General features: G+C 36.2%; 2 protein-coding genes across 3 annotated transcripts in view; one reads left to right on the top strand and one right to left on the bottom strand.

Moving 5' to 3' along the window:
• The first annotated feature begins 35,222 nt into the window (after nt 1–35,222).
• On the top strand, nt 35,223–125,094 carry ABCB5 (ATP binding cassette subfamily B member 5). The gene is given in 27 exon segments (XM_073239997.1): nt 35,223–35,329; nt 62,861–62,915; nt 62,917–62,968; nt 62,971–63,049; nt 63,131–63,253; nt 63,255–63,300; nt 65,534–65,658; nt 65,735–65,823; nt 65,826–65,890; nt 67,067–67,180; nt 67,490–67,598; nt 70,044–70,175; nt 71,302–71,498; nt 82,146–82,304; nt 86,070–86,160; nt 86,163–86,209; nt 101,303–101,346; nt 101,348–101,504; nt 104,270–104,369; nt 105,201–105,360; nt 115,718–115,874; nt 118,271–118,346; nt 118,349–118,467; nt 120,307–120,513; nt 123,287–123,311; nt 123,314–123,432; nt 124,897–125,094. Coding segments are annotated over 27 exon segments (2,952 nt in total).
• A 15,512-nt stretch (nt 125,095–140,606) lies between these two features.
• SP8 (Sp8 transcription factor) overlaps nt 140,607–144,179 on the bottom strand; it is an 8,132-nt gene continuing 4,559 nt past the window's right edge. For both annotated transcript variants that reach the window (XM_017676912.3, XM_073238719.1), the window contains one exon: nt 140,607–144,179. This exon is cut by the window's right edge and continues 3,472 nt beyond it. The gene's annotated coding sequence lies outside the window, so the exon portion shown is untranslated.

The following is a 144,179-nucleotide window of genomic DNA, read 5'->3' as shown; positions in this document are numbered from 1 at the left end:
CCTGAAGAGTATCTGGGTGGCAAAAGGAGAGTGCGCCACTCACGTAAGGTGGCGGGGCAAAGGGCGTCGGGGGACACCCTGCTTTCATTTTTTCCTTGGTCCGCTTTTCAACTTTGCTGGTTCCCTTACTTCTACACTCTGCGGTTTTATTTTCTTCCCCTTCCTCTGCGGACGTTAATTCCTCCTCAGATTCCCTATTGGAGAGTTGGAGGTCCCTCAACTCTTTCCAGGGGTATTTACTATTTTCTCCGAGGCGATTGTCACTCGCTTCTCGGGGCTCTTTCGCTTTTGCCCTAGGCGGGCTTTCTCCCTCACTCTGAGGTTTCTTTACCTTCGCTTTTGTGGCCTTTTTTTGGCCGCGCGCGCTCTCTGTTTCCCGTTCCGTTTCTGACATGCTCTCTTGGATATCTGTCAATGCTCTCTGACCTTCTTTTATTACCTTTTCACATCTCTCATCTTGCAGACAAGCTCTAATCAGTTTCCAGAGGGGCCTGGTGCCTCCCCTCAGGCTACCCTCCTCCTCCTCTCTATCAAGATCTTTCCCCAGTTTGTCCCAGCTCGGGATTGAGAGGGACCCTGAACAAATGAACCAGGGGGCCACACGGTCTATCTCCTTCACAAAAGATCCTAAGACTTTGCTGGAGACCTTCAAGTTTCGCTCTTTGAGAGCTGTCTGCAGCGCCGTGACTAATGACGGTGCATTCCCCATGGTGCCTCCTTATTTACAGAGAACCATCAACCATCATCCTAAAAAGCAGGGGCCTCTCGGAACTTACCCCTCCGGGCTTTCTTCTGACCTGCAGTTCTGAATCCTCTCCAGATGTCTGAAGGGTCCTCCCTGTGCCGGTGATGTTCTGGTTCCCGGGATTCGGCACCACTTGTCGCGTGCCCTGTCCTCGCCGGCAAGAACAGCATGCAACAACAGCAGGATTCTTCTGCAGAAAGCTTTATTCTTCAGCTCTTTGTGAAACAAATGAGTTGGGCAGGACCCAGAGGGGAAGGAGAGGCTTGCTTATATAGTTCTCATGCTCTGACCTGGTTGGTGCGGCTCCATATGCCTTATTAGCATAACCATTTGGTGGGTCTCATTGGTCCTTATGCCAAGGCGCAATTAGCATGTAGTTTAGTGGTGTGGGATGATTTGTCATTAGGAAGTTCGGGGCCTTCCGGCTGCCCTGCATGGGGCGCTATTTTCTGAGCGCGGCTGCCAACACTTTACCTGGTTTAATTCATAGCAGCTAATAACACAATGGTTCTATTTCCTGACCTACAGTCTGATGGGGATTTCTTCCCTTAATTTTTGGAAGTTTTGCAAAGGCATGAAAATTATATATATTCATCGAAGTATGTAAGAACTTATAAACCTTAAAAAGGTTTTAGTTACTTTCATTGAAAAGCATAAAATTACATGAAATAAAGACCAGGAAAAACTGAGATGGTCCATCACAGTTGATCTTTTCTTTGAAGTCAAAGAATTGATGCATAACTGACTAAAAGTGTTGGTATTACTAGGTGCAAAACCCTAATTTAAATGCAAAGCTTTTGTATTTTATTAGGAAAAAAAAATTTAATTTTGAGTACCCAGAAGAATCTGGCATGTTTAAGACATTGCATTTATTTATTCCTCAAGATTATGACTATATGAAGGAATTCGATTAGCACATTCAAATTACTGATTTCTTACTAAAAGGAAGAACCTAGAAATAAGTAAAATCCCTACCTTCCCCACAGAGCGGAGTTGAAGAAGCAGGTCTCCAAGGGTGCTTGTTTTCAGTCCTGACAGGAAAGAGGTACAAGCCTGCAAGAGCCAAATACGAGTGAAAATCTCAGTTCTCTTACTTCGTTATGGATAAAATTTTTCATTTCTAGTTAAACTTTCAGAATTAGAGCTACCAAAATACCAAATTTCTTCATATCTGCAATGTCATCTCTCAAATGTTAAAAAAAGAGCTTACATGTGTATTTCAGCCAGTTTTTTAATTTAATAAGAAAAGTCTTTATCTGTTTCTGACTCAATTTAAACAATTACTTAGGTTTTCGGTCTTTGTTGTTTCTTTCATTTAGAGATCACTTATAAAAACTATTAGTTGGGAATTATATAAACAATATTTATAAACATTTCAATCCCCTCTGTGTCGATACTTAAAGGAGTCTTCTGTTTCTTTTGTGTAATTACATTATATATATTTTATTGAAAATATTTTTGTTTTTAATGAAAGTAAATTTAGCCAAATTACAGATAAAGGTAACTTAGAGGGATTTGGCAGGTAATTCAGTGATAATGTTCATCCTACAGAAAAGGAATTTTAAATAAAATAAGACAGCAAAATGTCCAAACCAAATCAAATGGCGATACTTCATCTGTGCATCATACTCACATGAATAATGTGGAAGGAGAAGAAATTTAAACACATAAGGGCATAAACTTTAATGCTTAATTCATCTTCATTTCATTTTTAAGGATAACTAGGCTAGGTTTTAGTTTTTTTAATTCCTCTTTTAAAATGTACAATCTGCTGATGCTGTTACCAACAACTCTGGATTCAAATTTTCCTGGAGCCACCCGACCTCCTGATAGCCCAACCTACACCCTCCCTAAATCACCCAACCAGTTTACATCTTTCTCAATAGTAATATTTAATCTCTGAGTCAAAGTTTTAGAAGAATGGTCAACTAGGAAAAAAAAAAGCTCCTTGGAATGTGAAAGGGTATAGGGCATGTGAAAACATACTGACAGCTGCTAGGTACAGATTAAGTTTTTTGCTTTTTACCCAGAATAGAAAACCACTGAAGACACCAAGAAGAGTCAGAACATGCTTGATTTTCTGTTTTAAAAAGCTTTACTGCATCTCTATGAAGAGAACAGCTGTCTTTAACATTTATTTGGTGACTATTTACTTGGAGCAAAAATTGAGGGCATCTACTAAAGCAGAACAAAATAAAAGTGCTATATTCTCTGAGTTTCATCTCCTCAGATCTTGAATTCCTCCATCTTCCTGCTGCTTACAAACCTGTATCAATAAGAAGCACCCGAGACAGGAGTTGACTTCTCTATAAACTAGAGTGGCCTAGCAGCAAGCAACCTAAATAAAACAAGATGAATTCTGTTTACTAAGCTACTTAAGCTGGTCTGACCAATTCTTTTCTCCAAAATGTACCTGCAATTTTAAGTAAACTCATGCCAACTATTTCTGTTTTCTCACTCATAAAATAAATTTCTAGATCATCAATCCTCTACTGCTCATTTTTTCTGAAGATTGAGAATCTATATTCTGTTTTTTAAGGTATAAATTTCAAAATGTGAGTAACTTTGTCATGGAGCCATTTAGGGAGGAAAATCCCACTGAAGGAGGTTCTACTACATCAGGACTCCAAAACAGACATAGGTTTATATGAATTCCATCAGAGCATTTATCAGCATTGTGTTAGAGTGACAATTTGATTTTTAATTCCAACTCTAATCAGGAAAAGTTCCAGAAGAGCAAGTGACTTAACTTCTCCCCATCTCTTTTACCTCACTTATATATAATACTTAGTTCACAATACTATGAGGATGAGATTTAATATAAGGAGTGTAACTTTGGTGACATAAAATAGTATTCCACCATGCTTTTAACTGCAAGCACCAGAGCTCCTGAGTAACAGCATCTTGAACTCATACACCAAGGTGCTGAAGGAGGGCAGCTGCACCCATGGGCTGAGAGACTCGGCACTATCAGGGTCACATCTCTGTTAGTCTCTTGGCCTCTTTCTCACATTTCTCATGTAAATGCATAGTTATAAGGTGGCTTTCTTAGTTCTGATCATTAATTGCCTATGTTCCCACCCCCAGGTTTCATTAACTAGAAATATGTCACATACTTAGCTTCAAGAGAAGCTGGAGAAGTTAGGATTTATCTTTTGCCACCTCTATAGTGATAGTACCCAAGGGGGAGCGGGGTGGAAATGGGTGTTACAAAAAATCACAAATAGTATCTGCTACATTTCCTTTAAAGAACTTTAAAAAGTATGTTAGTAATGTTATTAAATTCCCCATAACAAAATACTTTGTTTTTCCTTTATAGAGTGTACATTTATTTCTGTCTTGAGGTTGTTTACTTTATCAGCTCCCATAAGCCTCCTTCACTCTGATCTCAACGGCAAGTGATAGCATGTTTTTCTCAAAAGTTGACTAATCTGCCTTCTGTAAAACCTGGCACAGTTATCAAAAATAATTGAAGAGGCACATCCCAGTATCACCATAAGGAAGAAAACAACAAATTGTATCCAATTATTTATTTTAGAGCAATTTCTTATTTTAATTTTATGATAACTTAATTATTAAATTGAGTAACTTATATACAGTGTTTCCTTTAAACAATTACTCTGAAATTAATTAACTGTGGTAAGTCATCTGCCTGAGGCTATAAAACTTGACTCCATGCCTTGAATGTTGATCTACTAGCTCATACATGCTTTAGCTTTATTGCCATCTTCTGGAAAATTTGCTTTTATATGTAAACAGGTAATACTAGGCCAATACAACTCCTCCCTTACATAGATCTTGGAACCACAGGCCCTTTTTTATGTCTCAAATGAAAAAAATAGATCAAATGCCATAACCACAGAGCACCTTAGCCTGGGCCTTGGAGGGAGTCACCTCAGAGTACAATTCAGAAAAAACAAGAAAGCCACCTGCCCAGAAAAACAAGCCTCCATTTGCAAGCAGCGGCCTGTATTTCCACTATTAGAATTCCATTTTAATGGTTTAAGACTGAACAATGTCAAAAGGCAGGTACCACTGGAAACAGTGCTCTTTTAAACTGATATCAATCAACTCCACTTTATTGTCAATGAGTGGAGTGCTTTCCTGTTATGATAGATCATGAATGGGGTGCAGGGGGAAGAATATAATACATGAGTGACATGAATGTCATGTTTCTGAATATCACCCAGCACAGTCCTGCTGCCCAACAGATAGACACAAGAAGACCAAAATTTGGAGCTGACTAGTAGAGGGTAAGACCAAACTACGAATACAAACAGAATGATAATTTGGCAGCCAAGACTCAGCAGCCAAGTGGGTAGGGCAACCAGTTTGTAAGCAGCTCACATCTGTGAACTGACCTCAGTTAGCTGGCCACTGAGCAGTCTTGCGTAATCGAGTGATGGCAGTGGTTAAACTTCAGGCCGACGGGCTGACAGCTTGCATCAGAGAAGTCCTCAGCAGAGAGTAGTATCCCAGCTCCCCAGCCAGGCTAAAGGTAGAGGCCAGTCTCTGGGTCCAGAGCTATGAAAAGCAGTATAAATGTTTAGCCCTAGAGTTAATGGAGTTTATGACTATTCACTATGATAGGAAATAGGCAGAATAGTGAATTTCAACCTTCTTGCCTCTTGGTTTACAAAGAAAATGGGTGCAGCTGTTCACAGAGTTGGCTCTAGGTACTCAGAATATCTTCTCCACATAACAGATGGGAAGTTCGGACAGGAGAGAAGAGACCAAAGACCAAAACCTGGTTTTCTAAATGGGGTCCACGGGCAGAGCCAAAGGGAAGGAAGTAAGAGGGACTTAAAGTTCCACTCAGAGGACTAGGGAGGGACCTAGGGTGTGGCTGAGCTCACAGCAGGAGGCAAATGGCTCCTGCTATGCAAAGAGAAGGCCCTAAGAGGATGTGTCCTTTTTTTAAAGGCATAATCAGATTGCCCAAGCATTCATTCATGCAACAAATATTAAGCCTGTACCATATCAATAGCATAGTGTTCAGCATGACAGATACACCTATGAACAAAACAGACCTGGTCTAGTCTTTTAACTATGAGCTTAAGTCTACAGAGGAACTCGACATTAAGTAACAAATGCAAATCTTTTCTCATACAATTCTGTAAGTTCTCTAAGGGAAAAGGACAGAGGGTTTGTTGCAACAGAGATCGGGCCAGGTAGCCAACTACTTTACACTAAGAGACCAAAAATGCCCTCTCTAGGAAGGTATTCTAAGAAGATGTAACAGAAAAAAATAAGCAATTCTTTTAAGAATATTTTTAAATACTAAATATAAACTTTAATATTATAGATGTATCATGTATGTAATAATATACATTACTATAGAAGGGTGATTGCCCAGTGACTAATGGCAAACAACTAAAATTAAGTTTTTTTCTTTAACTGGTTTTACTACGTAAAACAACCCACTTTTGCTGGATTCCTAAAAATCAGTTAGGTCATTTCAAAGTTTAGAATTTTTACCCTGCTTTGGGAACTTGACAACATTTTAAATTTGTTTATACATTATACCCCTGTGAGTTTGTCTGCTTATTCTGTTAATAACTTGAAATTACTTTGATATTTTCCCCAGAGCTGGGCACATCCACTTCCTTCCTTCTTCCCTCTCTTCATTCATTTCATGTGAAAGAACAATAAACATTTCAGAAAAACAATGGAGACCCAGAGGATAGAGGGAAGAAAAGGTCCCAGATATTACTGAACTATATATAGGTGTATCTACTTCTAAAAAAGCAAAATTAAATCTTAGATACTATTTATGTAATTGGACTATAACAACTGAAATCTGGACCAACAAACAAACTCAAATAGGCACTTTTGTTTAAGATCAGAGTCTTTCTGTTGACAGATTTCTGAGCACTAGTGGATGTGCCCAGCTCTGGGGAAAATATCAAAGTAATTTCAAGTTATTAACAGAATAAGCAGACAAACTCAGAGGGGTATGATGCATAAACAAATTTAAAATGTTGTCAAATCCCAAAGCAGGGTAAAAATTCTAAACTTTGAAATGACCTAACAGAAGGTTAATGGGCCCACAAATTTTGCTTGTCTATACAAAAGCTTATGAGCATACAGAAGGGAATATGAAGAGGTCCTCTGGGGTACAGATTATACGGTATGTTCAATTTGTGAAAATTTCACCCAGTTTAAGTTTATGATTTATACTAACTTTTCTGTTTCTATATGTCAATTACAAGTGTTTCTTTTGGGAGGGCGTAGTTTTAGAAGTGAGAAATATCAAGTCCAGAAAAATATAAAAACCTGTTATAGAGGTACTACAATGAAATCTTGAAAAAAATAGCTTAGAGCAGCTTGCCTAAAATTAGAAATCAGCTAGTAAGACATATCTAAGCGTCTTACCTATATTAAGTAATGGGGGAATATGCAAGAGATGCACAAAAGCTAATGAAATCAGAAATCATTACATAGACCTAAAATAAAATTTTTCCTTAACTCTACATTTTTTTCCTTAACTCTACACTGCATTTTAAAAAGCAGTGGCATCCTTTAATCTGTATTCTAATCATAACATTAATATTCACATATGGCCTTCATTTACACATACCTGGAAAATTTCATATTTGCTCTTCTGAAATTTCAATCAGTGATGAATAAAATTATGTACACTGCATTTGTCTCTTTCAGCTATAAAGTAAAAAGTAAAAGTAATAAGATGCTTACTCTACTAGAGGAAAACCTGAAGTTATACTTACTCAATATTTATGAAACCATCTAAATCAAGTAGTATTTCTCTCTGTGTAGCATTTTGCTGTTCTTTTCTCTTTTTGTTTTTTCAGATATTTTGAGACATGAAACAACTTCTACCAAGTGGTCATCATAACTGTTGGATATTTCCCACTTACTAATGCATTTCTATGTCTTAATCCTCTTGACATTTTGGATTCTCAAAGCACAGGCAATTATATGAGAATAAGCTTTCCTCCAATTTATTGTCTACTACCAACTGACATCGTAGATTTTCCTTAGATACATTAGATTAATGATGATTGCTCTCTTCAAATGTATAATAACTATGAAGCTTTTGATAAGAATAGGTGCCAAATTTACCTCCTAAGTGGTATATCAATGACTCTCACAGAACTCTTCAAACAATAACCTAGGACATAAATTATACAGATTCACTTGTAAGCAGTTATTTACTTGTGAACAAAAGATAAAAGAAAGAGCATAGTTTGTGTGGTATGGAAAATTACAGTTTTCCATACCCATTATTTTCATCATGAATGGAGCCTTAAATTCTTTGGAGAAAAAAGAATCCCTGAGCATTTGCTAATGTTGTGGTTTATCCCAATGGTTGCTTCAGATCAGGTCACATGATCCTTCATTTACTTTGTTTGTGAAACCAGTTACTCATGGACATACAATTTCTTTTTTATTGGACCCTGACAAAGGCATTCACCAGGTCTTCTGTTCTCAAAAGTTAAAATACTCCATGAACCTCTACATCATTGTAAAACTGTGTCCCATCATAGGAAGCTCAGCAATATGAACTAAGACTCCTGGGGAGTGAGTGGGGAGACCTTAATTTTAATCTGATCTCTGCAACTAACCGGATGAGAAAAGCTCAGCACCAGAAATAATTTCTTCAAATAAAATAGTATTTGTCTAATGCAGCCATTTCCAAGATGTGTTCCAAAGCATAAAGCCTTTTGCTTCACAAAAAGTTAGGGACCTTTCTTTCTTTTCCCTCCCTCCCTTCCTTCCTTCCTCCCTCCCTTCATTCATTCATTTATATATACCTATACAATTCTGAGACCTGTATATCCATCTTGGAAATTCAAAAGGAACATTACACAGAAAGGTTCTGAGAATTCCTACAGTTCTGCTTGACTTTGTTCAACCCACATAGAACATTCTACATTTTTTTTGTAACCTAATACCCCTAAACATCTGTCGAGCCTGCACTGAGAAATTGTACACTAGTGATTTTCAAAATATTTCTGCAAAATCCAGTTAGAGTTTGACAGGAAGCCATTGTGAAGAGGAGGCAAAGAAGAAGCAATCAGCAGGTAGGAAGATGGGTCCCCCATCCCACTTCAATCCTTTTACTTTTGGACCTCAAAATAAAACATTACTTCACTTAAAGGAAGTAACAACATTTAAAAAACATCTTTTGTTTCTAAGATTCTCTGACTTAGAAATAACTTACTTTTAGTCTGAATGTCTTCAGTATTTATAAGACAGGTTCTTGCAGTAGATTGAATTATTGTTGTTCATGTCTTTCCTTCCCCACCTTTTTTGTGCGTTCCTGGAATCAGAGTTCACTTCTCTGCTCCACTGATTTGGGGCTGGGCGATGTGACCTTCCTTGGTCAATGAGATGTAAGGGACTAATTTACTTGTGTGGTTTACTTATGACCCCTTGACATCTCCTCACCATGAGAAAAGCGTGACCCAGATAATAGCTGCTCACTAGACAAAGCCCAGGAATTAGAACACACATAAAGCCCAGCTGATACTAACAAAGCTATGGCCAACCCACAGCATGCATGTAACATGAGCAAGAAATTAATGTTTATTTCTGCAAGTCTCTGAAATGTGAGGATTGTTTGTTGACACATCAAAAGCTAAAATTTTAAATTAAATTAAAGCTTATGTGATTCTAAATCAAACATCTGCAATATTATCCTTGAATAGCTTTAGACTAGATAAGGTTTAAGAAACAAATTGCTGAATTCACTAAAAGTTTTGCAATTACTTTGTATAACTCTAAGAAAGTTCATTGATTTTTTATTCCCACTCTGTATACCCAAATCCCATTCTCCATCCTCCAAGGGTAAATGCTTTACCCTCCATGAGTTACAGGAAAATCAATGGTTAACAACAATGCCAATAAATTCACTATATATAGTTACCCACAAGGGGAATCAAAGGGTTTTCCCTTTGTTCGTAAAGCCAAATACTTCCTTGGGGTTGGGATTTAATAAGAAAAATTTGTATATGCATTATCCATGCCTATAATTGTTCAGACAGCTTAATTAGGTCAAAATTAAGATCCATCTATGTTTAATCAGGCTGTAAATAAAACAAGAGCCTTCCCAACCAACACATATGAAAGGCAGTCCAAAAGAAAAAAAAAGATATATTCACTTCCATCCTAAAAATTGAAACCACATATACTAAAAACAATTACATAGGGAATAAATAAACTATTTGTTGGTCTTTTTATTCCAGTTCTTTAAATTTATAGGAAAGTTATATGAAAACAGTGTCTCATAGCATATGGAATGACCATGGAATTATTCCACTTAATAGAGATACAGTTGGAAAAACAATTACCTCAGAGAAAAATTGTACTACTAAGGTATCAACTCACAGTCATGTATTAGGAAATGAATAATGAATGACTTCTGAAGTAATCTATTTTTACTGAGTTAAACATGCACACAGAAGGTCCATGAGATCAGGAGAATTATATAAGAACTATAAGAAACAAAACAGTAGAAAGATTCAAAATTCCTTAGAAGTGAATGTTAATAATATGTGTGAAGCTTAGAGTTCATGATTCTTTTGAAAAGGAATAAGAAAGGGATTTGTGATCCACAGAGAGAAAGAAGTTTCTCTCTTACTTGAATAATTGAAAATAATACTAATTTCTATTTATTAGGTACCAACAATGTGACAGTAAAGAGGTAAATGAAATAAGTAAGGGACGACAATCTGGTACAGTACACAATATGCCCATCTTACAGATGAACAGACAAAAATTCTAAGAGTTTAACATGCTCTCATAACTATTAAAAAGTAGATTTTTAAAGATAAATTAAATTGATAAATACCCAGATTAACTAAGAAAAAAGATAGATAACCCAACTAAAATCAGATCTGGAAGGGGATATTATAACTACTGCCACAGGAATAAAAAAAGATAAGGGACTATTATGAACAATTATACACCAACAAATAGGACAATCTAGAAGAAATGGATAAATTCCTAGAAAGAAACAACCTACCAACACTGAATCATGAATAGGAACTATGAACAGAACTATAACCAATAAGGAGAATGAATCAGTAATCAAAAACCTAAGACCATATGGCTTCACGGTGAATTCTACCAAACATTTAAAGAATTAATACCAATCCTTTCTTAAGCTCTTTCAAAATACAGAAGAGAGAACACTTTTAACCTCATTTTATGAGGTTTCAGCTTAACCCTGATACCAAAGGCAGAGAACACTACAAAAAAAGAAAACTAAAATCCAGTATCTAAGATTAATATTGATGCAAAATCCTCAACAAGATACTACTAAACCACATTCAAGTGCATTAAGAGGATTATACATCATCATGACCAAGTGGAATTTATTGCCACAATGTAAAGACACATTCAACATACAGACATCAATCCATGTATACATACAGCACATTAACAAAATGAAAACAAAAGTCACATCTCAATTGGAAAAAGCATTTGACCAAATTCAACACCCATTCATGATTAAAAACATCAACAAACTAGGAATGCAAAAAAAACCCTCAATATAACAAAGTTCATATATGAAGTCATGCATGTAAAGTTCTACAGATCCATTGCACAGTGTGAATACACTTAACACTACTGAACTGTATACTTAAAAATAGTAAAGATGGAAAATTTTATTATGTGCTTCTTATCACAATTTTTAAAAATTGGAGAGAGAATTCAAATCCAATTTTGTTTTGTTTTGTTTTGTTTTGTTTCTTCCCTGCAACATGCCCTTGGAATGTTGAATGAAAGAGCAGCAAGCAGTCCAGGTGGAATGAAGTAGTCAGATAAACAAGTGTTAACTGTTACATGTGTAAAATAAACAATGTAAACCATGTTAAATAAAAGTAACATGGTAAGAAATCTGAATTGTTACACAAGTACCAATATATATACATAGAAGCCTCTACTTCAAATGTCAGGATATGTACCTTTATGAGATTTAAATGACTCAGTGCTTTTTCTTCAAATATTTATTAGTTGCTTCATTATCACTGTATTTGTTTGCTATCATTGCCATAACAACGTACTGCAGATGGTATTTTTCTCACAATTCTGGAGGCTTGAAACCACAAGATCGAAAGTCAGTAGGTTTGATTTCTCCTGAAGTCCTCTTAGCTTGCAGATGGCCTTTTTTTCTCTGGGCACATGAATCCTGATGTCTCTCTCTGTGTCCTAATTTCCCCCTCTTCTAAAGACAGCAGTTAGACAAGATTAAGGCTCACCCTAATGGCCTCTTCAACTATAATCACCTCTTAGAAAGCCCTATCTATCTCTAAATGCAGTCATATTCTCAGGTAATGGGGGTTATAACTTCAATATATGAATTTAGGGGGAACATAACTCAGTCCATAACAATCACACACAGAGTTTAATTTACTCATTCGTTGTACATACGGTTTCTGCTAAAGAAAAATAGAAGAGCTGTGGACAAATAATTCAGGTAATATGCTATCAACCAGGGAAAATAAGGGAACATAATTCTTTTATAATCTCAGCATTGCCAGGCACTTAGGCTTCAAACCAAAGTATAAGCAATTTCACAAATTATATATTTCTACCAATCCAGCCTTTTTTTGTTTGTTTGTTTGGTTGATTGGTTAGCTGTTCTATTTTTACTCAGTAGCAGGAAAAAATATCAAAAATCAGGTTGTCAGGGCCAAGTGAAAGTTTGGAAGAACATCACTAAAATTCTGTGAGTTTGTTCCCAAGAGATTGCACAACATCCTTGGGGAAGTCTGTAAGCAAAACTGTTCCTCAAAAGGTTTAATATTCTGACCTCTGGAGTAACTCTAGACTGGGAAGTTCCTCAGTATTTTTAAATGAAATTTAAAAGAAATCTACGATTTTTTAAAGTTTTTTTCAAATATTCTAAATGGAAATGTGATTCCATTTTTGTACCCTGGGAACCAGATCTGTTTTCTTTTTCTCTGGGTTCATTTTATAATAATTTCTCTAAGGCATCCAACAGCCATTAATTTTCTCTTGTGAATTTTCACCTGATATGAATTCTTAAGAAAATTCTATTCTTGTACACACTAATTTTCTAATTGTCACTGACATCAGTAAATATTTATTAAAAAAACATTGTTTTTAATAGTTAGTGATGGCAGAAGATTATATATATATATATATATATATATATATATATATATATATATATATAATCTATCTACCTCTCTATCTCCCTACCCTTTATATTTGAATCCAAGCATTTCATTTACAACTGCTCCAAAATATATCTACCTTAGAAAGCATTTATTTTTAGAATGTTGGAGTTATTCAGTTCTTTGAGAATGTGATAAAAGCTGAGGACCCTATTTCTAAAAACAAACATACCTACTAAATTTAGCATACATTTTTAGTGGCCCTCTGAAATGCCATAGTATATCCACATGATACCCTTCTAGCAGCCATAAACAAACAATTGCCAATTCACTTTTTGGTGTATATACATTTGCACTCTATGTTAGCTAATTTATATTTATTTGTTGCCACAAGTTTAAGGACAAAGGATATCTCATCAGTAATGTTGAGTAATTTTATCTTTTAGGAAAGTCACTGGGGTCTCCCCTTTACATGACACCTATCACCCTGTATTCTACTTGCTAATTCAAGTGTCTGTCCCCCATCTTAAACCATAAACCTCTCAAGGGCAGAAACAAAGTCTGGTTTTGAGAGGTGTCTCCAGTCTCCAAGACCATGTCTGGCCCTCAATAAATACTTCTTGAATGAGAAAATGAGCAAAGTATTTTTCTCATTAAAACATTCAGGAAAGCTGAAATTGTATGAGGTTCAGTGATTTGCCCAAAGTCAAACAACTAATAAGTGGCATGATTGATATGACACTCAGGGCGACTGATTCCCTATCCAAGTATTTTTCTAATATACTTCTTGTCAGAAATCAAAAGATTAGCTGCAGAATAATGCATTGCCAAGGTATGATCCTTTGTCAGAAAGTCTCAGCTTCTTTGTGCTGACCATGAGGTGGAGTATAACTGCAAAATCTCATGATATGGGTCCCAAAGGAGAAAAGGAAGGGAATCTTGAGGTTGAGAGAGGCTTCTAGAGTGTGAGGTAATTCATAGGTTAGGAAACTGACTATTAAAAAAACATTAAACTGCATTGACTAAATATATACATATATTATATTCTTGACAAAATATAGCTCAGGAGCTGTTTTTAATCCAAGAGTCTAATTGGTATGTTTAAATACATATTGGTATGTATGTTTACTTATTGGTTTAGTTCTCTTAATGGTAAGTGATGGAATTGAGGAAAACAACCCAATTCACAGCTTTCTATAGGCTACAAAGAACTATGTACCAAATACATTCCCTTTTAAATAATAAGAGATATCTCTTAATCTATGAAATAGAAAAATATAGGATAATAATTTAGAACAGTTTCTGAATGGATGAGAAAATGAAATTGTTCAAACTTAAATAATGTTTGAGAAACCATCTCATCAAACAATTAAGAATATCTTTGGTCATGTAGATTTAATGTTTCCAACTATTATTTTAGAATTAAAATAATTCCAACAATTATTTTTAAAATAATTGTATTTTCAAGTACAAATTCATGAGCTTTATACCCCAAATACTGTTTGTAAAGGTCCAAGTTTTTCTTCCTTAATTTTATCTTACAAATATTGATGTACATTAAATGTTCTTTTAAAAGTTACATATTTCTATTTGTTGGTCAAAGTGATGATTAAATATTTCACTTAATCTTATTTCAAAAATTAAATATTTCATTTAATAACATTCTTAAGTACAGCTAGCTACATTATAGGAAAAAGTCAGTAAGTTCAATGGGAATATCAGCTATAGAACTGAGTAACAATAACAGTCACATAATACTCAGATGAGGTGATCTGATTGTTAAATTTCAAATACACTGAAACATACCAATTTTCCTTTACAATCTGGAGATGCTGGTACATAATACTTTTCTACTTCCCTGACAAGTCCGGGGAATCACCATATTACGACTTTAAAATAATCTATCAAGGAAATACTGATGATGATATATATGCCTCTCTCTCTTTTTTTTTTTTAATTTTCTGAAGACACAGAAGAGCCAGTATTTTATGACTCCCAGATCAGACTGGACCATGTGTCCATCAAAGTAGCATAAAATAGGGAGAGGGCAAATTGGAGATAGATTATACTTCAATGCCAACTTCTACCTAACATTCAGAACACTGATGCCTTGTTGGATTTTGGGATCTCCCAATCGAAGTAATTATGAGAGCCTACTACCAGGAAGTCTACCAGCCAGTCTAAAAACATGAGAAGACAAGTCCAGGACAGCCATCCAAGTAAGCCCTCATTCTTTACATAAAGCCTACACAGGGAAAACATTTCCACCTCCTAGATGCTTCTCTGCCACCCAGTGCACTTCTGGACTCTTTTACTACCAACTTTATGGCCTTATGAAATATACAGTAAGCTTAGCATCAGATTAAGAAAAACAAACCACTGAGATGAAAATATGGAGCCACATAGAGTGCATAAGAGAGTAAAATAAAAATGCTTTTAGATGTCTTTTGTCTTTGCTTTCTTGAGTGAGTGAGGAGTTGACTGGATTTTATAATTGATTTCTGTTCTTCTATTTCCCCATTATAACATTACCAAGTCATCAATAATTCTTCCTTTGGTCAGAAAGCCTCTCCTGCTGACACTCCCATTTAATCTTACAATGAAAAAATGACATGTTTATGTATAAAAGCTGGTGTCTGACTGCATTTGATGGTTGGCAGGAAATGGAAAGGAAACACACTATCCAACCACATTACCAAGACAGCAGGCTCCTTTTGCAAGATTTATTACTGATTCTTTTGGGGTTAGACAGCAAAAAGTGGTAAGAAGGGTGATTGCTTCTGACACCAGTTATGTTCTGCTCACCTCCCTCTAAAGTCTCTGCTGGTTATGTGGATGACTCCAGCTCAACTCCTGCCCTGCCTTCCAGACCAACATGTCAACCTAATGGTTGTTCCACCTGACTGTTCAGCTAGCATGGCTCCAAAATGTGTTAATGGAGGATCTCATCTCTGCCCTCCATCTACCTCCCTTTCTCCTACCTCATTAAATCTGCCTCCCCACTTTTTGATTTTCTATTTGCCACCACTATCTGTCACCCACCTTTGAAGTCATGTGAGGGTCCTTTTTCCACTACGTCCCACCTAGATTCTACATCAGCCTGTTTTTCCCAAGCTAAGCTCCTGTATTTGTTTACTACTGTTAAAGCCTCCCCTCTCTCCCTGAAGTAACTCATCCTACCTTCTGCTTTAAGATGTGTCTACCTAAAGCACAGTTGTCAACTTTCACTAGCCCATATGGTACTTTTGTACAAATCAGAAAAGGCACCCCATCGTCAAGACACTTGACTTCCATCTGTCAGGAAACTTGTCATAATGGAATATATTTACAATGACTCAGACACAGTCATAATAAATAAAAACATGGCATTACCATGGATTTTTACTGCACAACTTGTACACAACACGCAGCCCTGTGACACTGCTATCACTCTAGTCTATACATTTAATAACCCCTCACCACCTGTGAAAACAAATACACACCCATTAGCCTAGCACAGGAGCCTCATCTCCAGTATTATCTCCTATTTCTTACCTCCTACATGCCTATATGCCACTCTAGAGGGCACACTTTCTCAGAACTGACACACTTGCCTATCATCTTGCCTTTAATCATTTGTCTGCCTGGTAATGCCCTCTCTCCTTCTTTTTACCTGTAAATATCTCTTCCATTTTTCAAATGTCATTTCTTCCACAAAGCCTATCTTTTCCCACAAATAGGAAGTGGGCATTCTTTCCTTTAAACCTCACTGTACTTTGTTTATACCCCAATTATAATACATATGATATACTGCCTTTTATTAGAGTTAGTGGCTCATTTGATCAATCCTGTACCAGATAGTAAACTCCTTGAAGTGTTTATTAGGCCTCATTTTATGTCTTCTCCAGGGTTAAATCCAGGGTTTTATGCAAAGTAATATTTTTTAATTTGCTTACTTGAACTAAATCAATAGGTCTTACTCCCAACAAAGATGTATTAGATTTTTGTGGCTAAAAGCTTTCCTATTTCCTGAGGGACTTTATCAATAAGAAATTTTCCATTTCCTATTTAAGTGCCAAAACATTAGATAATAATTATGTTTCTAGTCTGCATCACATTCCATTTGCTTTACTTCCCCAAAAGCTGGATAATCGCCCATTGCTATTACATATATAGCCCACAAGACATATATATGTTCACTATTTCATTTTGCTCAATCAAGCGGGGTTAAATATGATTCTTTCTTGTCTTTGTCTTATAAAGTTAGTCTATCCTTGATTGTATAGGTCTTCATTCCCCCAACATCTTCAGCATAAATAAATAAGGAAAGTCGTGCAGAGATAGTGGGGGTGTTTTCTTATTCAAAAAGGTGCAGATCCAGCTCATAAACAAGGACAGGACAGGAAGCATCTTGGTCTTCATGTCACTATATGGATTTTAAAGAGATCAAGATCCCAACTGATTTGAGAACTATTAATTCATTTTATCACTTTGTTGTTAAAACTATACGTAGTCCTAATGAATCATTATCATATTTGATTCAATTTGGATAACTTATAAATATATGGTAAATACATGATTTTTAAAGATTATTAATTTATGTTTCTCAGGCCCAGGGAATCCTACACATGTGTCAAAAACTGGGCCATGGATGCCAATTAAAGATGGTGATAATCAAATATACAAAGACCAAATACAAGTGAGACTGACAATATTTATAATTTAAAATCATTTTAAAGTCCCTGCTATATCATACTTCCTCCACTGACTAAGCCTAATAAGCAAAGAGAGACACTTACATTCAATCACCCTCTGAGATGAGAACAAAGAAAATGGAATTACTTCCCCTGATAAACTCATTTTCCACCTTTTTATATAATTGAGAATACATTTTCCCTTTTTGTTTGCCTTCCAGGAAGATAAACTACCTGAAATTGAACTGTTATTTTCTAGGACCAAAAATACATGTGAATACTGACATTAAGGAACTCACAGGGTGGCAATTTCAGTCACACAGGGATTTTAAGTTTGCCTGGTCTGCCAATCCCACTCAAATATGAAATTCCTCTACAGCTTCTCTAATGTGTGCCTACCTAATCTCTAATGTGTCTAGTATTAGGAAACTCACCATTTCATAATGGAATTCTTTTTCCTAGGATTAATTCAAACTTTAGAAAGCCCTTCCTAATCATGTACTGAAATCCACCTTTTTCTCTATTTGCCCATTCGTTCCTACTTCTACATTCTAAGCTATAACTGATTTTTTAAACCCCCTTTCACATCATGTCCCCCTTTGAATATTTAATTACAATTACCTTCCCTTTCCTTAGGTTTCAATCCTAGCTCTGCTACTTGACAGCTTCATGTGTTATTCTGCCTTTAAATACTTTTAAAGACATTAAAAACCTAGGAAAGTTTACTCAATGTCTTTAAGCCTCGATGTTTTACTCTATAACACAGAAATGAATACAGGATCCATCTTATAGGGTTTCATGAAAAAAAAACTTACAGACATGCTTAGCACATTGTTTGTACTTCCTCTATTACAAAGTTCTCCTTTCTTCACATATCCTTTCAGTATCATATGGGAAGCCCTCTTTCTCTCAATCTATCACCTTTCCTCCATTCTTGCTTTTGTTCAGTTGCTCTTTCACAGTGCCTTTTCCACCCACCTTTCAAACAAAGAGAAAATGGCAGTGATGTTGCTATGGCCCAACATAATGACTCCTGATAACACAGTCAAGTCCCACTTGTCCCTTTGTTGAGTTTTACCTTCCTGCAAGCTGGAGCTCTGCACATGTTAAAGAAGAGCACAGTGGTGATTGGTAATGCCCACTCCTCTCTTGGAATTTCTACTCCAGGCTCCTCATCCCAGCCTTTAATCCCCTCTCAGAGATGCACAGATATTCATTCTTCTCCAGCTTCCCCCAGGCTCCAACAGAGCAGAAGATAAATAAATGCATATGTTCCATGTCCTTTTTTTGTCAGTGCCCTTATCTGATCAGGTGTTGGCCAGCTAATCTGACAAAGCAATTTTGCTGTTGAGCTAATGGGAACTAACAGTTTAATTTTTTACCCTTCCAAGTAACTAAAAATGTTATATATTAGGCCAGCTTTAGAACCCTGACACATGCTTGGAATTACTTTAAGTCTTTGATAACACTTGATTTCTCCCTGTAGGTATCTTAACAACTATGTTTATAAGTATTTTTCTCAGTTCTTTAAATTTGCCTTAATTTAGTGTTGTATGTGTATCACAGCTAATAAGAAGTGATAACTTCCTTTGAATGGCAATGATGGCAATCTCAGGCACTGAAGGATGCTAGTATGAGACGGGCTTCTCAGTAAGAAATCTTGTGATATCTTTAAAAAAGGTACCTTCTCCAAAAAGCTCACACCATCTACTGCTTAGTCCAACCCTAAATACAAATTTAGTCTTGATACCATGCCATGAACATAAGGATACATAAGGAGATATTTCACAAATGTTGCTGCTACATTTTGGGGGCAAATGCTCACTGTCAACAGATGATTATATAAAGATCAAGAAATTAACCTAAAAAGAGAAAGAGATGGATGTCAAATGCCCTACGACTAGCTGCAGCAAGCCTCTCTTTCCTTAATTTTTTCTCAATGCTTTCTTAATGTCAGAATTCAAAATGAATTCTCCAAGAAATTGATAAGACCCTTATCATCATATAGATTTTCAAACAAAGTCAACATTAGGACAACTTTCCTACATATTTCACAGGAAAAGACTACAATTCCTCAAAATTTAGGCTCTTTTATGAACAGCATCCCAACCTGTTCCATTTAGAAGTTGTCCATGCTAAATATGAGATCACTCTTTCAAACAGAGGTACAGTAATATGTTCAAGTTGATTTTGCTCACATTAGTGGCTAGCTTTTCTAAGGAACATCTTCTAGTGGCTTGTTTTCTGACACATGTGACAAATTTCAGGAAGCCCATCATACAGAAATTTAAATGAAAATAAAGTAAGAAAACCAGTAACTGAAAAGGATTATTTCAGTTATTAAAGGAGACACTTTGGGTCTTCTGTGCCACTCGTATAAAGTGACCATCCTGCCTTGCTCAAATTTATTGAGAAGTGGATAAAAACTAAAACATCAGTAAAGTCCATCTTCTGTTTCCACAAACACCTAAAATTCTCATTTATATAACAAGGAAGAAATGAGTACTACTTTACATAAAAATTAGAAAGACAACACAGACATCGTCATAAACAAAGGACATTGAAAGGCTCTCTTTTACAGGAACTGGGCAAGTGTATGGGTGGGACACATGAGCCAGTAAGGATAATTAGAGTCAACAACTTAACCAGCTAACTGGGCTTACAATCCGATGTCAGAAGACAAGTCTCTTAAAGTAATGAAATAAGAAAACACTTAAGGATCTCACACTCTTAAATACTTTTCTTTTTTAGGAATTTAAACATTCTGAATCAATATTCAATACATTCTAAGTGTCACTGTTTTGAAGAATACAACAGTTTCCTAACCTATGAATTACCTCACACTCTAGAAGCCTCTCTCAACCTCAAGATTCCCTTCCTTTTCTCCTTTGGGACCCATATCATGAGATTTTGCAGTTATACTCCACCTCATGGTCAGCACAAAGAAGCTGAGACTTTCTGACAAAGGACCATACCTTGGCAATGCATTATTCTGCAGCTAATCTTTTTATTCCTGACAAGAAGTATATTAGAAAAATACTTGGATAGGGAATCAGTAGCCCTGAGTGTCATATCAATCATGCCACTTATTAGTTGTTTGACTTTGGGCAAATCACTGAACCTCATACAGTTTCAGCTTTCCTGAATGTTTTAATGAGAAAAATACTTTGCTCATTTTCTCATTCAAGAAGTATTTATTGAGGGCCAGACATGGTCTTGGAGACTGGAGACACCTCTCAAAACCAGACTTTGTTTCTGCCCTTGAGAGGTTTATGGTTTAAGATGGGGGACAGACACTTGAATTAGCAAGTAGAATACAGGGTGATAGGTGTCATGTAAAGGGGAGACCCCAGTGACTTTCCTAAAAGATAAAATTACTCAACATTACTGATGAGATATCCTTTGTCCTTAAACTTGTGGCAACAAATAAATATAAATTAGCTAACATAGAGTGCAAATGTATATACACCAAAAAGTGAATTGGCAATTGTTTGTTTATGGCTGCTAGAAGGGTATCATGTGGATATACTATGGCATTTCAGAGGGCCACTAAAAATGTATGCTAAATTTAGTAGGTATGTTTGTTTTTAGAAATAGGGTCCTCAGCTTTTATCACATTCTCAAAGAACTGAATAACTCTAAAATTCTAAAAATAAATGCTTTCTAAGGTAGATATATTTTGGAGCAGTTATAAATGAAATGCTTGGGTTCAAATATAAAGGGTAGGGAGATAGAGAGGTAGATAGATTTTATATATATGTACATATATATATATATATATATATATATATATAATCTTCTGCCATCACTAAGTTTACATGCCCCACAAATGGCTGATGTTTCTATACTTACCATTATATGACTCTTTAATTATGTAAAATATCTACACTCTATGAGGTTGTTGAAAATCTTTCTTGAGATTTACAAGTAAACTAATATCTAGCTCCCTTTCAAATAAACAAGCAAAAAACTTAGGTTACATAATCACTATCTCAATGAGAAAGACAAATATTACAAATTAAAGTGGTACATATAGAGATGTTCAGCAAACTTTTCTCTTGCAAGGACATACGCAAAAAAGGTAGCTTCATTTTATTCTATAACTGATTTGATCTTGTTCTCAAGCCATACACTGATAGATAGCAAGAGTGAAAAACATTAACTTTTCTAAGTAAAACATTTAAATTCCTCTGGCCTATACAATTAAACATACAAATACCTACATAAATATTCCCTCATATCCACATTCCCTCTGAATCCTTTGCATGTCAGGTATTCTATGAAGAACTAGGATCTTTTACTTCAAGTTCATAATCTAGAAATCTCCATCTACTAATGCTGTACTTGACTCTGAATTAGGATATGTAACTGGGATAAACGTGTATGTTGTCCTAGAGGTCTTGCCTAGGAAAGCAGGCCACCAATCCAGACTTCTTTCCAGATTTCCCCAAATTCTGTATGTATCTGGATGTTACTACAGTGCCCCACATTCCCATGCCTACTGAACAATATTCCCCAAGAATGGAAAAGACAAAGACACTGCCCTTGGCTCCATTTCAGACCATGTATTGAAAAAAAATTATTTGTATTACCTACCTTAAATTCTAAATATGAAAATCACAGAATCTAGTAATCACAGCCCAACCACATGACTTTGTAAAAGTCAGAACCTCAAAGAAAAAGTAATATCAGAAGTTTAGGTTTTCCAGTCCCAAGTTCATTATTCTTTCCACAGTGCTTCTGCTTTCTTAATTATGCTTTTGATACTTCATGAATCAGATCACAATTCATAGTAAAAGACACTGGAATTGAATGTTCATTAAAGAGTATTTTCCATGTAATAGTAATACACATGATAAGTTATCCACACCACAGTCAAAGTGATAACTTTCAAAATACCTTTATTTACATTGCAAACACTCCCATACCATATAGAATGTGCTAAGAACCATTCAAAATACTTTACAAATATTAATTATTTTGATCCTTATTCTAATCTCATTTTGCAGGTATCACAATCATTCCATTTTACAGGTAAGAAAACAGAGGCACAGAGAAAAAAACAACTTGCCCAAATGCACAGAGCTAACAGGTCAGGGAGCCAAGACAAAACCAAGGAAGGCAGCCGAGCTCCACTGTGTATTCACTCAGACAGTGTCGCTCCCCTGCCTGTAAACATCCACTATATTCCCTCTCACACTGAGTGATAGTCAAAATCCCCACATTGACTTACCAGGTCCTGCATATCTCTGGTCTACCTCAGATGAACCAAGCAATCTCCCACCTCTGGGTCTTTGAGGTGTCCCTCCACCTGGAGCACTCTTTTTCCATAGACACATTTGGCTCTCTTGCCTGCACCATTTCCCACCATTGCCCATCTTCCCTACTCTATTTTTCTCCAGAGAATCTAAATAAGTATTTGTTTGCTTTTGTCCTTTCCCTCCTCACACTTTAAAATGCAAGCTCCATGAGGTAAGGGCTTTGTCTTTTGTTTGCTGCTGTCTCCAGTGCTTAGAACAGAGGCTTGTGTATAGCAGGCACACAATTACCATCTGTTGGACAACTGAATAATGACTTATGAATGTGCAGAGGTGCACAGACATGTGAGAAAAAGGAAGTAGGAAATTTTTATTCTACTCTTTCTGGCCTGCCTTTTTTCACTCCAGTTTCATTTGACCTGATATTTTTTACTCTGTTGCTTGTTTTTTGTTTCAAAAGGACCCAGACTACAAGTAATTCAAAGTATACAGAAAATTAGTTATAATGTAAGAAGCCAATCCTGGACATAGAGTAATCCCAAAGTATTTGTAGAGAATTACTCAACAGTTTTCTCATGATTTAGTTAAAATTTAAATATTTAAAATAATTTATAGTAAGTAGTACCAGTAGAAATAATCAACACAAATATTCTACTCACAGTAAATGTTTTATTTATTAAAAACTGACAAAAACTTACATCTTCTTGATATAATTTATAGCCACAAGAACAGGGCAAGTAAGAATTATCCTTTGTACAAATAAACAATGAAAAAAAAATTGACAATAGTTAAACATGTGCATTTTATTCATTTAAAAATATTTATGTAGTTTTTATAAGCTAAACCCCATTCTAAGAGCTTTATTTTAAAAAGTAATATAAAAATCCTCACCACAGGATTAATCAGAAAATTATCGCAGGATATTATAAAACATCCTATGAGTTTGATGCTAATATTATCCCTTTCTATAGGTGAGAACAGTGAAACACAAAGAAGTTAAATAATGTACCCCAGTGACAGAACAGGTAAGTAGTGGAGGCAGGTTTGGAACCCATCAATCTAACCTCAGAGTCTGTTGTTTGTACTGCTGCCTTTCTAATAAGCCTTTATTATTGATTAGAAAAGTACAGCTTTACCTCTTCTTATTGGAATTCAGATCGGCAAATTTTGACACAAGCAAATTGAGCTTGTTAGAAATGGTAGCCACAAAAGAAAACTGACTAAGGAAAAAGCTAAAATCAGTATAATGTGATATGAACAGACTAACTATGAACTAATAATTGCTGGGAATTTGCACAAAAACAGTTGATCATAATAAAAATAATAAATGAGAGAATAAATAAATGGAAAATAAATTAATAAATAATAATGAAATGAAAATGAAAAAAATTAAATGACAAAAGGATGCTGCACAAAATAGTTACCAAAGAGTGAAACAAGTTTATGGTGTTTATTCTTCTACACCAGCTGGGAAGGCCTAAGTAAAGCTATGGTAACAGATGACAACCATTTTCAATCATTTCAATGGCTTGAAGCTGAAAAGTTTATTTTTCATTTATGCTACATGTCTATCATATTTTGGCAGGCATTTCTGCACCCACTGTTTCTCTTGGGACTTTAATCATCTGGACTGTCACTACTTGAGATGACAAGCATCATCTCTCTTTTATTTCACAGGCCACAGCAAGTCACACTAGCCATTCCTACCTTCAAGTAGGTGGGGAAGTGCCATCTCCCTATATGCTCAGAAATAGGGGAGAACAACTTACTGAGAAAGTTTTCAGTCAAGATTTATGAGCATGTAGCTCCACAATAAATACATAAAATCAATACTCAGATTATGAGGATGATGGAGAAGCAGGAAATGTCTATGGGGTAGGCAACCAACATTTTCTGTCACATCAATGCTGGGAATAATAATAAACATGATAATCGTAGTCAACATTCATTGAGAACTCACTTAGTGCTACGCACTATGCTTTCTATGCATTTCTCATGTAATCCCCAAATACCACAAGGTGTTTGTTTTACAGGAAAGAACACTGAAAAACAGAGAAGTAAAAAACCTTTCTGGGCTTTAGACCTAGTAACTGTTGAAGCTAAGACAGACCTAGACAACCTGATAAGTAACTCCTCTTAGAACTGCTCCCTTATACTGCTTCCCCTATTGTGCTTCTCTTCTGAATTACACATGATTCACAGTTTCGAGCACTTTCCCTCTGGATATTGTAAGCTTTACAACAGTATTCATCAGTGGATCTTCAATGCAAAATAAAACTTGACCCTGGTGGTTTAGCTTTAAATGGAAAAGACAACTTCCACAAAATTTTCTCATAAAGCCAGTTGCCAAGATCACAAAGAACAGCATGTGCTTTTCCAGATTACAGTGATAAGGTCGATGTTGCTGAGAGCTGCAAGTCCTGACGAGGCAGCATGCCTCCAAGAAAGGAATATTTCTACTGGCCTCCACAAAAGTCTGTGCATTGGCTTCTAGGAGAGGAGCTGGCTAAGACTACTGGGAAACCACATTGAAGGGATTCATATTGTTGGAAGAGCCATCAACAGGAAATGGTCAACAGATTGCAGAGGGGGACTACTGCAGTAGTCTGAATATCGCCATGCTGTCCATTCACTTGGAGGCTAAAATCCCCTTCCATTCAAAAGGGGGAATAATTGAAAAAAGGAGCTTCTGCCTAAACAAGTTTCAGATTACTCACCCACACCTGGGACTATACACTAATCATACCAAAAAACAAAAATGTAACTATTACAGTGTCTAGTGTCTGCTGAGCTGAGAGTCTCTTCAACAAGAGGCTATTGTCATGGACTAGCAGGCATGGATGAGAATCACCTTCCACTACTGTCTCCATTACACACACACTCTCCAAGTCTTGTCTTGCCCTAAGCTCCTTTAAGTACACTGGATCACTTTCAACACTCTGCATCTCCACTGGATCCTTTCTCACCCTTGGGGTACACAGGACTCTGAGGGAGTTCTTAAACCTATTAGCTCAGGCTCCTCATCAGACCATGGCTGGTCTGTTAACCAGTCCCATGATAACCAAGGGGCTTCTAGTCTGCCCTGGCTACACCCTGTAGTCCTGGGATATGAGGCACCAATTAACTTCTGCTTGGGAGGGGATATAGGACAGGATTTGGTTCTCTCTCCTTAACTCTTATATCATCATACATTCTGTTGATTTTGGCATCATCTCCGTGCCTTGCTACCTTCAGGACTTTGGATTCTGGTATTTCAAGCCAAGATTTTGAACTTTAAAGTTAAGCACTTGGCCTTTTAAGACTTTTGCTTCTGCTATGAGTTTCAATATCCATTCATCAATCCAACTGATGTCCCCTTTCTAAGTTGTACCTGCCCTCCCTCTGTGGGAAGTGTACATAAAAAAAAATTTTATGATGAGGAAAAGGTCATTCCAAGCTGCCCAGTGGGAGAGCAGGAAAATGCAGTGAACAACTTTTACTAAGTATCTCAAAATATTATTTGTTGGATATGCTTTCTGAAGTGCTGGTTGTTTCCTTCTATTTTGAGGTTACTCTAATTGTAAATAGCTATGTTTATGTACCACTTGCTATGTGCCAATACCTTAGAAGACTTTATCCTCTAAAGTTCACAAACACTGTGAGTTGGAGCTTTTATCTCCTTTCACAGATAAGAAAAGGGAGTCTTGAATACACTTATTAACTTGACTAAGTTCACACAGGTAGTAGATGGTGGAGTCAAGCACTATGTCTCCACATGCACAAAGATTAATGATACAAAGATGAATAATTCAAAGATGAATGCACTGACTGGTATGAACATCAGATGCTTAAATGGATCCTGATAGCCCATGAGGGCTGTTTTTGAGGTTTACACACATGAGAGCGGTATCTGAAGGATTATGGAAGACTTCCTAAAGAGATTAACACCTGAGTTGATTAAAGAAGGGTAAGTAGGAAGGTTAGACAAATGAAAGGACAGGGAGAGAAGGAAAAGAAACGGTACTGCAGTCCTAAAAAACACTATCAACAAAAACACAGAGGCAAGCTAAAATAAAACGGTTTGCTCCCTATTTAAGCCTAGTTCTCCAGTTATTTACTGCTATGTAACAAGTCAGATGAAAATTTAGTGTCTTATAACAGCATTTATTTTGCTTATGAGCCTGCAATTTTGGGTCTTGTGGGTTTACCTCATCTCAGTTCTGCCTGGCATCATCTGGGAGAGCTCAAAGACTGGGCTAGAAACAACTGAAGCTCACCCACGTGTGAGCAGATAACGGCAGCAGGCTGAGACCTTAGCTGGATCTGTGAGCTGATAAACCTTCCCTGTCCTGTCCCTGTGGCTTGAGCTTCTTCAGAACATGGTGGCTGGGTTGCAAAGGCTTGCAGCCTGAGTGACAGCAAACCAGGTGGAAGCCATATCACATTTAATGACCTAGCTTTGTAAATCATGCAATATCACTTCCATCACATTCTCCTGTCAAGACAGACAAAAGATGCCACCCTTCCAAAGAGAGAAGCAAAGACCTCAACACTTGAGGCAAGATTTTAAAAGAGCAACTGGCAATATAATTATGATCATTTTTTAAATATACAATCCAACACAATTCTAAACATGAAAAAAAAACATTTAAAAATGCACATAACCATTTCCCATGACAGGGCTGTCTTTCCTGATCTAATCACACTGTTGGCTGCATGAGATCACTGATTGATTCATCCCTTACTAGGAAAGGGTTACCAGCATAAATCAAAGAAAAGAATTTAAGTCATTCACAAGACATCAACAAGGCTCACCCACACAGTAGGCTGGGCACATAGAAATCCTGTCATCACCACACAAAATGCTTGTTGTGTTATCTTGGCCACATGACAAACAACACATTCATGAACTATCTGCAGCAAAGACTGAGCTAAATCTTGTGTCCAAAGACTTGAATTTCATTCTTTCAAATGAAAGACCATTTCAAGCTATTTGTTTCAGGCTGCCATAGATGCTTCTATTTCTCTAGGCAGTAATCTGTATGTCTTGACCAAGAATTCCTAATGATTTTGCAGCCGTTTCAGGAAAGGTCTTATCATTTGTGGAAACATTCTCAGAAATGACTTGAACACTTTTAGCTTCCTCTCACTTACTGGATACAACAATCACAGCCCCTTGCCATTTAATTCTAACAGTCTGATTGTAATATGCTAGTTACCGTGTCCTACAAGGTCCAGAGTACAAGTAGGTTTGGTGCTGCACGCCATGTTAATGAAATGTAAAAATGTTTTTCTCAGGCAACTTGAAATGAAGCTAAAAGGATTTGAGTCTCTCATCTAGAATTTACTCTGAACTTCCTGATTCTTAACCACCTCACTCCCCACCACACACACATACCATGGTATCATCAAGCACGCCGAGTAGCAATGATTTTTACTGTCTCCCATAGTGATGAGAGTAAAAATAATGAAGAGCAAATGCAGATCTGTTACCAAGGAATTTACATTTTAGGACGGACAGAGGTGAATCAACTAGGGGGATATAACTGAGAAGGGAAAACTGCTATGAAGGAAAAGCACCTATGAACACGTGTTAGAAAGAAACGGCCCCCTACGTGGGGAAGGCTTCCCAGAGGAAGTGACAGGCTGAAGCTGAGAGCAGGAGTTAACCTGCGGTCGGGGTTGAAAGCAGGAGAGGGGCGGGGGAGGTTTCAGCTGGAGGGCAAAGGCGCAGGGCCTAAGCCGGCTCTGAGCAGAAAGCAGCGACTAGAAACGCAGAAGGCACAGCACGCCGGTTGCTTGGAAGCGTAAGACCAGGTGAGGCAGGAGGGCCTTTATTTTTTTCCCCCGAAAACAATGAGAAGCTATTACTTCTTAAGCCTCTGGACTTCTAAGTTCATTCCATTCAGCTACATGTAATTCTCACCCAGAGAAAACCAAGTGACACTGGCGCGGTAGTTTTTGTACTAACCGTCCACGTTTCCTGCCACGCTTGCTACCCAGACACTACCGCTGTCGTGCGCTCTGCCCAGAGGTACGGGCGTTCCTTACCGTGAACTCGGGCACACCCTCCAGCCTGCGCTGCGCCGCAGAGCCCCGGCCCCCCCGAGGGCGGCGACCCCCGACCCGCCGACGCCGGGGTTGACGCCGGAAGCGCCCTGCGCCGGCCGAGGCCCCGGATCTGCAGCCGGGAGCTCGCGGGCAAGGACGCAGACCCTCGCTGCTACGCCGTGGGCTCTGCTGTGGACCTCTGACACTTGGGTGTCTTCGGCGTCTGTGGCTTCTTCATTGTTTTGGCCTTTGGCAGTACCTTTGTGGCTCACCTGCCACGGCAAGACGCAGGACTGGGCCCTCTGGAAGCCGGGAGGCTGTGAAATACTGAGAAGCTATCGGCCCCCCAGTCGTGAAATCCAACTACTTGGACCCCAATGAGTTCCAGCTGCAGAACGGAGGAGGCGGACTGACCAATTGCCCAGTGGGGCTCAAGAAGCGCCACCTTCTTCAGCCCCTGACCGCCATTCTGTCTTCTCAGATCACCTAATAAAAGGGACGGAAAGTTTTTTTTTTTTTAACATGCTTCCCGGATTTTATTAGGTAGAGTTGGGCGAAAGAGAAAACTGTTCAAACAGTCGTCCATCTGGTTTCAGGACAACTGGAACAGAAGAGCGGTTGGTTGCAAATGTGCAAAGCCTATGTTTGATGTTTTCAAAGGGAAACTGGCTGAACATCTCTGAGAGCAAATTCAGGTATTTTTGAAATGAAGGCAGAAGAAAGCAACTCTCTTGGGACAAGACTAGAGCAGAAACCCCTGATCTATATGACGACAGACAGGTGCCAAGTTTATGTTGGGGGGTGGACGTGATGGGGGTATAACTCTATTATGCCCACATCAAGAATAGGCGAAAAAGGAACAACACAAATGATAAAAGAACATGACAAATAATAACCAGGCAGAATAAAGTAATTACACAAGGAGGAAACCCCAAGTAATGGTTTATAAGGGATCAAGATAAATTGTGATTCTAAATTGGTACCTGACCCCAATGCCCAACAGTTGATTTTCCTACAGAAAATTTTTTTTTCACACCACCCTTCTGCTTAAAAACTTTTAGAGGTAAATTCAGGAGGGAGGGTAAGATCCAAAGCACTTCTTTGTTATTTCTGGTCCTATACAATCTGTCTCCTCCACAAGCAACTCCCATTCCTCCCCGAATGAGTATTCCGCTTCATGGAGCTCTGTATTTATTTCCACCTCCGTGTTTGTGTTCATGTCATTCCTCCCTGGAATGATCTTGCTTTCTTCCTGTGTAGGCCATTTCTTACTCATTTGTTAGAACATCACTCACGTTCCACCTGTGGAACCTTCCACAGCCACTCAAGTTTGCATTTATTTCTCTCTCTCAGATTTTATGGCTCCTGCTACCTCTACCTTCCTATAGTCACAAAAGAAGCACATTCTTGGGATATTCTGTAACTGTTCACATAGGTTTGTCATGTATCTTCCAAGGAAAGTACAACTTCCTGGCCGGGAGCCATGTGTTTGATATCTTTTATATCTCTCATAGCTCTTAGTTTGAGGGTAAACTTCAGGGAAGAGAACAAGAGGCATTCAATTGTTTATAGTATAGAAATTCGCCTGGAGTGGGTAATTCTATTTCGTAAGCAACAGTGACATCTAGTGGTTGAAAGATTGCAAGGATTCTTCTAATTTTTTTAATAGTCGGACAATTACAGTGTGACAGATTATTAAGTGAATCCAAATTAGTCCCATCAAATTGCTTGCTTATGAAGGGGTTTCATATGCAAATTTAAGTGCTCTGCTTTCTCAGTGCTTTCCCTACCCTCCTGTGGTCCAGTGGCCCACAAACTGCTGGTAAAAAGTCCCTGCGTGTGCTCCTTGCTAACCACAATTTCCCTTTCCCGTAGGAAGATCACCAGAGGCTTTCATGGTGATTATGCGATTTTTAATTATCTGCTTCCTGTTAGGATAGAAATTTATGTGCATAAATATTTACTTTGGAAATAAAATTTGCAATTGAGGAAGAAACTTGAGATGCTAAATATGATAGCCAGAATAGAAACTCATTTCAAAGCCAAATGGGAGAAAGGCTGTGTGGTATAGAGGAAAGCCTGTGGACTTTGGCTTCTGAGGGACTTGGGATCAGATGCCAGGTTTTCTTACTGAAGGCACATGGTACTTATGACAGACTAACATCTCTGGGACTCAATTTCCTCATACCAAACAATGGGGGTGACATCTATTTTACCAGCCTACTTTGGGGAGGATTAAATAGAATCCTAACAATAAAATTCTGGCCCAGAGTAGGTAGTCAATTAATGATAACTATTAAGCTATTACTCTTATTATTTACATTTTGTTAATAATTGTCCTCGTATTTCCAATTTGATATTTTTTTAAACCAAAATCCTGATTTTTAAATTTGGGATTGTCAGTAACTGACCTTGATCCTGACTAAAATGACATCATCTATTGGTTTCAGATGCTTAAGCTACAAAGTAATGAGTTTGGGAAAACTACTTTAAATCTCTGAAAATGATAGAGGAATTCTAATTATTGTAGACATCAAAATTTGAATAATAATGAAGGGCTAAGTAGAACTGGCGTCTACTTAGCTAACTGAAATTATCTTTATATACAGAGCTTGAAAAATGACCTCTCTACCTCAAGTTATAAATTGTGAAAATAATCTGGATTTGAAGAAGGAGAAAAAAGCCCTAGGAATAAATATGTAAACAAAATTATCACAAGAAAATACTGTGAAGTACTGATTTGTGTGGCCCTCCTGTGGGCAGAATGTGAATCACAATCACCCTTTTAAAATGTATATATTTTATTAGAAAACATCATCTGAGTCTTTTAAGCTTCCGAAGGTAAAGTGAAAACTTGTTTCAAATGTTGCATTTTTGGCCTATTATTCAGAAGTTGACAAACTTTTTTCCATATAAAGATTGTTATGTACTGTGCTTTATTTCATAATCAATTCCACAGATTAAGGCCACAGTTAGGTCTCAACCGTATAATCCCACAAATAGTATTAGCCCAAGTAGCAACAATAGACAATGATAATTCTTTGGAAATCAGAGAACAATTAAATTTCAGGGTTGGAAAAATTTGAGATGTCTGTTCTAAATTCTAGTTGAGTATACCAAAAACACACCTTCCCCCAACTTCAGCCCTAGCAATGGGGAGTGAATAATTTCTTCCCTACTTGGGACTGGTGGAGCTGTCTGCTTCTCCTGTTTGGTATTATAAAAGGCAAGGGCAGAAGTCTTGGTTCTAATGCTCACTTTTCCACCTGTTGTAGGAGTTAGGGTGTTACAGGAGTAGGGGGTGGGGGTCAGTCATCCCAAAAATCTCAGAGGGTTAAACAAAGGTCTGTTTCATGCTCACCTTAATGACAATTTCAGGTTGGCTGCAGCTCTTTTCCAAGTCTTTATTCCTTAGTCCATACTGAAGCAGCCACTAATAGGAACATGCTAGTCTGGGGACAGAGAGAAAAATAAATTGACTGATGAGATAATTCAAGTTTTTTGGTGGGGAGTGACACAGGCCTCTTCCGCTCACTTTCCTCAGTCAATGTAAGTTATAGGACCAAGGCTGGTGTCAGTGGATTGGTAGACATCATGGAGAGGGGCTCCAGAGAAAGTACAATAAGGAGAAGCAGCAAATATTTTGAACCAATAATGAAATATACTACCTTTCGTGAACATAAACAGATCACTTATGGTCTCTTGGTCCTAATACTCAACCCAAAAATTGGAGGTAATAATCTCCATCCTAAACTCAGGATTACAGTAAAGATTAAGACTATAACTATATTACATATGTTGGTATATTTTTTCCCCAGAGATTCTGTCCAGCAGGTCTCATGTGGAATCCTGGTGGTGTCTACTTTTTTTAAAGGATTGAAAAGTATTCTGATGAAGTTCTGATCAGTCCCAACCAACCTGGAGAGCTTTTATAAAATGCATACTTCTGGGACTTATGCCAAAGATTCTGATTCAGTAGGGCTGGAATGGAGTTCCATATTCTATATTTTTAAATCTTCCAGGGAGATACTCTTGTAAAAACCAGGCAGGGAACCCCTGAGCTATAGGATCCTTTTCAGCAACAAAATTACTCAATGTCTAGTCAATAATCCCTCCCCGCTCCTTTTTTTTTTTTTTTTTTGCATAGAGGGTTCTTTTTGTTGTTGCTGCATTGTTATGTAACTTTTTGTTTTAAACTTTGTACCCCAAACTAATGCAAACTGAGTCAACTGATTGTAACCAGAGGAGAAAGAACAGATACTGATTTGCTCATAAAAAGTTTGCTCAGCTAGAGAAAGAGGTGGGAAAGGTAAAGGGGAAAGGTACTTAAAATGACCATATAGCATTGAGTGCAGAAAATAGCGATGATGAGGTCACAGGCTCTGGTTTAACAAGTATCTCTTTGAAGCCTCAAGATTAGCTTTATGAAGTAGGAAAATACCTACCTTAATCTTAGTACCAGAAGAGTTAGGTCACACAGACCAGAAATGGGAAACTGAGAATTCACACTTAAGTCTATCTAACTTTAAGGTGCAGGATTTTAGCCACAAAACTGCCCAGATGTCAGTGTCCCCTGAGAAAATCCCAGGAAATTCCATCAGAGGCCTAAAAAAGAAAAGGCTAAAAGTTGGCAGTAACAAGAGTGTCAAGAAAGCAGTATTTTATACTTTATAACACCTCCCAGGTGGCAGCATTTCAGTGGTCTGCCCTCATCGTTGTGTCCTAGCCATCTCTGCTCCACCGGCAAAACTCCCTCTCGCGTTATCACTGCGAAGGCAACACTAGAATTCACGGTGTGCTTTCACAACTCTCTTTTACTGTCCTCAAAAAATAGTATTCAACAAATGCAGAAACCAAGGTTTACAGATACTTTTGTTGCAGGGCTTAAAATGTCCTGTGCCTTCTATGATATTTAGCAACATCTGTCGATTCTACTCACTAGATACACCACCACCCGAATTAGCAACAACCAAAAATGTCTCCAGACATTACCAAAAGCCCTCCGGGGGATAGAAACCACCCCTGGTTCAGAACCCCTGGCCTAAAGTGATGCAGCAAACAGGTAGGAAGTACTCTCTGACCCATATCTTCTGGCTACAAACTTCAGTGAATTCCATTGCATCCCTGAAGCCTTAGAGTTATAAAATTTTAGAGCCCAAAGGTTTTAGTGATGTCCAGGAAACTCCTTTAATTTGCTGATAAGCAAGACGCCATAGAGATGTGAAGTGACTATCACAATTTTATGGTTCAAAGCCATTTAAAAATAACTTTAAGAATTCCTAAGGTTCTTGTGAAGTCCATTACTGACATGCATCATACAATGAGGGTATATCTTGTCCTGCGGCCACACCTATTCGCCATCATGTTTGTCACAAAAGAGTGCTTCTGTCATGCCATTCTTTGGATAATGAATCTCCTTCACCCTTCACCCCAAGCTCCTCATAAGATCTAGCAGGGCTGATTGAGTTATCAAATGAGAATATCAAGCAAAAATTCCCATGGATGAGCTTCCTCCACTAAGATTTCTTTTTAACCTGCTGATCAGCAGACCATTTGATAGCAAACAAACAAATAATACTTAAGAGAATCTTTCCTTACAAAATCCAGGGGCCTCTGTCAGGTTTGTAGACACATGGTTGTTTTAACAATGGAGAGGTTAAGGTCATTCCCAGAGAGAGAATTGGAAGAGCAGACTCATCCAGGAAGTGTCACCTTGTCCCCCACAGCCATTGCCAGTCTCAAAGAATGCCTCCAGCTGAAGGTCATCTCATTTAGCCACTTCATTCCCCATATCTTTTTTTGGCCCTTCGATAAAATCAAGAAGAGTATTTGTTCTTGTCATTTTAACATCTAATATAGTTTTTACTCCTCGGAGCAACTTGAAGGCAAATACCCTCTTGGTTTATTCTATCTTCAGTAAGTAATACAAACTAGTAGCAAATAAATATTTATTAGACAACTTAAAAAGAAAAATTAGGGCCTCCTGATTGACTTTCACGATCCCAGTGTCCACAAGAACCATTTTGCTCCTCCAGTCAACTTCCAGAACTCTGCCTATTTTGTCCTCACTCAGGAGAACCTAAACCAGGAGAGATTACTCTAGTTTACTGAATACCTTGGGGTTTCCAAAACAAGTGTTTTCCCCACCAGAGTTTTTTATCTGCTATAGGTTAAGACTTAGACATAATTCTGGTCCCTGAGTCTGGCTGTGTCTGAAGCCATCACACTCCCAAAATTTTGTTTTGCATTTATCTATTTGTTATTAGATTTCTGTCACTTGTAACCTAAGAGTCCTTATTTATACACTCCCCTTGGGAGAAATCAATTTTGTTATTGTTTAACACATAAAATTTGAAGAAAAAATCAGATAGGTAATCTTATTCAGACTACCAATTCATGCCATACCATGGCTTCCTTTCATGCTGGGGCCTTTCAGTCACCTACAGCAGTTGCTGTCATGCTAGAAGCCAGGCTTCCAAGAAACATAAAATCAGCCGTAGGTGTTCCAAGAAGGTAAGAGGAAAACCACCTTCGTGATCACATGAGGACATTTGGAAAACGGGGTAATGCTGTACTACAGGAGGCTTCCTTCTAGGCATTCTCTGGTTCCTCCCTCCGGTCCCTTTTGTCTACATTCTGATCACATCTATTCCACAGGTAGGCACTTCACCCAGCTGCACTTTTCCCAGAGGCTCCTTGGACAGCATTAGCTCTGTGTGGTTAAGTATCCCTTTCTTCAGGAAGCCAATGGAATCTCAGATAACCCCCTGCCCTCAATGCCTATACAGCAGCTGTTGAGATGTAGCAGTTCCTCAGATTTACAAGTTTTCTCAAGTCTCCTCCATTCCTAACTCATAATATTCAAGTGTTTGGTGTTCCAACGAAGAAAACCAATTAATACTTCTCTTTGGCATCACACAGAATTTCAGAACAGGTGGACCTGGATGCCAAATGTTGCTGCAGAGTTTAATTTTGTCCTTTCTCTAAATTACAATTATTATAATTACACTTGGTTTATTAAGAATTTAAAGCTATTGTTACAATAGCTCATGCCCTTTCACTCCATGAGAACTTATAGAACATTAAAAAATGACCTCAGAATAGAGGTACTATATAGGAAACCACAGACACACATGCTTCAAGTAAATCTAATATATGAATTCAAGAATTTGTCCCGTTTCATGGCAACAGCACAAGAACCTCCCCTGTATGGATCATTGTTTTAACTTTTTGTGTTTCCTGATGCTTTAACAGCCTGGGGACTTGCTGACCCTAGAGGGACTGCCCTTCCCAGGGTCAGGTAATTCCTAGAGTTAGCAAACAGTTCATCCCAGAGTGCTCTTTTCATGCAATCCAGTCCATCCAGAGCCCACACCTTCAACCATCTCCTTTATCAGGCCACCACAGACCGAACAAGCCACTAACCCCTGCCCTAATCACCCCAAAGTCAGGTACCAGACAACAATAGACAGCCCCTACACACTGGAGCCCACTGTAATTATTCAGACTAGCCAATTCTAAGCCTGCTTATCCTGCGTTGCTATCCCTTTCCCATGGAAATCACAATAAAGCCTCTTGCACAGTTTCCCCTGATTCTTCACCTCCTGGTCAACCCTGGTGCTTCCTGGTGGCCTGTCTGGACTGGGATGCCTTATGTTTCTAAGATCTGTGAATATAAAATTCTACCTTCTTAATAATCATTCCCATATCAGTATGTCTTACCATAACTGATCAAAACAAATTGGGGGTACACTTTTAAATGCCCCCAATCTTATTAACTATTTTGATAAATAGCTTCTATTAGTAACTATAATATTAATATATTTTTTTAATAATAGAGATTTTCTTGAGACATGTTTTCCTTTTTAAGTAAGACTTAAGGAAGAAGGACAGTTCAGCTCCACTGAGACTGTTTTGGAATGAATCACTTCCATATTCTTCAGGAAAAATTGAGTAACAATCAAAGTACATTAAGTTGTATTTAGACAAATGCCTAGCAAAGAGTATGGGTTCATTAAATAGTAGGTATTATTATTATTAAAGGATAGAGGTGGAGGCATTATAATCAAGTGGTGCCTTACATTTGTAAGAGGTTACTGTATGGTTTCCAGAGCTCTTTTACCTATGTCATATCATTATATCCCCACAAAGTGCATGTGAGGTAGAGGGTACAAGATATTGTTACAATTTACAAATGAGGTTCAACTTCGGTCTGTGCTGTGAGCATTTGCTTATGGATTCAGTGGAGAAAAAATTGAGCCTTAAAGCAGCTGAGGAGGTAAGAGTTTCTTTTGCCTTTTGAAGCCAAGGAATTAGGGTGCCCTGGAATGCTCCTGTAAACTTTGGAGCTCATGGCGAGGTTGAAGTTTGTAGAATGACAGAGTAGCACAGTGGTTAAGAGCATAAGTTTTGGAGTCAACAAATTTGGTTCTGCCACTTTAAGAGTTGTGTTAACATGACAAAGTTACTTAGGTCTCCTAAGCCTCAATTGCCTCTTGTAAATGTGGGGCTAATGAAGCAGTGATTGAATAAGATCATTCACATAATAATAATAATAGCTAATATTTATTGAAGCTTCCATAAAATATTTGTCACAGTGCATAGCAGAGTAATGCTCAAAATAGAGCTAGTATCTAAGAAACCACCCACATGCTACAAGTACTACTAATATATGGGAACTCTTATTACTATTGTTACCTCAAATAGTAAAACAATACATTTTTTCCTAACAAGAAGAGGTAGCTAACGGACAAATGATTAGTCACCATTATAATCACTTACTTTGTTAGGAAACAGAGTAAACAAGATGAGACTATGTAACTAGGCCCAGGCCACAACATGACTCCATGGCAGGGTCAGATTTCTGCCCTGCCCAAGACCTCGTCTCTTCTCCAGAGATTGCTGTGATCCTTTCATTTCACTCAAAAGAAGATTTTCACTTGGGGAATTGCCTTGTACAGTTACATGGTTTTATCCCAGATGCTCTTGGGTTTGGAATTACTTTTCATTCTTATGTGTAATATTCTGAGTTTCTGTTAAAGACAGAATTTTTGCTGAATTAAAGGCCCACACAGTTCTTACAGGTTCCAATTTGGAACCAACCCTAAGTCTTTTGTGGCTTCAAGTTAGTCTTGGCAGAACACTTCCAGAGTGGGAGGATTTTTAATGGGTTTCTTGAAAGAGTCACTTTAAAGTGTTCATTTAGGCTCAGACCAAAGTAAACTGACTGCTCCCTTCCCATGGATTTTAGAGGGACAAGGGTTAGAATTCAGAGGAAATGTGGTAAGCAAGCCTACTGAGAATTTTGTTGATACTATGGTTTGATACTTTAAAGCAGAAGCCAGACCATGGTGTCACTAAAGAAACTTTCTCACAAAGACTTTTTTAAAAACTTTTTCCTACATTGTGCTCCCATAGTATTAGAGGTATTTTAAATACATATACATACATATGTACATATACACACACACATATATATATATATACACTTTGTACCAATGCCAAAGTTTGAGTGATAAAATTGATACTTCCCTGAGTATCAGATAATAAAATGAACTTCCAGTATAAAAGAATAACTCTAAAACTTTTATTGAAGATAGTAGTGAAATGTTTAAAGTCTAGCATGACAGTAAAGATAAATGATTTTACAAATATTGTCAGCTACTAACAGCTCCTACAGTCACAACAGAGCATATTTGTCTTACTAAATAGAAATTTATCTGAGATAAGTGAAAGATAAAGATATTTTCCCACAACAGTTTTTTTCTCTTTTCCCTAGTGTTTAATATTATTTTTTATGTCTGAAAATTGTATATAATCTTGGAAATATAATCAAATCTCAGTATTTGAGGTGGCAAACTAATACTCTGCTTTAATTCTTGCTCATAAGTTGTGAAGAATCCAAATGGGACTTTTTCTTGAGAGAATTTATGGCTCAAATAAATATATTTTAAAAGTTAAAAATTAAATGTGTCATAATGGTGACATTGTTTAGTATTCTGATAAATGTTAGTATCAAATAATTCTATAAAGATTAAAATAATACTCCTTTATTTCTATTGTGCTCTATCTTTTGAATCATGTAATATTTTAATAGTGTTCCTAACTCTATCTACTAAAATACCTCCTCTTCTGTTAACAATCAAATTTCTTATTTTGTTAACTATCTTTTTTGTTTTTCAAGATACTTTGACATATAATATTGTGTGAGATTAAGGTACCAATTTGTACACTTATATACTGCAGTATGATTACCATTGTAACATTAGCTAGCACCTCCATCACATCACATAATTATAATTCATTTTATGGTGAGATCATTTAAGATCTAGTCTTCCAACAACTTTAAAGTATATAATACAGTAGTACTGACTATAATCACAATGCTGTGCATTAGATTTCCAGAACTTACTTTTCTTCTAATAACAAATTTGTACACTTGACTAACATCTCCCCAATTCCCTACCTCCCAGACCCTGGAAACAACCATTCTATTCTCCATTTCTATGAGTTTGGATTTTTTAGATAACACCTATTAATGAAACCATGCAATATTTGTCTTTCTCTGTCTGACTTACCTCACTTAGTATGATACCCTCAAGGTCCATGTTGTCCCAAATGGCAGGATTTCCTTCTTTTTAGTGGCTGAATAATATTCCATTGTATGCATATACCTCATCTTCTTTATCCATTCATCCACTGATGGACACTTAGGTTGTTCCCATACCTTAGCTGTTGTAGTGCTGCAATGAACATGGAAGAGCAGATGATCTTTTCAATACACCCTTATTTCCTCAGCATATATGACCAGAAGTTAAATTGCTGGCTCATATGGTAGTTCTATTTTTAATATTTTGAGGAGCTTCTGTAATGGTTTCTGCAGTAGCTGAACCAATTTACATTCCCACTGTTGTCTTGTTCCTTATCTTAGAGCAAAAGCTTTCAAACTTTCAAATGTTGACAACTGAGTGTGGTGTTAGCTGTGGACTTAAAGTATATGGTTTTATTATGTTGAGGTAGATTCCTTTTATACCCAATTTGTTAAGGGCTTTTATCACTAAAGATGTTGAATTTTGTCAAATGCTTTTTCTGTATCTATTGAGCTGATCATATCATTTTTATCATTCATTCTATTAAGATGATGTATCACATTTATTGATTTTGTGTGTTGAACCATTCTTGCATCATCCCAAAGATGGATCCCACTTGATCATGCTGTATGGTGCTTTATATGTGCTATTGAATTTGGTTTGCTAGTGTTTTCTTGGGGATTTTTGCATCTATATTAAAAAGGTATATTGGCCTGTAGTTTACTTTTCTTGTAGTATTTTCATCTGGCTTTGGTATTAGGGTAATGCTGACCTGTAAAATAAGTTTTGAAGTCTTCTTTGCTATTTAATTTTTTGAAATTGGCATTAATTCTTCTTTAAGTATTTGGTAGAATTTATGGGAAAACCTCTGACCCTAGGCTTTTCCTTTGGGAAACACTTTTGCTTAGGATTCAATCTTCTTACTCATTGGTCTATTTAGATTTCCCATTTATTCATGATTTCGGTCTTGGTAGGTTATATTTTTTCTAGGAATTTGTCCATTTCTTCTAGGTTATGCAGTCTGTTAGTGTGTGATTTATGGTCTTTTGTATTTCTGTGGTATCAGTTGTAACATCTCCTCTTTTATTTATGATTTTATATATTTGAGTCTTCTTTTTTCTTAGTCTAGCTGATGGTTTGCCAGTTCTGTTTATCTTTTCAGGAAACCAGTTCTTATTTGTGTTTTGTATTATATTTCTAGCCTCAATTTCATTTATTTTTAGTCTGATCTTTGTAATTTCCTTCTTTCCTTCCAATGACTTTGACCTTGATTTGTTATTTTTCTAGTTCCTTGAGGTGTACAGTTAGGTTGTTTATATGATATCTTTCTTTAACTTAATGTAGGCTTTTATCACTATCAACTTTTCTCTGCTCCTGCTGCATCCCATAAGTTTTGGTATATTATGTTTCCAATCTCATTTGTTTCCAGATTTTTTATTTTCTTTTTGATTTCTTCTTTGATCCATTGGTTGTTCAGGAATGTGTTAATTTCCACACATTTATTAATTTTCCAGTTTCCTCCATTATTGATTTATAGTTTCATGCCAAAAAAGAAACTTGATAGACCTGTTACCTAACATGACCTATTCTAGAGAATATTCTGTGTGCAATAGAGAAGAATATGCATTCTGCTCCTGTTGGATGGGATATTATGTATATGTCTAGTATGTCCATTTGGTTTAAAGTTCAAATCCAATGTTTCCTTATTGATTTTCTGCCTATATGATCAATCCATTGTTGAAAATGGGTTATTGAAGTCTCCTACTATTACTGTTTTGTTCTCTGTTTCTCCTTTTAGATCTAGTAGTATGTTCTTAATATATTTAGGTACTCCAATGTTGTGTGCATAGATATTTATAAATGATATTCTTGCTAGGTAAAGGATTCTTGGTTCAAAGTTCTTCTGTTTCATTACATTAAATATATCATGCCACTCCCTTCTGGCCTATAAAGTTTATGCTGAGAAGTCTGCTGTTAGCCTGATGGGGTTTTCTTTATAAGTAATCTTTTTTCTCTCTCTGGCTGCTTTCAACACTCTCCTTGTCCTTGATCTTTGCCATTTTAATTATTATATGTCTTGGTGTTGTCCTCCTGGGGTTCCTTTGATTAGGGGTTCTCTGTGCTTCCATGACCTGAGTGTCTATTTCCTTCCCCAAACTGAGGAAGTTCTCAACAATTATTTCCTTAAAGAGACTTTCTTTCTCTTTGTCTTTCTCTTCTCCTTCTGGTACCCCTATTATGCAAATATTATTTTTGTTTGGATTGGTCACATAGCTCTCTTATCATTCTTTCATTCCTAAAGATTGTTTTTCCTCTGTGTTCCTCAGATTTTTTTCCTGTTCTCTAATTTCCATTTCATTTACAGTCTCCTCTTCATGTTCTAATATATTCTTAAATCCCTCCATTGTATGTTTCACTTCAGATACTTTATTCTTCAGCTCTTAGTGGCTCTTTCTCAGGTCTTTTCTTTTTTGAAGTCCTCCCTGAGATCTTGAATACTTTTCTGTAAATCCATGAGCACATTTATGACTCCTATTTTGAAATCTTTATCATGAAGATTAGTGATCTCCATTTCATTTAGCACTCTTTCTGGGGTTCTGTTCTCTAGTTCTGTTTGGATCATGTTCTTCTGCCTCCACATTTTGTCAGGGTTTCTGTGTTTATTCCTTTGTATTAGATGTCTCTGCTGTGCTTTCTGGTCTACAGAGTAATAGCTTTATGAAGAAGGTGTCCTATGGTGTCCAGAAGCTCAAGATTCTTTACTCTTTAGTGCCTGGTTCTTTTTTGCAAGGACCCCAGCTGTTGGCATGCAGTGGGCAGGGTGTCTTTTTTTTTTTATTCTGGCAGTTTGCTTCAGCTGCCACCTTTATGATCAGTTCAGGAGTCTCTGTTGAGCTTGCTGTGGTGGGGCCGCTTTTTGCTGGCCTGCAGCAATGGTGGGGCTGCAGGGATAGTGGGGCTGGTGAGCTAGTGTGTGGCTCTGCCCAAGCCAGACTCAGAGCACTAGTTTTGGATACCCATGGAGAGGAAGGGGCTCTTGGGGTTGGCTCCAGCAGGCACCTCCGTGGTTGGACTAAAACAGAGCCAAGGAAGCTGGAAGAGTACCTCCCTCTGCTTGCCAGGCAGCAAAGTCTGATGATGCTGCTGAGTGGTTTGGCTCCTGGCAGCATATGCAGAGAGGAGATTGGGGACTGAATTGTCGGCAGGGGAGATGGAGCATCTGGGGCTGTCAAGAGTTCCCAATCTGTTGGGCCAAGGAAGGGCTGAGGTGGGAAGGGGGTGTATCCTCCACCCGCCCTTTCTTCTAAGGAGAGAGTTTTGTCCAACCCTCACCCCTCTGGCCCCCCTCCCACTGCTAGCAAGTCTTTCAAACTGACACCTCTGCTTTGGGTCTCAGGACTGGTGGAGCATGCTTGTCCTCCACAATATCTCAAGCCTCAGCCTCCCAGAGTGTTCCATCTGTCTGTGGGTGTGCAGCCCCACTAATCACCAGAACCCAATGTAATGTGGGCTCAGGATCCCAGAGCAGATCTCCAAGGCCAAGTGTGCAGTCCTCCTGGACTCCTGCCCTCTCCGCACTCCATTCCTCTTTCTCCTGCCTGTAGTCCAGGACTTGGGGAGGGCTTGGGTCCTGCTCTCAGCTGTGCCACTTTACCATTTTCTGTGTGGTCTTCTCTTCTTTCTCAGGTGTAGATGGTCCTTAGGTATAGGTGGTCTGTTCTGCAGTCTTCAGGTTGCTTTCAGGTTTACTTGTGTTTGCCATATTTTCTTCTTTTATGTGTTTTTGGGAGGAGGTTTCTGCCTTGCCTTCCTACTCTACCACCTTTTTCTAGAATCTGCTCTCATTATTTCTTTAAGTAAGCTTTCTTCTCCTTTCTCCATCTATTCTCCTTCTATGACTCCAATAATACATAGATTTCTTTCTCTTAATGGTATCCCATAGTTCATGTAGGCTTCTTTACTTTTACTCTTTTTCATTCTTTTTGTTGTTGTTGCTGTTGTTCTCCTAAGATTGGTAATTTCAAATGACCTGTCTTCCCTCATAGATTCTTCTTCTTGATCAGTGGTCTATTGATACTTTCTATTGTGTTTTTTTTTTTACTTTATTCATTATTTTCTTCACCTCCAGAATTTGTTTGGTTCTTTTTTATGATTTCTGTCTCTGCTATACTTTTCATTTTGTTCATGTACTGTTTTCCTGACTTTGTGTAATTGTCTTTCTCTGTTCTAATAGCTCTAATAGCTGGACTTCCTTAAAACAACTATTTTGAATTTTTTTCAGGCAAGTTGTAGATCTCGATTTCTTTGGGATCAGTAACCGGGAGAGTATTGTATTCCTTTGGTTATATCATGTTTCCTTGATTTTTCATGTTCTTTGAAGTCTTGCAATGCTGTCTTTTCATCTGAAGAAAAAGCCACCTCCTTAAGTCTTTACTAACTGGCTTAGGAAGAGAAATACTTAGCATCAGCCTTGTTAGGGTTTCTAAGGTATTCTTAGACCTTTTCTGTGGATATGCCTGCTCCACATTTCTTGTACTCTCTTGGAGGGAAATCCTTAATATTACATGCCTTCTTTTGATCTGCAAAGACAGACCAGGTGCTGACAGCTTCTCTTTTGCTTTCTTTCCCTTAAATAGTGTTCAGTTTATTTGCTTTCTCACAATCCCAGATTCTGGCCAGATTCGCATGTGCATGCTTACTAGCTATCTACAAAAGTTGATTCTACCATCCTTTGGAGTACAGAGAACCAGCTATGGGGTGATTGTGGATGGGGGGAGAGGGGGAGGTACGCAGAATGTTGGAGGTGTCCATGGGCCAGTTGGGAGAATCTGCAGGCAAAGAATCCCCAGCAGCTCATGAGCTGTCTTTCTGAAGAAGTGTGCCACACAGTTAACAGGATCTGCATCTCTGATATTCCATTCCAAGCCCTGGTCACTATTCTCTCAGCTGCTCCCACTCCACCCAGCCTCTCAGCACACTTCAGTATTATGGGTAGGGTGAGAAAGAAATAAGTATCTTTAGCAACTTCCCAGCCAGCTAGGAAAGTGAAACTGATCCTCTTACCCTCTTCATTCCACCCAATCTCAGAATTTTTTCTTCAACAGTATAGTGGAACTGTTGTTCCACTGGATTCCAGACTTCCATAATCATTCTTATATAGGATTAGTGTTCTTTGTTGGAAAGGTCATAGAAAGCTTCTACTACACCATTTTGATTCCTGTTTAACTCTGACTTGGCTTTATTTTTTCTTTTTGGATAATCATCTTACACTCACATCTTGTGTTAATTGATATGGTTTGTTTGCCCAAAAGTGACAAAATGAAGCAAGTAGTTACATATTTATCAAAAAGAAAACAGACATCATTCGTTGTAGACACTGTGCTTAGTGCCAACAGTAAGGATTAAATGGCTTACCCAAAATTATATGTGTAGTAAGTGAGGAATTCAGAATTTGAGTCTAGGCAGTTTGACTCTAGAATTGTGCTTTCCGATATGATAGCCATTTGCTACATGTGGCTATTTATATTTAAATTTAATTACATAAAAATACAAATTCCATTCCCTCACTAGCTACATTGCATGTGCTCAATACTACACATGTCTAATAGCTACCATATTGGGCCATACAGAGAATATCTCCATTTTTGCAGAAAGTTCTATTGGACAGTACTTTTAAAAGCAAAATTCTTGGCCTCTATAGTACACAGCTTCATCTATGTTTTGATATTACATTGTCATATTATTAAAGCAAATTTATTTTCAAAGTTTTAATAATTCTTTCTGTGCAGATGACCATTACAAATATATCTCTAGCTTGGCATCTTCCTAATCATCAGTGCCATATTTCCATCTGTGTGCCAGACATGTTTACTTGGGAACTCTAATGTCAATCCAAACTTGTATTTTTAAACTGAATGTCACCTTTTCCCCAAAACCAACTTCCTCTTCTGACTTCTCCATTTCCATCTTTGCTTTTGTTTTATTTCCAGTTTCTGAAGTTTAAGTCATTGAACTTTTATTTTTTGCTCCTTTCTTGCTTTTTGAATCTATATCCTATAAGCCTTCCCTTAAAATCATCTCTCAAATACGACTTTTTTATGCTATCAAATTAGATCATAATGGGTCTACCTAAGTCTTGTCTTTCCCCAAGCCCTTCCTGTCTACAATGGCATTAGATTAATTGTACCAATGACATTAGATTGTACCCATTACATTAGGTTAATCGTAGACATCAGCTTAATTGTAGCAAATACCAGTAGCCGTGTCTTTCTCATTGTCGAAAAGTTAAAATAGTTGCCCTAAAAAATTGGCTCAATGCATTCTACAATCTTATCTACCTTATCTCTTTATTTCTGCATGAACTGTCTGTTCTAATCAGACTGGTCTCATTCCTCTATTGTGAATTAAATCACCTTTGCATTCCCAAAAATATGTTCTTGTTCCTCCTTCACACATCTCCACTTATTGAAATCTTAACCATCCTCTAAGGACTAACCTCAGTCGCTCCTCACCTGTGGGGTGAAACCATTTGAGGTCATATGTTCTTTTCAGATGCTAGAGTAATCACTCTATATACTATTCATCACGTAACTTCATGTCTTGCTAGGTGTATTAGGATTCTCCAAAGAAGTAAAACCAATAGAATATATATGTATATATATCCTATTGGGCCTATCTATATATTTGTATCTCTGGATATCTGTATATATGTGTGTATATGTATTGTATATTGATATTTATATATATGAAGAGAGAGAGATTGAAATTGATATTAAGGAGCTGGCTCACATGAGTGTGGAGGCTGGCAAGTACAAAATCCTCAGGGCAGGCTAGAAGGATGGAAATTCTGGCAAAAAGTTGATGTCTTCAGTCTAAAGGGAGAGTCTGGAGGCCGAATTTTTTCCTCTTCAGAGGACTTCAGTCTTTTCTCTTAAGGCCTTTAATTTATTGAATTAGGCCTACCTACATTTTGAAGGGTGATCTGCTTTACTCAAAAATTACTGACTTAAATCTTAGTCACATCTAAAAAATACCTTTACAACAACATTTAGACTGGTGTTTAATCAAACAATTGTATTCCTTTGCCTAGCCAAATTGATACATAAAATTAACCACCACATTGGATAATGTATATTTTTAGGGCTCTTGTGTATAATTCTAAACTCTGTAGTCCAGCTAAACATGTTGAGAAAGAAGGGAACAGCATTTGAAGAAGTGTAGTAAGTCAAATTATAAATATTAGAGGATATAAAAGCGGTTGGAGCTTGTAAAGAGCGTAAAACACTCCTCTGTTTCAGAAAAATTAGCTTTATGGAGAAGACGGAAACAAAACAAAATTTTGTGAAATTTGTCCATGCTCAACAATGATCTTCCTACTACTAGTTTGTTTCCTTTGGAACTTCAATAAAATTCATATTTTCTTTCATCTAATCAAAAATACCATGCTTTCCATCCAACTAGTCTGTTTTCACTATACCAGATTATTCTTACCAAGTGTGCTTGGAGATGAAGTACCATGCAGAAAATTCTTCCCACGGTGGTATTTTGTCATGGCTTTCCATCTTGGCACATGAACCCAGAAATTTTTTCAAGCAAGAGCCCTTATAAGCAAAATACTTCTTTCTACTATATTTCTTTGAATCTTCTATAGTACTTACGCTACATAATTACCAATCAGTAGATGCTACTTAAGCTAAGTAAGATGTTCAGAATTCTATTCTCACATTACCTACTTTTTAAAGCTATAACTACATGATTATCTCACCAGTACTCACACTTGACATGTTTCAAACCAAATTTATCTTCCTTTCAAAACATTGGATGATGTGGAGGAACAAGGGGACAGCCATCATGGCTAACCTCTATCTCCCCATATAATAATGACCTTTTCATTGTCCCTTTGTCTCATTGTACTTTTTCTCTCAACCATATAAATCATACTCCCTTCACCCAAGATATTCTTCTTGATCTTTATACAGCAACCTCCTTCTTGTAATTCAGCATTCACTTTAAACATTACTTTCTAGAAGAGACTTTCCCTGATTAGAAAGTTTAACTACCACTTTACTTTTCATCACATTGACCTGTTTTAGTTGTATGCCTAAAACTTACCACTACCTCATTTTTCTTCTTATGTATGTCTCTTGTTAAAACCATTATTCTCCCTAAAGTGGAATATAAACTCCATGACAGCAGAGAATTTAAGAACAATACCTGCCAAAATACACATTTACAGAATTAAAAAATGGAAAAAATCATCATTTGGGCTTGTTAGAAATGTAGATTTCCCAGCACATTACTTTAACTTCTCATTCAGTACATGGGAAGTAAGGGCTAAGAATCTGTGGAGATGTTTGTTTGTTTGTTTGTTTGTTTGTTTGTTTGTTTGTTTGTTTTTTAACATGCGCTCCAGGAGATTCTGATGCCAGAATTTCTTTGTTCATACTTTAAAACCATCCTATGGACAGTAGATAAGGACATGTTGTTAACATTCCACTATATTTTGAACTTTATTTTTATATTATTAAATTTAGTAAAAACTGCAAAGCTTTCTTTAGAGAATTAGTGCCTTTTGTTTGCTAAGACTGTGCTAAATTCTATAGAGTTGTGCTTCTCAAAATTTGATATGCATACAAACTACCTGGAAAATCTTGTTAAAATGCAGATTCTGTTCAGTAATTCTATAATGCAGTCCTAAATTCTTCATTTTTGGAACAGATTTTTACAAAGCACGATTCAGTGCAGCCAGTATGGAAAACAGTATGGAGGTTACTCAAAATATTTAAAATGTTACTACCATGTAATCCAGCAATTCCATTTCTGGTTATGTATCTGAAGGAAATGAAATCATTATCTTGAAAAGATATCTGCACCTCCATGCTCATTGCATCATATTTACAAAAGCCAGGAATGGAAACAAACATCAACAGATGAATGGATAAAGAAAATGTATATATACAGTGAAATATTATTCAGCCATATAAAAGGAAATCCTGCTATTTCTGACAACATGGTTGGAAGTTGAGGGCATTTTGCTAAGTGAAATAAGTCAGAGAAAGACAAATATTGCATAATTTCACTTATTTATGTGGAATCTTTTAAAAAGTCAGCTGCCTTTCTACATAGTAACAATGATCAGGAAAGAAAAGTAAGAAACAATTCCATTTACAGTAGCATCAAAAAGAATAAAATACTTTGGAACAATTTAGCCAAGGAGTGAAAGACTTATACATTGAAAACTAGAAACATTGCTGAAGGAAATGAAAGAAGATACCAATAAATGGAAAGACAAGATTTAATATTGTTAAAATGAGAGTATTACTGCAAGTAATCTACAGATTCAATGCAATCCTTACCAAATCCCAATAACATTTTTTTGCAAAAATAGGAAACCCTCTCTAAAATTCCTGTGGAATCTCAAGGGACCCCAAATAGCCAAAACAGTCTGGAAAAAAAACAAATTTGGAAGGCTTCCAATTAATGAAAACAGTGTGGTACTAGCATAAAACAGACATGTAGGCTAATCAAATAGAACAGAGAGATCAGAAATAAACCCTTGTATATATAAGATATTCAACAAGGATGCCAAAAATAATTCAATAGGGAAAAGATAGTCTCTTCAACAAATTGTGCTATCAAAATTGGATATCCACATGTAAAAGAATGAAATTAGACCCTTTTATATTCTTTTATAAAATATTATTTTATAAAATAAAAATTGACTAAAGACTTAAGTGTAAATGCTAAAACTGTCAAACTTTTAAAAGAAAATGGGAAGAAAGTTTGTAACATTGGGTTTGGCAATGATTTCTTGGCTATGGTACCAAAATATGAGGCAATAAATAAATAAATAAATAAATTTGATTTCATCAAAATTTAAAACTTTGTACATCAAAGGATGCTGTAAGGAGACTGGTAGGACCACCCACAGAATGAGAAAGAATATTTGATTTGCAAATCCCATATCTGATAATGGCATAGTATCCAGAATACAGGCATACCTTGGAAATATGGCCAGTTCAGTTCCAGACCACCACAGTAAAAGTTATTGCAGTAAAGCAAATCAAATTAATGTTTTGGTTTCTGTTATGGTTTTGGAACATACAAAAGTTATGTCTATTGTATACAGTGGTTTGTTAAGTGTACAATAGCATTATGTCTACAAAAGAAATCTATAATACCTTAATTTTAAAAATACTTTATTGCTAGAAAATGCTAACCATTATCTGAGCTTTCAGTGAATTGTCATCTTTTTGCTGGTGGAGATCTTGCCTCAATGTCTGCTAACTGATCATGGTGGTGGTTGCTGAAGGCTGGGTGGCTGTGCAATTCCTTAAAATAAAACAATGAAATTTGCTGCATTGACTGATTCTTTCTTTCACAAATTGTTTCTCTGTAGCACACAAAGCTGTTTGATAGCATTTTACCCGCAGTAAAACTTTCAAAATCAGTCAATTCTTTTAAACCCTGCCTTTCCTTTATCAATTAAGTTTATGTAATATTCTAAATCCTTTGTTATATTTCAACTATCTTCACAGCATCTTCACCTGGAGTAGATTCCATCTGAAGAAACCACTTTCTTTGCTCATCCATAAGAAGCAACTCCTTATCCATTCAAATTTTATCATGAGATTGCAGCAATTTAGTCACATCTTCAAGCTTCACTTTTAATTTTAGTCCTCTTGCTGTTTCCACATCTGCACTTACTGCCTCCACTGAAGTCTTCAACTCCTCAAAGTCATCCATGAATGTGGGAATCAACTTCTTCCAAACTCCTGTTAATGTTGATAGTTAGACCTCTTCCCACGAATCATCAGTGTTCTTAATGGCATCTAAAATGGTGAATTCTTTCCAGAAGGTTTTTAATGTACTTTGATCAGAGCCATCAGAGGAATCTCTAAGTATGGCAGCTATAGCCTTATGAAATGCATTTCTTAAACAATAAGACTTGAAAGTCAAAATGACTCCTTGATCCATGCAGAATGGATGTTGTATTCGCAGGCATGAAAAAAAACATTCATCTTGTTGTATATCTCCAGAGTTCTTGGCTGACCAAGTGCATTGTCAATGAATAGTAATATTTTGAAAGAAATCTTCTTTTCTGAACTGTAAGTCTAAAGAGTAGGCTTAAAGTATTCAGTAAACAATGTTGTAAACAGATGTGCTGTCATTCATGCTATGTTCCATTTATAGAGCACAGGCAGAATACATTTAGCATAATTCTTTTTTTTTTTTGACAACACACAAAAATGGACCTGGGTTTTTTTTAATCTATTTACATAATCCTTTTTTAAATTGAAATGTAGTTGGTACACAATTTTGGCTTCAGGTGTACTGCATAGTGATCCAACAGTTATATATTTACTAAATGCTCACCATAAGTGTAGTTGCTGTCTGTCAACATACAAAGATATTACAATATTACTGACTACAATTCCTATGCTGTACTTTCATCCATGTGATTTTATAATTGGATGTTTGTACCTCTTTATCCACTTTAGCATAATTCTTAAGGGCCCTAGAATTTTCAGAATGGTCATTGAGCATTGTCTTCAATTTAAAGTCACTACTGCATTAGCCCCTAACAAGAGAGTCATCCTGTCCTTTGAAGCTTTGAAGCCAGGCATTGACTTCTCCTATCTAGATATGAAAGTCCTAGATAGCATCCTTTTCAAATATAAGACTATTTCATCATCTTCATTGAAAACCTGGTGTTCAGTGAAGCCATCTTCATGAATGATCTTAGCTAGATCTAGATCACTTGCTGCAACTTCTCCCTCAGCACTTCACCTGCATTTTTACGTTACAGAGATGGCTTCTTTCCTTAAACTTCATGAACCAACCTCTGTTAGCTTCAGACTTTCCTCCTGCAGCTTTCTTACTTCTTCAGCCTTTATAGAATTGAATACAGTTAGGACCTTGCTCTGAATTAGGCTTTGGCTGAAGGGAATATTGTTACTGGTTTGATCTGTTATCCAGACCGCTAAAACTTTCTCCATATTGGCAATAAGGCTGTCTTGCTTTCTTATCATTTGTGTGTTCACTGCACTATCACTTTAACTTCCTTCAAGAACTTTCCCTTTACAGTCACAACTTGGCTACCTGTTCAGCCTAAGAGGCCTAGCTTTCAGCCTGTCTCTGCTTTCAGCATGCCTTCCTCATTAATCTTAATGATTTTTAGCTTTGATTCAAAGAGAAAGTTACTCTTCCTTTTACTTGAACATTTAGAGGCCATTATGGAGTCATTAATTTGCTAATTTAAATATTGTTGTATCTTAGGAAAAGAATTTGTTCATTTTAAAAATGATTTTGGTTATTCTGAGTTCTTTTCATTTCTATATAAACGTTAGGAGCACCTTGTTAATTTCTGCAAAATAGCCTGCTAGGATTTTTGACAAGGATTGCATTGAATCTATAAATTAATTTGGGGAGATTGCCATCTTAACAATTGAGTCTTCTAGTCCATGGACATGATTGCCTCTCCATTTATTTATATATATTTTAATTTCTCCTAACAAGTTTTTGTAGTTTTCAATGTACAAATCTTAGATTCCTCCTTTTCATTTTATTTTATAACCCATTTTCCTCCTATAATATTACATTTTTCCAAAAAAAATTTTTAAGTTCAATAGTATAATTTTTATTAAACTTACAGTGTTTTATGCTGTCTTTAAAGAGCCTCTCTTATTAGAAAACAATCAATTCCCTAAATTTTCAATAGTTATATTCTATTAAAGCCATCATGAGCACTGAATTAGCAAATACCTGGGTAACTATAGGGGTAGATTCCTGTGAACCTTGGTCACAACATTTTCATCAATCAAAACATACATACCTTTATTTTAAGTGTGTTTCTGTTTTAAGACACCTTTATTTAATATATTTTTTGATTCATTAACATTGAACTCACAGTCAACAGGACTATAACTCATGCCTGAAAAACACTTATCTAACACATGTATTTTCTACACAGAGCACATCACAGCCTTCTTACACTTACAGAACATTAGGCAGCACTTTATGCTTCTTTGAGGCCATTTCAAACAGTGGAATCATCAACAAAAAGCACAAAAATGAGAAAAACCTGGCACTATTGTAGACCACAAAAATGATACCTGTTTACAGTATGAGAGCTGAAACAAGAAGGCACAGTATTACCTTATTCATCCTCAGCTAAGCACATCTGTTGGGCAACTCAAACTTTTTTCCACACTGTGCATATCCATGAATAACAATAAAAACATCCAAAGTATTGATTTTGGGATTACAAATAAATTATAGCAAACAGGAAAATTTGCCAACACAGAATCTGGGAATAATGAGGATGGACTGCATGTTCTTCTGTGTTTTCCCTAGTACTTCACTTTCCTGGCTTTTCAACTGCCTCACTGGCCACTCTTCAGCTTTCTTTTTTTTTTTTTTTTTGAGAGGGCATCTCTCGTATTTATTGATCAAATGGTTGTTAACAACAATAAAATTCTGTATAGGGGAGTCAATGCTCAATGCACAATCATTAATCCATCTCAAGCCTAATTCTCGTCAGTCTCCAATCTTCTGAAGCATAACGAACAAGTTCTTACATGGTGAACGAATTCTTACATAGTGAGTAAGTTCTTACATGGTGAACAGTACAAGGGCATTCATCACAAAAACTCTCGGTTTTGATCACGCATTATGAACTATAAACAATCAGATCAAATATGAATATTTCTTTGATTTTTATACTTGATTTATATGTGGATCCCACATTTTTCCCTTTATTATTATTATTATTTTTATTTTTAATAAAATGCTGAGGTGGTAGGTAGATGCAAGATAAAGGTAGAAAACATAGTTTAGTGTTGTAAGAGAGCAATTGTAGATGATCAGGTGTGTGCCTGTAGACTATGTGCTAATCTGAGCTAGACAAGTGCAATAAAACATCCACGGATGCAGAAGCTTTCTCTCAAAACAGACGGGTGGGGGGGTGGTGAGGTTCTAAGCTTCACCACTGTTGTTCCCCAATTTCTCACCTGATGGCCCCCCTGTGACTGTGCCTGTCTTAGGTTGTTCCTCCCTTGAGGAATCTTACCCGTCTCTGGCTAACCAGTCATCTTCCAGGGCCATACAGGGAGATGTAAAGTTGGTAAGTGAGAGAGAAGCCATATTTGTTGAAAAGGTTAGCTTTTTATTTCTTTGCAAATTTATGCCTTGTGGCTTCTATGCCCAGCACTTGTCTTGAGGTATCTTTACCACCTGGAGGAATTATGAAACTCGGTAAATTCGATATGAGGCACGAATTCTATTTAAGGATTGTAATTAGGAAGGAAGAAGAAAAGCTATACAGGTAGCAAATGGAAGGAAACATGGGAGGATTGATTATTTCTTTGACATATCTTCTTGTAGAGTAACTTAAGCATGTATAGGTTTTAAACTACTAACTAAATTGCGCACACATATTAACATAATAGGAATACGGTGACATAAACAAAGCAAATCTGTAATTACCCTCCATCTCCAGTGATGCCAAAAAAACCACTTAGGCACCCTAAGCATTTGTGAAAATTTGTCTATGATATGATTGATATTGTCCAACTGTACCTGAACAGTCTGAAAGAAATCAGACAAATTAAAGCAACCCATTTCTGGGATCTGTTCACATCCCATATGTTCTTTTAACTGTAGACAGTCTATAGTCATAAGATTTTGGAGCGCTATAACTTGCACCCTCCCAACTCCTGGTTGAGTTCCAACAGTACAGATCCAGTCAAATTCATTGTCTCACTGTATGCACATGCCAGCCTAGACATCTACCTTCTCATTCCATTGGCAAGTCCAGAAAACGGTGGGATGGACGCAGCCACAACTGCAGCATCGCCCGGATCCCTGTGGAGGCTTTTTGATGATCATCCCCCAGCACGAGTCCTCCAGAGAGTGCTGATGCCGGAAGCTCCTCCTCATATTGTATCTTAGTTCATTTTCTGGGTATCCAAGCTAGGCCTTGATCTTCTGCATAGAAACAAACAGACCCTTTGCCCACACTTTGACATGCCCTCTATACCACTGTGTAGAACTCATTGGAGATCACCACACAAGAACTCCTTTTTTTTTTTTTTTTATTAAGAGAAAGGAATATTATCAGAAAAGAGTACCTCCATAGCCGATCATCTGACACCCTTTAAGTGATCAAAATTAAGGATGTTTAAAGCATGCGTTAATCTTTGATTTACCAATAGTTTTATCCTATCAAGGAGTAATCCCCCTTTTGTTTCTTTTTTTTTTAATCTTTAATCTACACTTACATGAAGAATACTATGTTTACTATGCTCTCCCCTATATCAGGTCCCCCCTAACAACCACATTACAGTTACTGTCCATCAGCTTAGCAAAATGTTGTAGAATCACTACTTGTCCTCTCTGTGTTGTACAGCCTACCCTCCCCTTTCTCCCTATCCCCCCTTTGCATTGCTAATCTTAATACCCCCTTTCTTCTTCCCCCCCCTTATCCCTCCCTGCCCACCCATCCTCCCCAGTTCCTTTCCCTTTGGTACCTGTTAGTCCATTTTTGGGTTCTGTAACTCCGCTGCTGTTTTGTTCCTTCAGTTTTTCCTTTGTTCTTGTACTCCTCAGATGAGTGAAATCATTTGGTATTTCTCTTTCTCCGCTTGGCTTATTTCACTGAGCATAATACTCTCCAGCTCCATCCATGTTGCTGCAAATGGTAGGATTTTCCCTCTTCTTATCGCTGAGTAGTATTCCATTGTGTATATGTACCACATCTTCTTTATCCAATCATCTACCAATGGACATTTAGGTTGCTTCCAATTCTTGGCTATTGTAAATAGTGCTGTGATAAACATAGGGGTTCATCTGTCTTTCTCAAACTTGATTGCTGCGTTCTTAAGGTAAATTCCTAGGAGTGGAATTCCTAGGTCAAACTGTAGGTCTATTTTGAGCATTTTGATGAACCTCCATACTGCTTTCCACAATGGTTGAACTAATTTACATTCCCACCAGCAGTGTAGGAGGGTTCCCCTTTCTCCACAGCCTCTCCAACATTTGTTGTTGTTTGTCTTTTGGATGACAGCTATCCTTACTGGTGTGAGGTGATACCTCATTGTAGTTTTAATTTGCATTTCTCTGATAATTAGCGATGTGGAGCATCTTTTCATGTGTCTCTTGGCCATCTGTATTTCTTTTTTAGAGAACTGTCTGTTCAGTTCCTCTGCCCATTTTTTAATTGGGTTATTTGTTTTTTGTTTGTTGAGGCGGGTGAGCTCTTTATATATTCTGGATGTCAAGCCTTTATCGAATCTGTCATTTTCAAATATATTCTCCCATACTGTAGGGTTCCTTTTTGTTCTATTGATGGTGTCCTTCACTGTACAGAAGCTTTTCAGCTTAATGTAGTCCCACTTGCTCATTTTTGCTGTTGTTTTCCTTGCCCTGGGAGATATGTTCAAGAAGAGGTCACTCATGTTTATGTCTAAGAGGTTTTTGACTATGTTTTTTTCCAGGAGTTTAATGGTTTCATGACTTACATTCAGGTCTTTCATCCATTTTGAATTTACTTTTGTATATGGGGTTAGACAATGGTCCAGTTTCATTCTCCTACATGTAGCTGTCCAGTTTTGCCAGCACCATCTGTTGAAGAGACTTGTCATTTCACCATTGTATGTCCATGGCTCCTTTATCAAATATTAATTGACCATATATGTTTGGGTTAATGTCTGGACTCTCTAATCTGTTCCACTGTTCTGTGGCTCTGTTCTTGTGCCACTACCAAATTGTCTTGATTACTATGGCTTTGTAGTAGAGCTTGAAGTTGGGGAGTGAGGTCCCCCCTACTTTATTCTTCTTTCTCAGGATTGTTTTGGCTCTTTGGGGTCTTTGGTGTTTCCATATGAATTTTTGAATTATTTGCTCCAGTTCATTGAAGAATGTTGCTGGTAATTTGAGAGGGATTGCATCAAATCTGTATATTGCTTTGGGCAGGATTGCCATTTTGACAATATTAATTCTTCCTAGCCATGAGCATGGGATGAGTTTCCATTTGTTAGTGTCCCCTTTAATTTCTCTTAAGAGTGACTTGTAGTTTTCAGAGTATAGGTCTTTCACTTCTTTGGTTAGGTTTATTCCTAGCTATTTTATTCTTTTTGATGCAATTGGGAATGGAATTGTTTTCCTGATTTCTCTTTCTATTGGTTCATTGTTAGTGTATAGGAAAGCTACAGATTTCTGTGTGTTAATTTTGTATCCTGCAACTTTGCTGTATTCTGATATCAGCTCTAGTAGTTTTGGAGTGGAGTCTTTAGGGTTTTTTATGTACAATATCATATCATCTGCAAACAGTGACAGTTTAACTTCTTCTTTGCCAATCTGGATTCCTTGTATTTCTTTGTTTTGTCTGATTGCCGTGGCTAGGACCTCCAGTACTATGTTAAATAACAGTGGGGAGAGCGGGCATCCCTGTTTAGTTCCCAATCTCAGAGGAAATGCTTTCAGCTTCTCGCTGTTCAGTATAAGGTTGGCTGTGGGTTTATCATATATGGCCTTTATTATGTTGAGGTACTTGCCCTCTATTCCCATTTTGCTGAGAGTTTTTATCATGAATGGATATTGAATTTTGTCGAATGCTTTTTCAGCATCTATGGAGATGATCATGTGGTTTTTGTCTTTCTTTTTGTTGATGTGGTGGATGATGCTGATGGATTTTCGAATGTTGTACCATCCTTGCATCCCTGGGATGAATCCCACTTGATCATGGTGTATGATCCTTTTGATATACTGTTGAATTCTGTTTCCTAATATTTTATTGAGTATTTTTGCATCTACATTCATCAAGGATATTGGTCTGTAATTTTCTTTTTTGGTGGGGTCTTTGCCTGGCTTTGGTATTAGGGTGATGTTGGCTTCATAGAATGAGTTTGGGAGTATTCCCTCCTCTTCTATTTTTTGGAACACTTTAAGGAGAATGGATATTATGTCTTCTCTGTGTGTCTGATAAAATTCTGAGGTAAATCCATCCGGCCCCGGGGTTTTGTTCTTGGGTAGTTTTTTGATTACCATTTCAATTTCTTTACCTGTAATTGGTTTCTTTAACTTTTGTGTTTCTTCCTTGGTCAGTCTTGGGAGGTTGTATTTTTCTAGGAAGTTGTCCATTTCTTCTAGGTTTTCCAGCTTGTTGGCATATAGGTTTTCATAGTAGTCTTTAATAATTTTTTGTATTTCTGTAGAGTCTGTCATGATTATTCCATTCTCATTTCTGACGCTGTTGATATGTGTTGATTCTCTTTTTCTCTTAATAAGTTTGGCTAGAGGCTTATCTATTTTGTTTATTTTCTCAAAGAACCAGCTCTTGGTTTCATTGATTTTTGTTATTGTTTTATTCTTCTCAATTTTGTTTATTTCTTCTCTGATCTTTATTATATCCCTCCTTCTGCTGACTTTAGGCCTCATTTGTTCTTCTTTTTCCAGTTCTGATAATTGTGATGTTAGACTATTCATTTAGGATTGTTCTTCCTTCTTCAAGTGTGCCTGGATCGCTATATACTTTCCTCTTAGGACTGCTTTCGCTGCATCCCACAGAAGTTGGGGCTTAGTGTTGTTGTTGTCATTTGTTTCTATATATTCCTTGATCTCTATTTTGATTTGTTCATTGATCCACTGATTATTTAGAAGCATGTTGTTAAGCCTCCACATGTTTGTGAGCCTTTTTGTTTTCTTTGTAGAATTGATTTCTAGTTTTATACCTTTGTGGTCTGAAAAATTGGTTGGTAGAATTTCAATATTTTGGAATTTACTGAGGCTCTTTTTGTGAGCTAGTATGTGGTCTATTCTGGAGAATGTTCCATGTGCACTTGAGAAAAATGTATATCCTGCTGCTTTTGGATGTAGAGTTCTATAGATGTCTGTTAGGTCTATCTGTTCTAGTGTGTTGTTCAATGCCTTTGTGTCCTTACTTATTTTCTGCCCCGTGGATCTTTCCTTTGGGGTGAGTGGTGTGTTGAAGTCTCCTAAGATGAATGCACTGCAGTCTATTTCCCTCTTTAGTTCTGTTAGTATTTCTTTCACAAATGCTGGTGCTCCTGTGTTGGGTGCATATATATTTAGAATGGTTATATCCTCTTGTTGGACTGAGCCCTTTATCATTCTGTAGTGTCTTTCTTTATCTCTTGTTACTTTCTTTGTTTTGAAGTCTATTTTGTCTGATATTAGTACTGCAACCCCTGCTTTCTTCTCACTGTTGTTTGCCTGAAATATGTTTTTCCATCCTTTGACTTTTAGTGTGTGCTTGTCTTTGGGTTTGAGGTGAGTTTCTTGTAAGCAGCATATAGATGGGTCTTGCTTTTTTATCCATTCTATTACTCTGTGTCTTTTTATTGGTGCATTAAGTCCATTTACATTTAGGGTGACTATTGAGAGATATGTACTTATTGCCATTGCAGGCTTTAGATTCGTGGTTACCAAAGGTTCAAGGTTAGCTTCTTTAGAATCTTACCACCTAACTTAGCTCACTTATTGAGCTGTTATATACACTGTCTGGAGATTCTTTTCTTCTCTCCCTTCTTATTCCTCCTCCTCCCTTCTTCATATGTTGTATGTTTTGTTCTGTGCTTTTTTTAGGAGTGCTCCCATCTAGAGCAGTCCCTGTAGGATGCCCTGTAGAGGTGGTTTGTGGGAAGCAAATTCCCTCAGCTTTTGCATGTCTGGGAATTGTTTAATCCCACCATCATATTTAAATGATAGTCGTGCTAGATACAGTATCCTTGGTTCAAGGTCCTTCTGTTTTATGGCATTAAATATATCATGCCATTCCCCTCTGGTCTGTAGGGTTTCTTTCGAGAAGTCTGATGTTAGCTTTATGGGTTTTCCTTTATAGGTGACCTTTTTCTCTTTGGCTGCCTTTAAAACTCTTTCCTTGTTCTTGATCCTTGCCATTTTAATTATTATGTGTCTTGGTGTTGTCCTCCTTGGATCCTTTCTGTTGGAGGTTCTGTGTATTTCCGTGATCTGTTTGATTATTTCCTCCCCCAGTTTGGGGAAGTTTTCAGCAATTATTTCTTCAAAGAGACTTTCTATCCCTTTTCCTCTCTCTTCTTCTTCTGGTACCCCTATAATACGGATATTATGCCTTTTGGATTGGTCACATATTTCTCTTAGTATTGTTTCATTCCTGGAGATCCTTTTATCTCTCTCTATGTCAGCTTCTATATGTTCCTGTTCTCTGGTTTCTATTCCTTCAATGGCCTCTTGCATCTTATCCATTCTGCTTACTCTGTGTCTTTTTATTGGTGCATTAAGTCCATTTACATTTAGGGTGACTATTGAGAGATATGTACTTATTGCCATTGCAGGCTTTATATTTGTGGTTACCAAAGGTAACCTTCAATGGCCCCTTGCATCTTATCCATTCTGCTTATAAATCCTTCCAGGGTTTGTTTCACTTCTGTGATCTCCTTCTTGACATCTGTGATCTCCCTCTGGACTTCATCCCATTGCTCTTGCATTTGTCTCTGCATCTCATCCCATTGCTCTGGCTCTGCATCTCTGTCAGCATGTTCATGATTTTTATTTTGAATTCTTTTTCAGGAAGACTGGTTAGGTCTGTCTCCTTCTCAGGTGTTGTCTCTGTGATCTTTGTCTGCCTGTAGTTTTGCCTTTTCATGGTGATAGAGATAGTTTGCAGAGCTGGTACGAGTGACAGCTGGAAGAGCTTTCCTTCTTGTTAGTTTGTGACCTTCCTCTCCTGAGAGAATAGCGACCTCTAGTGGCTTGTGCTTGGCAGCTGTGCGCAGACAGGGCTTCTGCTTCCTGCCCGTTTGCTATGGAGTTTATCTCCACTGTTGCTGTGGGTGTGGCCTGCCTCGGGCCGCTCCTCCAAAATGGTGGAGTCCGGTTGGAGGGGGGGACGGCCGGGAGTCTATTTATCTCCTTAAGGGACCTCTGTGCTTCCTGCTGCCTAGGGGGTTACAGTGCCCAGAGATCCCCAGATTCCCTGCCTCTGGGTTAAGTGTCCTGTCCTGCCCCTTTAAGACTTCCAAAAAGCACTCTCCAAACCAAAACAACAACAACAGCAACAATGAAAGAAAGATAAAAAAGGAAAAAAAAGAAAAAAATTAAATAAATAATTTTTTAAAAATAAATAAAAAAGGGGAAAATGCACGCGATTTTCTTTGACCTCAGGCACTGGTCTCAGGCATCTGCTCACCGGTCTTGCTGCCCTGTTTCCCTAGTATTGGGGTCCCTGTCCCTTTAAGGCTTCCAAAAAGCACTCGCCAAAAAAAAAAAAAAAACCGCTCCCGTTTCTTTTTCTCCAGCTTCGGCCTCAGGCACCCGCTCACTGGTCCTGCCACCCTGTTTCCCTAGTATCCAGGACCCCACGCATGCACTCTGTCTGTGCTCTAGTCCGGAATGCTGGGGCTGGGTGTTCAGCAGTCCTGGGCTCCCTAGCCCTCCTTGCTGATTCCTCTCCACCCACCAGGAGCTGGGGGGAGGGGCGCTCAGGTCCTGCCTTGTTGGGGCTTGTATCTTACCCCCTTTGGGAGGCACTGGGTTCTTGCAGGTGTGGATGTGGTCTGGATGTTTTCCTGTGTCCTCTGGTCTCTATTTTAGGAAGAGTTGTCTTTGTTATATTTTCATAGATATATGTGGTTTTGGGAGGAGATTTCCTCTGCTCTACTCATGCCACCATTCTGGCTCCACCCCTCTTCAGCTTTCTTTATAGGCTCTTTCTCTTCATCCCAAATTCTACTGTGTTTGGAGGCTCCATGAGCTCATTCCTTGGTCCCCTTCTCTTCTTTATCTATACCTCATTCTCTCTCCATGCGTGGTCTCAGCTAGTCCTTTGTTTTAATTACCACCTATAAGCTGAGGACTTTCAAATTTACATCTCTAGCCAAGACACTCTCCAGTGATTTAGACTCTCATTTTCAGCCTCTTATGTAATATCCACTTTGATGTTTAATAGGCATCTCAGACTTATCATGTCTAAATCAAAACACTTGATCACTCCTGCAAATCTGTTCTTCTCCCACTCTCCCACATCTGTAAATTACCCCCACCCACCGATTACTCAAGTCAAAAATCTAAGGAGTTATCCTTAACGTCTCCTTCCTGCATTCCTCACATCTAGTATGCATTGGCAAATCCTGTTTGTTGTATTTCCAGCATTTTTCTGGAATCTGTCCACTTATTTGCATATTGGCTGCTATCAATCACCCTCACCCAGGGCCCTTTCCTTCTCACCTTGGCCATTGCAATAGCCTCCTAATCAAACTGCCTGTTTCCATTGTTGTCACCTCCATTCACCTTCCACAGAGGAATGAAAGTGATCTTTTAAAAAGTTGAACAGATAAGGTCATCACATGCTTAAATCCTCCAGTGGTCTTTTGTTTCTCTTAGAATAAAACTTGTGCAGTACATTGTGGCTAAATGCCCTATGATATTTACCAATTTTTCAAACCTAGTTATTTCATACCATTTTGGACTTCTTTTGTTCCTGGAACATGTTAAGCTTTTTCCTGCCTCAGACCTTATTACTTGTTCTTTTCTCTCCCTAGAATGCTGTTCTTCTAGCTCTTTTTATAGCTGGCTCCATTTCACCTTTTGGATCCCAGCTATATCACTTCCTCAAATTTTTCTTAACCACTCTATCTGCACTAGCTCTCCCAATCCACCTTTACCCACCAGTTATTCTGTAACCTATTACCCTGTTTACCTCCTTCATAGAACAACCTGAAATTCTTTTACTTTGTGTATTGTCTGTCTCCTCCCATCAGAATGTAAACATTTCATGAATAAGGGCTTACTACTTGCTCGTGACTGTATCTCTAAAACCTTACACATAGTAGATACTTATGATACAGTGATTAAATGACTACTTTTTTATCTGATCTACTATTAGGTATTTAGATTGTTTTCAGCTTTCCTATATTGCTGTTAATACTACAATGACCAGACATCTAGATTAATCTTTTTACATATTTCCTTAGGGTAAATTCCTTAAGTTGAATTTTGTATTGAATGGTATATATATTTTATACAATGCTGTTGACTACTATCATTTCCTTTTTTGTTTGTTTCCTTTTTTTATTGAAGTATCATTTATTACTATCATTTCTTTACCCTCCTGTTCCACATACAGGTATCTTAATTATTTCAGTGTAACCTTTTCAAATGAAAGTATTAAAATATGCTGAAAGGAAATATAAATAGCAAATATGTTTTAAATTACTAATTTCTGCTAATAAGGTAAGAGAGACATGATCTAGAATTCTTACTTGGAAAACCTAGATTCCTATATTAAATGTACTTCATTTTTTCTCCTGGAGGTTTATTTTTAGTTATTTTAAGAGTTCTAGAACAAATGCTCTCAATCAACTATAATGGTGGATTTCTTTTTCTTTTCTTTTTTGGTAACAAAGAAAAAAGTTGTACTTTGCTTTCACTAATATTTCCAATAATCTTTTTTCAGGTTGACCCTGTATTATATTGTAATAGGAGTTACTGCCTTGGTTTTTGGCTATATGTAGATTTTCCTTTTGGGCTATAACTGCAGCATAGACCAAGAGAATTCAAAAACAGTTTTTCATTCAGTTCTGGCACAGGACATCAGCTGGTTTGATGGCTGTGACATCAGTGAACTTAACACTCACATGACTAAGAGGATGAATGTATAATATGTCAATTTTGTTTTCATATATGATTTATAAATGACTTAATTGCTTTTATTTACTTGTTTCAGTGCCATCAACAAAATCAACCATGGCATGGGAGGCAAGATTGCTCTGTTGTTTCAAAATATATCTACTTTTTCTATTAGCCTGGCGATTGGTTTGATGAAGGGCTGGAAACTCACCCTGGTGACTGTCCACATCTCCTCTTACAATTGCTTCAGTGGCCATGTTTTCTAGGGTAGGCAAGATGGCTAATGCAGTGTTGTCTGGAAGCGTGAACTAGATGGTTTTATGGATTTGTCCCAAAAAAGGCTGTTCAATTCATTTCCTATGTCCCAAAATAGAAAGAGATATTACAAATCACAAATACCTTTGATTTAGTTCACCATTAATCACCTATCTCCAAGTTATTTGGCTACAAAGAGGTTGTTCTTAATGTCTTAATAACATTTTAAAAATTCCTCTTCATTTAGTAGCCTAATACAGCTTCAAATAATATCATGAATAAAGTATTATGCCACTACACATTGGATGTTGGGAGAGTCTTATGTGTTCTAAATTCCAAAATACATGTGTTGCAGCTCATTTCACTAGAACATAATGAGAAAATCCTCAAATAGTAAATACCCAAACTCTTTTTATGTCAGCCACTTGAAGTTTGTATTTTATTACAAGGCTCTGAATTACATTTAAAATATCTGCTATTGTCTGTTTTTATGTACAGTATAAATCTGTTTCAATTTTTTGACAAATTATACATTTGCATTTAAAATTATATTTTTAGAACTATTATACTGTAGGTATATTAAAGACATTAATTTATTTACAGCCTTGTTTTGGAACCAGTATTCTGCATGAAGCTCCAAAACAACTGAGTCCCTAGTATCTCTCTCCAAATGGAGTCCTTGGTGATTTTATCAATGTATATTCTCAATTCCTAAATAAGAGACATGGGGTATTCTTGAGGGATGGATGGAATTCTTAATTTTGCAAACCTAATTGTTCTTTGTGAAAATCAAAACCATAAAATCCACTGAGTTTATTTGCTAGCAATATACAAATTCAACCAAATAAGAATTTTAACAATAAAATATCCTATGGTTGAATAATTCCTTTACAATAGGCTTTTATGTTTAGGTAACACATCTCTATTTAGTGTGACTTCTAGTCTGGACTTTGTAACCCACGCCAAAATCTTCATCCCCAGCTTACTTGAAATGAGGACCCCTTAGCAGGAAGATTACCCACAGTATGATACTACAATCAGAGCCTCAACTTAACTGCCCAGGGAAGTGAAGTGAACAAAATTTTAAAAAAACAACACTGGGGATCTTAAACTCTGCTGTTACAGTAACTGATTCTGAAGAGGAAGCAAGTAAAGGTCAAGGTTATCCAAATGATTAAAGAAGCCAGATGGTTTCTAGCTCCCTTAAGTTCAATTTGGCAAACATTTATTGAATATTTGTTGTGTACAAGACTTTTCGATAGGTGCTGCTTCCACTTCAGTGATATATTATAGGAATCGTTATCTTTAAGTGAATTCAGAAAATAATGAGTATTACTGAGCTTATTCTACCTTCTGTCTTTAACAACCATTAGAGCATATCTTATGTAAAATGAGACCCAATTATGTGGAATGTATTTTCAAAATAGATAGGTTTGTTAATGGGAGTAGGCAATGGTTGCAGACTCACAGTTCAAAGGAAATTGTCCTCATGTTCCCTTTCATTGAACCATTGTGCTAATTACTAAATTAAATCCTCAACTAATTAAAGGAGTAGTAAGCGGGATGTATAATAAAAAGGTACACACAATCTGATTTTAAATTTTTGAAAAATCAGGTCAACCTGCCTAATACAAGAATGATCTTCTCTCTCTCTCTCTCTGAAATCTCACCTCAAGTGTTTGAAAATAAAGCGTTTACTATGCAGGCTGAACTATACAATAATAGCTTCAGGGGCCATACTCCAGACACATGCAGAATCATCTTCCTCTTCCTGCCGCAACTTTTTGGCCTGTACCCTCTGGGAACCTTGTTTTTTACATAATAAAACAAATCAAGTAAAATGATGCTCACAAATTTCCAAAGTGCCCCCAAAAAGAACTGTGTCCCTAACATCCTTCTCCAAACCAAGTCTTTCTCGATTGTATTAATATAGATACCATCCTCTAAGTCTTATTTTTAAAATACAGGGAAAAACAATGAAGCTCTACTTATAGAAGACAAAATAAGGATTTAGCTTCTAGGTTACATTAGGCTAAGCTCTTCACTGCTGTGAGACTTTAAAATGTCAGTTAATATCTCTGACATTATTTTCCCCACTTGCAAAATGGTGAGGTTAGATTAAGTGATATCAAGTACCTTTTTAATAATAAAATTCTGTTCTAGGTTCTACTTGAGTTCAATTCTCTTCACATTGTTACTACCCCACAGTCATTCTTTGATTAACTATGTTCATGGTTTATTACAGAAAATCATCTCATTGACCAGTAAAGAATTAAATGCCTATTCCAAAGCTGGGGCTGTGGCAGAAGAAGTCTTGTTATCAATCTGAACAGTTATAGCCTTTGGGGCCCAGGAGAAAGAAATTCAAAAATCTGTCCCTTTAATTATGACAATATATGCTTAGTTTTATTACTCCGGTCTATTAATTGTGTTTTGTCTTTTTACTGTATACGAAGAATCTAAATTCTTTTGGCATAAAAAGGGCTATAGTTTTGAAACTCTCTCTTGGTGCTGTGTACTTCTTTATGAATGGAACCTTTGGTATGGAACCTCCTTGATTCCTAGTGGAGAACTCGGTTATACCATCAGAACTGTTCTTGCTGTAAGTCTGGCCTAGATAATCTTTCCTTACCTAGAGTTTAGTAAAAATGTCTCTTTGAATGATAATGAATATTCAAAGAGTCATGTTTTTAACAAACATGATTCTTTTAGAAGACTCACTTATAGAATTCTTCACTGAGATAAAGAGATTTTTTAATCAATCAGGCAAATTCTTTCAGTTTTGCTGAGATAAGATGGCACTCTACATTCACCTTGATAAATGCCTTCTCTCTGGAAATATTCTATAAATTGGACTCTCCTGTCCTTTCTCTGTACTCTCAGCATATAGTAATATTAAAAGCAGACTATATACAGCTCTGTCCAACACCACAATTTAGAGTTTTTTAAAGTCTTAAGTGTTATGCATTAAATTTGAATTTATTCAGTTATCCCCCCAAGTCTCAACAATAAATAGATCAGTTCAGAATTAAGAGCCATATGTCTTACTGAAATGAATTGATATGGCATATATACTTGAATTCTTGTTTGGCCTTTCCATTCTGTATAGATTTCTTTTCTCTTGACTCAAGTCATCTTTTGAGACTTTCATAGTTAAGACTTTAAACTATTCATTTATTCATATGAACAAGAGGAATTTGGGACACATCCTTGCTCCTCAATTTATGTGTGACTGGGCAAGTGACTTGCTAAGCCTTAGCTTCTTCATCTGTAAGACAGAGAAAATAGCACCTAACTTGTAGGGTTCCTTCCTTATTTGACCTTTTGCAGAGATGTGTCTGTATGAAAATGGACAGATGTCCTGTAATACAAGAATTCAGAAAGTTGGACAAAAATAGTACAGTGTATCTAAGCTAGTGAAATCTATCATACCCTCTCCATAAAGCTCAAGAGGTTGACCAGCAGAACAGCACAAATCACCTGCTCACTCAACCAGATTCATATAGAGACAGCAGTCCTCAGTAAGCAGATTTTCCTACAGCTTCCTGGCCAGTGATAACAACAAGGCTATGGGACAATCACAGCCATCCCACATGAAGAAAAAGTGAAGCATAAGCTTGGATTAATTTGTATTTTCTTCATATTTGGCAGCAGCTCCCATTCTTTCCCACTAATTTCTCTAATATCTCTCTGAACTCTAACAAGGATATATTTCATTCTCTTGTCTCTATTTTTTAACTGAGGACCGACATTCTTTTTGTTGTTGTTGTTCGTGTAGGTTTTCTTTAATGTTATCCGTAATAGTTATTGCATTGAACCAGCAGCCCCCAACTATGAAATCTACATTATAGCCCAAGGAGCAGCCTTTATTGTTTTCCAGGTTATTGTTAAGGTATGACTTCTAATGGCACTGAAAGACAACTACCATTACTGCAAGAAAGAAACCAAAAAGCAGGCACACTCACTTCAATAAAATAAAAAGAGGAGAAAAAAACATATTAGGCAATTGGCAATGGAGAGATTGTTTTAACTCTTCTACAAGGATATTGTGTTTTATTGAAACCTTCATGTCTAACTCAATGTACTTCTTAAGCAGAAAATAAAACTTTGTAAAAGAAAAACATCTTTAAACTATTTTTAGGATATAGAGAGTGTCAACTTTAATTCCTTGAAAATTTATAACATTCTTTATTTTTCCAAGAACCCTACTACAGATAACTTTTCAACAACAAGGCATAAGCCAGAATGCATAGGAAGAACTGTGGAATGTTAAAATGTTTCTTTCAGTTATCCATCAAGACCATTTATCAAGATAGGTTAAATTTAATTATAGAATTGTGCCGTTTTCTGATACTATCTTCTATTGTCTAAGGTTTCCTCTTATGAGATTATTTACGACCATTTTGACCAAGATTTGGCTACTTTGCTTAGAGACTTGCGGGGAAAGGAAGAAAATATGAGAGGCTGAGAGTGACAGAGAAAGAAGTAAGAGGGAAGAAAGAGTGGGCGGAGGGAAGGAAAGAAGGAGAGGTGAATAATGGACAGATAACTATGGAAGAGCTAGTTAACATTTTGCAGCATCCTTTCTATACTCAACTGACTAAAGCATTTTCAACTCCCTGAAATTCCTTCATTCTGCATTTGGGAGCACAACAAAATGTCCTGGATTGATGGTGCCACCTCCTGGAGGTCCCTGGATGTTATCTTGCTAAATACAGATGACTCATTTTAACCACCTAGTTTTTAACCAGAGAAATGATGCACATGCTGTGCCTTTCCCTTCTGCCTTTAAAGGGCTTTTACTGCATCAGCATTTGTTTGTGCTTTGTTTCTTGCTTTCACACACACACACACACACCATACACCTCCTCCATCATTGACAAGTTCTTGTGAAAATTTCTATAGTCTTCCTCCTTTCATTTTTATTAGTGTATTTATGCAAAAAATAGTTACTATTAAAGATTACAAAGAGTAATTCTAATAAAATACCTGTTTCATAGAAAAAGAACATGATTTTAAGTGAAATTGATAAAATTACTAATGCTGTCAACCTCTAATGCCCTTTAAAGTGTCCAAATGCTCCCTGCATAATTTACATCAAAAAAGATCTACCTACTACTTCCTTATTTTTCCCTAAGTCTTTGATTGAAATTCTCTTTTCAAAGCTCTTTTAAAAAATTTTTTTGTTACTTAATTACCATTATTGTAATAATGTAGGCTTCTGCCATTTTTCTTAACATAAATATATTTTTTCTAACATAAATGCAACCCATTTTGCCACTACATTTGGGTTGGTTTCCTGAAGACTTAATCACCAATTGTGCCATCATTTTGTATGGTAAAGTGCCCTCTGAGTTTTAAACAAGTATTTTTTAAATGAACATTTGAAACATAGCCCTTTTTGTTAAGCTTAAGAATGAATAATAGTTTTAAAAAGGTGAAGTCCACCTACTTTATATAAACAAAACACAGATTCTTCCAAAGGAAAGAACAGAAACCAATTCTAGAGTGAAATGCAGGTGGGAGAAGAATTAGTTTCACCAGGGGTTTCCAATTTCTCACCTCTTTTAGAGAATTTTTCTCTGCTTGGCCCTTTGAAGGTTTTATATTTTATACTCTTATTTAAAGAGTCCATTTTCTTACACATGGGAAGATCAAAGTGAGAAAACCCAGGGAGAGATTCCCATGTTTGGGGCCAAATACATACAAATGCAAGCAAAGAGTTTCTCAGTGGGATTGCTATTGTCATTTTGGAAGGGTAATTATTTGTGAAGCTTCTCTCCCATTGCATATCCCTGGGACACTAAATGCTGGTAGCAACCCCCAGTTATTGAGACAGTTTTAAAAGGGTTCCCCAAAAGTTGAAGTATCCCCTTGAGATACACCCCTAGAGAGGAAAGGTCTCTAATGATGGTATCCCATTCTTGGGAGTCCCTAAGGAGTCTGGCCAGGTGTTTTACTTTGAGTGTTTTGCAATAACTTTAAATGTATTCTTGTAAAGAACTTCCTTTAGTACCTCACAAAGATATCTGGCAAGATTTTATTCATTCGTTGCAAACTAAATAAAACTTTGACTAACTTGGTAAGTCATGAAATTCACAGAACGTATTTCAGTTGCAAATGTGAACAGTTTGCTGTAGCTACTTAATATTCTGAGTACTCTTGATTTAGATCTCCTCTTTAGATAACAGAGATGATGAGAGATTCTTTCATTAGTTTCCAAAATTATGTAGGGTGTTATTATAGACATGTACATGAAACAAACATAACATTAAATTTATTTATTTATTTATTTATTGTTTTTGGATCTATAGTGATGAACACTTGGATCCTTATCTGGAATTCTACCTTTTTCTAAACCTGAAAACATATTTTATTTTATTTTATTTTTTTGGTTTTATTTTTTTATTAAGGTATTATCAATATATACTCTTATGAAGGTTTCACATGAAAAAACAATGTGATTATTACATTTACCCATATTACTATGTCCCCTGCCATACCTCATTGCAGTCACTGCCCATCAGTGTAGTAAGATGCCACAGCCACTATTTGCCTTCTCTGTGCTACACTATCTTCCCCTGATCCCCCCCACACCATGTATGCCAATCATAGAGACTAGCAATTAACATTAAATTTATTTCCACAGACAAATTCATTTTCTGTTTACAATTACACATAAAATTTCTGAAAATATGTAAATCATATTCTCACTTGTCTTGGTTTTATGGAATTTTCTTCCCATACATTCCAATAGATTCTGAAAGGCCTGCATCTCAAAATTAAATCTGGAGAGACAGTAGCCTTGGTTGGCCCCAATGGCAGTGGGATGAGTACAGCGGTCCAACTTCTACAGAGGTTATATAATCTGGACAATGGCTTTCTAAGTACACCTTGCAAAATCACGCATAGTCCACATAATGAGATTTGGAAATACCATCTATTACAGAGAGCTTACAGTTGCGTCAACTTTTAATTTTTAACACTAAAGCAGGGAAAGAAATCATATTATTTTCTTTCCTGCATATTAATTCACTCAACAAATATTTACTGAACATCTACTATGTGCCAGATATTGTTCAAGCATTTCAGTTTTTCAAAACATCCCAGATGAATATCTGTATTCTTTTGTAGAAGATAAGCTTTAATTTTTTTGTCATCCATAATGTCACACTTAACTTTCTTGCCCTTGTAAATGGCATAGAGGATGAGACTATGATAGTCAGAGAAGCATAATTCTTAATGTTTCTTTTCAAAATTTTCAACTGTTATTTTTAAAAGAAAACCTACTCTCCTAGAGCTTGATGTCACTTAAATTTGACTTTATAAATCTTGATTGGGAGTATACTAGACTCATGAATCCATGCTAATATTGAATAAATAAATTATTATATAATGCACTCCATACATAAAACAGTTACATAGAATACCCACTCTCAGGCAGAATACCAGAGTTGCTGAGTATATTATGAGTTATAATTATCATACTTTGGCTTCTGTCACTGGAATATACCAGGGTAATGGGTAATGGCACTATCTATGGAGAATACAGTGTTCATTTACTATTATTTATAACAATGAATAGAAGACACTGTTGCCTATTGCAGGGGAGTGGAGTGTTGAAGAGAAGGAGGGTATTTCCTAGAAAAAAAATGCAAAGGTCACATCAGTCTTAAAATAACAAAACTGAACTTTGTTACAGGTATTTACATGATAATATTTGTGGTTCCTGGAGTTTAGATCTTCCTAATACCTAATTTGTAGATCTTAGGATAAAGGTATTCTGGTAGTCTGGCTAGATTTTTAAGTGAATTTTGTGAAAGTTTTATAGGTTACCATCTACCAGAAAAAGTCTGTTGACAGTATGCATACTATAAATATTTCATTAAAAATTCAGTCATTCTTTGATTCCTGACATACCCTGCTCCTCAGCTCCTGTTTTGGAAAAAGGCTGTAAACCCAGTGCAGTAAAAGGCATCACATGATTCTTTCCTTTGTATTGCCAGATCTCAGTGGACAGGAATGACATCAGAACTTTAAATGTGCAGCATTATCGAGAACATAATGGAGTGGTCAGCCAAGAACCTGTTTTATATGGGACCACCTCTAATAACAATATTAAATATGGATGAGATGGTATGACCAATGAAGAGATTGAGACAGAAGCAAAGGAAGCAAATGCTTATGATTTTATAATGTAATTTCCAAATGTAAGTACACTGTGTAGCCTGTGTCCTTAGCTTTGAGCTAAAGCAATGCAGTATTCCAAAATAAGATAACAAAACAATAACTTCTGCAGAATAGGAGGAGTATGATCAATTTTGGTTTGTCCTAGATGAAACATCTATAAATGAAAGCATGGTAACAACCAAAAGAAGAAATGCATCATTGAAAAGTCAATTTTTAAAGATCATATTTAGTTCTTACTGGTTCTCACTACAAATGGAAAAGTAAAAAATGAATGGACGTATTAAGATATAATAAAGAAATATGAGACAAAATCATCACTCCAAGCTGAGGAGTGATGTCTGCAAAATGTTGATTTGCAAGGCCACCTTGTGGCTAAGAGTGGGAATGTCACATCCAGTGTTCAGATTGTTCCTGTGATAAGGCAATAGGAAAACTATGATCATTTTTAGAAGCACATGAGCTAATATTGAAAAAGAAATATGAAATAATACTTGGAAAGAGATATAATAAGCTAAAGTTATTGGTATCAGGGCATATAAGATACTAACAGGTATTTAGAATTGATAGCTATAAAACCATTTATTTACATTTCTCAAAGTATTCATTCATCACTATAACCTAAAATTATTGTGGGGAGCACCTGTGAAATATGAAAGCATAAGAAATTAAAATGCAGATAAAATTCCACCATCCCATAAAATTACAATAACAAAAAAGTTTATCTTAATGGATCTACAATACACACTCCAGGGTCATAATAATTTTGTTCTTTTTAAAAAAAAAATTTGTTATGCCAGGAATTGCCTTCTATCTCTGTATTTATGGTCACTGTTAGGATAGCAAATTCATTAAGAGCTTAAGGTCATTCTTTGCCTGTGGCATGGAAAAACTTAGACTTCCTTTCTTTGAACTTTCGACACTTTCTATGACTTCCTTTCATCAAAACACCAATGATCTTCAGTTTCCCACTTGGAATTAGGGAATTTCTGGGGCCTCTTAAATCATACCCTGTAAGTTGCTACTTGCTTTTATTAGAAGTCCAATATTTACACAAAGATGTCCCTTCCTATAATCCAATAGTAAATTCTAAAGATATAATCCAAAGAACAAATTAAAGGTTTATCATGATAGAAACTAAATTCCACAGCCATGGTTAGCCAGAGAAATAAGAACAAGCACAAAAACAAATAAGACTTTCAGAAGTGGTTAATTCATACAAGTGAAAAATTGGGGAAAGCTATGCTCAAAAATAAGTATCATTACTTTTTCTATGATATACACTTTTTTAATTAATATACTAGGATTAACTGATACTTGCAAGCTAGCCTTTTCCATAAACAACCATGAAACTGGTTGAAATATATGAGGCAAAGGACAGTTGTTTCCAAGCATTGGATGAGAACTTGCACAAAACTGTGATTCCTGAGAGAGAGAAAACTCATGATGAAATTCCATGAATTTGCCACATTCTGCTTGAGAACAAATTTCTGACCAAATTTCTGTGAATTGGAATCCAGACAAAACACGGCAGTTCACTGAGCTGAAAGGCAGAAATAGAATTTCAGGGCCGCTTAAGCAGCTACAGAGGAGTAACAGAGCTGTAGAGTTGAGATGGGGTCAGAAATCCATGTAGTCATCGCTCAGGAATCCTTATCTGAGGATAAGACTACCTAACATCTAGGGAGCAGATGCTTCAAAGCTGGGAACAGAACAGAGATACTAGAAGTCAAGCAGCATGTGGGGATGCTGGAAGCACAGTTCAGCCAGACTGGACAGATCAACATTAACACTTTTTTAATACCTCAGGCATATAATAACTCACACACACACACACACACACACACACACACACACACACACAAAAGCTACACCTTCTGAATAAAGACCACAGCTTAAAGTAAGGCTGACTCTAGACCTGCCCTAACAAATCCTAAAACCAAGCCACGGCAAGATCCCTAGAGGAGACAGAACTTGGAGGTTGGGTCCTGCCAAGTTTTGAGACTTTCCACAGATTCACTCCAACAAAGCATAAAACCAAGATTACACAAGTTCAGAATGATCAGTCAGTATTTTAATTGCCACTAGAACAAAAGTCAACATTTTTTTTCAGAAGGAAACATAATTCAGAGTCCCACACCACAATTTAGTATATATTCTACAATAGCTAGATATGCAAAGAAACAGGAAACCATGATCCATAGGCAAGAAAACATTATCTGAATGTTTATGCGCTTTAAGAAAGCTTTAAAATGCATGAGGCAAAAAACTGATAGAATTGAAAGAAAAAATAAACAAATCCACAATTTTAGTTGGAGTCTTTCATACTTGATAGAACAAGTAGGCAGAAAATCAGTAAGGATATGCACTACCCAAAAAATACTATCAACCAACTAGATCTGACTGACATTTATAGAACACTCCACCTAATAACTGCAGAATACATTCTTCTCGAGAACACCTGGAACATTCATCACAGTAAACAATATTCTGGGCCATTAAAAAATATGCAGTTTCAAAGAAAACATGTAAAATATGTTCTCAGACCATAATAGAGTTAAAATATAGAAGTCAATAACAGAAATATATCTGAAAATCCAAAAATACTTAAAAATAAAATAACTTCTAAATAATCTATGGCTCAAAGAGGAAGTTTCAAGGAAAATTAAAAACCATTTTAAATTAAGTAAAAAAATTAAGCAAACAATATTTGTGGAATACAGTTGAAGCACTATTTTAAAAGAAACTAATAGCATTAAGTGCTAATTTTAGGGAAAAAACGGCATAAAATATGTAAACTAAGTTTCCACCTTGAGAAATCAGCACACAAAGAGCAAATCAAACCCAAATCAAGCAGAGAGAGGGAAGTAATAGAGTAGAAATTAGTGAAATTAAAAACAGAAAAGCATTATAAATGATCACTGAAACCAAAAACTACTTCCTTGAAAAGATAAACAAAATCAATAAAACTACAGCAAGAATCAAAAAAGAAAAGCAAAATAAATTACCAATATCAGGAATGAAATAGTATATACGACTATTGATCCCAAAGACATTAAAAGATTAATATAGGAATACTGTGAACAAAGTAATGCATATAAATTTGACAACTTAGATGAGAGTCAATTCCTTGAAAGACACAAACTACCAAAACTCACTTGAAAATAAATCCATAACCTTAGTTAAGACATATAGCTATCAAAACAATCAATTGGATCTCTAAATAGTAGTAACAATTATGGTAGCAAACTGAAATTAAAACTGTCAGTGGCATTCACAACAGTATCAAAAACATAAGTTAGAATAAATTTAATGAATGATATGTAAGTCTTCTTTGTGAAAATGTAAAAACATTGTTGAGAAAAATTAAAGAAGATTTAAATAAATAAGATATGCCTTAATCATTGATTTAGAGATTCAACTTAAGAAATGCATTCTCCCATCAACAAAGGAAGGTCAAAAACCACATGATAATCTCCATAGATGCTGAAAAGGCATTTGACAAAATTCAACATCCATTCATGATAAAAACTCTCAACAAAATGGGTGTAGAGGACAAGTACCTCAACATAATAAAGGCCATATATGACAAACCCACAGCCAACGTCATACTTAATAGTGAGAAGCTGAAAGCTTTTCCTTTAAGATTGGGAACAAGACAAGGATGCCCACTCTCCCCACTTTTATTCAACATAATTCTGGAACTCATAGCCATGGCAATCAGACAACACAAAGAAATAAAAGGCATTCAGATTGGTAAGGAAGAAGTTAAGCTGTCCCTGTTTGCAGATGACATGATATTGTATATAAAAAACCCTAAAGAATCCATTCCAAAACTACTAGATCTAATATCAGAATTCAGCAAAGTTTCAGGATACAAAATTAATACACAGAAATCTGTTGCATTCCTATACACTAACAATGAACCAGCAGAGAGAGAAATCAGGAAAACAATTCAATTAATAATTACATTAAAAGGAATAAAATACCGAGGAATAAACCTAACGAATGAAGTGAAAGACCTATACTCTGAAAACTACAAGACACTCATGAGAGAAATTAAAGAAGATACTAATAAATGGAAACATATCCCATGCTCATGGATAGGACATGGCCACCCTGCCTAAAGCAATCTACAGATTCAATGCAATCCCTATCAAAATACCAACAGCATTCGTCAACAAACTAGAGCAAATAGTTCTAAAATTCATATGGAACCACAAAAGACCCCGAATAGCCAAAGCATTCCTGAGAAGGAAGAATAAAGCAGGGGACTACACTCCCCAACTTCAAGCTCTACCACAAAGCCACAGTAATCAAGACAAGTTGGTGCTGACATAAAAACAGACCCATAGACCAATGGAACAGACTAGAGAGCCCTGATATAAACCCACAACATATGGTCAATTAATATATGATAAAGGAGCCATGGATATACAATGGGGAAATGACAGCCTCTTCAAAAGCTGGTGTTGGCAAAACTGGACAGCTGCATGCAAGAGAATGAACCTGGATTATTGTCTAACCCCATACACAAAAGTAAACTCAAAATGAATCAAAGACCTAAATGTAAGTCATGAAACCATAAAACTCTTAGAAGAAAACATAGGCAAAAATCTCTTGAATATAAACATGAGCAACTTTTTCCTGAACGCATCTCCTCGGTCCAGGGAAGCAAAATCAAAAATAAATAAATGGGACTGTATCAAGCTAAAAAGCTTCTGTACAGCAAAGGACACCATCAGCAGAAGAAAAAGGCATCCTACAGTATGGGAGAATATATTTGTACACAACATATCCAACAAGGGGTTAACCTCCAAAACGTATAAAGAGCTCACATGCCTCAACACCCAAAAAGCAAATAAACCTATTAAAAAATGGGCAGAGGATATTAACAGACACTTCTCCAAAAAAGAAATTCAGATGTCCAACAGGCACATGAAAGATGTTCCACATCACTAATCATCAGGGAAATGCAAATTAAAACCACAATTATGTCACCTCACACCAGTTAGGATGGCCAACATAGAAAAGACTAGGAACAGCAAATGCTGGCGAGGATGCGGATAAAGGGGAATCCTCCTACACTGCTGCTGGGAATGTAAGCTAGTTCAACCATTATGGAAAGCAATATGGAGGTTCCTCAAAAAATTAAAAATAGAAATACCATTTGACCTGGGAATTCCACTCCTAGGAATTTACCCAAAGTAAACAACTTCTCAGATTCAAAAAGACATATGCATCCCTATGTTTATCACAGCACTATTTACAATAGCCAAGATATGGAAGCAACCTATGAGTCCATCAGTAGATGAATGGATAAAGAAGAGGTGGTACATATACACAATGGAATACTATTCAGCCATAAGAAAGAAACAAATCCTACCATTTGCAACAACATGGATTGAACTAGAGGGTATTATGCTCAGTGAAAGAAGTCAGGCAGAGAAAGACAAATACCAAATGATTTCCCTCATTTGTGGAGTATAACAATGAAGTAAAACTGAAGGAACAAAATTGCAGTAGACTCACAGACTCCAAGAAGGGACTAGTGATTACCAAAGGAGAGGAGTTGGGGGAGGGCGGGTGGGTAGGGAGGGAGAAGGGAATAGTGAGGTATCATGATTGGTGCACATGGTGTGGGGGGTCACGGGAAATACAGTGTATCTCAGAGAAGACAAATACAGACTCGGTGGCATCTTACTACACTGATGGACAGTGACTGCAATGGGGTATGGGCGGGTTTGATAATAAGGGTGAATGTAATAATCACATTGTTTTTTCATGTGAAACCTTTGTAAGAGTGTATATCGATGATACCTTTGTAAAAAAAAATGCATTGTTCCAAAATTGATAATTTTGATATCATACCAATCAAAACCCCATAAGTCTTTTTTGTGTGCAGAAATTGACATGATGATTCTAAATTTATTTGGGTGTTAAGGGACCAAGAAGAGCCAAAACCATTTTGAAAAAGGAACAACAAACTGGAAGACCTACTCTATCTAGTTTTAAGACAACACTTAGGGCAGTGGTAATGGCAATACAGTAGATGTATAGATGGATGGATCAGAATAGAGAATTCAGATATATCTAGACTCACATATATCTAATTAATTGATTTTTGAAAAGGCCAGTGTAATTTACTGGGGGAAAAGAATGATCTTCTCAAGACGTAGTGCTGGAAAAATTGGATATCCATGTGGGTAAACATAATCGAAAGTGGCCCTTACTTAACACCATACACACACTAATTTGCCATGGACCTTAGACCAAATGTAAAAACTTAAGGCATCAAACTTTAAAAATAAAAACTTAGGGGAAAATCTTTGTGACCTTGAGGTAGTCAAAGATTTCTTAGAAAGCATTTACTATTAAAAAGAATGATAAACTGGACTTTACTGAAATTGAAACCTTTAAAAAGACACCATTTAGAAAATAAAAAGGCAAAGAAACACGAGTGAAAGAAAATGTTCACAATACACAGATCTGACAAAGAACATGTACCCAGAATACATACAGAACTCTTAAAACACAGTAATAAGACCCCCAAAAAATGGACCAACACTTGAACAGAGATTTCACACACACACACACACACACACAAAGAAATCAAATGAGCAATATAGAAGTGAAAAATACCTAACATTGTTTGTCGCCAGGGAAATCTGAAGTAAAACCACAGAGATACCATTTCACACTCATTAGAATGGCCAAAATAAAAAGAATACGAATAATAACTTTGGTAAGGATGTAAACCAATTAGATCTCTCATTTATTCTGAATAAGATGAAATTAGAACAATCATTTTAGAGCAATTTGACAGTTTATTAAAATGTTAAACATACACTTACAGCTCAGCATTCTATTGCTATATATTTTTCCAAAAGAAATGAAAGTATGACATCACATACATGAATGTTCATAATCGTTTTATTCATAATATTCAAAAATTGGAGAAAATCCAAATATTCACCAGTAGCTGAATAGATAAACAAATTTTGAGTACTATAGGGTTGCCAAATGAAGTACAAGATTTTCAGTAAAATTGAATTTCAGATAAACAATTTTTTAGTATACATATATTCCAAGTATTGTATGAAATATATACTAAAGTGTAAAATTTATACTTATATTTAGTATAAATGCACTAAAAAAAATTTTGCTGCTTTATCTGAAAATCAAAATTAACTGAGCTCCATCCATTTTTTTCCTGTTTTTTTTGCATTTGCTAAATCTGACAACTCAAGGTAAATTCACATTGTGTGGAACATTGCTCAGCAATAAATAGGAGTGAATTATTGTTACACACAAAATGGATGAATCTCAAAATATGCTAGGTAAAAGAAGACAAACCAAAAAAGTACAGACTTCAGTTGCAGCAAGACTGCAGAATACAAGGTTAATATACAAAAGTCAATCACTTTCCCATGTGTCAGCAATGGAACAAGTGAAATTTGACATTAAAACACAAGACCAAAGATTGGAGACTGAAGAGAACTAGGCTTGAGATGGATTAATGACTGTGCATTGAGCATTGACCCCCCTATACAGAATTTTATTGTTAACAACCATTTGATCAATAAATATGAGAGATGCCCTCTCAAAAAAAAAAACACACACAAGACCACTTACATTAGCACCCAAAAAAATGAAATACTTATGTATAAGTCTAACAAATATGTACAAGATCTACATAAAGAAAACTACAAGACTCTGATGAATGAAATCAAACAAAAATAAAATAAAAGGAGAGGATATTCCATGCCAAAACATCTGTTCTTCCCAACTTGATCTATAGATTCAGTTCAATACCAGTCCAAAACCCAGGAAGTTATTTTGTGGTTATCAAACTGATTCTAAAGTTTATATGGAGAGGCAAGAGACTCAGAATAGCCACACAATATTGAAAGTTAGAGGACTACACTATCTAACTCCAAGACTTACTGTAGAGATAAATTACTCAACACAGTGTGGTATTGGTGAAAGAACAAATAGATCAATAATAAAACAGAATAAAGAGTCCAGAAATAGACCAATATAAATATAATCAACTAATCTATGACAAAAAAGCAAAAGCAATACAGTAGAACAAAGATAGTCTTTTCAGAAACAAATGGCACTGTAACAGTTGTACATCCACATGTAAAAAAATGAATCTAGTTAAGACCTTATAGGTTGATACTGAAGTCTTCCTTATCCTTACAGATTCTGTATACTTGTTCTATAAATAATTGGAGAAGGGGTATTGAATTATCCAACTATTATTATGGATTTGTGGATTTGTCCTGGTAGTTGTATCCATTTTGGTGTCATGTATTTTGAAGTTCTGGTATTACCTGTGTAAACATTCAGGATCATCATGTCCTTCGATGAAATGACCCCTTTATCATTATGAAATAAACTTCTTCATTCTGATTATGTCCTTTGCTTTTTAATCTATGTTGTCTGATATGAATATGACCACTTTAGCTTTCTTTTACTTAGTGTTAGCATGTTATATCTTTTTCCATCCTTTTATTATTGACCTATTTATGTCTTTATATTTAGAATGTGTTTCTTGTAGGTGGCATATAGTTGTATCTTATCTCTTGTATTCAATCTGATAATCTCTGGCTTTTAAGTGGAGAATTTAAACTATTTAAGTATAATGTGATTATTGATATGATTAAATTTAAGTAGATTATCTTGCTATTTGTTTTCTGTTCTTGGTTTCTGTTTTCCTCTGTTCTGCCCTCATTTGGATTAACAGAATTTTTCATGATTCCCTTTTATCTCTTGGGAGCTTATGAGCTATAACTCTGTTATTCCAGTGATGGGTTTAGGGTTTACAGTATACACCTTTAACTTATCACAATCTACCTTCAAATGATATTCTATCACCTCTCATATAGTAAAGGGACTTACATTAGTATACTTCCATTCTTCCATTTTTGGCCTTTAATCATAAAGTGTGACTATTTTCAGTTTTTCATAATAGCATTTGTTGCTCATATGTCAATATATGTTACTGATAGGAACAAACTCTACAAAAAAAGAACATATTTTTCCAATTTTAGCTTTCCTGCCTTCACTATTTTCTTAGCTTTCTCTTCAACAAAAGTGAAATGCATGTACATTAAATAAAATTGAGATAATTGAGACAAGAATACAACCCATATGCCCAATAATTAACTACAATAATTAAATAATCTTTTATTCTGAGAAGTTTCCTTCTCTTATAGAGTTGGTATGGAAGACTATGAAAGATATACTCTTCTGCTTCATCAGATTCATCTACTGCAATGGAGAGACCCTTTTCAGAAGATAGAGAACACCATTCCAGATTATAGTACCAGTCCTTCCAGTGACTAGTTGAGGACTTGTGCAAGCTCCTTAATTTTTCTGAGCTCCAGTTTCCTTTTCTGTAATAGATAAGAATAAAAATATAGACAACAAAAGTAATATAGCAGTAGTACTAAATAGTGACAATATTACCCATCAGTTCTTCTGGTATGCCAAAAGTATCAGTTACTATGCTAGGCATTAATAAAAAACACATTACCTCAAGAATATAAAGACAAGATCAGCAGTAAAGCTGGAAGACTTAGATTAAAAAGTATCAAGGCCTATTTTAAATCTATAATATTTAAAGCAGTGTAGCATTTCTTTAATAGTAGACAAATTGAATAGTAGAATGTATACAGAATACAAAACAGACATAAAATTATGATCACCTGATTTAATGACAAAGACAGCTCTACAGTGCAATGGAGAAAGGATGGTCTTTTCAAAAAATATTGCTGGGAAAATTTTTTAACTACATGGGGAAAATGTACATTGACTCCTACTTGACATCATACACAAAAATCAATTTGAAAGGCTAATGATGAAGATGATAAAAGAGAAAAATGTGACATTGGAGCAGTTAATCATTTATTAAATAGGACACAAAAAATATAAACAATTAAAGTTTATAGATTGGTCTCCATTAGTTTTTTATTGAAGCATAGTTGATATACAATCTTATATTAGTTCCATTTATATAAAATATGAAAGAAAATCAAAACTATGCTGTTAGAAGTCAAAATAGTGATTACCCTTGGTGTGGATCAATAGTAACAGTGATTGGAAAAGAGCCTGAAGAGGATTTCAGGGTGCAGGCAGTGACCTGTTTCTTATTGTGGTTACTGTGAATCTGGATGTATTTGGTTTGTCAAAGTGCATTAATCTGTACACTTAACATGTACTTTTCCTTATGTATTTGATACATGTAAGAGAGTTAAAAACATATATTACCTTGAATCTGTGCCCAACTAATTAACTAATATACCCATTCTACATATAAAGAAAATGGGAATTAGTGAGTGTAAGTTACTTGGTTACTTTTAGTTGCTAATAGCTAGATACCTATTGCATTGCTCAGATTAAATGGTCTTTAGTTTCCTTTCTAGTTCTAAAAGACTTTGATTTTATAAATCCACCAATTTGGAATAGAATTAACTTTCTGACTTTCTTTTAATTTCTATTGGCCTTCCTAAAACTTCCTGAATTCCTAAAATTTCCAAATTTGTCTATCCAAAAATAAGATTCTTTGATATTTAAACTAATACAAAAAATTTTCTTGAGTATTGCAGAGTTTGTTACTTCTACTGATTTTACACTTATTTTTTATACTTACTGTTTTGTAGGTAAGCAAAGGTCAGACTACCATTGTGGTAGCCGACTGAGTTTCCACTATTCAAAGTGCAAATCTGATTGTGATAAAAGATGCGATGGTGGTAGAAAAAAGAACACATGCTGAACTAATGGCAAGACAAGGTCTATATTATTCACTTACAATATTATAGGTAATGTTCATATGACACAATATATGTTAGCAGGGATTTTTTTCTTTTAACTTATCAGAGAACATACCACACCACAAAACAGAAGTCCTGAATTATAGTTTTAGATTTCACAAAGCAACCAAGGTTGTTTTAATAGTTCCTCAGTGAAGAAATTCAGTGTAACTAAAATCCTCAGCATTGTGTTAGATAACATGATGAAAGTTAAACTAATGGGTACATAGCACCAAATATTTGCCAGGCTACACTACATATAGGCTTCAAAGCTTGTATGTAGCAGATCCAGAACAGTCTAACTATATCACTGTGATCTTTTCATTAGAATAAAATGAAATACAACAAACAATCCCTACTTAAAGACTTAAAACTTACCTATTGAGAAAATGCAGAATCACATATACAGATGTTACAAGTTATGGAAATAAGAAGCAAGATTGATAAGAAGAGCTAGATTGCCCATGGAAGGTTTCATGAAGAGCCTTGAAGGATACCAGGTAGAAGTTGGGAAGGGAGAAGTGTAGGTAGGTTGGACAGGAGCCTGGAGGTAAGAAAGAACTTGGTGTGAACCAAACAGAAAAGACACCAGCCTTCCATGAGTAAAGATGAGTGTGGAGGAAATCATGGAAAAGAGTTGGATAATTAAGGTCAGATCATGGAAGTTCTTAGAAGCTAGGCAGATGGGTTAAGACTTACTGGACAGGAAGCACCTAACATAGTGCCTAGCACACAGTCAGCACTCAATAAATATCTGCCAAATAAAAGGATGCACACATGAATTGATACCTTGCACATGCCACACATTTTACAGGTAGACTGGAAAGCTCAGGTTGGGTGATCAAGAGGAGGCACGATAATGATGGAAGTGACAAATTCTTGTTTTTTAGGATCCATATTTCTTCATGCCATATGATACATCCTACTGGATTTCACATAGTTTGTTCATGAGGTCACATTAGGTAAGTAATAGTGATTTGGCTCCAGCTAACTTCATTCTGGCCCAGCCTTCCCTTGACTTGTAAGGTAGCCTTTTTTCTAACAGGTGTTCTACAGACATCTAATCTCAACCCTTTTCAGTTTATTTTACTACTTCAACTTTCTGATTATATTTTTTGTATCAGTATTATCTCACAAATCAGGAAATTTAGAAAATCGTGAGCCACCATCTCATCACCAAATATAAAACTTCACATTTCAAACCCTCGCTTTCTCCACAGTACTAGAATAAGGTATTTTTAAAACACATCCTACAAAGCAATGACAGTTTAAAAACAAGTTTGAAAATATAATGTCATATTGATTTAAAAACTCCCTGGTTCCAATTTTATTTCATGATTGACCATATTTTTCTTTAAAAATAAAGGCTAGGTGGTATCTGCCAGTTGAATTGCATGATTTTTTCCATTGTTGACTTAATAATTTATGAAGTTATTAGTTCAATATTTTCAAGCTGATATGTGTAACAATAAAAGAAAAACTCTGCAGTCAAATTAACTCTATTTTGAGATTTTTTGGAACCACTACACTCAGATCTTTATTTGAAGAAACACATCCTTATTTTTCATTATAAATAAACAAGTTTTAGTATGTATGCATCTCTACCTGCTTTTATTTCATTTTTATGTGGAAACTCACCAAAGGAATATGTATGTAAATAATTATGTATGTTGAAGACAAATAAAGCATTAATCTTCATGGTTTGAATTTATCTGAAAACCTTGACTAAATAATGCTAATTGTAATAATAGTAATATAATAAAATGCCAACAATAATTCTAAGCACTTTACATGAAGGAACTCATTTACTACTCATAGTAATTCATGAATAGGTTACTACTGATTTTCTCTATTATCAGATTTAGATTAAAGAGTTTCACAATGTAAGGAAAACAAAAATTGAGTGTTTGTGGTATTAATGTATAAACTTAAAATACCTTATTCAAAATGGGTCAATATTCTCTGGTTAGCTAAAATATAATGTTTATTCTTATATAACAACATGATTATAAATATTGACACTCAATGAACAGCTATAATATTGAGTATTGTACAGTAAACATAGCATACATGATATTTATATAAGTAGCAACTCATTTCTAAAACTTTGAACATGCTTATGTGCCACTGTTGTCTGTAGTGTCCATATGAATCAATTTATGAGAATTCCTGATGATTAAAAATATTACAAAGTTAATCCTCTAAGAGACTCAATCCCAAGAAGTAGCATAGCAAAATGGCTAAGGTCACAATTTCTGCAGACACTGCAAGTTGAAATCCCAGTTTTACCACTTAATAGTGTCAGGACCTTGGGCAAGTTATTTAAATTCTTTGTTCCTCCGTTTTCTAATCTCTAACATGGGGAAAATCAGTAGGGACCTATTCATAAATTACTATAAGGAGTAAATGAGTTCCTTCATGTAAATTGCTTAGAATTATTGTTGGCATTTTATTATATTACTATTATTACAATTAGCATTATTTAGTCAAGGTTTTCAGAAAAATTCAGACCATGAAGATTAATGCTTAACTTGTCTTGAACATACATAAGTATTTACATACATATTCCTTTGGTGAGTTTCCACATAAAAATGAAATAAAGAGATGTATACATACTAAAACTTCTTGTTATTTTGTCTAGCAGCCTTCTCAGGAAAAAGAATTACCTTTGACCTATTAAACACCTTCTTAGAAATATTTATTATGAGAAGAGGATAAAATTTTATTTTAAGCTTGCCACAAAGTAAATAGCTCCTGAAAAATGCAAAATTAAAGATGTCTCTTGGTAGAGAAATTTATAGGGAAAAAAGCAATAGCATAGAGGAATGTCTGATTAAAGGTTTCAGGATCATATTAGACTGGTTAAAGTTCATTATACTTTGAAATGACTGATTAACAATCACTAAGTTTGTGAAAGAATCATTGTCTGTGGGGAGTCTTCCATGTATATATTCTCCTTTGCACCCATATCCATTTGTCTTTCCATCTCCATTTCCCACCCTGATCTGGGCCACCATCATCCTAATAAGGCTCCTCATTTCTGTCTTCTCCACCTCATCCCATCTTTTCACGGGTAAGTCACAAATTTATTCACACCACATTTGGATGAGCAGAGGATGTCCTGTTCCTTTATTTCACTAAAACTTGTCTCATTTCTCTGAGTAACAAGAAAAATGAAAACTAGACTTAGAGCAATCTGGTGTAGAACTCTGTCCTATCATATGATCTAAACAGTTCCTTAAAGTTAAATTGATGTCTTCAGAATTTCTTACTCTTTAAAAGTTGTCCCCACCAATTTTGTTTTTTTGGTCAGTTTCTAATGTGCAGCAATGATAAGCTTGGAAAGTGTTATTATCTCCTGAGATCTCTTTCTCTCAGGTCCAGTACCTGGCTACATGTTATAAATTTGTAAGCTCCAGAAAAGGCTAGGAAGAAGGGGTCAGAGCAAGTGTCTCTGAGTCCTCTCCTTCACAAATCTCCTTTTATACTAAGATCTGTTCCTGTTAATGGAATAACTATCTTGGATTAAGGCATCATTTTCTCCAGTTAGTTATAACGGTCTTTGGAAAAGAAGGCACAATAAGATGATGTTGCTCACTGATATTTTAATATGAGTTGGATGTACAAGCTCTCTATCAAACCTGAAGATTTCAGCAAGATGGCACAATATACTACTTTCAATACAGAGGCAATACAGTTTTAAAGTGATACTTACAATTCCTTTGAATTTTTAAGTAATTATTCTAATGGTAACATGTATGTTTTTCATTTAAGGATATTAAAAGATCTGGTGAACAGATGGAATCAATGTCATATTCTACTGAAAAAAGGACCAGCTCAGTTCCTCTCTGCTCTATGGGCAGCATTAGTCAGACTTTACTGACAAGTCTGAAGAATCTATCCAATATGAAAAGGTAATGCATCGACTATCAAAAGGTTTTACACATGCATTCCCCAGTGAATTTTTATTTCATCCTTATAATATTTAGAATTTATTAATGATAAAATGTTGCCATAGTACTAAGTTTACAAAATGTAAGTCTTCCCCAAATTTCATTTTAGCATCATTGTGACGCTTAAAAAGAAGGCCCCCAACTAAGACTGCATTTATGTCCGAGCACTCATGAGACCACTGTTGGGGTAAGAAATCTCATGAGAATGTTACATTAAACTTTCCTATGAGGCAAACTATGGGTTAAAAACTGTGGCTCAGGAAGTATGGTACAGATACCACCAGTGATAACTCAATATCAGTTTGAGTCTTATAAGGGCCCCCATTCAGCATCCCTTCTCTTAACGTGCCCAGCACCTGCTTTGGACCTCAACCTCTACTCTGAACATTCCAAACACTCTTTCATAAAACATCATTCCATCTCAATAACACCTCAGCCCATGCTTCTTCCAGCCCCCAGTTTCTTTGAGACCTGTTGGTTATTTAGTACATTGTTATCTATTCTTTTGAAAGGAATCCATAGACTTCACCAGGGTTCCAAAGGGTTCCACAACACAACGCAGGTTAACACCTGAAATGAAGAGAAAATCAATCAATGGAATAGACCCAGAAATGACACACTTGAAAGAATTAGTAAGAGCATTAAACAGTTATTATAACTATGTTTCACATGATCCCAAAGGAAAAATGAGAGAGAACCAAAAAGCATTTGAACAAATAATGAAAAAAGTTTTTAAAAATTTGATGAAAACTAAAACCCATAGTTCCAAGATACTCAATAAATTCCAAGTGCAAGAAACATGAGGAGCATTATGCCAATGCACATCATAATCCAATTTCTTAAAACCTGTGATAAGGAAAAAATTTTAAAGCAGCCAGAGAAAATCAACATATATGTAAACAACAACAAAAATAATAGGAGGAAATACCACAGACTTCTCATTAGAAACAATGCAAACCAGAAGACAGTAAACCAATATCTTCAAGGTGCTGAAAAAAAAAAGAAAAATTCATATTAGAATGCTATATGCAGAAAAGATAACTTTCAAAAATGAAGACAACATATGAAATTTTTCAGGAAAAAATGCTAAAATAATTCATCACCAGCAGACTTGCATTATAAGAAACTGATCATTAGCAAGGTTGCCAAATACATGACCAATATGCAAAATTCAACTCTAATTCTATATACTAAAAATGAAAAATAGCAAATTGAAATTTAAAAATTAATGTCATGTACAATATTATCAAAAATTTCAAAACTGGGAGATAAATTTGAGAAAAGATTATAAGACCACATACCAAAATATACAAAATATTACTAAGAATAAATGAATTAATTAAATATACCATTTATGTGAATAAGAAGATTCAATATTGTTGAGATGTCAGTTCTCCCCAAAGTGATACATAGGTTCAAAGTAATCAGCAGGCTTTTTTGTAGAACCTGACAAAATGATACAAACTGAGTCTAAATGGAAATTCAAATGGATAAAATAGGCAAAACAACTTTGAAAAAGAACAAAGTTGGAGGATTTATACTACCCAATTTCTGTTCTTAACATAAACTTACAGTAGTCAAAATAATGTCTATTGGCACAAAATTAGGCAAATCAACAGAGCAAAATGGAGTCAAGAAATAGACCCACGCTTACATGGTCAATTGTATTTAGACAAAATGCAAAGGCACTTGAGTAGAGAATGTATAGTCTATTCAAAAATGATGCTGAATCAATTGGATATTGACATACAAAATAATCATCCTCAATCCATATCTCAACACAGATAAAATTTAACTAAAAATGGATTATAGACCTACTGAAAATATAAATTAGAAACTTCCATAGGAAAATCCAGTACAAAAATCTTTGTGACTTTGAGTTTAGCAAAGATTTCTTAGATATAACACTAAAAACATAATTCATAAAAGAAAAAATTGTTCAATTAGACTTCACCAAACTCAAGCACTTTGCAATTTGTAAAACACTTTTAAGAGATTAAAAAATAAGCCATAAACTAGGAGAAAATATATGTAAGTCACATATCTGTTAAAGGATTTATGTACAGATATATAAAGAATATCAAACACAAAAATAAGAATACCACAACCATTAGAAAAATGGGCAAATATATTAATTGACATTTTGCCAAAAAAGGTGTGCAAGTGGAAAAGAAGCACACAAAAAGATGCCTCTCACATCATTAGTCATTAGAGAAGTACAAATTAAAATCATAATTGAGATATCATGACACATCCATGAGAATGGTTAAATCTAAAAAGAGTGAGGGTACCAAGTGTCAATGATGTTTTGGAACCACTGGAACTCCACATTTTTCTGGTGAGAATATAAAATAATTTTAAAACATTTTTGTTTTTTGTTTTTTAGATTTTTTAAATTAAAATACAGTTATAAACAGTATTTTATTGGTTTCCAGTATAGAACATCATGATTCAACAATTATATACATTATAAAATGCTTTTCAGAATAAGTGTAATTACCATCGTCACCATACAGTTATTATGGTATTATTAACTATAGTCCCTATGCTGTACCTTTTTCATCCCTGTTACTTTTTTTATGGAAGTTATAGTTGATATACAATATTATATTGGTTTCATCCCTGTGACTTTCTGATTTTATAGTTAGAAGTTGTACTTCTTTAATCCACTTCACCTATTTCATCTGTCCCTCCAATTTCCTCCTCTATGGCAACCACCAGTTTGTTATCTGTATTTATGAATCTATTTCTGTTTTGTTTGTTCACTTTTTTATATTCCACATACTAGTGAAATTATATGGTATTTTTCTTTCCCTGCCTGACTTACTTCACTTAGCTAATTCCCTCTAGGTAAATCCATGTTACAGCAAAGACAAATTTCCTTTTTTGTGGATGAGTAATATTTGATTGTATCTTCTTTATTCATCTATCAGTAGGCACTTAGGTTGCTTCCATATGTTGGCTACTGTAAATAATGCTGCAATAAACAAAGGGGTGCATATATCTTTTCAAATTAGTGATTTTATTTTCTTCAGGATATACCCAGAAATTTAATTATTGGGTTATATGGTATTTCTATTTTTAAGTTTTTGAGGAACCTCCATATTATTTTCCATAGTGGCTGCACCAATTTGCATTACCACAACAGTGAATAAGCGTTCCCCTTTCTCCACTTCCTTGCCAACACTTGTTATTTCTTGTCTTTTTTTGTCATATCTTGTCAGCTATTCTGATTGCTATGAGGTGATATCTCATCGGGGTTTTGATTTTCATTTCCCTGATAATTAGTGATGTTGAGCATCCTTTCATGTGCCTATTTGCCATCTGTACGTCATAGAAAAATGTCTATTCAGGACTTCTGCCTGTTTGTAATCAGATTGTGGTTTTTGTGGTGCTGGGTTGTATGAGTTACTTACCACTTACCAGATATATCATTTGCAAATACATTCTCCCATTCATTACATTGCCTTTTCATTTTGTTGATGGTTTCCTTCAATATGCAGAAGATTTTTAGTTTGATGTAGTCCGACTTGTTGTTATCTTTGCTTTTGTTTCCCTTGCCTGGAAAGATACATTTAGAAAAAAATTGCTAATGTCGATTCAATATTGAAAGTTTGCTACCCATGTTTTCATTTAGAAATTATATTTTTAGGTCTCATATTTAGGTCTTTAAACCATTTTGTGTTTGTTTTTGTGTATGCTGTAAGACAGTGGTCCATTTTCATTCTTTTGCATGTAGATATACAGCTTTCACAAAACCATTTATCGAAAAGACTGTCTTTTCCCCATTGTATATTTTGCCTCCTTTGTCATATATTGACTGTATAAGCATGGGTTTATTTCTGGGCTCCCTATGCTGTTCCATTGATATGTGTCTACTTTTATCCCAGTATAGTTTGAAATCAGGGGGTGTGATACCTTCAACTTTGTTCTTCTTTCTCAAGATTGCTTTGGCTATTGGGATCATTTGTGGTTCCATACAAATTTTAGGATTATTTTCTCTACTTCTGTGAAAAATGCCATTGATATTTTCATAGGGATTGCAATGAATCTGTAGATTGCTTTGGGTGGTATGGCCATTTTAACAATATTAATTCTTTCCAATATTATCTCTCCATATGTGAATATGGAATATCTTCCCATTTGTTTGTGTCATATTTTAGTTTCTTTCATAAGTGTTTTATAATTTTTAGAATACAGTTCTTTTACCTCCTTGGTTAAATGTATTTCTAGGTATTTCATTCTTTTTCATGCAATTGTAAATGGGATTCTTTTCTTAATTTCCCTCTCTGCTTGTTCATTATTACTACACAGAAATGAAACATATTTCTGTATATTGATTTTGTATCCTGCAACTTTACTGAATCAGTTTATTAGTTCTAATAGTTTTTTGATAGGGCTTTACAGTTTTCTGTATATAGTGTCATGTAATCTGCATTTAGTGACAATTTACTTCTGTCTTACCAATTTGAATGCTTTTTATTTCTTTTTCTTATCTAACTACTGTGACTTCGGCTTCCAGTACTATGTCAAATAAAAGTAGTAGTAATAATGGGCAACTTAGAGAAAAAGCTTTCTTTCAACTTTTCATCATTAAGTTTTATATTAGCTGTGGGTTTATCATATATGGCCTTTATTATGTTCATGTTCCCTCTGTACCTATTTGTTAATGTTTTTGACATGAAAGGATGCTGAATTTTGTCAAATGATTTTTCCACATCTATTAAGATGATCATGTTTTTTATCTTTCCTTTTATCAGTGTGGTGTATCACATTGATTTGCAGATAATGAAACATCCTTATATCTCTGGAATTAATCCCACTAGGCCATGATGAACAATCATTTTAATGTATTTTTGAATTTGGTTTGCTAATATTTTATTGAGGATTTTTGCATTTATTTTCACCAGGGATATTAGTCTGTAATTTTCTTTTTTTTGTAATGTCTTTGGCTTTAGTGGCAGGGTGATGCATGTATCATAGAGTGAATTTGGAAGCATCTTCTTTCATTTTTTGAAATTGGATAGGATATTTGAGAAAGGTAGTTAATAACTCATCTTTTAATGTTTGGTAGAATTCACCTATAAAGCCAACTGGTCCTGAAGATTTTTTGGAGGGGGTGGTAGGTTTTTATTTTTTTATTTTGGTATCATCAATACACAATTACATTAGCAACATTGTGGTTATTAGATTCCCCCCATTATCAAGTCCCCACCACATACCCCATTACAGTCACTGTCCAGCAGCATAGTAAGATGCTATAGAGTCACTACTTGTCTTCTCTGTGCTCCCCCCTAAATTATGTGTGCTAATCATAATGCCCCTTATTCCCCTTATCGCTTATCGCTCCATTCCCACCCACCCTCCCCAGTCCCCTTCCCTTTGGTAACTGTTAGTCTATTCTTGGGTTCTGCTGCTGTTTTGTTCCTTCAGCTTTTGCTTTGTTCTTACACTCCACAGATGAGTGGGTGAAATCATTTGATGCTTGTCTTTCTCTGCCTGGCTTATTTCACTGAGCACAATACCCTCTACCTCCATCCATGCTGTTGCAAATGGTAGGATTTTTTTTCTTCTTATGGCTGAATAATATTCCATTGTGTATATGTACCACATCTTCCTTATCCATTCAGCTACTGATGGACACTTAAGTTGCTTCCATATCTTGGCTATTATAAATAGTGCTCAATAAACATAGGGGTGCATATGTCTTTTTGAATCTGAGAAGTTGTATTCTTTGGGTAAATTCCAAGGAGTGGGATTCCCCAAGTCAAAAGGTATTTCTATTTTTAGTTTTTTGAGGAACCTCCATGTTGCTTTCCACAATGGTTGAACTAATTTGCATTCCCACCAACAGTGTAGGAGGGGTCCCCTTTCTCATCTTCGCCAGCATTTGCTGTTACTAATCTTTCAATGTTGGCCATCCTAACTGGTGTGAGGTGGTATCTCATTGTGGTTTTAATTTCCATTTCCCTGGTAATTAGTAAAGAGGGCTGCCTTTTCATGTGCCTTTTGGCCATCTGAATTTCTTCTTTGGAGAAGTGTCTGTTCATGTCCTCCACCCATTTATTAATAGGGTTATTTGCTTTTTGAGTGTTGAGACATGTGAGTTCTTTATATATTTTGGAGGTTAACCCCTTGTCAGATATGTCATTTTTTAATATATTCTCCCATACTGTAGGATGCTTTTTTGTTCTACTGATGGTGTCCTTTGCTGTACAGAAGCTTTTTAAATTGATGTAGTCCCATTTGTTTATTTTTGCTTTTGTTTCCCTTGCCCAAGGAGATGCGTTTAGGAAAAAGTTGCTCATACTTATACTCAAGAGATTTTTGCCTATATTTTCTTCTAAGAGTTTTGTGGTTTCAGGAGTTACATTCAGGTCTTGGATTCTTTTTGAGTTTACTTTTGTGTATGCGGTTAGACAATAATCCAGTTTCATTCTCTTACATGTAGCTGTCCAGTTTTGCCAACACCAGTTGCTGAAGAGGCTGTCATTTCCCCATTGTATGTCCATGGCTCCTTAATCGTATATTAATTGACCATATATACTTGGGTTTATATCTGGACTCTCTATTCTGTTCCATTGTTCTATGGGTCTGTTCTGTGCCAGTACCAAAGTGTCTTGATTACTGTGGCTTTATAGTAGAGCTTGAAGTAAGGGAGTGTTATCCCCCCAGCTTTATTCTTCCTTCTCAGGAATGCTTTGGCTATTCGGGGTCTTTTTCGGTTCCATATGAATTTTAGTTCATTGAAGAATACTCTTGGAATTTTGATAGGGATTGCATTGAATCTGTAGATTGTTTGAAGCAGGCTGTTTTGACAATATTAATTCTTCCTATCCATGAGCATAGGATGTATTTCCATTAATGGTGTCTTCTTTGATTTCTCTTATGAGTGTCTTATAGTTTGCAGGGTATAGGTCTTTCACCTCCTTGGCTAGGTTTATTCCTAGGTATTTTATTGTTTTTTATGCATTTGTAAATGGAATTGTTTTCCTGATTTCTCTTTCTTCTAGTTTACCATTAGTATATAGGAATGAAACAGATTTCTGTGTGTTGATTTTGTATCCTGCAGCTTTGCTGAATTCAGTTATTAGTTCAAGTTTTTTGGTGGATTCTTTAAGGTTTTCTATGTACAATATCATGTCATCTGCAAAACAGGGACAGTTTAACTTCTTCCTTACCAATCTGGATGCCTTTTATTTCTTTATGTTTTCTGATTGCCATGGCTAGGACCTCAACTACTATGTTGAATAAAAGTGAGGAGAATAGATATGGTTGTCTTGTTTCTGATCTTAAAGGAAAAGCTTTCAGCTTCTCACTGTTAAGTATGATGTTGGCTGTGGGTTTGTCATATATGGCCTTTATTATGTTGAGGTACTTGCCCTCTATACCCATTTTGTTGAGAGTTTTTATCATAAATGGATGTTAAATTTTGTCGAATGCTTTTTCAGAATCTATGGAGATGATCTTGTGATTTTTGTCCTTCTTTTTGTTGAAGGGGTATATGATGGTGATGGATTTTCAAATACTGTACCATCTTTGCATCCCTGGAATAAGTCCTACTTGATCATGATGGATGATCTTTTTGATGTATTTTTGAATTTGGTTTGCTAATATTTTGTTGACTATTTTTGCATCTATGTTCATCAGGGATATTGGTCTGTAATTTTCTTTTTTTGTGGTGTCTTTGCCTGGTTTTGATATTAGAGTGATGCTGTCCTCATAAAGTGAGTTTAGAAATATTCCCTCTACTACTTTTTGGAAAATGTTAAGGAGGATGGGTATTAGATCTTCACTAAATGTTTGGTAAAATTCATCAGTGAAGCCATCTGGTCCAGGAGTTTTGTTCTTAGGTAGTTTTTTGATCACCAATTCAATTTTGTTGCTGGTAATTGGTCTGTTCAGATTTTCTGTTTCTTTCTGCATCAGCCTTGGAAGGTTGTATTTTTCTAGAAAGTTGTCCATTTCTTCTAGGTTATCCAGTTTGTTAGCATAGTATTCTCTAATAATTTTGTATTTCTATGGTGTCCATAGTGATTTTTCCTTTCTCATTTCTGATTCTGTTTATATGTGTACACTCTCTTTTTTTCTTTATAATCTGGCCAGGGGTTTATCTGTTTTGTTAATTTTCTCAAAGAACCAGCTCCTGCTTTCGTTGATTTTTTTTCTGTGGTTTTATGTTTCTCTATTTTATTTATTTCTGCCCTGTTCTTTGTTATGTCTCTCATTCTACTGACTTTGGGTTTCATTTGTTCTTTTTTTCTAGTTTCTTTAATTGTGAGCTTAGACTGTCTATTTGAGATTGTTTTTGTTTCTTGATGTAGGCCTGTATTGCTATGTACTTCCCTCTTCAAACCACTTTTCTGATTCTCACAAAATCTGAGCTGTTGAATTTTTGTTTTCATTTATCTTCTTGTATTGTTTGATTTCTATTTTAATTTTTTCACTTATGGATTGATTATTTAGAAGCATCTTGTTTAGTCTCCATGTGTTTGTAGGCTTTTTTGTTTTCTTTGTGCAATTTATTTCTAGTTTCATACCTTTGTGGTCTGATAAGCTCCTTGATACAATTTCAATCTTTTTGAATCTCCTGAGACACTTATAGTGTCCTAGTATGGGATCTATTCTGGAGAACATTCCTGGTACACTTGAGAAAAATGTGTATCCTGATGCTTTTGGGTGAAATGTTCTGTAGATATCAGTTAAGTCCATGTGATTTAATGTATTGTTCAGTGCCTCTGTTTCTTTATTTATTTTCTGTCTGGTTGAAATGCCTAATGATGTGACTGGTGTCTTAAAGTTTCCTAAATGTATGTGTTACAATCTATTTTCCACTTTTATTTCTGTTAGTATTTGTTTTACATATTTAGGTATTCCTATGTTGGGTATGTAGATATTTATAGTGGTTATATCCTCTTGATGGACTGATCCCTTTATCATTATGTAATGTCCTTCTTTGTCCCTTGTTACTTTCCTTGTTTTGAAATCTATTTTGTCTGATATAAATACTCGTACTTTTTTCTCCCTATTATTTGCAGGAAATATCTTTTTCCAACCCTTCATTTTTAGTCTGTGTTTGTCTTGTGTCTGAAATGAGTCTCTCGTAGTCAACATATGGATAGGTCTTGTTTCTTTATCCATTCTGCCACTCTGTGTTTTTTGATTGGTGCATTCAGTCCATTTACATTTGAAGTAATTATTGATAGGTATGTACTTACTGCCATTTGTTAAATGTTTCTGGTTGTTTTTATAGCTCATCTCTATTCCTTTCTTCCCCTCTTATACTCTTCCCTGGTGATTTGATGGTTTCCTTTAGTGGTGTGATTTGATTTATCCTCTTAAATTTTTTATGTACCTATTTTAGGCTTTAGTTCTGTGGTTACCAAAGGTTCAAGGATAGCTTCCTTACTATATAACAGTCTATATTAAGTTGCTGATTGCTCTATTTCAAACACAATCTAAAAGGTTTTTTATCTTCTTCTTCCTTTTCCACACTTTACGTAGTAGATGTCATAATCTGCACTTTTTGTGTATCCCTTGACTGATTTTGTGTATAGTTGCCTTTGGGTTTATTTCATTGATGAAATCTATTTAGCCTTGGGAACATTTCCGTCTACAGCAGTCCCTTTGACATGTCCTGTAATGCTGACTTTGTTGTCATAAATTCTTTGAGCCTTCATTTATCTGGAAATTGTTTAATGCCCAATTCAAATTTAAATGATAATCTTGCTGGGTAGAGGATTCTTGGTTGAAGGGTCTTTGTATCAATACAGAAAATATTTCATGCCACTCCTTTCTGGACTGTGAAATTTTTGCTGAGAAGTCTGCTGATAGCCTGATGGGATTTCCTTTATAAGTGATCTTTTTTTCTCTCTCTGGCTGCTTTCAGACTCTCTTTACCCTTAATCTTTGCTATTTTCATTATTATATGTCTTGGTGTTGTCTACTTGAGGTTCCTTTTCTTAGCAGCTTTCTGAGCCTCCATGACCTGAGTGTCTATTTTATTCCCCAGATTGGGGATGTTTTCAACAATAATTTCCTCAAAGACACTTGCTAACCCTTTGTCTCTCTTTTCTCCTTTTGGTACCCCTATTATGAGAATGTTGTTTTGTTTGGACTGGTCACACAGCTCTTATCATTCTTTCATTCCTAGAGATCCTTTATTCTCTTGGTTCCTCAGCTTCATTGTGTTCCTGTTCTCTAATTTCCATCTCATTGACTGTCTCCTCTATTTGCAGCAATCTACTGTGCATGCCATCCATTGTATGTTTCTTTTTTTGTTTAGGCACTTTCAAGATCATAGTTTATTTATTACTTCTGATAAAAAGATTGCATATATACTAAAGAATCCCTTAAAATTCAAGTCTAGAGTTATACACCATCTAGTATTTTTGCATTGAATGTTAAACAAAATAATCTCTAAACACCTAAAAGCCCCACTATCAACATGAACTATGATAATAAAAAAGTCTGACATTTAATTTCCTCAATATATAGTATTTACATTGTGAAACCAATGGTGATAAGACAGTGATAAGGAAATAGTAACAATACATTTTAAAAAGCAAAGTATTATATTCTTACAGTGTGCTAATTATCATAATTGTATATAAAAATTAAAACATAGCAGAGCTTTCTGTTACAAAATTCTGAATCATCTGAGTTGCAGTCATTATTTGCTAACAATTTACATGCAACATCTGCCAAGACTGATATTTGATTTTTTTTATCCCAAGAAAGTATGAGTAGATAAATGACATTTAAGAGCAGACATTAATTAACTTGTGGACAGAAAAAGCAAAAACTGTACTCAAGATTAGTACAAGCCTCTTCCTTATAGACATGATAAAAACATTGAGACCAAAAGAAATTGTATAAAGGAGATGCATAGGCAAAGAGTACCATGAATGGCACAGCTCAAAAAATCTTGGAACCAACCAGACACAAATATTTTCTCCCTCTGTCAATGATAAGAGTTCTATCTTGCCATCAAATAAGAATGAAAGAAGCAATTAAAGGGTACCAAGGGTACATCTAATTAAATCTTCAGAACACTAAGATGGAGGCAGGATGGCCAGAAGAAGGGGCAATTTATATATACAATTCCAACTATATACAGCATAACTGGAATGCAGCCCATCCAAAACTGGCTCTGTGAAACAACTGGACCTTTATGATTTAATAGTTAAAATTATAATAAGGGTAATTATACATTAGATTTACATGGGAAGCAAAATTCAAGGGGCATTTCAAATTATTTACTGTGTTGTTTCAATTTAAAAATAATTATGCTAAGTATACATCTCAACTGAAGTCTATGTATAAAATGTCCTAATAGATATAGATATTTACTTTTGATGAGTTAAACGCTGTGCTGTGGCTTTTCATCTGAATTGTAGGCAGAGTGTTCGATGTATGTACACATGTGGGAGAAGCTCAACCTGAGGTAATCTGAAAGATGTGCATGTGAGGAGACTGGAGGTACTCTGAAAGTCAAAGCATGCCAGAAACCCAAAACAGGTAACAGTGAGAATGGCAATGAGGAATGGAATGCCAATATGGCAGTAAAACTTTTTTGAAAACAGAAAAAGGAAGGCCTCTCGTACCAGCATTCTTCAACTCTGAGTGGATGTTTTTCAGCTCTTCTCTCTGTTCGTTGAAGTCTTCCCTGAGATCTTCAATACTTTTCTGCAAATCAATGAGCATATTTATGACTTTTACTTTGAAATCTTTATCAAGAAGATTAGTATTCTCCATTTCACTTAGACCTCTTTCTGGTGTCCTGTCCTGTAGTTTTATTTGAAACAAATTCCTCTGCCTCCCCATTTTGTCAGGGTTTCTGTGTTTCCTCCTTTGTATAAGATGGATCTGTTAAGCTTCCTGGCCTAGAGAGTAAAAGCTTTATGAAGGAGGTGTCCTATCGTGCCCAGAAGCTCAAGACTCTTCAATTTCTGGTGCCTGGTCCTACTTTGCAGGAGCCCCAGCCGTTGTTGGTGTGCAGTGGGTGGGGCCACCTTTGTCTGTCTGTCTACTAGTAGTGGTCTGAGACTGCAGCATGGACAGTTTGCCTCAGCCACCTTTGTGATCAGAGCAGCGGCCTCTGCTGGGATCTTTGTGGACTGGGCCGTTCTCTGCCTGCCCTGAAGTGATGGCAGAACGTCAGTGTTAATGGGGTGAACAGGGCCATTGTGTGGCTCTGGGCAGGGCAGGACACGCAGTACCAGGCTTGGACACCTGCAGGGAGGAAGGAGCTCTCAGGGCTGGCTTCTGCAGGCACCTCCCCAATTGGGCTGAAACAGGGCAGAGAAAGCTGGGAGAGTCTCCCTCTACCTGCCAGGCAGCAAAGTTTGATGCTGCTGCTGGGCCAGGTGGGTTGGCTTGCCTGCAGTGTGCACAGGGAGGTATGTTGGGGCTGAGCTGCCAGTGAGGGGGATGGAGTCTCTGGGGCTCTAGAGAGTTCCTGACCTGTTGGGCAGAGGGAGGGCTGAGGAGGTGTCATCTCCTGAGGAGAGAGCTCTGTCCAACACTCACCCCTCTGGCACCCCTCTCACTGCTGGTGAGTGTTTCAAACTCCCACCTCTGCTTTGGGTCTGGGCCCGACCAGTGGAGCATGCCTGTCCTTCACAAGCAGCTAGAGTCTCAGCCTCCCCTCCGCGCCCTCACCTCTGCCTGCTCCAGAGCCCTCACCCACTCCCTCGCCCCCTGTACCGGCCTGCAGTCCCAGCCTCTGGCATCCCTGGTAGCTTCCTGGCCAGTCCACAGACCCTGATGACTGACCTGGAGTGCTGGGCAAACGAAGAAGCTCTTGGTGGTGGCTGCCACCCTCACCACCAGGGACCCGCCCACCACCCGCAGGCAGGGTGGAATCCGGATGTTCCTCATCTTTGTGGCAGACTGAAAGCCTTGGGGGCTCAGCTCAAGGCAATAAGGAGAGAGGCCCAGCGTTATCCCAACTTGGGGGTGTTTGGGTTGGAGGAGAAGAGGCAGGTGGCTGCAGGGGGAGAAAGAAGCCCCCACCCGAGAGTGTTCCAACTTTCCCTGATGTCCAGCCCCTCTAATCGCCTGAAGCCAGTGTAACATGGACTCATGCTCCTGGAGCAGATCTGCAGGGCCATGTGTGCAGAGCTCCTGAGTGCCTATCCTTTCCCTGCTCTGTTCCTCTTCCTCTCACCTGTGGGTTGGGATGGGGGAAGAGCGTTCTTCCACTTTACCCTTTTCTATGTGGTCTTCTCTTCCTCCCTGGGTATACGTGGTCTGTTCTGTAGTCTTCAAGTCATTTTCAGGTTCAGTTATATTTGCTGTAGTTTCTTTCTTTGGGTGTTTGTGGAAGGAGGTTTCCACCTTTCCATCCAGCTCCACCATTTTCTTTGTGGATCTCGCCTACCTCGGTTTTTAATTAACTATTGACATTGCTGTCAATGTTCTCAATGTTTTGAGCAAGTGTTCTCACCAAAAGGCTAATCATCTGATACAAATTTATGCTTTCTGAACACATTTCTTCCACTGCTGGAATTAAATATTTAATTAACTCACCATCCATAAATGGCTTTCTTTGCTTAGCTAATCGTCCTCAGAAACTTACTCTAGTTTCAGCCTTATTTTCACTTTTTAGTTTTAGGAAGAATTCTGCTAAGATAAGATATTCCATTTTAAATTGTCTGATTTTTCTGAATGTTGCTTTCCTGTGAATTAGGAGTATTGTAATGAGTGTTTAGTCTGGTAATGTTGACCTATTTCATATCTTTTTAGTAGTATGTAGTGTCATGGCATAATAAACACAATATTGTGGCATCTAGTTAAAACACAGGGTAATCCACAGTCCTCTATGTTCTAAAAGCAAGACATTCAAAGTCCAGTTTTCTCTTCCTTTCTTGTTTTTAGACAATGGATATACAATGGTAATTTTTTAAATTAGGATAAAATGTTACAATACAGTAATACATGTGGCACTCAACATGCTTTCAAATCATAATCTCATCACAGATTTGTGGCATGCTGAGCAGCAGTACAAAGTGAAGACAGTGGCACTTTTGGTTTCTCTAGCAATTGCTCAACTTTGCAATTATAGTGCTAAGACAGCCATAAACAGTAAGTAAACAAAAGGGCCTAACTACTTCTAACAAAACTTTATTTATGGACACTGAGAATTCCACTTGTAGAATATTGATGTGGGTCTTGTTTATATCTTCCTTATCTCTTAACTTTTGAACATATGTTATACAATGATATTAAATCTGCTAAATCTAATATTTGTGTCAGTTCTAGGTAGTTTCAATGAGTTGATTTTTATGCTTGTTATTGTCTCTATTCTGCATTTTTCATACCTGTTAATTATTTGACTGGATGCCACACACTGCAAATACAACATTTTTGGGTGCTGGATATATTTGTATTTCTATAAATATTCTCATTTTGTCTGCAATGCAGTTAAGTTCCTAGAAACAGCTCATTCCTTTGTCTTACTTTTAAGGTTTATTAGGTAGGACTGGAGCTTACTACCCAGGCAAGACTCTTCTATATACTCTACCCAATGCACTGTCATTCATGAGATTTTCCATCTGCCTGGTATGACCAGGCACTGTTCCCAGACTTCACACATGCACTGTTCAACTGAATACTCACGGACTGGATAGATATTGTCAAATTGCTCCTTTAAAAGATGATATTTCCAAATTAGTATCATTATTAACTACCACCATAGATTGACTTCTAAATAACATTCTCCCCAAGGACTCCTTGGAGAAATGACAGATTGTTACAGCAGTAAACCTGGGGAATCTTTCTGTATCAGAAACTAAGGACATATTCAAAAAATGACAGAGACAGTCAACGGAAAATAATACAATAATACTGGGCATAAGGTAGACAAAGGATAATGACTTGATTAGAGGAGATTTTTAAATATGGATATTATTTAATCTATATGTATAAATTCAAAGTAAAAATCTTAAATATAAATCCTAAAAAGGACCTTGTTTTGCAAGAAACTATAATAGGAATTCCTGTATATTTAAAATTAACTGATTTTTTTCCCCAAAATATGTCTGATTATAGGCAACAGGTTTGAGATATGGTGTCTTAACACAAAATACAACTAATGGGACTGTCAGTTATCATTTCCTTCATATATGGATGGGAGATGACACTCTTGATTCAAAGTATTGCTCCACTACTTGTTCTGACAGGAATGATAAGAACTGCAGCAATGATTGGATTTGACAACAAGGATAAGCAAGAACTTAAGAGTGCTAGAAAGGTAAAATAAAGACTGCTGTTACCATCATAATATTTTAAGAGAAAAACAATCAGAGCCCCCAACTTTATGATATATTAACTTCCTTTTTTAGGAATTTTTAAAGTGTTGTATATGTATTGAAATGCATACAGACCGGTTTATGATGGGGTGTAGCTATGTTAGAGCAATAGGGTGCAGGATTTAGAGCATGGTCTCTGGAGTCACACTGGCTAAATTAGATGCCAGATTCTATCACTAACAAATGTGTGACATGAGCAAGTTATGGCAACCTTTCTGGACTCCAACTTCTCCCACTGTAAAGTGGGAATAATAATAATACCCCTTACAGATTTGAGTATTACACAAAACACTTAGCATTATTATATGCAAAACATATATAATGTCTGGAAGACACTAAGCACTCAGTAATGTCAGTCATTATCACTGTTACCTTAGCATGAGGAAATTTGCTAAAATTGTGATTCCCCTGTTCTCTGATTGTTGAATAATTAAATTCCCTTGAACAATTTTGGGTATTTTATTTTTCAAAATGAAGAGGAAATATAATAGTTATGAATATAAGGCAATGCACTGTTATTGATAGTACCTAAAAAAAAGTTTTAGAGACAAGGACCATTTTTACAATGATCAAAATGAACAATTTATTCAATTACTTGGAAAAAGCTTTGACATAATTAAGCTTTGCAAGATCATCATATTCACAAAAACAAGCATTGGATTGGGGGTTTTGGGAAACATTAGTATTATTGTATCATAAAATCTAAGAACTGAAAGCGATGTCATTTGGTCTAACCACTCACCCAAAGTAGGAATTAATCCCTTGTACAACATCCTGTCAAGTGTCCGTCTCCTACCCACCATTTCCCTCCAGTGGCAGTCATAACTTTCTCAGGATGCCTACCTTGGGATAACCTTGACTGTTCTTTCCCTTTTTTTTTTTTTTCCTCCTTTTTTCTTGGTGACCATCTATTCTACTCTTCTTAGCTTTCCCCTTAGTAGAAGCCCAAAGCCTGTTTCTCACAACAGCCTATAGGAGCCTGTAGCAGAGTAAATGCTGAATCTTCTCTTGGCCTCATCCTGAGGTCTTGAAGCTTTAAGTTCTCACATGATACAGGTTCAAAGATTTTTATCACATTGGTGAACATCCTCTGAATATGAAAGTGATTTTAATATCATTTGTGATTTGTATCACAGTAACCGTGTCACAGTTGGTACATTATAAATAGCATGAATATTTGTGGATAAGGATGCTAAGCACATAACCCATCAAAATCTAGTTTGCATGACCCTTGGACCTGTCCACCTTTCTTGCACTAGATAAGGACACTTGCATGTTTACTTGGGTGGTGCTACTGAACTACTACTCACACCTCAGAGACAGTGAAAAGTTGTTTTACCTTCCCTGTGTGCAAATTATTACAACTTCCAAATTAATGGGGTTTTAATTATATTTTACTCAACTTTTATATCATGTTTAGTTATATATGTGCCTTTTGGTTTTTATTTTTCGCATTATTACAACAGTAACCTCAGACTGTACAATCAGTAATTCCAATCCAATAGGAAATGTGTCCTTTCCCAGTAGCTTTTAATCAGTCAGTTTACCAAACACCAAACTAAGATTATGGACCAATAAAACATGTTGATGTTGGTCCTTCTTTGGTTTCATGTTTAGATTTGGATAAATTATCAAATGTTTCATTTTTCAGACTTAAAATGGTCATTTAGTTTAAAAAATACTATTTTCTGAGATTCAGCAATAGTAATCCTTTCACCATTGTGAAAAATGGCAAAGATTTTTTTGTTCTTTTTTTCCTAAAGGTTTTAGCATTCTTATCCAATTTTCTTGCATACTACAGAATATGTTGCAAATGTAGGTTTCCCTGATTTTACTTTGTAATTAATGAGAATTTAGAACAACTCAACATCAAAGTTAAGTGATTTCCAGGTGTCCTGACCACAGTCCAGAAATCTAGTTGTCTCCGGTAACCCAAATTCCTCCTTCAGATAATACTGGATGTCCATTTAGATCTTTCTCTGTTCCACAATCCACTCCACCAGTCTGGAAACAGAATGTGAAAGCAGAAGTTTCTCTTTGAAGTCAACATGTATTCTCATGTCCAAGAAGTTATTCTAAGCCAAAAGTCTTCTCCATTTTGGATCCCATGAGATTATTCCTTACTTTTAAAAATTATATAAATACGGAGAAGCATTAATTATATTTGGGTTAAGTATCTTTCCAAGTTCACAGATATCAAAATGAGATATGGCTGTATATTAAACAGAAATCTACACCCACACACCATGTTACTTCATTGCAATGTTCCTGAGCCCTTTTGCTTGCTATTTATATTTCTGTGCTAGAATAAAACAATTATTTATTTGATTCTCTCTGCTGTCTTCCTGAATTATCTCTAAACTCATAGGACAACTCTTTGCGTAATTGCATATGAACATAATGCTCACTAACATTTGATCCCTTTGTCTATGGAACCAGTTTAAAAACAAATTCAATAAAGAAGGGGACTAAATTTAGAGTCAGTAGGCTAAATCTCTTCAAAAGAAATTTTTCTTGAATCTCTTGTCTTGAAATGTTATTTTCCTACCTTATTTTAGGGAAAACAGAAAGGAATCTAAGAAACCTTGTCAGGAAAACTTACTGACTTGATGTTCTTAATATGTCCCTGGCCCTAAGTGACTGGAATTGACAAGAAATTTAACCTTTACTAATTTTATTTCTATATTTTATTTTCCTATTCTATAAGATAGCAACTGAAGCTGTGGAGGATATACTTACTATAATGTCATTAACAAGAGAAAAAGCCTTTGAGTAAACATATGAGGAGATGCTTCAGACTCAGCACAGTTGATTGTAGATTCATACTGACTCCATTTACTATAGTTTATTCCTGTAAAGGCAGTACTCCTGGATAACTCCAGTCATTTGACTGCCAATTCGTTTGCTCTGGAATCTTTTCTAATAGTGGTATATCATAGTTTTCATATGACTTCATCGAAAAGAACTAGAAGAGGAATCAAGAACAAGCACGGTAGGAATATATGTTTTAGGTCCTCCCGCATTGCCATGAAATATTACTGAGTGCCGAGTGTCCATATTTTTCTTATTTTCTGAGACTAGATTGAGGAAATAACATATTCAAAAAAGAAATTAAGATTGCTCAGCCCTTTGTAGCTCTAAAATAGCTCACATTTTAAAAAGAATATATATACAATAAATGTGATAACTCCATTTAATTTTAAACTAGTCCTCCTTATCACATTTACTTCATGATACTCTTTGTATTACTTTATCAGAGAGATAGCTTTGTGCTCTTTTACACTCATGCTTGTAATTAGTATCACCCTTTAATTTCCACTAATTATTCTCTTACCACAAGATTATGATAGAAACTATTTCTAAACCAAACTTCTTTAACTCTTTCATTTTCTGTCCTTTCACAGACCTTCTCCGTTCAGCTTAAAGAGGAATTTTGTTACACTGAACTATGTAGACTGTATAGCTATAGAGAAAATCATTATATTTTATTTTCTCTGTAACAATTTTCACTAGTTTAAAAAATTACTTTCTCTTTAATTCTTTGAAAAATGTATATCCTCTAAATGATTTCATCGTCTAAATTCATTACTGTTCATTTATTAAAATGACCTTACTATACCTCATGCCTCATTATTTAGTAAATTTTATGCATTTCAGAAATACCTTGAAGAAAGCACAGATCATTGGAAGCTGTTATGCGTTTAGCCATGCCTTTGGATATTTTATCTATGCAGTGGGGTTTCGATTTGGAGCCTGTTTAATTCAAGCTGGACGAATGACCCCAGAGGACATGTTCATGTAAGTTGTACAAATATTTAAATCCTGCAAATGGGTCATGTGTTTAAACTAACGAGAAAGATGTCTAGTTTATAGTGCATTATCATTTAAATCACATATTTGGGGAAAACATGCTAGGGAAATTTTTTAATTTTTTTGTTACTTAATATCTGTAAGTGCAATCTATCTGGTAAAATACTAATACTGATATAATACAGGGAATCTGAGTTACATTCCCAAGTGAATTTCTCTCAGCCTCAGTCTACTAGAATATGGGAATATAGAGGTAAAATCCATTCCTTCCAGAATTTATACAGCTCCATGGAACACCCAGGGTGGAGATGGCATTATCAAATATTACTGTAAATCATATTTATATATAAGATTGAGTTCTTTGATAAGTTTCCAGAAGAAACACATATAAATATTTCTCTTCAAAAAAAAGTCATATCTGGAATTGATCACAGCATCCTAATGAGGTTGCCTCTTTCCAAAGTATTTGTTGGAGCTTCTGTTTTAGAATTCTATTCACATAGTTATTAATTTCTTTACTTCATAGGAACACCTAAATTCACCTTCTGAAATTAGAAAAATTAACTTTTGGGTCTTAATTCAGAGCCTCCTAAGCCTCTTCAAAATGTCAGAATGTTGCCAATGTGTATCATAAATGTCATTGCTAAACATTTAGACCTAGAGAAATCTATACAATATTTGGACTCCAAAGAGTAACATTTTTTAACAGGCCCCCCAAAACATACACATCAGAGCAAGGATCAGACTCTTCAAAGTAATAACTTGCAAGATTACACCTGTTCCAAGAATGCTGCTATTTGGCAAAATATGTTGGGAATTATTCTTTGAGATTTGCCTCCGAAGACATAGGCACATTCTTTTAACCTCCCCACTGGTTATACATAGTTACACTTTGAGGATATATTCAATTTGAGGTAATGACCAGAAGTCATTTGAAGACAAATAATTTCAGAATAACCTGGAATAATGTTTAGTTCCTATTCATGTGATTATTGATTTATTTATCTCTCTATTTCTCAAACATTAACTGAGTTCCCAGGAAGTTTCTTTCCTAGGCACTCAGAAGAAAACAGTCCACAGTTCACCAAGCCAGTATTCCTGAATCTTACTTGACTATAAGGCCACTTAGCAATTTCCTGGAAGCAGATTTCCTTACAAAATGGAATATCTGTATTTAAAATTTCAACAGAAATGATCAGTTTGTTACTCAACAATTGCTGTCCCCTGTTCTACTCTGTTCTACCATTATCTAAACAGTATTACAGTATTTATTGTGAACATACAAACTACAACTATGACACTTAGCCTTGGGCTTTATTCTGATTACATATATTATTTACTTAGATAGATTAAGAGAAACTAAATGTGGGGTCACCTAAATTAATTTATTCAGCTCACTGGCCTCTACTAAATTAGTGAGTTTTTTCCCCCATTCTAATGTAATACAGGCAATTGCAATTAATAGTCAGTTGATTCCAATATGTTGAAATATCAGTCCCCCACCACCACCTCCAACAAAAAACACAATTCCACATCTATTTCCAACTACTGTTATTTCCTGCTCTTCATTACAGTAAAACACTTTTAAAACATTGTCTATGCCCTGTTAAGTAGCAAGTGTCCCTAAATTAGATAAAATCCATTTTAAATTTCATTTTCAGGAGCACTTGTATGACATCATAATAACACTTATATAACAATTTGCAACTTATAAAGAACTTTTATATATGTTATTGCTTTCAGATCCTCACAATAACCCTACAGAATGAGTATTGCTATTATCTCTGTTTAATAGAAACAAAGAATCAACAGCTTTATAATGTGCCAAAGGTCAGACACCAAATAAATGATTCCTAACTTTAAAAAATAATAAAGTTGGTTATATTCCAAGTTTGTTTGCAAACCAGATGTTTGAAACTCAGAACATATTTCCACATGTTGTTCTAAACTTTCTGCAGCTGTCTTTAAATCTCCAATGTCTCATTCATTCAGTATAACTGGTCTTTGATATTAGCAGAAAGAAAGCCAAAATAAATATATTCATACTAATGTAGGATGTCTGATGATTTTGTCAATTCTTCAAAAATGAAGAATTCTTATTTTTAAAAGCAATTGTAATCCAAATTAATTTCTAATGGGTTTACCTGAGGGTAATATAACAAAGCAATCAGGAGAGAATCACCTCATCTTTCATGACAAAACTCAGCAGGCTACCACATGCCTGTCATCTCTGTGGAAGAACTAACTGCTGGTGGACATCTCCACTTGGCTGTCTAATAATATCTTAATGTGGCCAAAACACAAGCCAAGTTTTTTTCTGCCAAAAGTTTCTCTTCCCTAAGACTTCCCCATCTTAGAAATTTAGTAATAATTACTAAGTAATAATTTAGTAATATTTTAACTAATATTTAATAATATTTTATTTGGTAGTAATTTAGGGAAGAGAAACTTGGGGGAGAAAAAGGCTTGAGTTGTGTTTTGTACACATTAGGATACTATTAGGTAGCCAAATAGAGATGCCTAATAGGTAGTTGGATAAGTGTAGTGTTCAGGGCTGGGGTCAAAGTTGGAAATACACCGAAGGGAGTCATTAGGACACAGGTGATATTTGAAACCATCATATTGGATGAAATCACCAGTGAGAGTGTATAGATGAAGAGTGCTGAGAGCTCTAAAGCCCTCCAACATGTGGAGGCCCAGCAGAAAAACAGGAGCCAGTAAAGGACACAGGAAGAGGGACCAATGACAAAGTAGAAAAGCCTAAAGAAAACATTTCAGGAAGGAGATTATCAAATGCTGCTGAGATGTTAAGTTAGGTGAGGTGGGAGAACTGAGCACTGGATGCTATATGGGTGGCTAAGATGGAGGTCAGTGGTGACCTTGATAATGAGTCTTTCTAGTGGCATCGTAGGAGCCAAGGCTTGACTGAATGAGTTTAGGAGAGACTGGAGATGAGAAAGTGTAGAGAACAAGATTAGGCATCTCTTTGGAATTTGTTTTGCTGCAAAGGAAAGCTAAGTGCCATTGAAAGTAGTTAGAAAGGGACTTAATGTCTTGCAAGAGATTTCTTTTTCTTAAGATGGGTGATTATAAAGCAAAGAATTAGTAGTGAAAGAGAAACTGATATGAAGAGATGATTGCAGGAACCCACAGTAAATATCACCACCATCTATACGTTTGCTCAGTGCCCAAATTTGTCATCCTTGTTGCTTCTCTTGCCTTCACCCACCACATACAGCACAAGTCCTGATGACTGTAACTCCAGAATATTCCTCACCATCACTACCCGTGTTACCCCTACGTCTTATCTCCTTGGTTGTGTCAACTGGACCACTGTAACAACCTGCACACTGATGTCCCTGTGTCCACTCTTGCTTCCCTATAATCCATTCCTCACACAGTAGCTAGGCTGATCTTTTAAAACTTAAATCTAATTCCATCAATTGATTAAAATATTGTAATGACTTACCATTAAAATATGAATGAAGCCAAATTCCTTGCTCTAACATGAAAGCCCTCCACGATCAGGCCTTTGCCTTCCTTTCCAACCTCGTCCATCACTGTCTCATCTGTAAACTGCATGTCAGCCCTGCACTTGCCACTTCTGTCCCTGGAACTCCCATCTCAGTGTCTTTTTATTTATTCTTCCCTCTGCCTGAAATGATCATTCCCCAGGTCTTTGCCAGGCTGCCTTTCTCACCACTCAGGCTTCTGCTCTTAAGTCCACTCCTCAGAAAGACTTTTGCTGATGGCCCAAAGATGTCACTTTGCCCCGCCTCATCATCACTTTCTATTCTATTCCTGTGTTTTATTTTATGTACAGCATTCACCAGCATATGAAATTATCTTATTTTGTTTCCATATTTTTTGAGTACATAGACTGTAAGCTCAGGGAGAGCAGGGCTTAGCCTGTTTTGGTCACTGGTGTTTCCTTAGAGCAAAAAACAAGAGCTTGGCATACAATAAACATTTATTGAATGAATGACAACCAAAAATAAGGGGTAAATTTGGAGTGATAGTTTCCAATCATTCCTGAAAATATGCTTCCAGAGTCAACTTTACACATTATTCCTACTTCTCATACACTCTTCTGTTTTTCTTCCCTTCTACATTTACACATCTAACACCAGAATGCTTTGGCAGAAGGACTGGGTCTAAGTCAAGGAGAACCATTTATATGAAAATAGGATGTTTGTGACTGGGAGTCTACCTCTTATATAATGAAATTCGTTCAGTTAAAACTAAACTAAGAATTTTCTTAGCTGAAGAATAATACAACCTCAGAATCTTGCTAATTACTATCATGCCTGCAAGTGACGTCAGGCAGCACGTTTCTTGAAAGCGTCCTCTCAAGACTGCCAACCATTTTGTTTCATATGATAATCACTGTAACAGCAAACCAACTGAGTGACTCAGCATTAAAAATTTGTTATGCATTATCTTCTTAGTCCTCTCATCTACCCTATGAAATACTATGATTCCCATTCTACATAAGGGGAAAATTAAGACTCAAGGAGGTTACCTAACTTGCTCAAAGTCACTTAATCAGCAAGTGGTAGAGTACAGATTCAAGATACCAGAAGCTTTGCTTAGTAGACATTTAAAAATTTTTTTATCATTATGCTTATTATTGTTACTGATTATTGTAGAAACTTTCACAGAATCCTTCTATAAAATTTTTTAATTCTGAATATTCAGAGCTGGGCTAATTCTTAACACAAAAAGAATAAGTAACTTGCTTAATGTTATTCTAAAATATAGGAAAATCAAAATCAATACAAAATTCCTCCTCCTACTAGTCTACCACACTTCCTGGATTTATTCTCATTAAATTCATTAAAAAGGCTCATTTATAGAGAAATAAGCATTTTAGCTGTCAGAACATATGTAGGACTATTAACAAGAGAGGAATGATTAATGAACAGTATCACATTGGTATTTCCCAGTACCCTGAGGGAAGGAAGAAATTGGGAGCTATCTGAGCCAGAGCCACTAGTATCAGTTTTTATTTGAGTTACATTCAGCCACACTATGGACAAAGTAAAGAGACCCATCCTTTTATAGTATGGAAAAAGGGGAGAGTCTCTAGAAAATAGGGGTACAAGATTGTGCAAAAATAGATGAGATTTGTCTTCAATACCAAAGTCTCCAGCCTCATTAAAGACCGAATGTGGCCCCCAACCACCATGAATGTGTCACAAGTGTCCCTACAGTAAATTATAACTGGCCTAGAAGACTCTGTGCCTTCCAGAATCTAAGGTGATGGCTTTCTATCTCATCAACTAACTGAATGGACCAAGTGGAATTTATTCTGGGGATGCAAGGACAGCATAATATTAATAAATCAATCAACATCATATACTACGTTAACAAAAAGAAAGATTAAAAATCACATAATCATCTCTATACATGGTGAAAAAGCATTTGAGAAAATTCAAAATCTATTCATGATAAAAACTCTCAACAAAATGGGCATAGAGAATATGTACCTCAATACACTAAAGGCCATATATTACGAATAAAGAGCTAACATCATACTTAATGTTGAAAAGCTGAGAGCTTTTCCTTTAAGATCAGGAACAAGACAAGGATGTCCGGTCTCACCACTCTTATTCAACATAATACTGGACAAGACAAAGATATAAAAGGCATTCAAATTGGTAAGGAAGAAGTTAAATTGTCACTGTTTGCAGATGACATGATATTATACATACAAAACTCTAAAGACACCACCAAAAACTATTAGAACTAGTAACCTGGATACAGCAAAGTTGCAGGATCCAAAATTAATACACAGAAATCTTGTAGCATTCCAATATACTAACAACAGACTAGCAAAATAGAAATCAGGAAAAAAAAACATTTATAATTGCATCAGAAAGAATAAAATACCTGGAAATAAACCTAACCAAGGAGGTGAAAGACCTGTCCTCTGAAAACTGTAAGATACTCATGAGAGAAATTAAAGAAGACACCAATAAATAGAATTCTATCCATGCTAATGGATAAGAAGAACTAATATTATCAAAATGGCCATCCTGCCCAAAGCAATTTAAAAATTCAATGCAATCCCTATCAAAATACCAACAGCATTTTTCAATGAACTGGAACAAACAGTTCTAAAATGCATATGGAACCACAAAAGACATCAAATAGTCAAAGCAGTCCTGAGAAAGAAGAGCAAAGCTGGGGAAATTACACTCCTGACTTCAAGCTCTACTACAAAGCTACAATAAACAAAACAGTATGGTACTGGCACAAGAACAGACCCATAAATCAATGGAACAGAATAGACAACCCAGATATAAACCCCACATATATAGTCAACTAACATACGATAAAGAGGCCATGAATATACATGGGGAAAAGACAGCTTCTTCAATAACTGGTATTAGGAAAAGTTGGACAGCTATATGAAAGAAAATTGAGCTACTCTCTAGTCCATACACAAAAGTAAATTCAAAATGGATCAAAGACCTGAATGTGAGACATGAAACCATTAACTCTTGGAAGAAAACATAGGCAAAAATCTCTTGAACATAAGTTTGAGTAATTTTTTCCTGGACACATCTCCTCAGGCAAGGGAAACAAAATAAAAAATGAACAATTGGGACTACATCAAACTCAAAAGCTTGTGTATAGCAAAGGACACCATCAACAGAACAAAAAGGCAACCTACAGTATGGGAGAACATATTCTTAAACAATCTAATAAGGGATTAACATCCAAAATATATGAAGAACTCATATACTTCAACACCAGAAAAAAAAAAACAATTAACCCAATTAAAAAGTGGGTGGAGGGACTGAACAGACATTTCTCCAAAGCAGAAATACATATGGCCAACAGGCACAAGAAAATATGCTTCACATCGCTGATCATTAGGGAAATGCAAATCAAAACCACAATGAGATATCACCTCACAGCAGTGAGAATGATCACTATCCAAAAGTCAAGAAATAATAGTGTTGATGAGGATGTGGAGAAATGGGAACCCTCCTACACTGTTGGTGGGAATGTAAATTGGTACAACAGCTGTGGAAAACAGTATAGAGGTTCCTCAAAAAACTAAAAATAGAAATACCATTTGATCCAGTAATTCCACTTCTAGGAATTTGACCAGAGAACAAAATCCCTGATCCAAAAAGATATACACACCCCTATATTTACTGCTCCATTACTTAGAATAGCCAAGACATGGAAGCAACCTAAGTGTCCATCCATAGATGAATGGATAAAGAAGATGTGGTACATATACACATGGAATATTATACAGCCATAAAAAGAAAATAAATTCTGCCATTTGCAAAAACATGGATAGATCTAGAGGGTATTATGCTAAGTGAAATTATCCAGACAGAGAAAGACAAATACCATATGATTTCAGTTATTTGTAGAATATGAAAACAAAGCAAAACAGAATGAACAAAATAGCAGTAGAAATTGAGAAATGACTAGTGTTACCATGGGAGAGGAGTTGAGGTGGTTGGGTGGGGAGGGCAGGGGGGATAAATGGGCACAAAAATTCTCATTCATAAAAAAAACAAAATTAATGTAGTGAGGATTCAGTGACAGGAGCCCCATGAACCCATGGAGAACTTACAGAACTAAGGAAGAGGCCCAGAACCTGAAAATCTTTCCAACACCTCTTCCTGCTCAATATTCTCTTCCTTCCCTCAACCCCAGCCAATGCAAAGACTTTTGCTATAAATTTAGTATAAATACATGTAAGTATAAATTATAGATAAGATTTCTTCTTCTATGGGCAATTTAAGCTTAAGAAAGATATGGAAGTTAAATTCTAGGTTTTTTAATTCCTATTTTACATGTTTGTGCCTCAAGAATTAGTTCAACATGAAAATCATTTCTCAACTGTGCAATATTTCTTATAATTTTATTTATAGGAATGAAGGAAATGTATAGGCAAATATTGTAGATTAATACTTTGACAAATGTTTTATTGGTTACTTTAAAATATTTGTGTCATTATATCAAATTATTTATCTTTATATATCCTAAATGGGTAATATTCCCAAGATCAACAGGGGCACAGGAGGTTGGCCTGAACATTTCCCTGGAGAAGGCTCTTAGTTCAAATGCCTCCAGGAGTTTGGACCAAATTTGAAGGATCTGGCTTAACTCTGTTATGGAGTTATAGCACTGTTTGTTACACATAAATAGTATTTGAGTGGACATAAATTGCAGTTTAGTTCACTTTAGATAATTGGGCCAGAATAGGTTAGGACAGGTTCTTCTTAACAGAAGCTACTATTTTTATAACAGACTCACTAGGGGACAAAGTAAATAAGAGAAAAATGTCCTTGATTCAACCCCTGATAGTCCCATCACCACAGTTAGGTTACTCTATATAATCATGAACTTCAACCGCCACCCAATTTACAATCCCCTCAAAACACACACAATAAAGACAGCACCAGGGCTTTTAGCTGGTACCCTTCCTTCTCTACTGAAACTTTTTTTCTTGCTCCATTGTGTATCCTTTAAGTCATTTATTTCTCAGAAACACAAGTTTTAAATGGAAGGCCTTTCTCACCTTCTTGATAAATTTCCATTTTAAGAGGGACCTAACAAAGACATTAGCCTCTGTACATTTATGCCTGATGCTTAAACTGACTTTTATTCGTGGTAATTTTAGAATGGGTAGATATTTTGGCATATCAGAGGAGGAAGGTAGTTTCTCAGTTGTTCTGAGAAGCCTCTATCTCCGTAGGACTAGAATCTAAGCCTCCTGACTCATATACAATATCTTCCCATCTCACTTGCTGACTCTTGGATCAGACTGAAGCTTAAGTTTGAGTCAGTCAGGTTTTTTCCTCTCAGTTAAAAGCAAAAACAAAAACTCATGTTACCTAAACTCAATAAGCACTTCTGATATTTATCGCTGAATATTAAACATTACATATTTTGAGCTTTAAACAAATTCTGTAAATATTAGTACTAAAAATGCCTTGATATCACAGAACTAGTGGCTGCAATAATTTTAGCATCAGACATCACAGTAAACTGGTTGTTTTTATATTTTATACTCTGTTTAACCTTCATAAAGAAAACAAGATTCAGGATCTGTAGTCTAGGTTACCAAAGAAATTGCATTAACATCCATCCCTTGGTAGGTTCTGTCTCCGTAGAAACTCAGAGACCAGACATGTTTACCTTGCTGTGATCTAGCACAGCAAACAAGCAACTGGGTTTTGTAATGTCCTTTTACTGCCTAATGTTTAAGCATTGCCAGTGAGGGGAGAAGGGTAGGGGGATGGGTGAAATAGGTGAAGGGGATTAAGAAGTATAAACTTCCAGTAATAAAATAAGTCATGGGGATGAAAAGCACAGCATAGGGGATATGGCCAATAATATTGTAACTTTGTATGGTGACAGATGGTAACTAGACTGATGGTGATTATTTCATAATGTATATAAATATCAAATCACTGTTATACACCCAAAAATAATACAATATTATATGTCAACTATACTTCAATTTTAAAGTAAATAAATAAGTAAATATTGCCAGGGAACTTGTCTAGTCTTAGGTGAATTATATCTTTAGCTCTGCTACTGAAATGCATTATTTTTCACTCCAGTGAAATGTTTTCATATCTAAAATGAAAATGAGAGAAAAATATTTAACAATGACCACATAATATACCACATATCTCTAAATATTCTGGATGCTTTCAGACATCACTGGCACACTTACCATTTTATAATTAACATGTTTTGAAACTGAGATCATAATCTATAGCAAACCTAAAAGATCAAAGCTCTTCTTCAGGCTTGCTGAGGTGTATTTTATTCAGATTTTGTTGTGAGGACCTTAACAAAGTACAAACTCCCTGCTTGCTCTCTTTAATCAGGTAATACTTCAGGCAGATAACCAATCACCTGGCATCAATTATCTGTTCTAGCTACATTATATGCAAAGAAAAAGAAAAACAAAACCTACTCATATCTACTATGTAAATTTAGATCTCACCACTGGAGAGTCATTCTTTCTATTGTTAGCTGAATTCTCTGTCAAATCTCCAAGCAAACCTTATATCAAGGTGGCTAAGAAGTTTTATATTCACTAGTTAGGGCCTCTGATCTTTGTCTCTAAGTGGAAAAGAAACGTTTAAGATTACGTGAGTCCAAGGTTATTTTGGTGTACAGTGCAAGGGATATTCACCGTGTGGTAGAAAATTACAAAAGAGATAACATTATTGGGTCTTTAGCATTAGTGGTGCTGTCTGGGCCAAAAGATTATATTCCTCTGCCTGCTTTTCCTTTCCTTTTAGAGATACACTGTTGGGCCTAACTGAAATTCAAATGCTTCATCTTGCGTTAGAGTTTTTATTGCAATTGCCTGTGGAGCTATGGCCATTGGAGAAACACTTGTTTTGGCACCTGAATATTCAGGAGCCAAATCTGAGGCTGCTCATCTGTTCGCTTTGTTGGAAAAGAAGCCAACTATAGACAGCTATAGTCAAGAAGGGAAAGAAGCAGTAAGCACAGCTATGATTTTAAATCTCCAGTTACTATTAATTATCCACATGCATGCTTCCTAAATGGAGACCTAATTAAAGGTATTATTTGATAACTTTGCAAAAGATAGTACTATGAAGAGAGGTTGTGTAAAATAACTGTTATGGCTATAAAGGGAAAGGAGGGTTCTGTCTTAATTGAATTTTCACTTCTAAGTTTAAATTTAAATTCGTTTTAATTAAAATTTCACTTCTACTAAAATACACATTTAAAATATTTAACACTTTAAAATATATACTGCTAGTTTATTTGCTTGATGCCATGAGAATGCTCTTAAACAAAGGACTGATTTATATATTTTATTTTATTTAGACAGCAAAAGTTTTAGTCTTGGGTGAAGATTTGCCAAAGGATTTGTCTTTTTCTCTGATAATATATGCAAGGTAAATAATGTCCTGCTGTTTCAGGCACCATTTTTCATGGGAAATATATCTACCAACAGAAGAGGAAAAAACTGTATTTATTAAGTTCACATATTTATTTAGCCACAAACTCTAAAAGACTGTGGATATTAAAAGGGGATTATTAGATTATTTGAAAACAAGCCTCTCATAGTAGTCTTACACATTAAATTTATAGTTAAGACCTTCTTGACATATTAAATTTAAAAGGAAGGATAGGCCTTAGGTATATACTCAAAAGAAATTTTTCCTTTAAAATTATTTCTCTCTAGAATTGTAACAGTGTATTTTTATGTATGGCAGCTTAAAATAGTACATTGTCACTAGAGCTACATAATTATTAAAAGGAATGCTGTCTGTTAGTGCCAGAAAAAAAATATTGAAGTTCTCAAATGCGCAAAGATATATCACAGTCAAAATAGGATTTCATACTTGTCTTTTGGAAAGCAAAGAATGTAGGAAACTTTTTTTAAAATTAAATATATAATAATAGTGCTACTCTTATTTCTTTCTAAACATTACAATAGAGGAATTAAGTGTGTCACTGATAAATGTCCTCACAGAACTATATACATGGCATAAAATATGGAAGTGTTTCTTAAAAAGATTATAAAATTAAGTTATTTAATCTTCATTTTATTTAATATACAAATACTTCTAAATATCACTGCCTATGCTTTTTAAAAATGAAAGTCTTGTAAAACAACATTGGTAAATATTGGTAATTATTTAAGTTAGGAGGTAGGCATATGGCAGTCTATTACATTATTTTCTCTGTTTTTATGGATGTTTAAAATTTTCCATACTAAACTATTTTAAATAGTAAGAATAAATTTTTAAATGTATTAAAGTCTGTAAGTCTGGAATATTTCTCTATGACTTTCCCAAAGGCACCAGAGCATACACAGAAATAATTGCACTCTCCATTATTCTGCGGTATTTTAGGGTGTTTTTTTTAACTTGTTTCACACAAATAATATTCATATGTTTTAGGGGGCAAAACAGAAAGCATTAAATAAACTAAAAATAAGGAACTACTATACTTAACATTTTACTATTTAGCTATTTAGCTATCCCAGACTTTTTTTCTAATTCTAGAACTCTTAACCACATGTTAACATTTCTTTCCTTTGACAACAAAATAATATCATCATTAAACCTTTTTTGGTCCTCTTCCACACCATCTACCCCTGCTCCTACCTTTATGCTGGGCTCAGAATTTGCTGAGCAGGACTATTAAACCTGACTACTTAAAATTCAGTTGATTGAGGGAAAACATGAAGTTCAAAAGAATCTAAAATTTTATGAACCCAAGATATAAAAGGAAATTTAATCATCATTTAGTGATAGTTCTGGAAAATCTGTGATAAACATCCCTGTGTATATAAATATTAGTTTACATATTACTAACCACTAAAGAGATTAAAGCACCAAGAGAAAAATAAACTTTTAACCAAGTAGCACTGCCAAATAATGATCAATTGAAAATGAAGATAAATCTGAATTCAAAGATAGTGTTTATTAACTGTAAAACATGGTCCAATTTACAAAATAACATTTATACATACAGTTAATGAGAACCCCAACTATTCAGAATTAAGCAATAAAGATCTGTAAAGCATAAACAATTTTTTTAAATGTATTTATTCAAGGTAGCTGGTCAAACAGCTCATCTACAGGTCAGACTGTGTCTAGGTAGTGAAAGAAACCCATGTGGTTTAGGAATGTGGTGAAGTCCAGTAGTGAAGACAACAAGAAGTACAGATATAAAAATCTAAACAAAAATGACAGAAACCAACATGCAGCCAGCAGCTCTACAGAGAGGAATACAATGTTTATAATTCAAATGATTGTGGAAACATGCACAATTTTCAGAAAACACTCAGCCCATGTGCTATAATATGTTACAACCTTTCTAAATCACCCTTCTAAACACTGCAAAATTTCTTTCACAGGACACCTTTGAAGGGAATATAGAGTTTCGAGAAGTCTCTTTCTCCTATCCATGTCTCCCAGATGTTCTCACCCTTCATGCTTATCCCTCAGTGTTGAGAAAGGGAAGACAGTAGCATTTGTTGGAAGCAGTGGCTGTGGGAAAACCACTTCTGTCCAACTTCTGCAGAGATTTTATGACCCTGTGAAAGGACAAGTGGTAACACTGAATTTAAATACAGCTTATCTGGGGATTAGTAGTGCTGTTCTTAAATATTCCCTTGGGCATAGGCATCCTGACTGGTTTGGGCAGGGCAAACAGTGCAGTAGTTTAAAAAAAAAAAAAAAAAGAACTCTATCCCTTAACTAAGAGAGCAAGCAAACCAAGAACGGAAATGATACACAGGACTTTGAGGCTAAGTACAAAGACCCAAAGATTCTTCAACCATTTTGGCAGCAGAAAGTTTGATCTTACAAGCCATGGAATTCATTTAGAATATAGGTGCTAGAGAATGGGTCTGTTACCCACATCTGAGCTCTTTCTTATTCTTGTCTGGTTTAACACAGAGATAATAGTTTCCTCTGCCTCCCTGATCAGTCTTCCTGCTGTTCCTGGTGACCATCACCACAGCTTGCTGGCTTTCAAAACCTTATGCATAATTAGAGCTTATTTTCATCAGCTCCATTAAGACCTGCATCCTGATCTCAGAAAAATGCAACCTCTCCCCACTTGGAACTCCAACAACTGTTTTTTTCACCTGGCCCTTTTCTTACTCTACCTTATACTCGAGTTTTCAGGTATCCGCTCCCCAAAAACTACACCACATCACACACATACACACACACACACACACACACACACACACACACACACACAATTTCCTGTTCTGCTCCTCCTTCCTACAAAAACCTGTAAGCCCCTAAAAGTCAAAGACGTGTCATTTTATCCTCATTCTCCTACAATTTAGTCTTTTCCCCATCACAGCTTCTCAATGACTATCTGCAAAACAGAACAATCCCAAATGGCACCCTTGTTATAATGATAACAATGAAGTAAGTCACATTTATCTGTTTGCACATAGCATAACATACCCCCTCCTTTAAACCCTCCAGTTGTTTCCCACCACAGTTAGAATAAACCAGAGTCCATACTGTCAATCAAGGTCTTTCATGGTCTGACCCCTGCCTTTTTCTCCAAACTCTTCCCCTATCACTCCCCACTCATTGTGCACTGTGTGTCAGTCTCATTGCCTTCTTTGTTCCTTAAACATACTTATGGGCCTTTGTTCTTGTTATTCTCCTGCTTAGAATTTTCTTACTCTAACTTCTTTGCTGGCTCTTTCTCATTATTCCTGTCTCAATCCAAATGCTACTTCCTTATGTAGGGCTTCTTAGACATCGCTATAGAAAATAATGCATCCACCCACTCCCTTCCCATATCCTCAGTCACTCTCTATCCCATTATCCTGTCTTCATGACACTTTGGAGTTATTTGTCAGTGTGTTTATTACCTGTCTCTGTTCACTAGAATATAAACTGCAAGAGGGCAAGAGATTTGTCTTGTTTACCACTTCGGCTCCAGTGCCTGAAGAGTTCCCATCACATAGTAGGTATCATCAAATGTCAGTTGAATGTTGTTATATGTCCAAGTGAAAAAACATAGCTATGTGCAAAGCAACCTATTTCTACATGTGGACAACTGTCTCAGTCTACACCTAATGCTCTCACTGAGTGTTAATGAAGTGAGGTCCTGTTACAGTGGAGGTTGGTCATTTCTACCTGACTGCAGCACAGAGCACCAGGCTTTACCCTAGACTCCAGGAAGGTCTTCAGAATATGGGGCCATTCCTAGAAATGTCAAGTAAGTTTTACTCAGTCAGACACTGTCTGCTTCTATATATCATATGATTTATAAGCCTGCCTTAGGTAATGTTACATTATGAAACAGCTTGAATTCCTAACCTTCTTGTTATAATCTGTATATGTTTGAATACAGTAAACTGTTAAATGATACAGCTCTTGGATCTTCACATACCATTCTCCATTCTGCTTTTGGCAGCTATTTGATGGCGTGGGTGCAAAGGAATTGAATGTACAATGGCTCCGTTCCCAAATAGCAATCGTTTCTCAAGAGCCTATGCTCTTCAACTGTAGCATTGCTGAGAACATTGTCTATGGTGACAACAGTCATGGTGTGCCACTAGAGGAGATAAAAGAAGTAACTAATGCAGCAAATATCCATTCTTTCATTGAGAGTCTCCCTGAGGTAAGAAAATACCTGAAATCTTGAACTATAATGCTGCCAAGTAAGCCCAAGTCATTTACTGGGCCTAAGTGGATGTTTTTATGTGCTCCTTGGATTATGCAGTTTATTTATTGCCAGCATCTAATCTAAAGTCAGATGCAACAAGCAAAGTTTGAGATTTTTGTGTGACTGTTTTTTCCCAGGATCAGACTGTATTAACACTGGATTTTTATATTTTTATTTTTCACTTCCTATCCATTTACATTGTACTCCTGTCTATACCATCATCATCCCCCTCTGGACCACTCCAGTAGCTTCTTAGTAAGTCTCCCTGCTTCCATTCTTGTCCCTTTATAATTATTCTTCCTCACAGCAACTAGAGGGATCTTTTAAAAACATAAATTAGATCATATTTCTCCCTGCTTAAAACATTTGAATGGCATCCCCTTGCACTTAAAATAAAGTCCAAACTCCTTCTGTGAGCTGCTTGCCCTTCCAGTTCCTTCCTCACCATGTGCTCACCACACTGGACTCTCTTCTGTCTAATGAACAGGTCAAGTTCTTTCCTATCTCAGGACATTTACACTTTCTATTTCTTCAGCTGGAACCTCCCTTCCTCTGGCTCTTTGCAGAGCCAGCTTCTCAACTTTCACATGTCCCCTTTGCAGAGGCCTTCCTCGGGACACCTCATTCAAAGGAGTCCCCACGACTCCTATGGCCTATCACAGAGAGCGCTTATCGGTCTGAAATTACCCAAGTACTTACTGACTTGTTTGGCTTCTCTCCTCACTGCAGTGTTAGGTCCTTGTCTGCCATTTTTGGCAACTCTGTATTGGCTGTGACAGCTGACACAAAATCTCAGATGACCTACAGGCCGTCTCCTGGAAATATGGGCCTGGGAGAGGAGTTGAAGCAACACTACCTTTGTCTTGAGGATCCTCTGAAAAACACACCGGGTATATAGATGTCCCACAGACCCCACAATATCACACAGTAGCAGCTCTTATGTCACATCATGATTTCTGGAGTAAGACTTTGACCACTGGAACCACCCTAGAACTTCTCTTCTGGGCTCACAGGGATTCTCCAGAATGCAGTTGCTTTAGAATTAGACTCTGATGCTCCCTCCAGGACCCAACAAGCTTTTAGCCCCATGTACATATTGGGGAGCCATTGCCCCTTGAGCATCTCATAAAACATATGATTTCAGAGTGCTCAACCTCCCAGTGTTTGCCAGAATATTTAGATTTTCAGTTTAAATAGGAAAGAATGATACTCTATGGTTACTCTTTAAAAAACAAAAGCCTTCAGTTTAAGTATCTGAAAATGTTCTTTGGTACTGAAACAATAGATATATCCACATTTATAATCTTTTCTACTTAATGATGGTCAAAAACATCTGAATTGAATCAAGGCCAAGGAATGCAAAGTGTTTTTAAGCTATATTATATTTTCTTCAGCTACACTACAAGAATCCATGTACAATTTAAGCCAGACTGGTGCAAAGAACTACAAACCCATTATGATTCCCACCCAGTCCTTCCTCAATTTTTGGTTTAATATTGGATTGTCTAATTCAAATGGGAACTTTTTAGTGTGTGGAAATGAATGACAGTTTTATCTGATTATCCTGCCCTATGATTCCAAATTTAATAAAACACATTTTATGAAAAGGGGGGCCAGCCTATTGGAAGTCCCAGAGAAAATTACAGAGGGGATAGCCAAAGTCTGTTTTCTTTGTAAAGCATTCACTTTTAAAATACACTTCTACTGGACTTCAGTAATTCAGACACCCATTGTTTCACATAAAGCAAGCAATGTGCATTTTAAATTAAAATACAAACTTTGAGATAAAGTAGACACATTTATCATAAGGTTGTGTCCCAGGCTATCTTGATTCCTACTCTCACGCAAATGGCACCCTCCAAAGGCAGTCAGATGTGAGGGAAAAGGCAATTTGTTTGACCTTCCCCAGCTTACTAAGACTAAATGAGCGGTGTATTAATCACATGGTACATCTTCTCTGTGATACAGCCACAGAATCCACCTTTAGAAGGTTGTACACTTGGACTTGCTTTCTGTGGAGCTCATCCATCCACACATCCTTGTTTGAGTACCAATGGGATGTATTTGTTAGACAACTGGTAAGGGCTACTAAAAAGCAGTTTGAGTCCTTGGAGGGAAGCAGATCAATGGGGTGATCTCAAAAGCCCAAGGGAGCCTGCTTGTACCAACTGAACTTATCAATTGGTACAAGAAATTTCCTTTACCCATTGATGGAGGGAATCACTGGTAAAAGGGGTCATTAGTAAGTGGGAAAGCGGTGGAAACATTGTGAAGTACTAAATGTCACTGTTATGTCCTGATAATATCAATGGCCTGTGACTGTCTCAGATGTGCTGATAGGGAATTAGTGAGAACCAAAGTGGAGAAACCCAATGATTTCCTTGTGTTTAGATACTTTAAATCATTTTGAACTGAAAATAGAAGGCAATGTAACTAAATGGGAAAAGGCTTATGTTTACTGAGAAATCTTTTTTGCCAGTAACTTGAACAACTCCTTTGTAGAAGTACAATGGCAAAGGTCAGATTATATATGTAAATGAGATGGTAGTGTTTACTGCTGGTTTAGCATTTATTTGTGATAAAACCCAAGAATAGATTTCAGCATTTGTTGGGACACAAATTTTCCAGAGTAGCAAAATTTAAAATATTTAGATGGTTCTCACGCAGAATTGCCATGCTAATCTAAATAACCAAGACTTGCTTTCTTAACTGCATGTTCCTATAATAGAAATACAACACATAAGTTGGAGTGAAAGAACACAGCTTTCTGGTGGCCAGAAACAAAGACTAGCTATTACAAGGGCTCTTCTCCAAAAACCAAAAATTTTATTGTTGGATGAGGCCACTTCAGCCCTTGACAATGAGAGTAAAAAGGTAATATCCTCTTCTTTCATCTCAAAATATAGTATCAGATATGAGAGTGGAGTATCATGGAAGAAGTAAAGGTCAGCTTGGGGAAAGAAAGGCTAGAGAAAATTGTAGTCATAGGGTCCCAGTTCCAATTAAGGTTATGGCCTTCAAAAAAGGTTAGAGGCTGTGGGAAGGGGGAAGAAAGTTGGGATACAGGGCATTTCATTTCTAGAAAGGTTCTCTCACTTGAATTGGTCTCATTATGAAAACGGCCCAATGCTTGAAATGTTTCTTCACTCAAGGAAAAAGCCCAAGAAAAATAACTTTCCTATTTTATTATTCTAATGATGCCACACAAATTAATTAAGCAATCTACATGCATAAAGGAGTGATCTCCACTACAGTGCCAGAGCCTGCTAGTTATTCCACCTATTAGCTCTATTAGCTCCAATTGAGGAGGAAACAAGGAAGCAGACATATGACAACAGACCTATAGTGCAAGCTCCTTCAGATACTTAATTTTGCTATGTCCTTGTCCCTTAGTAGTTTCTTGCACATAGCAGGTACTTACTTGTTGTATGAACATTGGTTGCATGAATGATAATCCTTAATATTTATTGAGTGCTCACTATATACCATTATCAAATCCTCAAAACTTGATAAATTAGGTTATTTTATTGTGCTGTTTTTACAGATTAGCACACTAAGACTTAGAAAGTTAATTTGCCTAAATTCTAATAGAGGGTGTCTGACCTAAAAGCCCATGTCTGACCACCACACAATTGCTATTTGTACTGATTATCATTCTTGATTTCCAAGGAGACAGTTGTTATGGAAAAAAAAAACACGACTTTTGGAATCAAACATAACTGGGCTCTAATCCTGGACTCATCAGTTACTAGCAGTGTGATCTTGGTCATGTGACCTGGACTTCTCAAATCTCAGTTTGCTTATAGAAAAATAAAAATATCCCCACCTTACAGGGTTATTACAGAATTTAAATGAGATATCCATTATTGGAATGTGCATTTTATGTATTTAACAAATATTGATGTTCACTCTCATTTCCTTTACATTGCATTAAATCCTCATCACAGCTGACATGCTGTTTTATCCAGGACAGTTCTACACCTAAATTCTAAAAATAAAAAATTTTTTTAATTTTAAGGATTAAAGTAAAAGAAGTAACTAAATTAAATAGTTCTATTAGGTGTGGAAATAGTACTACCTGGCTGCTTATGTATAAACAGTCAACTCATTTTTATTCGTTGCCACAAGTTTTTCAATTTAAAATCTTACTTAATGTCTTCATAATTACTTTTGCTAGATTTCTATTGAGTAGGGTTAATATTTCACAAAGTAGGGCAATTTCCTTAGGGATAATCAGGTGCACAAATAATGTTACTAGATTGCCTTAATCAATTTGACAAGGGCAAGTTTATTAGCATTTAAGCCAAGCTAGCGATCACAGGGCCGTTTCTCTTTCAGGTGGTTCAACATGCTCTTGACAAGGCCAGTAAGGGGAAGACGTGCTTAGCGGTCTCTCACAGACTCTCCACAATACAGAACACAGATTTGATAGTGGTTCTGTGCAATGGAAAAGTAAAGGAATTGGGAACTCATCAAGAGCTCCTGAGAAACAGGCACATATGTTTTAAATTAGCAAATGCACAGTCAGTGAAATGATGCTGTCAGACTTAGCACATATTTCAATCTTTGTGTAATGCAAAGAAAGAGTCCTTAGTAATTATTTGGCATGCTTTGATCTCTTTTATTGTATGTATCAATACCTAGAATCATGCTATTCAAGCACAGATATGCTGTGTTTACATACCATCAACACTTCAGATGTTTAAAAGAAAACAAAAATTTGCTAAACTTGTTTAAGTGAGATAATGTCTCTATCCCTCACTTTATAAAAATGTTCTAACACTCTTGCTTTGGAGTAACTTTATGCAAAATGAATCACTTTTCCCATCAACTTCTGCTAAAATTAGGGATATATTCTAAGGGGAGAAAATTAGCCAGTTAAGCAAGTTGAAAGAATTTAGCAATGAGAGAGTATGATGTAGTTGGACATGCCATTATATCCCTTTGTCAGGGAGCTAGGGAGGATTACAATTTAAAATTTCTGGCAGAATTCCACTTCACGAGTAGGGATATGCCTCACATGATCCAGCCTGAAGATTCCATTACTCCAAGTTTTGAGTCTGGCTGAGTAAGTCACAGGCTTACCTGTGTATGAGTAATTATTTACAGTACTTAAAATAAGAGCTACTTTTATTATAAGTGAAACATTTTTAAATGCCTCTCTCTATTATTCAATCAAGTAATTTATTAAATTTTATGCATGCATTATTGTATGTAATATATGTATGATTTAACAGTTCTGTGTAAATAACAATTTTGGTGAACTGAGTCATGTTTTCAACTTACTTAAACACATAATTTTACCTAGTAATTTTATTTCTATTAATTATATTTTCTTTCATTTACAGTGATACAGCTAGCCTTTCTAAAGTGCACTATGCTAGTGATCTGAAATCTTGTAAAAATTACTAAAACCATTTGTGTATTATGACACTTTTTTTAAAAATGCAGAATAAAAATAGGCCTGGGGGTTTGAGAACCAGATGTATTATTTAGAAGCATTGGCACTGAAAGCCTTGGGGCTACTTTGCTATGCATGGATACAGAACTCTTAGTTGTTTCTCCTTCCAGCATAGGGTGTGCAGGGGAAAAGGCAGGATTCTAGGGATACACTAAAGCCTCAGAGCAGGAGAACCTTAGGCTCTAATTCTGTACCCTGTCCTGGATTAGCAAATACCTGCAATGCTTACTTTCTCCTCAAACCTATCAACAGTAATCCCATGGTCATACCTACAGATGTCTGTAAAACATTTCCTTTCTAATTAATAGTTCTAATTTTTATTCACATTGTATTTCTAAAGATTTTAGTAAAAGATGATACACATCTTTTTCAAAAGCCACTCCCCTCACAGAACAACCAACCATGCTGAGAACTGGAGTCCCAAACAGTTTACAAAAATCAGTGGGGTTATCAGCTGATGAAGGCAGAAAATCAGAGGAGACCAGGTACTTTTAGGGACTGCCACAATTTAAAAGTTAAAAAATTACTATATGGTTCTTAAAATGGTTTTAAAGTATATCCTTTTAATTAAAATTAATAGAATCAAAGCACCTTGTCCCCAAAATTACTCCAGTCAGCTGTGGAATTACTTGATGAGCTCAGAATTTTAGGAATACTTGTAACAATTTTTTCAAAATGAACAATCATTTACACACACGATACCAATTTTGTAATTCTGACTTTTTAATACCTACACTTTTTCTTAAAGCAGGATATTCTAAAACTGAAAAAAAAAGCTGACTTAGGAATTGAGATTTTATCTTAAAAAAGGAAAATGAGAAGGTACGTTAGCATTAAATCTAGGTTTTAAATTTTAAATTACTCATTAATTCTCTTATAAATTAACTATTAAATCATAATATGTTTAGGTTTATAGTTCAAAATTTGATGTTATTAATTAAAGGCTTTAAGTAATGATTGCCACATTAGTCAGGGCACCAGTCAGTAAATTTAAGATTCATTGTCTTCTTACAGTACCTTGAGTACAGAAGATATTCAATAAATACTGGGTGATTCCTGAAAAGGTATTATAGCTTTATACTAAAATGGGGCACACACATTTATTGAGCAGATGACCTTGTAGGCTGCAAATTGTTTTTGCTTTGACAATCACAAATTGTCATCTCCTCATCATGAGTATTATCTGTCATTGATGACCCATTGGATAGTTTAATTCTACTGTAGACTAGCTGGGATCCATAAAAACTTTCTTTCCTTTCACATGGCAATGTTAATTTTAACTTAACTTTAATTGATTTAAGTATTTTTATCATAGTACATGAGTCACCTTAATTTATTTAATTTTGAAATAATTTGATACTTGAGCATACATTGCCAAATTCCTTTTAGATCCTCATGGGCCTAATTTCCCACAAGACATTTTCCTGTGTTACAATACATTACCTAGTCTCCAGGACTTCCTAGTCTTAGGAAAACACTGATTTCCGCCAGTCATGACTCATAGCCTAAACTTATTCAGACTGACTTCAATCCAAACTTATCCAAGCATCCTTGCTCTCTGCTTCTCCTTTACCTTTATGGCTAGGATATAGTTACAAGAGACAGAATGAAGCACCAGTAGAAATAAAAAGAGGTGGGGGGAGGTGATGGTGAAGGAGGTACAGTGCAGGCAGCTGACCAGACAGGTCAGGATCCATCAGTCATCCTCTAAATGTTAGAGTGTGACAGTAGCCCTCAGCCATTGCCACATCTTATCCTTTGCACCACTCTTCCTTCCTACGAAGAAGGGCTGTTCAATGAGTCTTAAAATAATTGAAATACCAGTGATGGTAACAGTGGAATAGAAACAATCTAGTGAGGATAAGGTATGGCACAGATGTTAGCAAAAAGAAAAATCCACCATGTCACACCTGTTTTATAACTAACCCAGCCAACCTGCTTTATATCTTGCCACTCCCTAAAACAAGCTGTGGTGTGCTTATATGTTAAGTCAATTTAGGTCATAGTTAATAATCTGGTTTTTAGCCTTCTCAATGTGTCACTTCTACAGTATACATAAAGTATTTTGCACATGATTTATTGTACACATAGAATGTGCATAGGTGCTTTGCATATGACCTATTGTATGAAAATATTTCCTATTATGTCCACCTGTGTATTCACTGTTTAATTTCTGAGCTCCTATTCCAAGAGGGTGTGTGAAGTAGAATCCCAGATTGATTGGAAAGTTCACTCGTAAGAACTAGTCAGCAGAGGAAAATGGGAAAATTGAAAGTGGAAGAATGAGGATAGAGGGATCAGGAGACACAGGAGCAAAACTTTTATTTGCTTCCCTACCTTTAGTAATAATTACCAGAAATTTAAAAACTCTTTTATAAGCCATCATTATTTAAAATGGGTCCATATCCACCAAATGTCTCTACATAGTACCTCAAGGAACATAACTTGCCCCCTTTTAGCAAAATGACACTGATAAAGCCTGTGTTACTTTTCTATTGCTGCTGTAACAAATTACCACAAATTTATTATTTTCTGGCTCTGGAGGTAAAAAGTGTAAAATCTTTTTATAGGCTCAGCAGATAAGTCCATTTCTTGTTTTTTTCCAACTTCTGGAAACTGCCCATGTTCTGTGTCCTGCATGCCCTCTGATCTCTGCTTCCTTCATCAGACCTTCATCTCTCTCTGCCCTTGACATTCCTCTCTTACTCTTATAAGGACCCTTGTGTTTACTTGGGCCACACCTTAAAAATAATGTTTAACATCCACACACTGGAACAAAATTAGAGTCACCCCGAGGTATGAGATCTGTTTTTCCTTTACTGTTTACTTACATGTATTAAGTGCTTGGATTTGGATGCTTTTTACATGGTCAAAACTGCCCATGTAAATATTGGAAAGCTAAAAAAATTTTGAGAGGCACAGTTCTTAGACAAAAGCATAGCATCTGTGATTATGGTACCAAAAACATCACCAATGTTTGAACACTTGAGTTCATTGGGCATGCTTTCTTAATGATGTATACTTAATTTAATCAAGGTTCAGTTTAATCCTACTAAAATGTTTTTTTCTTTTTCAATTGCTTGAGGATCTGCTTAAAGAAGATGTTAGTGTATCGACATTTCAGAAAAGCAAAGGTTAAACAAGTAGGAAAACTCTAATAGATAAATGCAATCACTACTGCATTATTAGACTGGGGGTTTGTTTTTAGTAAAGTGATCTGTGTTTTTGTAGATGTAAATGATGGAGTACTATTTTTTATAAGCCAAGTAAAATTTGCTATTGAATGGAGGTATTTTATCAATTTTACTATATCACAGTAATATAATACATGGCTAAAATATTTTCTGCCTAGTTGAAAGTCAAGAAGAGATTCTAGGATAAGGGTTAAAATTGTTAAATTACCAGAACATTCTGGAGAGTTGTGAAGCAAAAAAGAGAAAAAGAGAAAGGAAGAATTAAAGAAGGAGAATCTATTTGAAAACAATAAAGAATGTAAAACACTAGCAATCAGCTTAGGACTGGAAGCAAAAAATAGTCCATCAAAGCCTCAGAAAACCTAAGCAAGAATTTACAAATATAAATTTAAATTTAAATTCCTAGTTCCATGGCCCCAGTTCAGGCAGACTTATACCTTTGACTACACTAATTTCATAAATTCCTTGAGTCCACAGTTTCATAGAGCTAAGTCGCCTGAAAAGAAAGCACATATTAGCCAAGAAAGCAAAGCCTGGCTCTCACAGGGTGGTATGTACAGGACACCAAAGGAAAGCAGGAGCAAAAGGGGTTAATCGAGAACAACAGCAAGGCCAATAGGCCTCCCAAGGACAGAGAAAGGAGAAAAGCTCCCAAGTGACAGAGAAGGTAAATGCATTAGCATCAGCAATACAAGATCAGCAGTGTAAGATAAGGTAAGAACTACTAACCTAAAATAAATTCACATTCACTGAGCACTCATCTATCAGCCACTCCAATTGAGCCTTATAGGCATTAACTTACTAGCAGTAGGATATGTTCTATTATTCGAATTTTACCAAATGGAGGAATTGAGGCACAGGACTTTCCCAAGGACAAATATCAAGAAAGTGACACAATGAGGATACAACCCAGAAAATCGTACTCCATGGCCACACTTGGCCTGTTACCCCTCTAAGACAGAACTAGAAATGGTAAGTTACTTTTAAGGTATTCACATGGAAAAAACTGCTTGCTCCCCCTACACTGCAAAAGTACAAAGAATGGTACATGGTTCCTCTTCCGTTAACATTCTGGCATGAAGCTGGATTTTCTTCTGCCTACCCAGACTCTGAAAATATTCTCACACACAACCCAATTACCACTTGGAAGAGTTAGAAATACAGCTGCATCGGCACTGGCACATTTTCCCCACAACTCTTTGGTCTTCCCTACCTCCAGACACACACATTCACAAGTGTAATGGAAGATTAAATCCTGGTATCTATATAGATTGTCTCTCACTGTTGAATCATTGCTACTGTCTTTACATTATGTTTATCATAACTCTTTTGTTCCATTTGCAACCCACTTGCTGCTGCATCATTCCTCTCTTTGGTTTCGATAAAAACGATCTTGGTAGCTGTATCACTCAAAAACCAAGACAGGTTTACAAATGCTGAAACAAAAAAGTGGTAAAATATGCATTGAGTAAGTGTTGGCTATGGTGGAGCCATTGAAAGTGTTTCAAGTTTCTAAACTACACAGTGGCTTCTATTCATGTGAATAACTTACCATATATTGTAAAACAAATGTTGCCTCAAGTAATGAAATTGTTTCAAAATTGGAGTATGTAATGATGGACTATAATATTCTATATATTTTCTTATTGGCAGAAGGCCTTATGACATTAACCTAGACAAAATTACAACAAAATTAATTTGGAGTGACCACTAGTAAATTATACCACAAACCCGATGGCATATACAGAACAAGCAAGAGAAATACAAACATCACAAAATTTTGATCATATTCTTCTGAAATGTGTGACAACATCCCCATGGTTTTTCTTATTTATTTCAAGTTGCTCCTTCAGAAAAAAATTGGAATTTTTTTCCAGTCTGTCAGACAAGAGTTAGCCCCTCTCCCTTATCCATGTTCATTTTTATCAAGGTAAATTATAGAGCCAAAGGTAAAAGATCATTTCTCTAATTTACTCAAGTGAAATTCTTCAAAGTGTATAACATTTTAGTAAAGAATACAGACTAAAAACTCAACAGTGCATCTCTAGCTCTAAACCTAGGGTCCACTTAGGTATCAGAGTCTCAAAGGAGTGTGTTAACCAAAAATTCAAAACAAAACAAAACAAAACAAAAAAACAGTTTAAGAATCATTGCTCTATACAAACTAGAAAACCTGTCTTTAAAATAGTAACTACATATATAGAACTCATGAATAAAAGTTACAAACTTGAGCATGGAAAGAACAATTAATGAAGTTTAATAAGGGTTAACTTATTTTTTCTGTTGCAGTAAAGTTTTAAAAAACCTTAGGCTTTTTTTTCTTTCATCTCTTTTCAGTGTATCAGAATTTCCTGTAAAGAGTTAAAAGAAAAAAGAGCTGTTACTTTTTAAAAGTCTGTTTACCACCATCAATGAGTTCTCTTAGTTTGTTATACACAATGGAATATTTAAATTTACTTAACAATCAAGTAACTTTATTTGGAGGTGTGAACCTTAAAAATAAAAGTCAGTTGTTTTACCAGCAAAAATGGGTTTATCTGGGAATAGCAGTGCATTGCAATCTTGGACATTTAAGCTACAGCAGAACCACAGGCAGTCTTTTATAGAGGAAGGGTCTGAGTTAGTATAGCTATTTCTAAGCTCAAAGTCCAGGAGCAAACTGGAAGTCCCACGAATCATGGCTGACTTGTGACAGTCTCTCATTGGCTGGGCAGTAGCCAGGAGGCAGAAGGCAGACACCTACTTCCTGCTGGATGGTAAAGTAACTAAAGCATATGGCTTCTGTGTCTTCAGTGGGATCTGAGATTTACCAGGAGTGATGGGCATGAGAACTTCTCCTGCAGGCCTCCTAATGCCATGTCAGTGAGGTTTCCCATAATTACTTCTCACAGAGGGCAAACTAAATTAACTTCTGTTCCCTTGTAACAATTTTACATGAAAATAGATTGGGCTTAATTCTGGATAAAAACATACATTCGCACACCAAGGTTTAAGTTACTTTAACACAGTTTGAGCATTTTTAAATTATAATACTATCATGCCTACATATTGTTAATTTAAATTGTTCATTTTAGAGTTACAAGGGCGGGATGGTAGGGTAATTTTTTTTCAAATGATAATTTTTCCTTAAAGAAAACACAAGAAATATATTACTTTTGCTTTACAATTATAAATAAATTCTCAAATTATTACTGTGATTCATGATCATGCTCAAGGCTTATTTTTAACCCAAAGTCCTGAACACAAAGTAAGCATTCAGTATTTGATGATTTCTTAAATTTTTGAGCAAAAGCAAATATATCATTTAAAATATCACTTTGAGATACTATGGTCTTTTCAACAGGCTGAGGCTATCTTAAAGATATGATGTATGTCCAGTCTACTCACCCTCTGCTTCCCTTCCCACCTCCAACCAACTGAGGAGTTTAAGACTCATTAGTGGTTGTATTTAAGTACTTCTTTTAAGTGCTACTGAACATGTCACCTAGGTATTACAAAACTTCAAGTTTTGCTAAAGAACAACTTAATTTTATAGAATTACGTGAGAAACTTATAAAAGTTAGAACTAATTAGTGACTAAGTAGACCTGACTTTACTCTTGGATACTTTCTCTGATGGCCATAAAATAACAAAATTTTCAGATCTTTTTGTCCAGTTGATTCAAATTAGATTCATCATCAGTGGTGGCCATGAATGAACGAATGCTCTTTAAAGGTCAGTTCTGTGGCTTCATGCAGCCAGAGGCCAAAACATCTGGCTAGTTCAATTAATAAAGTAAACTCTAAAAAAATATTAAGTCATTTTTTTGGGTGTTCCATAGACTCATTGATTAATTTTTTTTTTACTTTCAACCAGTTACAGCTAACATGTTCGGTTGAATCTATACTTTAGAACCATGTGACAGTGCAGAACAATGTCCAGTCTTAAGTTGGGAAACACAATTGGATGTTTTCACAAAATTCTATGGAAAATGATAGCATAAATAAGGCTCCATTCTGCCCACTTATCATGGTTAATCTAGTACCAGTAATAAAAGAAAACCTATTTTAGGGTCCAGTTTAAGGGAATGTGTGGTGCAGAAGTTTGAAGGGAGTTTCTGTGTCCAGAGGAAGCACTTTCTTTTCCCAGAATGTTCTCCATTAGCCCAGATAATCTGCCTCATTTTGCAATCAAATGGACTCTTATTTAGAAAAGGGCATAGTTACATGGAAGGACAATTCACAAAAGAGAAAATAAAAATGGCAAATAAACATACGGAAAAAAGTTTAGGAATCCAAAATTTGAAACTTAAAGCAATAATGAGATTTGCTTCTTCCCTATTAAATGAACAAAGATTAAAAATTCAGTGCATTTAAGGCAGTTTCTCTCAGCTTCTTTTTGCTGGAGTATAAGCTACTACATACTTCCAAGACAGTAATCTGATCATCTCTAGAGGTTTTAAAATGTTCTTATCCCTCAAAAATTCCTTCCTCTTCTAGTATCCTAAGGAAATAATCAGGAATCAAAACCAAAATCATACATAAGGATGTTCAATTATTTGGAAATAATTAAATGTCCAATGTTAGAATGTAGATAAAATTTTGATATAGCAGTACATACAGTATTTTATAACCATTTAAAACTAAGTTTGCAGAGAATTTTTAATAGTAAGGGACATTTATTTTTATATTAATGGAGAAAAAAGTAGGTTATACTCTTGTACATGTAAAAAAATCACATAGAAAAAGAAATTTTAAGTAAAGACACAATTTTTTATGTCACCAGTGGTATTAAGGTAATTTGTTTCCCTGCTTCTCCTCAATTTCTTGTACTTTCTAGAATACCTTCAGTGAGCATTTGTCTCCAAAAAATGAAGTTTAAAACTTGTTGAAATGGAAAATCTTTGGATGAGGATAAAGGTAACATGATTTGCCAAATTACACTTGTCTGTGATGCCTCCCTTAAAATTCAGAGGTAATTATATATTTTTAAATATCTTAAATACAAATGAATATCTAATTGGTTTTATAAAGCAAAGTAAAGTGGGGTGGGGGCTGGAGGGGAGACAGTTTGTGGGAACCTGTTTAATTTTCCTTAAGGAAAACACAAGAAATATATTACTTTTGCTTTATAATTATAAATAAGTTCTCAAATTATAACTGTGATTCATGATCACACTCAAGGCTTATTTTTAACCCAAAGTCCTGAACACAAAGTATGCATACAGTATTTGTTGATTTCTTAAATTTTCCACAGAGTGCCACCATCAAGCCAGCTTCCAAAGTAAGTTTTTCTAAACTTCTCACTACCACTTACATCTGAACCCTCACATTAAATGCTGTCTAGTGAAAGTAGAATCTGAAGGATGGCTACCTTTTAAGCCTGGGTAGCTGATAAATACCCTGTTTATGGAGAAAGACTGCTTGTATTGTTCTTAATTATTTATCTGATTGGCATACATGGCCTGTTAATATTGTTTTTACTTACCCTTTGAGCTGTATGAAGATAAGATGGATACCCTTAGATGCCAGGTTCATTCTCCCTCTCACCTCTTACTAGCCTGTATTGTGTATAAGCTAATAGACTTCTACTCATTACTTCTGGGGATAATCACAAACAATAACTATCAAGAAATAGGAAATTGTTAGAAAATTAAATTAATAGCATAAATGAAGCACAAGAAAGAAACTGTTATATTAAGATAATGAGCTGCTTCTTGAAAGAACATCATGAATAAATGGATGGATATTACCTCTTTCTATAGCAGTACTTCTGCAGAAGGACAAAACAAACTCCTCTGGGATAGAGAACTTAAACTTCTGATTATTTAGTTTAATTTATAAATCACCTAGCAAGTGAATTTCATATGTAGAACTGCTGCTACCACTTATACCTGACTTCTAGAAATACAGGAATCCAGGTTTTTGCCATTTAAGAAGTGGGTGTACAGTACCTAAGGAATAGAATTTGCAGGAACAAAACTTTATTATAGGGTCTCTATTGCGCAAATCTCTTGAATAGAAATTGGGTTTTGTTTTTTCTTTATAAGATAAACCTTTTTTACAGCATTAATATTAGAATGAAGTGTGGAAATACTGACCAGCATACCACAGAATAATGCTGCTTTCTTGAAAACTTGGTAAATGTAGTTTGTTAGTATGGCAGGAGAGTACTAGTACTCTAAATGTTTAATGATAGCCCACAATGAAGCCAAATGAGCTAAAAAATAAGAAACACAAAAGAGTAACAAGAAAAGCAGTTTTCTTTCACTCGAAGATAACAAGTAAATCCTAACTACACTGTGTCCTGTATTTCCCTTTCCAAATAGTACAGAACACTACCCTTACCATTTTTGTGAACTGGCCCAAATTACTTTGTTTTTATATTGCTTTTTTTTTAAGCTTTGTCTTTATGCATGAATTTCATTTGAAATAAAGAAAAAATAAAAATTCAGGACATCCGAGTTTCATAAAACAAATCAAGTCTTGTAGAACTATGTCCCAAATATTGCATGGGGCATACTTACGCTAAAAAAATTTATTGTCTATCTAAAATACAGATGTAACTGTGTATCCTGTATTTTATCTGGTAAGTACTTTACCCCTAGGTAGAATGAAAACACATTCTAAGTAAAGGATACTTTCCTTTTTTTATGAAACTCCTTATAATCTTTCTTTGACAAGACAAGAACCCATGCAGATATATTGCTCCTTGGCGTGGAGGAGATACACTTATCTGTGCTTTAAAAAAAAAAAAAGAAAGACAACCATTAGGTTGTAAAACCTCATATATGCTAACAAACTAATTTCATTAGCAAAAATAGCCCTACCATTTAACTTGAAAAATGTGGAGGAAATAAATAGAATCATTAGATTATTTGTATTTTGTAGGACAATCATAATGAGTAAATAAGTCATTTTAAATTTTAGAATAAAATATCTAGGCTACAGTTAGAACAATTATAAACACTAAATTGGAAGACTGCAATTGCTAGAACTAAATTTTTTATAATTTCAAGTGAAATTGTCATTCAAAATTTAATCTCATGATTCCATAAAATGAAATAAAAATGAAAACTGAACTAGATGTTTTCTTAGATTTTAATTAACTATTTAAGAAATACAAACTTTTCATTCTAAGAAACTATAACTTGAAGACATATCCCTAAGGAATAACTTTCTCTGTAACTTACTAATTTAGTACGTAGTCTCTGCATACACAAGCTGACCATAAGAAGCTAACCAAAAAGAGGCCATTATTTTCCTAAGTTACAGTGTCCCAAGGACTGGTGTGCAGGGCAACATTTGTTGCCTTTAATTCTTTATTTTAAATAATTATATTCCAATACTGATCTCTTAGGTCTTACAAATATACCTTCCTAATGTAAGATGTTAAGAAAGGGAAAGTATGAGAACTCACTGTACTATTTTTACAACTTTTCTATAAATCTAAAATTATTCCAAACACTTATTTTTAAAGATGAAGTGAAAAACAAAACAACAAAAAACACACCAGCCCATGCCACTGCTTTTAGAGTACAATAACATAATAAAAGTAGTTTCAAAAGCACTTCGCAGACATAAATACCATTTCTCTGTAACAGGAATCACTATTATGCCCCTCTTTTGAAACTACAATTTTCTCTGCAAAACAACAGGTAGAATTTTAAGAATGGAACTGATTCTTACCACTTCACTGATTGTGATCTTCCTGGATATATATATTATAACACTCAAGTGACTACGTCACTAAGCAAAGCATGTTCACATTTAATAATTACACCATAAAATAAATATATTGTATCATATCCTTTCTACAAAAACTATGCAACTGAAGAATATATAATGTTCTATTACCAAAATATTTACAAGGTTGTTTTCCTGCATTACTGTTACAATCTTCAGTTGTGATAACTAAAATATGTCACTACTGAGAGCATAGAAAATATATGTGTAACCTACTCATACTTAATTAATGCAGATTTAAGCCAAGTCATTATTGGGAGCAAGCAAACATAATTTGCCTCATAGTACAAAGGTTACTGAATTGTCACCTACAAGAACCCTATTTTTTTTAAGTTTGGGGAGAAATATAGTTTAATGTTATAAAAATTACTATCTTCCCCTAAATATAAACTACATGTGCCTAACACAAATTCAGGTAAAAAACTTGATACTTTTTAAACATCATTAAATCAAAGTGAATATCTTCTAAATGCATTTCCACCTGCCACTAGTTTTCCCCTTCCTTACAAAGGCCATTGTTTGTTAAATTGAAAGGAGAAAGAAACTGCCTATGTTAAAAAAAAAAAAGTCAAACTAAAGGGATAAGTAACAGAGAAATGAAGCATTGATCAGTATAGAAGAATGAGCACAAAACTTCCTGAAATGATGGGATACCTGATGATAGAGTACCCGAATAATTAGGGACATTAAATTGGGTGCAAAATTGGGCAGTACAAATCCTTTATTTTCAGTTGAACTAGACAATCACCTGAACTCTAGAGCAGGGAGGGGACACCTACTTTCTTCTATTTCAGTACTGAAAATGGAGTGGCTAAAAAACTTAAAGCTGTAAGGATCAGTTCTCTCAAAGAGGAAAAGATAACCCTAGGTGAATTATTGAGGTTTTTTTCAACATTCACATAGAATACAGAGTGCAATGAGCATAATGTAAATCAACTCATTGTTTGGGTCCTTTCAAATTAGTTGCCAAAAGAGAAGTGAAAACTTGATAAGCAGGCTCCAGTTTCTATGTGTTGATTTAGAAATCCTAAAGCTTGTGGGAGCTCAATTCATTTAAAGGAAGAAATTTAAAGGGAAGAAACGTAAACAAGGAAAATCCTATGCAGTGAAACACTCATGTGAATGGGGGTACAAAGGGTTTTCTTTAAAAAAAAACAAAACAATGAAGAGTTCCATTATGCTTTTAAATTACAAATTTAGATTTCTTTGATTTAGGTTAAAGAGTCTGATTTCCTTTTGAGTATCAAAATGCCATGACCCATTTAAATATTCAAACTGTTGATGCTGTTTGAATGTCTACCTTGAGGTAAAATAAAATACATATCAAAATCTTAAAGAATTTACTCCACATTTTCTAAGAGGTGGATATTTTGAATGAAGCAGCGAATGCATTTTTCCTTTTAACTTACCCTCCCCCACCCCATCCCATCCCACCTATGGAAAGTTCATTTCTGAGCACAAACTAGGTTGTTCCAGAATACTGACTTTGGCAGCTCCAGGTTTTGACCCTTTTTCTCCAGAATCAAGCAAAACACTAATTCACTAAACTCAGTCGAGAGAGCTGCCAAGGCTAAGTCCAGGTATTCGGAGGCAAATCCCAGGTAGGTCATCTGCCTTTTCCAAGAAAACGAGGCTCCAGCTTTCATCAATGTGAACTTTTGTCTTGATAGGAATGCATATTTAATTATCAATGCAAAAATTTTTTTACCCTCAAACATAATATTCTTTAGTAGTTTTTAAAGTATTTTTAAACCACAAATAAAACTTAAATGAAAAAAGTGACAAGAAAGGTAAGAGCAGGAAAGGACTAAATCTTCGCACCGGGATTTGAAAGATACTTGTAGCTTACTTTCAAAGTTTCATTTAGCATTGATGGTACCGGGAAAATTCTGTTCCTGGTGACAGCGCAGTGGGAATTCCCACTCCAACAATCCATGAAATGTTGCTGCATAATTATTCACCTTCTGAGGCCCATTAGAAGTTATCAGTAGTGAAAGAAATTTAATTTAAACTCACCCCTCTGTGCTAAAGAATGACTGGGACATGAGATCAAAGCGCGTAGCTCTGTCCTCCAGTGGTTTGCAACACCTAGGCATAATAGGGTGAGAGAACGCAGCATTCCAGCGCTCTCCGGCTTTCCGGACCCCGGAGAGAGGGGAGGGGGCGGGGGCTCGCGTCACCGGCTGGTTGGAGGGAGGGGGGTTGATGGCGGCTCTGGAGGTGGACGTGTCAAGTATATTCTGGAGCTTCTGGCGGCCAGACTGCTTCTACCGGCGGCAGCCGGGTCTTGGAAAGCAAGACCTTCGCTGCAGACTAAACTGGCCATCCCGGTGCCTTCCTCGCTTCGGGGATCGGGGTCCGCGGAGCCCGCGGATCTGACCGCAGACGGGACATGGTTAGAGCCATATCACGCGCGGGAGTGCTGCTCTGAGAACTCCCTGGATATGTGTAGAAGATGTTTTTGTTGCAGTCTCATCACAAGGTGCCTTAAACGCGTATAGATGGTGCATGCATAACTATAAGCACCAAGTTTAATCCTTGGCATACCTCGGGAGTACAAAGTAGAACCCAGGGATCCAAACCTGCACAACGAGCTTCCATGACCAGAGAGCCTAAGTCCTAAGGCGCCTGAGGGACTAAAGGGCAGGGAAGAGGTTTACCAGGAGCTGGCTCCTTTCCTCGGGTCTGCGAGGGAGTGGCAGGTACATTCTCCAAGTAAAGACCTTTAAAGATGCTCCATCCTCCCGTTTCTTCAGATGTCACTGAATACGGAGCCTAGAGAATGCTGCTATCGCTCCCACAAATAACCAGCTGCCCAAAGGATCGAGAAGCAAAGAGGGAGGGGAAGAAAGCCCAATAGAGGTTGTTGGGTTTTAGGTACAAAGCGGTAGAGTTAAGTACTGTTCAACAGGTACAGTGATTCTATGTCTATGTATCTATAAAATACTCCTCTAGCTAGTCACCGAGGTGGCTAAACTGTTTTTTGAAATCAAAATGGTCACGTTTCAAAGCAAATTAGACTTGATTTTGCTCCCTTTATGAGAACGGTGTGGGAAAAGGTGCTAAAGTTCCTTCATTCGAGTCTGGCACATAGTAAAATAACAAGAATAATAATTCCCGCCGATGGAGGAAGCCGCACTTCGTTTAATGCCGCGGGGAGGGGGAGGCGGGTGCGCATGAACACAGAAGTCTGGTCAAGAAGAGAGCACAGGAAATGAAGCAATCGCTCTGTGGCCAAGAGAGAAATTCCAGCAAGTTTGGGAAGAACGATCCCCGGTGGCACAGGCAGTGGGAAGAGGCCCCGAGGTCCAGGCGCTCGGATGGCCAAAGGTAGCGGGAGGATTCTAGGGATCTGGAGAGCAAGGAAAGGGAAGGCATAGTCCCATCCCCGTCCAGCAGAACGTCTTTTCAGAGCCGGGAGGCGAGCTCGCGGGGGGCTCTCCGGGGCGATTACCACAGTGGGTTAGCTAGGGCCTGCGGCTCCGGGAAGCCGGGTGAGGCCGGCGTAGCCCGAGCAGGGAACGCTGCAAAGCCGGCCCGGGGCACATGGTGGCGCTCGCTGTCTGCGCAGCCGGCAGAAGCTGCCTAGATGTCTTTGTGTGCGCGGGCGCGGCGCCGGGCGACTAGGGTCCGCAGCACGGGAGGGATCTCTGGCTGGGGCCCGGGCTCGCAGGGACACTCTAGACGGCCTCCGCGACCCTTAGCTGCTACCCGCGAGTGGCTCGCGTGCTCGGAACCCGTTCCGGGGTGCTCGGAAGGTTTTTCTGAGAGCAGCCGGCACGTCGAGGAGCAGGGACAGGAAAGAGGAGATAGTGTTCAGAATGGCTGGGAAGTTGTCCCAGGCTCAAAACCTCGCCCCTAAATTCACTGATAAAGAGAATGAGGGAAACTTTGGACACTCAGACCTCAGTTAGGAGCCCTGCTAGAGAAGCAAAAGGCGCCACCACCGTTCCCTCCCGCGCAACAAGACGTGCTTGCCTGAGAAACAAAGTTAGGGAGTGAGCTGAACAGACGCCCCAGTAGATGGACTTGGAAGAATGGGGTTAGAACAGCAGTGAAAAGCGGCAGCTTTAGGCGGTGCTTTATTCCTGGTTCTCCAATCACCCCAAGCTCTGCTCTCTGTACTTAGAGCTCTAGAAGTCCCTAACGACCAAGGCAAAACGTCTAAGTCTGCTGCTTCACCGCCAGGAGACTTCGCAGAAAATTAAATTAAACATGCGCCTAGGGACCAAAGAAAATAGATCCACCTCCCCCGCGCTACAGCAAATCAACACTTCTGCGCACGGGGAGTGCAGCGAACCTAGAGATGGCCACTGACGCGCATCCCCTTAAACCGCAGCGGCTGCAGCCCAAAATGGCAAGAAATTATTGGTTTTCCTTTAATCCGGAAGCACGGAATAAATACGGCAGAAGCAAATTCTGAATCTTATTTTTTTTAAACAACAGCAACAGTTGTACATCGAGCAAAGTCTTGAAACATGCCACCCAGAACGACGGTTAAAATGAGAACAGCATTCATTACTCTACGTTTCACTCCTTTAGATTTTTTTCTTAACATGATTTTCTTTGAAATATAGTGATAGAATTAATGTGCTGGGCTTTTTTTTTTTTTTAAGAAAGAAAAATAGACAACTGTAGAGACCATATTTTTCAAATGGGAGAGAGACTTGATCATACCTGAGTTTTTCTTAGGTGTACAGGGAGAAATAATAATGCCTGTTTGGACAGACACAGAAAAAAATCATCAGGAAAATAAAACTACAGTTTATTTAAAATGCCTATTTGTATGAAAAAGTGAGCCAAATGTAGAACTTCTTTCATTACAATATTTATCTCTGCCATTTTAGGCAACCAGAGAATAACCAAATCTAGACTCTTTTCCTCTAAATTTCCTGCCAGGTTAGCAGCCTAAAAGATCATCTGACCTTTGAGCTAATCTGCTGAAATTAAAACATTTATTTAAAAAAGTTCCTCCATAGGCCTTTTGTAACCTTCTATTCAATAATCTCACTAAAAGATCTGAGATGAAAATGTTGATAGCAAAATTATTGATCTGCCTACTCAGTAGTCCAATCTCATCACCTGCTTGTCTTTAGTTTTTAATTTCAGCATTCTCTCCCAAGGGAATCCCAATTGGGAAGTTGGGTTAAGAGGAAAGTGGAAGGAAGGCAAACCCAATCCAGGAACTTTTTCTAATATCAAGTGATATAATAGAGTAACTCATCACATTAGAGTTTCAAGCATAAAATACTTTTGTTCATAGTCCAACTTCAACAAATCAGTCTTATCCCTAAGTGAGAGAGACCTCCCCCCACCACACCCCCCAAAAAAGGAGTTGAGCCAGAAAAGGAGAAAGCAGGATAGGGAAGAAACAGTGGAATTTGGGGAAGAGGTAAGTCAGATCAACAGAAAGGCTGGGCTGAGCTGCAACCTTGTTCCACTCTCTGGAGGGTGGACTGATATATGCTGACCTGACCTCTGGGTCAACAACTAGTTTAACTCTACCTTGATCTGCAAGACTGGATGCTTGTCCCCTGGTTCAAAGTGAGACCCAGCCTTTGGCTTCACTCCAGGGAGCCTCAGGGCGCTGTTAAGAGGTGCTTTATCTCAGACAAAAGCAGAGAGAAATCACAACTTTGCATTTCATCCTCTGTCCTCCGAAAAAAAGGATGTTCATCCTCAAAAGGGAACCCTGCCCATCCTGCAGAAAACGAATCTAGAAATACTGCTCGTTAACCGTCAGAACAAAGTAAACCAAAGCTAGAAGGGAAGGAACTGTGAAGGATGAAAGTGAAAGTTTGCACATCTGTAACACAGAGAAATCTGTCCCTCTTCAACCACCCCAAAGAATCTTCCAGACAGTATCTCTCCTTGTCATTACTCTCTTAAATCAAATGTGATTCTGTATGTAATGCAACTTATAATATAAATGTACCAAGCAACTTTCCTCTTACCTGCCACTACATTTAACTCCTTCAGAGCCATTTTCTCCAACTCCCTCAGCACTGCAACTTTCAATAAAAAAGAAACAACACTTATACTGTGTTCTGCGTATTATTCCTAGGAAGAAAGTGATAGAAAGAGACTATTTTACTTTTTAAAACCATTACTTAAAGCTACAGTATACCAAAGAATCAGACCTAACTTGCTGGCCTAAAACCATAGGGACCGGAGGTCTCAAATATCTGCATAGTCAGTAGGATTGGGCAGTTTGTTACTTGGGCACAAATGTATTGTTCTAAAATATTTTACCCCTAATTCTTTTTTCTTCTGAATTTACAATATTCACAACACTCTGTTTCTATGGCTAATAATGACTTCATGAAAATTTCAAGGAAATTTTCAGTTCCAGACGTATACCCATACTGAACTTGGGGTGAGGAGAAGGCAAACAGAAAGAAAGAAGCTAAACTTATAAGAATCTGAACACACTAACTTTTTATTGTTTGATTCAAAATAATATTAATCTAATAGTGAAATAGTTTGATATAACAGCAATTAACATTTATAGTATTTTATGTTTCAAAGTATGGCTCAAGGAACACCCATTGCTTAAATGCACTTAGACATAACAAGACAATATTTTTTATTGGCATCATTGACACCTATGAACAATAGCCTAGTAAATAGATTAAGGTTTAACCTTCCTTTTCTTTGGTGGCTGTTTAGACTTTAAAAGAACAGATAACTCATTTCAACAGGAATCTACTACTGATATTTACCTCTACATAATCTTTAGCTAAGACATGGAATGCCAAAAACAAGCTTTTGTTAGCTTGACCTCCTCCACCCCCTAACAACAAAAGTTATCCCCAAACCCATGTTTTTATTTTAGATGTATTGATCTTCCAATGTAAGGCTTGGCCTTTTAAATACCAAATGCAATCAATGGCCAACACCCTGACTCCTTCTCAAGAGTAAGAAGGAAGCAGAACAGGGAAATTTCTTTGAATTGTTTGGTGACTTAGTACAAAATTTAAAAGGTCAGTAAATCCTGATGCTTTGAGCTAAATCTACTGGTAAATAATTAATTACATTTCTTAGACACTATAATCTTTATCTTGTTAAATAGAGAAAACACAGCTTTGCCAGATAGATCATTCCATCTAAGTAATATCTTAAAGGCAATTATTTAAATATTACCACAAAAAAACAGGGTTATATTTTGTTTAGACATTTAGCTGAAGATAAAATGCAAATTCCATAGTTTAAAAAGGAAAAAAAAAAACAAATTAACTGTCC

Source organism: Manis javanica, chromosome 6 (assembly GCF_040802235.1).
Source record: "Manis javanica isolate MJ-LG chromosome 6, MJ_LKY, whole genome shotgun sequence".
NCBI classification, from domain to species: domain Eukaryota; kingdom Metazoa; phylum Chordata; class Mammalia; order Pholidota; family Manidae; genus Manis; species Manis javanica.
Note: the sequence above shows the minus strand (reverse complement) of the source record. Positions and strands in the feature narration are given on the sequence as shown.